The 121896-nt window shown below is 39.7% G+C and overlaps 7 protein-coding genes across 7 annotated transcripts; 5 read left to right on the forward strand and 2 right to left on the reverse strand.

The window, feature by feature from the left end:
• Nucleotides 1-11851: 11851 nt before the first annotated feature.
• On the forward strand, nucleotides 11852-17948 carry LOC119735432 (E3 ubiquitin-protein ligase TRIM56-like). The gene is made up of 3 exons (XM_038209132.1): nucleotides 11852-11892; nucleotides 13347-14627; nucleotides 15337-17948. Exons 2-3 carry the CDS (start codon nucleotides 13349-13351, stop codon nucleotides 15951-15953), a joined length of 1896 nt encoding a protein of 631 aa, XP_038065060.1. The 5' UTR covers nucleotides 11852-11892; nucleotides 13347-13348; the 3' UTR covers nucleotides 15954-17948.
• A 26771-nt stretch (nucleotides 17949-44719) lies between these two features.
• On the forward strand, nucleotides 44720-47618 carry LOC119736286 (E3 ubiquitin-protein ligase TRIM56-like). Its single transcript, XM_038210331.1, has 2 exons — nucleotides 44720-46007; nucleotides 46999-47618. Exons 1-2 carry the CDS (start codon nucleotides 44720-44722, stop codon nucleotides 47616-47618), a joined length of 1908 nt encoding a protein of 635 aa, XP_038066259.1.
• A 7341-nt stretch (nucleotides 47619-54959) lies between these two features.
• LOC119736153 lies at nucleotides 54960-60582 on the forward strand. The gene is made up of 4 exons (XM_038210170.1): nucleotides 54960-55107; nucleotides 55859-55952; nucleotides 58544-58630; nucleotides 60225-60582. The coding sequence occupies exons 1-4, from the start codon at nucleotides 55012-55014 to the stop codon at nucleotides 60437-60439; spliced, it is 492 nt and encodes a 163-aa protein (XP_038066098.1). The 5' UTR covers nucleotides 54960-55011; the 3' UTR covers nucleotides 60440-60582.
• A 12012-nt stretch (nucleotides 60583-72594) lies between these two features.
• LOC119735532 (E3 ubiquitin-protein ligase TRIM56-like) lies at nucleotides 72595-75615 on the forward strand. The gene is made up of 2 exons (XM_038209267.1): nucleotides 72595-73885; nucleotides 74902-75615. The coding sequence occupies exons 1-2, from the start codon at nucleotides 72595-72597 to the stop codon at nucleotides 75510-75512; spliced, it is 1902 nt and encodes a 633-aa protein (XP_038065195.1). The 3' UTR covers nucleotides 75513-75615.
• Nucleotides 75616-84785: 9170 nt separating this feature from the next.
• LOC119735403 lies at nucleotides 84786-91893 on the forward strand. Its single transcript, XM_038209104.1, has 4 exons — nucleotides 84786-85102; nucleotides 86093-86183; nucleotides 87194-87280; nucleotides 91546-91893. Exons 1-4 carry the CDS (start codon nucleotides 85007-85009, stop codon nucleotides 91743-91745), a joined length of 474 nt encoding a protein of 157 aa, XP_038065032.1. The 5' UTR covers nucleotides 84786-85006; the 3' UTR covers nucleotides 91746-91893.
• Nucleotides 91894-100175: 8282 nt separating this feature from the next.
• On the reverse strand, nucleotides 100176-105296 carry LOC119735246 (E3 ubiquitin-protein ligase TRIM56-like). The gene is made up of 2 exons (XM_038208951.1): nucleotides 104018-105296; nucleotides 100176-103072 (listed from the first exon to the last, which is right to left on the reverse strand). Exons 1-2 carry the CDS (start codon nucleotides 105294-105296, stop codon nucleotides 102456-102458), a joined length of 1896 nt encoding a protein of 631 aa, XP_038064879.1. The 3' UTR covers nucleotides 100176-102455.
• An 11889-nt stretch (nucleotides 105297-117185) lies between these two features.
• Nucleotides 117186-119954, reverse strand: LOC119735503 (E3 ubiquitin-protein ligase TRIM56-like). The gene is made up of 2 exons (XM_038209214.1): nucleotides 118670-119954; nucleotides 117186-117808 (listed from the first exon to the last, which is right to left on the reverse strand). Exons 1-2 carry the CDS (start codon nucleotides 119952-119954, stop codon nucleotides 117186-117188), a joined length of 1908 nt encoding a protein of 635 aa, XP_038065142.1.
• Nucleotides 119955-121896: the final 1942 nt, after the last annotated feature.

Raw genomic sequence — 121896 nt, forward strand, 5'->3', positions numbered from 1 at the left:
GCTAGCATAGCGTTTTTATGTTGTTATAACAAGTCAAGGTCATGTTTTCCGTAAGCGGAAATATAGTTGTTGGTTTTCCGAAATGAAGTGTACATGTGGTGGAACGTGAGATATTGTGTCTCGTGTGTGGCAGACTGATTGTTACAAGTCTGTGGATGTACTTGAAGTACTGAGAAACTAATTTTCAACTTGCCCACAGGTTTAACACATACAATCTTAGGATGAAGAAAAATCAAAACAAACTCCACCTGTCTTCACCACGACATACAACCCAACCATAACACACCGTCACTTAAATCGAGCAATAAACAACCATCACTGGAACATAATCCAAGGCAACAAACTACTGTGCGGAAACATTTCCCGAATCATAATTCGTTGCCTTCAGAAAAGCCTTAAATCATATCCGGGAGTAACTACCCAAACAAAATCAAGAGTTAAACCCACTCCCGACCTACTCCGGCTCTTCCAAAAAACTAACCGAACCCGATTGCTCTCCTCACTAGAGGAACAAGTTGAAACCAACTAAAGTCACATGGTTGTAACCACTTCAAACTTACGATACATGATTGGAATACAACCAATCCCAACCACAACTTTTCCGCGAGTCAGCCTCGATTCTTTTTTGAATCACCTATTTGCAACTGAAGAGTGCCCAACAGCAAGGCACGAAAGCATGCTATTGCTAACAAGAGGATTTGCGAACATAATCCTCTGCTCGCACCTTTAATCACATTTGATTACCCAACCTATCATAGTCACTTAATCTCTTATGTCCGCCCACTCTACATTTCACTCGGACATAACCGGCAAAGACTCAGTCATGCTTACAACCCATACTAAGCCATACAAGTCACCAGAGAAGAAGTGTCACTGAATGGGATAGTGCCATCCCTTTTCCAAAAGTTTGTTTCTGCAGTCAATAGGGAACGCTGAACAATAGAGGACAATAGGGTACACAATTCCCGAAGGTCCACAATTGACGATCGTGTGCAAACCATCATTATGTGATGTCTTCCTACAAACAAAAGAGGGACAAAAGGGGGTTCAAGATTGCAGGTAAATACACACCTGTGTGTGGATGTATACACAGTACGTATACACAGTGTCGTACCGGTGTGAAAGGTAATTCTGTCCACGGTAAAACTGTCCGGGGGGAAAGAATTACCTAGGTAAAAGTGTCCTCCCTGGCCCGTTAATTCTGCCCCCCTCCAGGCAATTCTGTCCCCCTCTTTTGAAACCAGGAAAGCCAGATCTCTTAATTGTTTTTATGAATTCACTCTACAAGGTATACATTTTGGATTATTAGTCAGCCCTTCATGAATATAATTTTTTTTTATTTGGTCTATTACTATTAGATGATCTGTGAACAAAATGTTTCGATTTGGAGTACGGTGAAATCTATCGCGATTCTACCGCGATAGTTCAATACAGCGGCGATGCATGGCGATGGCCCTCGACTCATTCATACAACGCCTACTTAGATTGGTCTGTGTTCCCATCATAGCTCGTACCGAAATTTCCTATTGGATGAATTCCACTTGTAGAGGGAGACGCATATGTACATGTACACATGTGATAACCACTGCCACATATCTCGCGGCTTGTACTGGCTCGCACGCAACACTCATGCTGCTCTCAGTATATACTGCATGGGGACACATTTACCAGGGGGACACTTTCAGCGTTGGGCAGGGGGACATTTTTACCTGGAGGGGGACAAATTGACCTAGGTAAAAGTGTCCCCCGGACACATTTACCGGGTCACGAGCCGGTAAATGCGTCCGGGGGGACACATTTATCAGGGGGGACAGAATTACCTGTCACACCGGCGTAAAACAAGACTTGAAAACCACAGGTTTGCGATCGAGTGAGAGGAAAGCATGCATAAGTAGCAGGGATTCTGATAGAACGTATAGTAGGAGTGTGGTGCAGCCAGGTCGGCCTGACTGCGCGGTTTACTATGATCGCAAAGCAGTGTCGCGAGCCGGCCCGGCGATCATCTTGTAGTACCAGGCGCCGGAATACAAAACGTGTGATTCCAAAATTAACATACATAATGTATGAGCTGATACGTCACTACATATGAATGGTTATAGCATCATTCGCTCAAAACTTTCTGAACTGGAGAACCCCTTTTCAAACCACTTTTTAAAACTGTAAATGGCCTGCAAAAACGAACAAGCGAATGCATTTTGTTACAGACCATTATCTTCCTTAAAATCTCGTTCGGAAAAGAAACTGACAATTTTGAAAAAAGGGACGTATGTAGGCCTACCCATTCATTCGCACAAAACAAGTACGACCTTTGCATTTTACAAAAATGCAAAATAATTATGTATGAGTTTATGGATATAACTGCAGGTGTTAAATATTTCACATCAATTACAATAAGTGTCTGTGGCCTGTAAGTATTACGCAATCAGAGGATACGTCTATGTAGGCTATATACAGATTACCTTTGGAATTTGTAATCTGTTGTAGTTAGATAACTTCCGTTCTGAGCATAGACTGTGGAAGTTTTCACTTTGATAAAAGTGTTTTTCCGCTATTTACGTTTGAATTGATGATAAACGGTAACCAATTAGCTCAATCAGTGCTCATTTAAATATATAGAAATACATTTGAATTAAAAAGTCATATTGTAATGAAAATAACAAAACTAACCTTTTTTTTTATTCGTTGAATTCAGTATACTTCAAATTGTTTGGAAAAAAAAAGTATTTTGGTCAAATGTATTTGTAGACGGGATCCAATATACGACCGAACCCTACAAGTTGGAATTCACCAGCTTAGCCGGAAGTTATGACGACAAATACTCCATCATTCAAGGTGAGTGACAATATCAAAAACAAACAAACAAACAAACAAACACCCCAACAGCCCCCACAAACAACCCAGCTTTAATACCAACAAAATCACCCACAAAACAAACAAAACGCACGAAGCGCCGGCGTATCAGATTTTAAGATTGTGTTCAACTAGTATTGTATTTCATAGGTTAACTGCAAAGAGCAAGATTTGCAAACGAACGAACATATACCGAATGATCAATAAGATGAAATATTTATATTTTGCAGCTGCGCCTAGGAAAATATATTATGTTTTACCATAAACGGCTATTCAGTGCGATTGTCTTATATACACGAAACGTCTTAAAAACCATTAAGTAATATAAACAAAGCATCCAATGGCCTCGAATTGAAACCGTGTGTGACTTCTTTAAGGGAGTTTTGAATCACACACAATTCCAAGATATACGGGTGAGGTAGTTTCAATCAATCTTGAATGGAAAACTGTGACCCAGGGCTCTTGTTCAATCTTTGTTTCATTTCTCATTTTTTTTTCAACACAGGTGTCAAAAGAAACAGTAAGCAAATCTCACCCATGGGTATTTTTATAATTATCAAAGATGCCATAGTTTGTGAAATGTTAGGGGCAGAACATGGGTTGTCTAATGCGCATCAAAATAAGTAGTCTGAGTATCACCCGTTATCTACGGAGCCCAGTCTCCTGTCTAACGTCTGATATATCTAAGCATGCGTGACGTCATTTCATTCCAAAATCAGGACTAAGATTGTGATTGGTCAATTTTGATGCCACGTTTTGTAATACAACAACCTGTAAAAAAAAAAAGAGGTAATCATCGTGGGCGTGATGGTTACGCACGCGGGGAGCTCAAATTACGCGCCTGCTGATTGGTCAGTTTCTCGAGGTCATACGCAGTCTATAGTTGCATAGACCATGGTCGGCTTTGCCTAGTATGAGAATCACCCGTTATCCACGGAGCCAAGTCCTGTATCAGGTCTGAATTGTCTAGACATACAGATATATGCAAGCCGCACACCAGTTTATCGGAGTCGACTTTACTAAATTGTGATGTCATTTCATTCCCAAATCAGGACTAAATGGTTTGATTAATTAGTTAATTCCATGCAGTGTTTTGTAAAACAACAACAGCCGGGGCATATCGCGTATAACATGATACAGAGCGCATGACACAGGTTTTTTATCCATTGTCTTTGACGCGCAACGAGTGAATGACCAAAGACCCGATATATATCAAAATCAAACAGGTTAAGAGGCGGGGTTTTGCCAAACTAATCAGCGAATCTGCTCACATATCATAGACCATGGCTTTCTATTACACAGACTAGTTTTTGCTAGTGCCAGGATCTATAGAGTACGAAGTGAGTACATCACGCGCACAATTATGTGTGTAAAAGACATTAGCGCATGTCCGTGCTGAATCAGGCGCGCGTACTCCATACCTTTGCGCTAAACTTTCTGGTTCTAAATGACGTCACAATTCGGTACTCTATTACATACACCAGCAAATAAGGGGCATTCCTGAGAAAAGGTTTAGTAGAAGATGTTTTCTTCCCCCAAAAATTTGTTGTTGTTGTTGGTCTTGTTGCGATTCGCAGACGATCCGAACCAGACATTCCGACTGTGCTCGGAGCTCCAAATGGAGTATTCTCCCATGAGAGACAGGAAGCTTGTCATATGCCTGGATACTCGCTTCCCTTCCGGTGAAGTTGTGCCAGAGACCTGTGCCTCACCCATCGCTGTGACTTCACTGCACGTTAACTATGGAGACAAGGAGATGAGGGGCCAACAGGTGTTAGTGTGTAAGCCTTAGCAATCAGTGGCGGCACTGAAGGAGAGTGGAGTGTCCACAATACCCCAACCAACCCAGCATGGTTTTCGATTTCCTTTATTTCTTACTTTCAATTGTTTATCAACCTTATTCTATTTTTCGTCTCTTTATTTTTTTAAACTATGTTTTATTTAAACGCAAAAAAGCTACTTTGTTCTGTTTTTTTTATAATGCAACTAATGCTCTGAAAATACATTTGTATTTATTTGCTGCTTTTGCGCCAATAACGCACAAAGGATATGCCTCAATAATTATCGGTCCATAAATGAATCAAAATGTGAATTGTGAATATTCCATAACTGGACGTTGTATACTTGTTCGATGAGCAAGTCAAAAGTAAATAAATGTTGTTCTATTTCAAGAAAACAAGCAGTTTGAAAATAAATATCTGAGTTGGTGTGGGTAAAACTCGTAAATAGTACAGGGAGCAACTTGAAGCTATTCCCAAGCACAAAAGCAAAGCAAAACAAACACTCAAGCACTCTACGTGTAGTCTACAATCGTGGACCATTGTTGTTGTTTTCCTAAACGTTCGGGACAACTGTAAGCCCTTTCACGATATGAAGGAATATGGTATTCATTAAAATACAAATGTAAGCAAAAGTACTTCAAATTTCGCTTTAAATTTACATAAAGGGTTCTTACTGTGACAATTTGGGTAACGTCGTATTTGTTTTAATTTAATATTAGCAAATTGTTGCACACTGTTTAGAATTTGTTGGTGTATTTGAACCTCCGATTACCACAATTTGAAATTTAAATTAAGTAGTAAAGTGATGCAATGTATTGGTATCCTGAGGTTTTACTTGATGTTTGAATTATATGGTGAGAATTTGGTTAAGAATGGTAAAATAAAATTGTTTGAGTTTGTAAATTATATGCTTGGTCAGTTGAGCACTTGTTGGCTTCCTTCCATTCTGCTGTTACTAATCAATTTCATTATTTTTTATTTATTTTACTGGCATATATGATCACTTTCTGTTTATACATTTTGTTAGTTTCCAATAATGTAGTGGATACAAAGGCGCCCTCACTTGACGGGATTGTTTGCGCGCTTTAGAATAACAAGCACATTTTCCATGTACCTTTTCACAACTACTGGTCTCACTTTCATCAGTCTTGTCTTGTATTTGAACCGGGCAGTTTGGAAAAAGACCTACTGTAGTATTATCTTTGAATACCCTGGAGTGGGTGAGTTGAGACACAAATTATAAGTCATTTGTTTTATGTGATTTTCGACTCGTTTTACCTCGTCGAAATGTATATTAACTTTGCATAATGTGTGTGTACGTTGTATTTCGTTTAGTGTGTGTAGTGCTATGCACAGTTAACATGCATTGAAGTATACTATGACATGGTGCACATGTAGTGTATGCACATGTGCAGTTAGCCCCATAAATGTGGCCAATTTACTGGACTACCTCCGTAAACATAGGCCACACATCCGCCATCACTGAACCTAGCTACTCTCACAAGTTTACAAAGTTATTTCCACATTGCGACTTCAGACCCAGTTAATTTATGCTTTAAAAATACACTCATCCTCTTAAAAACAAAGTTTGAACCTGCTTCCAGTGTCAGTTGCCCAGCTGCTGCGTAATTTACGATTATTACTGGAGGCTTCTTGGCAACTTTTTTGGTCCAACTGAACAATAACCTTGCGCAATACCTGACGGGATACGAACCAATATGCAGGGATCGTTCACCTGTCAATCACACATGCACGAGGCACGCCGCAGGCCCGGTGGTAGTCTGGTTCCCAGACCAAAAGATTCTGACTATTCCTGATGAGGCCGTGTACGAAACGGGCTTCAGAGCTACTTCTACGTCTATTGTCAGCGCGTTCTCACGTATTTTCAATGGGCGTGGACCTAGCTCTAGAGTCTAAACAGTTGATTCGGATGCAGCCTTATTTAGACGTGAGCGTCGGGAATAATTGTCAGGCCTGGGAACCAGACTACCACCGGGCCAGTGCTCCATAGGGACGGCCCAACATGGCCGGCTGTGAACGGTTGACATCGTTTTTGAAGACACGCGGTTCGTACATGTAAACGTACGGTCGGAAACTACAAAAACAATACCCATCTAGGGAACGCAAAGCTATTCGCAATAACTCGTAAATCCTGTAATAATATAGTTTAATATCTCATTTATATGCCGTGATAAGTGGCATGTTTGTGGAAACTGGAAGAACATTAAAAAAATAAATCTCAACTTCAGTTGGCCCTTTTTGCCGATGATTTCATGGATATGGAAAGCAAACTACGATCTAAAACGACATTTTCTTGAAAATAGTGCTTTTAAACAAGGGCGCCTCCTCAACTCCAATGAGTGATATTCCACTCCCAATTTGAAACCCGCTTGTAAACGATCGAACGGGAACTTCAAACAATATTCCCGGCTGTTTACAAAGTGAATTTCAGTTGGGTGAAACAAAGTCTTGTAGGCGCGGATCCAGAGTTTCGGGGTCAACCCCCCCCCCCCCCCCCCAGCTCTGTCTCAAAATATTTTTTTCATAGGAATACATTCAAAATGATGAGACACCCCCCCCCCCCCCGATCTGACGCCCTCAAAAATATATGATCATCAAACTGTCAATAATATCCGCCTGTGCACAGAATTGTGTCAGAGCCGTGGGTTAATTACGGGAGTATTTCTACGCTATCCTGTAATTATAGTGTTGATGATCGTTGAATTTGAACAGCGCCCCCATTAAAAGTATAGTACGAAAAAAAGTACTAAAGAATGTGCGTCCGAATCCCTATGCTTGTGCAATACTGCAAGGAATAAACAGGTTTTTCGCACTGCATGCCATATGCAACTTAATTACGCGACTCAGTATGCTCTATTCAATGAAAAATGCAAGAGGACGCTCGCAATGCTTCAAAAACATTCGCATCGCTAGTGCATGTTAAAAATATAAAAACATCGACAGCCGGGACCTGGCAGCATAATTTCTGTAATTTAAGTCTGGCCGGTCACAATATATCGGATATTTATCGGTATTTAGTCCCGATATAGGAAACCGCGGCTGTGCATGCACACAAAATCGCTCGTGTAATATGTGGGGTTCTTTTTTGCTATGACACCGCTGCTGTTTATTGCGTGCCGGGGGATTTTCCTGATGAGAAATCATTTTGTGTGTAGAGCACGGTGAGAAATTGGCACACATGTATTGGATGGAGCACGTAAATGTCAGGGAGTGACAACCATCCAAAAAATGAACGGAATTGTGCAGTGTTGGTGACTTAAGTTCCAGGAAGTGAGTATTTATTAAGCAAGGATTAATTATAGATCTATATCAGACAATCTTCCAGCTTCCTTTTTTTCATTTTATTAGTGTAAAGTTTGCCAAAACGTTGTATACAAAATAAAGCTTCCTGCGTATATGTGTAGCCACGTGTAGTTCTATGTATTTTCACAGTACAGGCAGAACGTGCAGTCACCACTCGATTTATGAGACAACATTAAGGCTTGACTGACCCTCGGGTAAGGTTTTGATTCATTTAATTCATTTTCGAAGACAACTGAAAGTTTGTCTAGAACCCAGATATGATTATCAAGCTGTAGTATATCTGAATAATTTATAGTAAATAGGCTATACTTATTTTTCATTTCAGTGCTTTCTGTTTTCCTAGCATCTTTGAATAAACAATCAGAAGTCACTGATTGGTGTCCAGCTTCATCCATCTTTAATAAGTGGACGGACCCCAACCCTAGAATCAAAGTAGGGCAGACCACCACAGTAAATAACAGGGGCGTAGCACGGGTCATATTTATTTGGGGGTAAATTTTTTTGAAAAGGGCACTTGCACATCCAACACTTGGCCTCCGTAAAATCCAAAAGCGGGGGGGGGGGGGGGGGTCTGCTTTGCAGGGCGACACATGTGCAAAATTCAGAAAAAAGCACCCGAAACGGCAGATGCCACAAAAAAGGGCAACACTTCTTTTTTGAAAAGGGCACTTGTTCAAAAAACAAGGGCACTTCGTAAAAAAGGGCACTCTTTACAAATTATTTTGGGGTAAGCCCGTTGAAAAAAAGGTCATTTAAATGGAAATAGGCAGTCTTTACAACATATGGGGGGGGGGGGTAATTAACCCCCCCCCCCCCCCCCCCCCCCCCCCCCCCCCCCGCTGGCTACGCCTATGAATAATGGCGTCGTACACAGGATGCTGGGAATTATTGTCAACAAGCTACCCGTACCGAACAGACCCCCAGTGTCGGACTGTTCTAACGAGCCCAGTGCCAGTTAAAAATGAATAAAACTATTTTGATGTAGGCCTAATGTGCATGTCATCTCTGACAACTTCCAATGAGATTAATAGTGAGCTATAAATCCTTGTTGACTCCAGCTCTATAGTTTGTCGGGATACGTAGTACATTGTACTTTATTATCGCTGCTTTAATTGATTTAGGAAACAAAGGATTATGACCGTTGTCATACATTTCGGGTTGTGCTTCACAACTCAGCCATATTATATCTTTGTCACATTGTAGACCGTTCTTTCCATAGATAAGTGCATACATGTACTGCAATTTCTTTGAGTACTGATTGCTGACCACAGACATTCACTTATAATACTACTGTTGTTGATTCCTTCTGCATTTCGGACCCAGGTAAAATATGGCTTTTCCGGACGGTGTGGCTGATGCCATACGCGAGTCGATCCAAGCGTTGGCTGAAACTTTGGCAGACTGATTTCAAAACTGAAGATATCAGCGTGTGGCCACAGTGAGATTGTCAAAATTGTGTGGCCGACCCCGTGAGTCAGGGGACCCAACTAATAAGGAGTGGCTTTCCGATTTCGAGACTTACATCAGACAATCTGGGTTGACTGATGCACAGAGACTCAACACTGCCATTGATTACATAGGGGGCACTGCTAGGTACTCTGTACCCCAATAGAGAATAGAGACACCTTCCTAAAGCTCGCAACACAAACGGTTCGGAGCACCTGAGACGGTACAGTCCAGAACCCTTTATAGGCCATCAGCCTCGGTCCAAAATTTTGGCAACCGGTATCAAATGAGGGGAATAATCGTCATAGCGATTTTTGGCAAGGTATACACCTCCAGAGTTGGAAAATATGTGATAGCATTGCAGTGGTGGCAGCTTTTTAGGTGTTATCACCCTTTTTTTCAAAATGTCCATCAAAATGCTTGTTACCACTCTGTGGGCGGTAAACCTTGCGCATGCGCACTATAATCATTTATGCCCTGATTTGATACCGACCAAACCCCCAAGCTGATGGCCTATTATTCGCTTCTCAATTACCAGAAGAGGGCCTTGATTCGTTTGCATGATAATATGGAGGCTGCTGCACATGATCAGAGAGAAAGAGACGTGCATAGAAGAGCAGTTTGTGAGAAAACCAGCATAAAGCAGTTTGTGAATGGGGTTAGTGATATTTCGGTGAAACGCGAGGTGTGCAAACCCAAATATGGTCGACCGGCTATTTTTTTCTTTGAGCTGCGCGAACTTGCGCTATAAAGTTGTTTCCAAAGCACGAGCAACAAAAAAGGGCGAACGCGACCCTGACTTTGGTAGAGCTGCTGCAAGTTCAGTGAGTTTAATAGACTGCCAAAAACAGCTAGCAGAATCTATGCAACAATTGAGTGAGAAATTGTCCACAGTAGCAACTGGCATTGAACGCCTGCTTTCCGGGCAGTGGGATCGCAGTAACCATACAGGTGGTAATGCGCTTAATTAAGTGCACTTATTGCCAGAAAACAGGGCACGCAGTGGAAACGTGCTATAAGAAGAAAAGGGAGCAGGCCGGAAGAAATCTAACTGTCCCCGTTGAGCCAACAAATTCAGGAAACGTCCAACTTCCGTTGCAGAGGGCAGTGTAGAGGATGATGGATCTTTTGTCGTTCCCACTTGTCATGCAGGTGTCCCTGATAATCATGTGGGTAGGAAAGCAATGGTGATATCTCAGTGCTGCTGAGGTTCGCCGTTAGCTTTCGGCCAGATCCGCCACGGGTAACATCAAGATTGGAAATTTTGATGTAACCAACAATTCCTGGGTTGTTTCTCTAACTGTTTCGGTGACACACCGAAACAGCTCTTGTTTTCGTAAAGATTTTTATTTTTTTTTGCTTTTCCACATAGTTGCGGAAAAGCCTTTGTGTTAATCCTCATTGGCTTTTATGCATAGTTGTGGAAAAGCCCTTGTTTGTTTACTGATTTTTTTTTCTTCTTCTTCTTCATGATTTTCTATCCCAAATCCCATAGACTTTGTACACGTTTTTCTCGTGGGCACTTTGGGCATAAAACAAAGTCGTAAGACATTGAAACTTAAATAGTCATAAAGCGCATAGCAAAGGTCGTTCGAAGATCAACGTAGCAATGACGTCATCATGGGACATGTTACTCAAATGTAAACGTGCACACTTTAAGCCCCCTATATAAGTTTTGAAGACTTGCCGTATCCACGAACCCAATACGCTAATATCAAAATTCTTTGAAAATCTTCAAAAAGATTTTCTGTAACGACAAAATATCCTTCAAAGTTGGACAATGAAAATGTTAAGGTATATGTTTTCTCAAATATTTTGAGAGCTGTGTCGTCTAAATTGCATGAAAAGTACTTAAGTAAGTTCGTTACAGAATGCCGTTGTGTGTTTCATGATTGTAGCATTCCGAGATTCGGGAAATTTGTCTCATGTAGAGATTGGTTTTGAAATGAAAATGGTTATTTAAACCCTTCAGTAATTCAATTTCGTTAGTGGCGTGGTGAAACATTACGGTCCGATATGTTTCAAATTCTCTTGGACTTCTAATTAAAATGATTTTGTTAAATTATTGTATCAGCCTTATTAGTGCGCGTGATTTATTTGTAAAGTTAAACTGAGTTTCTCATACGGAACTGAGTTAAAATGAAATAATAATATACATTATTTTTACTAAAGACAAACATGGTATGAACCGTAACACAATTATTCTAATAATTGATTTCTGGCAAAAGTCGTTTGGTGTAAGCTTATAGCCAAGGAAAAGGAGTTCTTGACTCTTGAGTGGTTCTAAGAAATATAGAGAAAAACAAGTCGGGGAATATAAAAACCTTTCCGTGCACTATCGAATATCGAATAAATCATACAAATGTCCTAATACAATCCATTTTTATTTGCTTGTTTTTTGTAGACTCATTTTTTTCTGGCCAGTGGCGTATCAGCTTGTCTCCTCCCGCCCTGAATTGTCTTCACTAGATCGTCCGAGACAAATTACAAGGTAGACACTATTTATCCTCAGATTTCTAAACAAGGAAGCGTGTCATAAATAAAATGCTGAAAATCAGGTCCAAGGAAACACTAAACCAAGGCAGACTTGCAACGTTGACAAAGTTAGTGCATATATATTACTTGATTGCAAAATAAATATTCAAGCAAGTTATACTCGACAAATAACACAGTTTTGTGTTTCCCATCTTAGCTAGCCTTGGTCAATGCTCTCGTCGTTATTCGTCCCGTACGCGGTCAATCGTCGGCATATATCCTCACGTGCTATGCACATGCATGTAAAATTACAGCGCGAACAGCGACCTCATGCGGCCACTATTTTTTTATGCAAATCAGTTGAGGATGATCTCGAGCCTTGGTTCAATCGTCGGCAAAAGCTTATGTTTTTCTTTATTTTGCGCTGGATTTCTAGCGCACGACCTCGTATGCGAATACAGAGAAGTGTAGGCGGGGCTAATATGTGGAGTGTCCAATCACTCCTTGGTAAATCCGGACGTCATCAAATTATTTGCAGCTATTCGCCTTTTGCGGACGTGACAGGAACCACAGTTTTTGTGCATTGGTGCCGTGTGCAGAGAAACACAACGTGTACATTGTACGTGTATGCATTATGTACGGTGCCACGTTTCACTATGCAAGTTTCCTTGCAACGATCGACCAATAAGAAAACGACATTTAAGGTCAGCTAAGGCTATTAACATAATGAGCACCACCCCCAAAACCTCACATGGACGATTGAACCAAGGCTCGAGATCGTCCTCAACTGATTTGCATAAAAAAGAGTGGCCGCATGAGGCGAGGTCGCTGTTCGCGCTGTATTTTTACATGCATGTGCATAGTGCGTGAGGATATATGCCGACGATTGACCGCGTACGGGACGAATAACGACGAGAGCATTGACCAAGGCTACATCTTAGCCTGACAGTCACCTCATACATAATTAAATATATTCGGACACAGTCAACAAGATCGACTCTGATTTCAGGCACCTGAGCAGCTCATCAGTCAAACATTTTTCTTGTCACTAAAACAACAACAAATATCTAAAAACCTTACAATCTTTATCGATTATCATCATCAAGGCACGCAATAGCTTGTGAGAACCTATCGCGAAACTGACAAAACCTTAAAACAAAATACGGTAGAACAAAACCCAGAGATGTACGAGGTCATGTATTAAATAAGTCATTGACAAACAACCCCTTTAATATATGTTTATCGCCATTAATGTTTGTCTTTGGAGTACGTAATGGGATAAGTCCCTTTCGTTTCAAGCACCTTCGTTTTGCTGTGGCTGCGGTTGAAAAATGGGAGGATGCAAACTTTAGAATATTGAATAGACTGCACTAAGAAATAGATACCAATCACTGCACAAAACAAATGTCATAATTAGTTGATTGATTTACTAACCTTGATCGTGATGTTGAATTGTATTATTTTCCACAGGGATGGCATCGGTAGGCTCTGCTTTTGAGAAGATCGGCACCCATCTTGAGTGCAGCATCTGCACAGATAAATACAAGCAGCCGAAAGTACTGAACTGCCTACATAGCTTTTGTGAGGGGTGTCTTGTAAAATACCGTGATGGCACATACGGAGGAGCACCACAAATCCCTTGCCCTGTGTGTCGTCAGGAGACGGTACTTCCACAATCTGGCATCCAGGGCCTCAAGACCAACTTCCATTTGGTTAGTCTAATTGAGGAATTTGAGTTACAGAAAAAGGTAGTATGCTTAGAAGACCCGAAGCTTTTCTGTGAGACATGCGACGAGGATAACGAGGCTTTGCATCACTGTCTCGACTGCGGATTGAATATCTGTACGTCGTGCCACAAGACACACTTACGGTTCCCAGTGTCGGCAAACCATGTCGTAGCAACTTTAAATGACATTCGTCAGGGGAAGGTGAACCTGATTAAACAAGCGGACCAGTCCAAATGTCACAAACACAAGGAGGGCTTGAAGCAATTCTACTGCAAGACATGTAATGAGCTGATCTGCCAAGTCTGCACAGTTGTTGATCATCCCACTGCTAAACATGACATCACTGACACCGGCACAGCTTCTAAAGAATACAGACAGTCACTGAAGGATGACTTCTCAGCTCTTGGTAGAGACATACAAAGCCTTGAGTTGTCTTTGCAGGACACTATTGAAGCTAAGACGATAGTCAAGGACAACATGGCAAAGGCCAGAAAGGGGGTGCAGGACAGAGCTGCTGAGTTCATAGCGAAGGTCAAAGCTGAAGAGAAACGACTCCTCGATGAAGTCACTACCCACGAACGGGAACAAACTGAGGAACTGGATGAGCACGAGAAGACACTGAGTGACATGCTGCGTAAAAAGAGGCATTCCTATAGCACCGGTAAGGACGTAACGAGTAATGCATCAGATTGCAACCTTATTTCACTCTATCCCGTGATCAGTAAAGATTTGACAAAGATGAACAGTCAGCATCCTCCACAGTATCCCCTCAAACTTTGGTACCTGAGGTTCAAGAAGAGTCAGACAGACATCGATCTGGGCGAGGTGGAGCAGGAAGGAGACAAGTGGGAACTGCAGCATGCATTCGGCAAGCAGGGGAGTGGTGAAGGGGAGTTTAAATTCGCCAGAGGCATTGCTGCTGCAGCTGAACCTGACGAGATTGCTGTGGCTGACTGGACGAACAAGCGAGTTGTAATCTGCAACAACCAGGGACAAACCAAGAACATCATTCAAGTCGTTGCAAGTGAGTTGTTTATTGTTATGGTTAATGTAAAGATATAGACCTATTGGGTTTTGTATTACTTTTCATTCCATTTTGGACAGCGTTTGACCATTTATGCGAGTCCAGTAGTTCATTTTTTTTCCAAAAAAATGCTATGCAGCTTTAATTTTAGAGAGACATCCTAATTGTTCATGTTGTCATACAAAAGCACCACCCCATAAAATAAAAAGAATCGGGAAATACAAGTTTACCTAAAAAGGTAAACAGCACTTAACCCATTCTTTGAATACATTTTTACTATTAAAAATATCCTTAGTATTTAGAGCGCAACCTGGTGACAGAAGGTGTCCTGATACATGTTCTTGTTTTACACCCAAATGAAAAATTCCAATACGATTCTAGTGAAATACACGCGTGAATACTTGAGCATAATAATTTCGAATCCAATGTAACATCCACTTTTATGGTGGCCATTTTGCGAGTCAAAAGGTTTTAAATCAAAACCCATATATGTATTATACAAACTCATTAGTACACGTTACATATGCGTTTTCAAACATAAATGCTCCGAGTGAATTGAGCTTGAGAAGCTATATGTTGGATCACAATCACTTGCCCCTCGAACAGTCAGATATTTCTGTTAATAATTCGAACGATTTTTTTTACAAGATTAACTAGTTAAAATACTTTCAGTTATCTGATCAGTTTATTCAAAATCATTTTTTTCCAGATGACGTCGTTGCCGTATCGAATCAGTGGGTGTGTGCTGACGACAAGAAGGTGATGGTTTACCAAAGAGACACCACGCACAAGTTTGATTTCCACACTTTGCCAGAGGATGAGGTTGGCAAGACAGACGGGCAGCTCAGGAGCGTAGTAGTCATGCCCAACGGTAACATCCTAGGGGGCGATGAGAAAAGGAAGGTATTGATTGAGCTCGATCCCAGGAATGGAGATATCATACACACCATGCCAGTGAAGATACGACCTTCCTTCTTGGCTGTACTGAGCAATGGTTGGATTGTGATCAGTGAGTGGGAGCAGGGACTAGTGGAGATAGTGGAGGTTTCTAATGGCATCGCTGTGACTGTTGACACAATCCAGCCAACCATCGACGGTAAACCGGTGAAATACTGCAAGGGTGTATGCAGTAACAGCTCGGGTATCTACCTTGCAGTGGACACAGGGTACAACACCGGACACATTCACCACTATGATTGTACGGGTCATTTTGTCAGCTGTGTGGTCCATGGTCTGTACGACCCCCATGGTATCACATTCACAGCAGCCGGGCAGCAGCTGGCAGTGGCGGATTTGTATTCAGTAAAGATCTATAACAAGGTGTGATACCAACGATGTTATCCAGCATAAAACTGCCTTCCCATGCCCACTTTTTGGTCTGTTTATGCCAGCTTGTATAAGGCTTAATGGAGGCCTAGGTATAAATTTAAATACATAAAGATACACAAATTAACAAATTAATAACAAAGGACTGACAACGTGCATGTTGAATTATGTCTTAATATTGTGTCCCATAGATATTTAATGTTCTTTTCTTCAACTTCCAACACTGACGAATTTTATACACGAAGCGTAAATATTTGTTTTCTAAATTGTTCAATTCAGACCCCAAACACACAATTATAAGTTTAAGACATCGTCGCGAGGGTTATTTAAAGCTAAAGATGTATGAATGTTTAATCTTCCCTTAAATTAGAACCCTTACACATTAAAGCTGCGGTCTGAATGTGACGCCCGTGTCACGAAAGGAACATATTACTCGGTGAATATTCATTGCGGGTCATCCGTCACTACGGTGATTGCAAACAGAAAATTAATGTTATGACACGCGACAGAATACAAGATTTGAGTGAAGTTATGTCACAGGCGGCCTTTTTAGAAGAAAATCAGAAAACGAAAATGTCATTTTGTTTTGTGAAATTATAGCGACTGCATCTTCTGTTCTTTTTTTTAAGAAAATGAGAATTTTATGTCAGTTTTGGAGGTCAACAAGAGGAGAGCTTGATGTTTCATCACATAATTAAAAAAAAAAACCAGAAAATCTGTAAATAAAATTCCTTTAGCCATAGTTTGTGATACACTACAACATTCCAAATTGTTGGAGCACTTCTTTTTTGGCAGTAGAAATAACTTTCGACCAGAAATGATATCAAATGTTTGTAAGTAAGGAAATCGACATTTGAATTGGTTCAAAGGTTTTTCACTTCGAATTATTTGTATGCATGTCAGTCGTTCTGGAGGTGTTTGTCTAATACTAAGGAAATACATGTATTAAAAAAATAAAGATATCGTTGGATGAGTTTGCAAAACGGCAATTACCGAAGTTAAAATCAAATGAAACGTTGCTTTAATCTCTTCTACATGTACATCCAAATCGACTGTAGCCACGCATAACGCTTGTAACATAGTAGAAAACCTTTAATGTGATTACAATGATTTATTGTCAAAATCAGAATTTTTAGTGGACAAAAAAGTGATGTCTCACGATCCATCATCAACTTTCTAGAAGCGAAATATAAGGGGCAAAATACTTATGTTGCAGTGTGAAAAAGGAATTGCTCAGAAAGTTATTATTAGCAATATAATAGTGTATTGAAGGTTGAATTCATGTAAGAAGGATAAAGCCTTTTATGCATAATTCAAATGCGTAGGCCTATAGTTTATATGTAATCCACTTTATGGAATTATTTACAAATTATTTGATGTCGTTATCGAGTACAAAAATACCTACCGACGTGTACATAGCTAGCCTATTTCCAAATATCCCAAATGAATTAATTTAATTTATATCGAGATTCTGCAAAAATGTTTATATCATCGCTCAGCCATTAATTATCAGGGGAAAAAGTAAATCATACATACAAACTGTTACAAATTTATTTGTAAGTAATCAAAACATCTTGATTTTGACGCTTTTGCGGTTATTAATTATTGTGTTGTCAGCGGTAATAATGTAGTCGAGTCAATCACTTGTCCATGCAAGTAGTCACACTCTCTCCAAATCAAATCAAACGCTAGTCAAATGACTTTGACATTGGCATTCATTTGTTATTGTTCAATGCACCTTCACTTGTAGTCGGACTTGTGAATGGATATGTGATGAACTTGTGACTGGACACAGGACTGACTTAGATAAACGTGACTGCATTCCTGGTTGTCATTGAATGTTTTTCCTTGTATATTGCTATTGCTAACATCAAACTCATATTTTGCGGAAATTGTGCAGTTTATATTCGTTACAAATATTTGAGATATTAGATTGCTATGCAAAACACATTACTTCACTGCAAAAACATTGATGTAAATCGAAGTGCGTAAATACATTTTTTTTAAACCATTGATGAAGGTCGTAATGCGTACTCTATAAACATTATTATTAAAATGTGATAAACGAGCCAAAAAGCGCAATTTATAACAACAACCAAAGGGACACTATAGGGAGCCATTCCAATAATCTAGTGCACAAAATTATTTTCGACCAGAGTAATTGTTTATGATGCAACTTGCCTTACAATTTGTTCTGAGAGCGACATAACATTAACCCGACAACAAATGTCTCCCTAATGTAAAATTATTTACCGACACTTTCTCCCAAGACGTTATTTTGTTGTAAAGTCAATTAAAAATGTTGAAAACAAGGCACGAAAAGACTGTTACTTTCATTTTGTTATTTATTATTTACTTGTTTCTCTACCGACTGCGTATGATTTGTAAGCACATTGCATATATCACAGTAAATTTCGTTGATTCATAAGATTCTGTGACATAGACCAAGCCGGGCACGCTATCAATTCTATCTCGAAGGCCCTCTTCAATGGTGAAAGCATTGTGCTAACCATTGCTTATATAATCCGTCATGGGCAATTCGATTATTGTGCAATAGCCTTCACAATGGTTTCCGCCTTGAAGATTTTAAAAATTGCATAAAAATCAAGACATCAACCCGTTAAATACACAATGAGATAAGCAGGTTCACTAGGCTTGACTCGTCGAACCATGATGGTAGTCCATCATCATCATCATTGGTCGCTTGCAGCTTGCACCACTTGTGTCGGGCACGATGACGGGCACGCCACACGTCCTGTTCCATCATCGGTGTCCCAAGATCATCTGCAGTCGCGGCGCCACTGTTCTCCATCAGGGTCTTCACCATAGATTTGTACGGACGCCCACGATTCATCCTCCCATGGGTTGGATGATGACTTTGCTAGCGGGCAGCTCTGGCTGTCGCAGGCAGTGCCCGGCCAACAGTCGCATCTGTCTTCCTGCTATCTTGTTGTTCAACTTACGGAGGTCACCATAGAGTTGCTTGTTGGTTACTCTCTGAATCCAGTCAACGTTGAAGGCCATCCAGAGCATCCGGGTGTAGCAGCCATCGAGAGACTTGGCCATGATTTAGTGAGGGTCCAAGTTTCACACCCGGAGAGGAGGATTGTCTCGATAATGTTTTTCTGCAAAAAGGAACCAGACCTTTTTGCCTTCCAGCCTCGCTTTGGTTATATTGATTTGAATGGGAAAAAATCAAATGGCTGCAACATGATAATGATCTATTATCGTTCAGAAGTGTGTGACTTTTTTCAATGCCAGGAAAGTAAAGCAAACGAAAAACAAATATCGATATTTCGAGGTGAAAACTCGAAAATAGCGCGGTAAATGCATCCTTAACAACTCGAATCCAACCACACATGTTAGCTCCATGGATACGTGCCACTGTGTACAATCTATCCATGACCTCTGAGCCACCTCTAGGTTCTAAATTTGGCACTCTTTTGTTGAGCATCGCTATGCAAACGGTGGCCTCTTATCACAGGCTTGGTTTTTGAAGGAAGTATTTATATACCACTGCAGTATTGTTTGTATCTGAGTACTATTAAAATTATACCTAATTTTGTTTTTACAGTTTTTGTCAAGCCATTGGCTTCCTGTATTATGCGCTCTTTCTTTTCCTCCATGGTGTAGACAGTTTATGAAAATTAAATATTTATTAACCTCATGAGTTCTTTGTGTGTATATGGGGGTGCTAATTTTCATGACTCCTCAATTACAAATGAAACAAGCCTTTCATCCAATCGAGAGGGATCGTGACAAATATCTAGGATTTTAATTTTCTTGATGATATCAGGTAGCACTTATTCAACACCACACAGTAACTTGGTACCATTATAGTCATTTATTTTGAGGTTATGAAATCAGTTATTTTATGTTGCTCACATAGGAGTACCGGAATAAATGAACGATGATAATACACTTCTATAAACTCTTCTCAAAGTCGAATGGAAAACAGCTGAATTTGACTAGCATTTATTTTACCTCTAGTTCAACAAATCACTAATTTCCAAGTCAGCATTACGTGTGTTGATTTAAAATGAAAACTTAAAAGCGATTATTTTGGCAGTGGTTTTGTTTTTCAGTCATTCTCCAGAAAGAGTAATCAGTCTTTTGTCTGTTTGCTTGTTTGCTTGTTTGATTTTGTTTGTTTTATTGAGGCGAGTACGGTAACAACCTCTCCATGCAAGTAATGCTTCTACTTGCGTTCTGCAACAAGTAAGATTAAGGAACCATTGCTAGTTACACACGTACTGCATAATACATGCGTAGGCCTACTAGTGTGTTTCGTTATAACTCTCAGCCCCTTTTCGCGTGATATGATTTTGTACAGCATTGTGCTGTGTCTACTGACTCGTGACCAAAGTCTTTTTTCGAGACGTTGTATTTTGTATTTGCATAAAGCTGTGCATCATAAATACAATGACAACGTTTTGAACTGAGACTATCGTGAACATTGAACTTGATTTTTCACAGAAAGAAATAAACGTCATTTTGCATCATAATAGCGTCAGAGGGGGCTGTTAGTACTGCAGTCTGCCGGTTGGGACCTTCATATCAGACGATCAACTTTTTTCGTTCGTTCTGAATACTGTAGCTGGAGATTTTCAGCTACCAACGTCACGTTTAATACTCTCCATTTCTTGGAGGAAAAGCTTTGAAGTTCTTTGCAAGTTTGCACGTATGGATGTCAGGAGTAGTTGTAATTTGCATGAATCAAGGGTAATCGCCATTTGTAGTTCCAAAACAACCTTGTGACTCAACATTTACAATACTTCAAAGGTAAGCCTTAATATGCTCTTTTATTTCAGTCCATTTTTGTTGCAATAATAAATCGTATTGAATAGTAAAGCATTAATTTGTGCATCTAGTACAACCAAAGATGAGATTAAGAGGAAAGTATCGAATCACCATTCGAACTACCATGCAGTAGTCCCCATCGACGCACCGTCAACCATTGCCATGGCAGGGGACATGGCCGTGTGACACGGGTGACAGTACAACTCAGCAACTCGCTACCGCACACAAACAGACCACACGTACATGTACACCCATTCTGGAATTTGTATTCCTGTGGAGACATTTCTTTGTTCTCGTGTAGTAAAGTTTTCGAGTGTGACATTGAAGTTTCTAAATGCTCTTATTTTAACCAGAATTAATTTCCCGGGCTGAAATTTGGACTAAATATCCCTTTTCTAAAACTCTTCCATTTGCGACTGATCAACCTACCTTGGAAATTCCTAGTTTTGGAGTAAAATCCCTATATCTATTTCGTGAAATTCTTGTGGAGACGTATTCATCTGAAGAAATGTTCTTCTGGAGACGTGTACAATCTTTTGCTCCCTATTGTGTTCATGTCTCCGTAAGGTAGTAAATTCCAGCACGTGTATATACGAACACTTACATTATGTACATGTACATCCGTGGTTACGGGACAGACTGATGGTCTACTTCCCGCCGCGTGCTAAACCGCTTCACCACGTACAACTACAATATAACATTTTAAACGGAATTGTGGATTATCGACTGTTGGCCGGGTTCTTTGAGCAGCATTTGAAGTTTGTCCAGCGCCTGTAAAAGGCATGTAGTATGTCATGAAAAACACGCTTGCACGGAAAGCGTCTATGATAGTTGTAGATTATGCAAAACAACACTGCCTCTATACCACCGGTGTTACATGAAGAAGAAAAAATGCCATCTAATGACCAATCAACATCTTTGGTCATTTTCCAATGTGACTCGAGTGGAGTCCGAGTTACCTACACTGCGGAAACACAATCATGCTGCTTGAATGATTGGCTGCATGGGCCCCCAAAACAAATATAAAAATATAAGGAATGTTGCACAGCACAATGATCAGTCATGATACACCTCACAGTCAGTTGTCGTGTCATGCGTAGCTGCTCTATTTTCTCACCCACACAACTGACAGCCATGGGCGTCGCGAAGGGGGGGGGGGGGCAAGGGTGGGCGCTTGCCCCCATCTGGAAAAGCACCCCAAAAAAAAGGGAAGAAAAAAAAGAGAGAAAAAGGGCGCAAAGTCATAGTGGTGTAAATTTAATGAGTTGGGGGGGGGCAAAATGTCCCTGCCCCCCTCTAAAACTGATAAATCCAGAATTTGTTGAGAAATACACAAATTTTTTGAGAAAAATTTGTTTTGCCCCCATCTAGAAAAATCCTGGCGACGCCCATGCTGACCGCAGATTAGCCAGCGAACGATGGCCGTAAAAAGGGCTTCATAAATTCGCCATTTTCATGCCAAACCGCAACCGATTCACACAAACAAAGCTGTTTTAGGTAGTTAAAGACCTACTACATACATCTGTTGAGGTAATTTCTTCTCAACAAAGGGTTTCGATGCATTTTGACGATATCATTTTACGGACAAATCGACAAAAATTACGTGATGATGTTTCCGGGGGAGGGCGAAAGTCTGCCAAATGTTGAGGTAATCGAAGGATAGAATGAACCTTCATCTACAAAAAAAATCTCGAGAACGTAATGTTAATAGTTTAAGAAATCGATGAACACCTAATGTTTCCAACAACTTCCATTTTTCACAACGCGAAAAAATCGTCGCCATTGTAATAGCACAGAGAAAAGAACTCAGACACAATATGACCTTGTGACCCCATATACCCACTGATTGGTCGGGATCGAGACGGCCTGCTTAATATTCATAAGTCATTCATTGCACGTTTGCGCGTGCTGTTCACAATTTTTTCAACCCTATAAGTTTGCACGCGTACATAAGATTGCAGATCATGAAATCTCGCAAAGTCTTCATTTTCAACCGGCAATTTGGACCAAAAATATGAAAGTCTCCTGCACATGTTTCACTTGAAAATTAAGCGTAGACTATCATCTATCTAATGAATCTTGCCATTTCTTTCGGCCTTTTGTTTAGAATCGAATGTTCACCTAAAACTGTCGGCCCTCACTTTTGTTGCTATAAAGTATGATTTTTGTTGTAACACACTTTATTTTTGTCAAAAGCATTTATATTTGGTTTCAAAATATAGCACACGATTTCAACTTTTCACTTGCATAGCCATCTTGGCCAAACATTGCGTGCATCTAGGTACTTTTTGTGTTTTTCTGTAGTCTCGGATACAGTCTCATAAAATCTGTCGTAGGCTTTTGGGCCATGCGTGCGTGACCTCGGGACAAGAAACTTGAGGTCAAACAGGGCGCTGTGCGTGACACGGCTACTGACTGTTAAGTATCTACGTCTGTTCATGGGCTTCGTTTAGTTTGTGCGCATGCACGAAATATTTCCACTGCAAAGTGAATTTATTTGTCGCGCACTTCTGAGAATCAAAATATGGCTGTTTCATTAGCGAAATATTCAATATGCGTTATAATGTTAAAGCAGAACCGAAAATGAGACGAATGTTTCAGAAAGTTTTGTACAAAATGTACAGATATATTTCAGACAAACAAATAAAAATGCCTGGATGAAAAGTACATATAACAGAACTTTCAAAAGTAAAGTTTGAAAGTGATAGATTAAAGTAAATGTTGACAGTTACGGATAAAAAAATACTTTGATAAAACGACTGACTTTTTATATGCAGATGAAAGTAACCATTGTGTCATTGGTGTCATCTTATTCTGGAAATTACATCAAAAAAAAAATTAAAATAATTTACAAAGTCACATAACATCTTGATTTTTTTTTTTTGGGGGGGGGGTAATTTGTAAGTCACATACCAAAGTCAGTTGTTTGCTTATTCAACTGCAATTTCGTTCAATACAAGTACTTCCTTTGAATTTGCCTACTCGATGAAAACTCGAAAGCCAACAAGCAAAATGGAATTTGCTTATGCGAGATCGTAACAAAACATAAAGTTTGAAAATATTGTAGCGAAATCAAATGCTCTTACTGCAAATTAAAACACATATTTTTATCATACTTTTTGAAAATTATTGAAATAGTGAATTAGTTCTTAAGAACAATTATCTATGTGCAAATCAATCTCTTATAAACCTTTCTGACATTCGCAGTGCACAATGGGTATGGATAACAAACAAACAATAGAGTTTTTGTATAAGAAATTATTTGCCAAAATTGAATCAAGATATTAATGCATATAAAGCATATTAACGTACAGAATATACGACATTTCATTTTCGAAATGAAAGCAGAGAATAATAATGAAATTGATATTTAAGGTACCAGTCATCAGGCCTGGAGGAACGAAAATGATTAATCATTGTATAAGGCGGTATTTTGATCTCCAGCTGTAGTTGACAAGTTGTGGAAAGCAGTTGTAACATCCAAAATAGGCACACACTCTCAAATGTGTATCATTGTGGAGACATTTCTTTTTTCTCGTGTTGTAAAGTTTTCGATTTTGAAAGTGAAGTTTCAAAATGCTCTTATTTTAACCAGAATTAATTTCCTTGGCTGAAATTTGGACTTAATATCTCTTTTATAAAACTCTTCCATTTTCGACGTATTAACCCATCTTGGAAATTCATAGTTTTTGAGTAAAATCCATATATCTATTTCGTGAAAACCTTGTGGAGACCTATTCATCTATAGAAATTTCCCTGTGGATACCTTTACAATGTTTTGTTCCCTATTGTGTGCGTGTCTCCACAAGGATACAAATTTGAGCACACTTTGTCCCCCATCCACAGAATAATTACTTGAAAAACAATTTTTCTTGGCATCCGGGAACCAAAGCCTGAATGTGTGTAAAGGATCAAAGTTGGCTAAACTTTCAAAACTGTTTCCCGAGTCAAGTAGAACCCACGCTATTTATTCAATCATGATAATCGTTGTGCAGTGAGGTAAACACTTCAACTAGATAACGCTATCTACGAACCATTGTCTGTGCTATGAGTCACCGTGGCGTGATCTGTCTCGTGTTGGGTAGGGCCTAGGTGGAGAATCGCTTTACCTGATTGCATCAGAAGAGCTTAACTTTTTGCCCTTCTTCTTAGTCTACTCACTCGACTAACAACGACTTGCATACAGACAGCAAACAATAAGTGTCAAAAAAGTACCCCCCAAAGTTTAGTAACATTCATTGTAGTTGGTCACATGACCAATAAAGTCTTAAGTACTTACGTGATAGGTTTGGGCAGAAGAAAAAACATGGTTTTGACCCCCATGTATATTTACATGGTTTTTCTTTGACCACAAAAAAAGGAAATTGTTTCAATAACTAGTGATTTTAAATTAGTTGCCATGTTGCCATGTTACCAATAATGTCTGCTTTACGAGCAGACTGGCGCCCGGTCTGCATATTATCAAAACTGATTGTGGCGCTGGAACCAGCCTATACCCGACCGAAGGGACTCATTGACTTGCAACCATTAATGTTTTTGTAAATGCAAGTCTCATTTGAAAGTGAATAAAGATTGTATTGTATACAAAGTAGCAATCAGAAAAAGGATCCGTTTTTTTAATGAAACTCAAAATTAACATGGAAGGACGCAGCTTTAAACTGTGAGATACTTTCAAATAAAGTTTGTTCCTTGCACGAATTTAAACGTGCATGTAAATGGCACTGTTGAACACGAAGGAGATCTCCAAAAGGCACAAATTTGTGAACATAAACGTTATCTTCACTTGAACTCTACGTGTGGCAAAATCAATTTATGTAAGCTTGGTGAAAGAAATATATATTTTTATTCAAAGAAACTACATAGAAAACTAAGGCCTTATCCTCTCCGAGTGCTTCCCGTTTGCTATTTCCCGGGTTTGCAGCATTGCTAACGTGCCTGCATCGTGACTTTGGGCGTGCTACCTTGTTAAATGATACTTAACGTTTTCCGGCTTCTGCCTAACGCGTATAATAATAACAACAATAATAATAATAATACAGTTTATATATATATATATATATGTTGTACATTCGAGCTCGGAAATAACATTGAAGCCCAACGACGTAATGCAACGAAATTAAAGTATCTGTCAATAGAATGTGAACGATACCAGAATCAAGGTAATGGAAAAACTTAGGCCCGCTCTAAACGTGGAAGTTCTACCGTGTCAAATTCAATAAATTGCATTTGGCAAAAAAAGGGCAGAAGTGCGGCAGTTGGTCTTAACGCCGGTTTTCTGCCGAACGTAATTCGGTCGTTCAAGATGAATGACTTCAGACAGAAGATCCTCGTCACGCCACAAAATTCCCATGGGCGCTGCCATGCTGAACTATCAACAGCTGGCCCGGCGGGCGGGCTATGCACATGTGCGTTTTAAAACGGGACCACTGTGTTTCTGAATTGGGACGTGCAAACTGAATTCGGCACGGCAGAAATTCGTCGTTTAGAGCACTGCTGCTCTTCCGCCGTTTTGAGTGGCAAGCCTTGCCTAACTTACAGCAGAAGTTCGGCAGTTGCTCTAAACGTGGAGTTTTTGACGTGTCAAATTCAAATAATGTCAATTTTTGGGCCATCATTTGAATTCGACGCGGCAGAAGTTCGACGTTTTGAGCGGGCCGAATACGAAAAGCTGAGCTTTGAAATTTCACTTCCTTTCTTTTTCTTTTTGCAGGCTCCTTTTCCTGACCATTAGCGTCCCTGCTTGTCACCTGTGTTGACGTTTCTTCACTGGATCGAACCAGACTCATAAGGTAGGAACCGCTTGACCTCAGGTTGCATTTTTAATTTGAAGTAAAACATTAACAAGTCATGCCTTTGACTTGGTCTTTGTATCGAACCATTTGACTTATTTGAAAATTCTAAAGTAAAGCAGATGAAAAAAATCTGAACCTTACAGACTTTATTTCATCTCTTAAATTGCATGAGTACAAGGTAATAAGAAGATAATAAATACCATTTATAGAAATGCGGAATCCATACAAATTTTTTTTTTTTTTTTTTTGCAATTTACCTCCAGAAGGCGCTATATACCCACTTTTAGTGGCACAATCATCTGATCTTTGGACTAAGTCTAAAACTTTACAAGTAATATTTAATTTAAACAATCCAGACTGCTATCCAGGCACCAAAGCCTGGATTAGATGCGACACTGGCGGGTATTTGGTTAATGTGTGTGAAGGATCGAAGTTGACTAAACTTTCAAAATTTCAATAGTCAAAGTAGGTCCCACGCTATCAATAAGTACATTATTATCTTCTTCTTGTGTTGTAGTAAACACTTCAACTAGATAATGCTATCACTAAACCACTGACTGTGCTGTGAGTCACTGTGGCGCGATCTGTCTCGTATTGGGTAGTGCTAAGGTGAAGAATCAAATTTGCCTGATGTTATGAGAAGAGCTTTGCTTCTTGCGCAAAGTGTCAAAACAAGTACCCCAATACTTGTGGTAGCATGTGTTGTAGTTGGTCACGTGACCATTAAATTTCGTCTTAATTGTGCACCCGATGGATTCGGGCGGACAAGGCGGGGTGTTGACCCACTTCCCGTCTGTTTGTTATTGATATTAAAAGTTGTCACACGCAGGTTCTGTGAATCAACATCTTGGCAACAAAAGTTATCCAAAATCAATGCAAATTGGTCTAATCCAAGATTAATCTCCCGATTCAGATACTTCTGTGACCCTTTACAATACCCATCGTTCATTCATTACACCAAAATCATAATTTAACCCTAAAGGGGCCGGGTTATTTTGACCATCTCTCAGCCGGGGGGGGGGGCGGATTCCGCCATCGAGTGACGAAAAATTTTGAAACTCGGTACATGCATAGAGTAAACCTTCGTGAAGATACCCAAGAAATGTCATGACTTTAGGTCAAAGAATTTTGGAATTATGGCTTAATAATTATTCATATGTACGAATGGTAATTCTGGTCTGTAAACACGACGTATATGAGAAAATTCATTTTTCACGGCTCGTAGCGCCGGACAATTTTTCGCTGCGCGACAACCCCTGGTCCGATTTCCATGTTTTTGGTGTCAAAAGATGTGCAAGGCTCGAGGCTTAAAAGTCATAACAGCTCGGGTCGCGGGGGAAAAAATATTTTAAAGGGTATCGCGGAAAAAGTCGAGGGGGGCCGCGGATTCCGCCCCCGGCCCTGTTAGGGTAACAAGCAACATAAAAACGGGAAATTTACCGGATCGTTTCTGGTTATCCTGCACTTGTTTCATGCAGAGTGCATAAAAGAACTGCACTTTCTAAAAAGGGCGCCCTCTTGGGCTCAGATGTTGACACTTAAGTCGGATGCTCACATTAATAACATACAGTAGGGAACATGATTGTTGCCATGGGATCCATGACTAAAGGCAGTATGTACAGTAGGCTTAAATGCTGAGAGGACTCCCTGCAGTTTGAATTCATATACCTGCACTAAACTAATTACGTGCGTAATTCTGTTTGCTTTACCGACTAGATTTTGTTCAAAACACATCATGTACAATGTTAATGTACTTGCGAAATTGCTTCAGCAAATCGATTCAGCAGGCATTGTGTCAGACAGCTTTAATTGTGAGAGATCCTCTTTTGTTATTTAGATTTGTGTACCGCTGAACTAGTTTGAATCCTCGTGCTTTGTTATCATGATGGATATAAGCAGCAAACAATTTGAATAATAAAAGTAGGGCGGTGGACGGTCACAGTGGGCGGTAACTGTAGGTGGAGCGTTTCAAAGCAAATCTTTTCATTGGCTGAAACCTAAATGCCCGTCTTGCGTACGTTCAAAACGCAAGAACACTAATGTACTTAACGTTTCCCGGCTTCTACCTAAGGTTCCAGACCAGTAAATAAACTTCCATTGACCCCAATGATAAATGCTCCCACTTCAGAAATTCGGGAAAAATACTCACAACTCTCCAAGGTGTTCGAGACACACATCAAATTAAAGCTTATCATCATCTTTCATTTTCTTTTCAATTTACAGTGGTCAACTGATGACTTTTAGGAGAAATTTCCATCCAAAGATGATCACCCCTTAAAATAGTCCTGAAGCCCATCGCCATTTTTGAAAACGATGCCTGCACTCCATTGCAGAATAGAGCGCTTTTAGGGCCCCAATTTCATCCAATTTGATCGGAATTAGAAGCTCACAGTCCTGTGCACGGCTTCCACCCATATTTTTTACAAACCCTCTAGTTCATGGCCCACAGCATGCTCAAATACTGAAGATTTTGAGGGCATGCAAATCGTGATTTGGCCGGCGTAGGCAATTTTGGACCGATTTACTGGTCTGCAACCCTAACGCCTTCTTTATCATGTTGCCACCATTTTAGTCATGTTCCCTGCATCCAATCACATGTTACTGAATAATAATAATTTTGTGCAAAAAGGAACCAAACTTTTCTTGCTTTCAGCCTCGCTTCGGCTATACTGATTCGAATGGGGGAAAAATGGCCGCAACATGATAATGGTCATTGAACAAAGACATTGGCTACACGGGGAGCCGCAAACATAGGCCTTATGCTTGATAGCTTGATAGTTGGTAGAGCTCCGGATCGGTAATCCGAAGGGCGCAGGTTCGAACCCCGATGCAGTAAATGTTTTTGTTCAACCTTAACATAGGCCTTTGTTACAACTGATAATGTAGTAACCAACCGATAACGTATCACCAACCGATAATGTATCACAAATTGACCGATATTGTATCACTAACCGATAATGTACCAAAAATTGACTGATAGTGTAGTAAAATTTGTATCCGATAATGTATCACGTGTCGACGGATAATGTAACTACAAAATAACTGTATCCGATAATGTATCACCACGGAACGGATACTGTATCAACCGATAAAGTATCAAAAATCAACCGATAATGTATCAGTATGGGGAAAAGGTGTACACAAATGTTTGTGTTATGTCCGATTATCCCGCCCCACGTTTTGACCAGGGAGGGGGGTCTGGGCTAGTTGATCACCACCACCCCCATTATTTTTGTATTTAGAGAAAAAGGGCAGATTTTGAGGTATTTTTCAAACTTTCCAACCGCCGAAATGTATAAAATAGTTCCGAGAAAGGGAGAAAAAATACAAATAGCTCGAAATGCGCTGGGACGTCTGTATCATGAACAGCGCCCCCAGTGTCACGTGGTCTCCAACAAGGCCCCCCCCCCCTCCATTTGTATTTCACGGCCAGGACGGGTTTTTTTAGCTATCCCCCATCCCCAAGTCCCCAACACAGATTTACGCTACTGTTGCAGGGGCGGATCCAAGAATTTTCGCGGGGAGGGGGGGGGGGGGGTTCATCAGCAAAACAATCTGAAAATGTACACAGGATTTTTTTTCTCCGGACACTTGGCCTCCGTAAAATCAAAAACTTGGGGAAGGGGGTATCATATTTCAATAGGGGACGCTGTTCAAATTTGACAATTATTAACACTGGATTACAGAATGGTGTACAAATACACCCTATCTAAGCTGCTTCCGTCCGTTTTTTGAACAGGCGGACATTATACCAGTAATTTTTTGGGGGGTGTCACAGCAGAGGGGGGGGGTTGCATTTTTTTTTATTTTTAGGAATTTGTATGCAATTTGTTTTGGGACACAGCTGGGGACCCCCCCCCCCTGGATCCGCGCCTGTATTTTGAACAGGCGGACATTATACCAGTAATTTGGGGGGGGGGGTGTCACAGCAGAGGGGGGGGGGTTGCATTTTCTTTATTTTTAGGAATTTGTATGCAATTTGTTTTGGGACACAGCTGGGGGACCCCCCCCCCCTGGATCCGCGCCTGTGTTGGCCTCAAGCAAGGCTCGTGACGTTTGGACTCCAAACTGTGTGGGTTGAACAAACTGAAGTCAGTGGGTAGACAAATAACAAATGACGTCACATGCGAACGGTGCCCCCCCCCCCCCTAAAAAAAAGCCGGGCATTATTTTGTACGGTACAGTTATATTGTGTAGATGATTGTAGGATTTTATCAGCGCTCCCCTTTGAAAATATGGCACGACCCCCCTCCTCCTCATCGACCCCCTCCCCCTCATCGCCCCTCCCCCTCCCCCCTCACACACCCCCTCCACCCCCCCCCCCCCCCCCCCCCCCACTAAATGAGCAGTAATGCTGTGATTGTGCCCTTTTCAAATCTGTAAAAAAAAAATCAACTGGGGTCGACAAGGGACCCATGAAGCTTGATCGCATCTAGACTATCATCGACGATTGCCGCCTAAATCCGGTAAACTTGTTACATTGTATCTTTTGTGACAACTCAAGTTACATGATAATTTCAGATGGTAGTTTTGCTATACACATGCCTCGCCACTTGTATGTGTTCCCGGTTCATGCACAGCGCATGAATGATTTTGAATGATGCAAAGCTATTGGGGGAGGGAATAGTCTGGGAGACTATCGCAAGTTAAATTGAACGTATGCGTGCGCCGACGTTGCCTGACGCTCATGCGAAGACGCTGCTGCTAATAGCCACATTCTGGCACATTCTGGAAGTGGTATGGAACTTTGCGCGCGAACCAGTACAGTACAGTACGCACATGCTGTGTCCCGTCCATTGATGGTCCCGTAGTGGTAAAACGCGCCCTCTTGTGTCGCAGCACGGAGCCCATATGGAGGCCAAGTGTCCGGAGAAAAGAACTTGTCCACATTTCGGCGCGGATGTGCGAGTGCGCCTACCCCCCCCCCCCCCCTTGACATTAAAAGCTGGATACGCCACTAGCCTAGGCCCACTTGGAAGTAGAGCGTCTCCAAACCAGAGCAACTCCCTACCTCCCAAATTAAAAAAAAATATTCTTAATGATAAACCTTCTCGAGTGGGGACTTATCATAGTAAAGGCACTTATTAGACTTTAATTAATTTGCAATATTTCCACCTTTTCCCAATACTGATACATTATCGGTTGATTTTTGATACATTATCGGTTGATACAGTATCCGTTCCGGGGTGATACATTATTGGATACACTTATATTGTAGTTACATTATCCGTCGACACGTGATACATTATCGGATACAAATTTTACTACACTATCAGTCAACTTTTGGTACATTATCGGTTAGTGATACAATATCGGTCAATTTGTGATACATTATCGGTTGGTGATACGTTATCGGTTGGTTACTACATTATCAGTTGTAACAGCCTTAATGCACATATTAAAACATGGGTGTTTCTAAGTCAAGAAATAAATCTTTGTTCAGGAAAACAAATTAACATAGTTTTACGTACAAGCCGATTTATTTATGGTTTGGCCCCATTACTGCATTTTTAGCGTCAAATTTAGCGTCAAAGTTAGTTGCCAGTTTTTTTTGCTTTACTTGATTCTCCATGACAATGAACTTTATTTGGAAAAAAACATACTGCAGGCGAAGTTAAAAAAATAAGGAAACCTTGTAATTATGCACATTGAAATCGATTTCTTGAAATGTGAAGTTGCGCGAAAAGAAAAACAATCCTTCAAAGTTTGAACATGGAATGTTAAAGTATAGGATTTCTCAACAATTTTGTCAGTCGTGTAGTCTAAATTGCATAAAAAGTACTTTATTTTTGCTCGAGAATGCCGTTGGACTCCATTGCCTATTCCGATTTTACAATTACACCATTAGAGTTCATATTTCCTCCAGTGTAATTCGTAATTCTGATTAGTCCTAAATTCGGGAATTTGTCTCATGTGGAGATTGCTGTTGATTGAAAAAAACTATGTTTGTTATCGGTTATTTATTCCTTCAGTCATTCAATTTCGTCAGTGGCAAGGTGAAAAGTTACGGTCTGATACTTTCAAATTTTCTTCGACTTCTTACAGGGGATTGTGTTAAACTGTTTCCAATCTTGCTTTCTTCATTCATTAAAAAAAAGGTAATCTATATTACAAAAACGTTTGTTGCACCTCTTAGCCTAATCCATGTGCCGATGACAATGGAGATCAGGCGGAACATGTATAACCCCATTGGCAACCTTTGTTTGTCAATTCAACGCCAGTCTCGACGCAAGACGAATTTACCGAATTTGGGAGGAGTCAGAATGCTAAATCAGCGAATTACACCTGGCCAAAAAAAATAAAAAGTAATTGTGTAAATTCGAACTGGGAAATAACAATGAAGCATCTGTCAATGGAATTTGAATAATACAAGAATCAAAGTAACGGAAAAATTTATATGAAACCTTAAACAGTTCTTTGATGTTTTATTTCTTTTCTTTTTGTTTCCAGGCTCCTTGTCTATTACAGTCCCTGCTTGTCTTCCGTGTAGACGTTTCTTCACTGGATTGGATCAGACTCACAAGGTAGGAGTCGCTTATTGCATTCTTAATTTGAAGTAAAACATTAACAAGCCATGCCTTTGTCTTGGTCTTTCTCTGTATTGAACCATTTGACAGACTTGAAAATTCAAAAGTAAAGCAGATGAAAAAGCTCAGAATTTCTTGCATTGTTAAGTTACATCCTGTGTAAACGACAATTCATAAATACCTCAGACAGTTTAGCTATTCCTATTGGTCGAGAGCCCGTCACGTGGCCGGTCTTAAACGGATGATAAAGACATGGCTAGCTGGTCTTAAACACTTTTCCAGTGTCACAATAAAATGTGGACTCCTAAAAATCCAGTGCCTCTTACCGTTTCATTGGTTGAACGTTCACAATCCTCACGTAGGCATGCGCAACACTACAAGCGAGTCAGAATTTTATAGTTCTAAATTCAAAACGCAACGCCCCAGGTGCGTTCTGCGCGACATCGCGCAGAACATGTTACGCGCGCGTCAATCTCCATAAAAGGGTTGTTTACATCTTACTTGCCAGCTGCACACTCCATTATTTTGCTAGAGGGATGTTTCAAAAAGCATGAAGTGAACTTGTTGAACAAAATCGGGATTTTTTGAACGAATTATTTGATATTTTTTTTACGGATAAGGTATTTATGAATGGGAATAAATATGTGCTCGGTCGGTATTTATCACTCTGTTTAATACCGCTTCGAGTCTGGGCGCTGATAATTACCCTCGCCTCCGGCTCGGGTAATTATCAGCACCCAGACTCTAAGCGGTATTAAACGAGTGATAAAAACCTCCGGAGCACACATTTATTCCCTTATTAAAACTTGAGGAGGGGGGGGGGGGCGAGGACCGGTCTATGACTAGCTGAGGTTGGAGCACATTTAGTCAATTCACTATAAAAAAAAAAAAAAAACATAGTCATGCACAGTGTCTTATTTGACTAATAAAAAGTTAGTCATGTGTTGGTCTCTTTGACTAATTATATTAAATAATCCTGAAGTAAGTAATGACGGTTAGAAAATGGCGTCGGTGCAGCGTCACGTACAAACGTACACATCGTACGTAATTAGTCAAACAATTTGTCGGCATATTTTGGCGGGCTCGCTCTGTAATTAGTCGGGTTGTAGAAAGTTAGTCATGGAATTTGTCATGTCAAAAATACTTCATCACATCTGATATACATGATTATGCAGATTAGTCCATCATTGAAATTAGTGACTAATCTGACTAATCACTTACATTATTAATGCTTTTCCGGTATTTGACGACTTTCTCACAGCGATTGACATAATACAGTTTTCAGTGTACAAAATAATAAATAAAAACTGACACCTTGAATGTTTACCTGCATGGGTTCTCCAAAAACAATATTGAGACATTGGGAATGTGACACAGCACAATGATAAGCCATGATACGCCTTTAAGGAAAGATACAACATTTGCAAACATCAAAAAAGAAATTTGCAAACTATAACGAAATACCTTACTGGATTCTAATGGAATAACAGTCCAAAGCATCCTGTAAAATCGTAGCTCCTGGTGTGCTGACATTTTCAAGAAAAACTATATTTAGAGGATTAGGAGGACCTGCCTTTTTAGTTCTCAAAAACTGCTCCTCATTGTTCATACTTAGTTATTTCGCATTTATTTTTGCAATTGATTACAAACCTGTGAAGGGGTACAAGTCCGCTAGACTGATTCTTTGACCTTACAATTCCTCAAAGTCTTTGATTTGCTCCGTTTCATCTTAACTGGGGTGAGGGAACCCGATTACAAGAACAAGATGGGTTTTCTTGGTTTTTCCAGCATCTACAAGCCCAAAACATGAAACAAGTCAGTTTAACATTATTTGCTTTAACATACTTATCCTCCAAATCCATCTATTTCTTAAAAATGCAGCAAAAGCAAATGTTGTACATTCCCTTTAAGTAGGCCTATCCACGTCTGTTCACGGGTTTCATTTAGTTTGTGCGCGTGCGCGAAATACTACTGCTGTTTAGTGAAATTATTTGTGGAGCACTTCTAAGGATGAATTTAGGGCTGTTGCTTTGGCAAGATGTTCACATGTGTTTTAGTGTTAATACAAAACCTAACAAGACATGATGTTTTGAGAAACAAAAAATGTACAGCTACTTCTGACAATATAATACAAATTTCTGGAAAACAGTACATGCATAACGAAAGTATTAAAGTGATAAATTAAAATAAATGGTGTCAGATACTGATGATAATAAAAGACTGATTTGAATGAATATTAGGTTTTACTCTTTGCCATCGTATAAACACGGCATGGTTTTTTTTTTTGGGGGGGGGGTTGGGGGGAAGGGGCAGAATCATCTTCTTTTGGCACTAGGCCTAAAGTAATATTCGACACTGGCGTGTAGAACGTTAATGTGTGTGAAGGATCGAAGTTGACTAAACTCTCAAAATTTCAATAGTCAAAGTAGGTCCCACGCTATTAATACGTACATAATTATCTTCTTTGTGTGATGTTGAAAACACTTCAACTAGATAATGTCATCACTAAACCACTGATTGTGCTATGAGTCACCGTAGCGTGATGTTTCTCGTGTTGGATAGGGTCTAGGAAAAAAAGTTTCCTGATTTTATCAGAAGAGCTTTATTTCTTTCGCCTCGTCTTAGTCATTAATATTAAAGGATTTGCCTCGAGACAACAAAAGAGAAGCGTAAAAAAGAGTTCCCCGAAACTTGTGATAGCATACATTGTAGTTGGTCACGTGACCATTCAATTCAGTCTTAATTGTATACATGATTGGGACGGCCAGACAAGACATGGTTTTGACCCACTTTCCATATGTATATTTCTATTTGTATTTCTATAAAATGGCAGAATGTATTATTTCTAGTGTTTTTTAATCGTTTGACATGGTAACCATGGACACCATTCATAACTTTGTTTTTTTTCACCAAACTGACCCTTGAAATTTCATGCCAATCGTTTTATTAGGGAGCACGTTATTCACTCCGGTCAGGATAGAGTAAACAAATAAACCACTGTAACACATGTACGGTGAAGGTCTTCTTAAGTGTGAGGAATAAAACCAAAAGTGGGTGACAATAATTATTCTCATCCAGTCGCCTGGGCGACAACATAAGTACAATATAAAAATAAATAGCAAGAAAGGATCAATGTTTAACCACCGTTTCATTCCCAGGTCCAAAATACATATTTAAGTTCGTTTACTCGCCAGTGAGTAAATACAACGCAGTAACAAACAAAGTACTTGAGATTAGAAAATCTGTTCATGGTGTCAGCCTAATTGGTGCGCGTGATTTGTCACCACCCTTAAAGAAGCGGTCTCCGTGCTCTTCATCAAATGCGGTCGTGTTTTTTAACCCTTTCAAAAGCGTTTTCTGAGCACTACCAGATCCGCCGTGCTAGCAAACAGGCTCGCAGTCTGTATATTATCGATACTGATTGTGGGGCGGGAACCAGCCAATACCGCTTGAACGTAATTGTCTGGCAGACAAGAATGTTAATTGTAAATTCAATAATTTCAAATGGGCCGTTTCTTCGGTCGATGTCTCATTCAAAGTAAACAACTTTTCATTGCTGGAAAAATAGCAATTTGAAAAAGAATAATCCATTTTAGAGATGAGACTCTAAAACAGCACGGGGAACGCAGCTTTAAACTAATGAACTAGATATGATAGTGTTATCTATGCTTTGTATTTCGTCAAAAAAGTACTCCAAAATCCACGGAGGTATAGAACGAGTATTGGAGCTGGTAAAGAATATTGTATAATTGAGACATGTTGTTGTATAAAAAGATATTGAAATTAAATTATAGAGAAAATATTTTGAATATTGAGTCATCTTGGCAGCTGCGTATTCAGGGTTCTCACCGGGGGCGAGAGTGGAGGCGCTGGGTGTTACGGTTGCGGAGGGGCCCAATTTCTGTTCAACCCGTTGACCATAGTCAATTATAGGACTAACCAATTTCCAGTGGGAGGCAACTTGGTTCAAAGATATATCGGATATTTATCGGTATTTTTATCCAGCAGTTACGGTTGCGGAGGGGCCCAGTTTATGTTAAACCCGTTTACCATAGTGAATTATAGGATTAACCAATATCCAGTGGGAGGCAACTTGGTTCAAAGATATATCGGATATTTATTGGTATTTAGAGATCCAGCAGTAACTGACGAGTTGTGGAAAGTAGTTTGAAAATTCTCCATCGGCACTTTGTTCCCCATCCCCAGCCCCCCCCCCGAAAATGGCAATTTTCAAAATAATAATTACTTTAAAAAAAGTATTTTCTTGCTATCCAGGAACCAAAGCCTGGATGTGTGTAAAGGGTTAAGGTTGACTAAACTTTCAAAACTGTTTCACGAGTCAAGTAGATCCCACGCTATTTATTCATACATGATAATCGTTGTGCAGTGTCGTAAACACTTCAAATAGATGACACTATCTACGAACCATTGTCTGTTCTATGAGTCACTGTGGCGTGATCTGCCTCGTGTTGGGTAGGGCCTATAGGTGGACAACCCACTTCACCTGATTGTATCAGAAGAGCTTTACTTCTTGGGCTTCTTCTTAGTCTACTAACTGGATTATCAAAGGATTTGCATAAAGACAGCAAACAATAAGTGTCAAAAAAGTACCCCCCAAAGACGTGTAGTAGCAAACATTGTAGTTGGTCACGTGACCAATGAATTAAGTCTTAAGTGCTTACGTGATAGGTTTGATCAGAAAAAAAAGAGATGGTTTTGACCCCATGTATATTTTTAAATGGTTTTTCTTTAATAAAATAAAGCCAATTGTTTCAATAACTAGTGATGTTTAATTAGTGTCCATGGCATCTATGAACACCCTACATATTTTCACCATTGACCCCCGCTAACAGTTTAGAAAAGTCACCAAATGTCACGCCGATCAACTTAAGTGTTCCCAACCTATTGCAAGAAGTTTCTTAGGGGACAGATTGGATATTTTAATGTAACCAACTTTCTCTGTTTTTGTTTTCTTTGTGGATGCCTTCTTTGCGAGCAGACTGGCTCCCGCGGTCTGCATATTATCGATACCCGACCGAACGGAATTATTGACTTCCGGCCATAATTGTTATTGTAAATGCAATATGTCTCATTCAAAAGTTTATAATTTTGTATTGTAATTTTGTTTTTAAAGTAGTAATTTAGAGAAGAAACCCGTTTTTTGGAATGAAACTCCAAAATAACACAGGGAACGCAACTTTAACATGTGAGATACTTCCGTATAAAATTCGTTCCTTGCACGAATTTAAATTTGCATGTAAAGAGAATTGTTGAATACGAAAGAGATCTTGAAAAGTGACAAAGTTGTAAACTTAAACGTTGTCTTCAAACTCTATGTATGGCAAAATCAATTTATGTTAGCTTAGTTGAAGAAATATATTTTTCATTCAAAGAAACCACATAGGATACTAAAGCCATTTCCTCTCTGAGTGCTTCCCGTTTGCTATCTCCCCGGTTTGCAGCATTGCTAACGTTCCTGCATCGTGACTTTGGGCGTGCTACCTTGTTAAATAGTACTTAACGTTTTCCGGCTTCTGCCTAACGCCTATAGACCCTTATCATGCTGCCACTATTTCAGTCATGTTCCCTGTCTCCAATCACATTATTGAATAATAATACTATTTTCCTTCCAGCCTCTTTTTGGTTACATTCATTTGAATGGAAAAAAAACAAATGGCCGCACATGACAATGGTCTATTGAACGAAGACATTGGCTACACGGGGAGCCGCAAACATAGGCCTTATGCTTGATGGCTTGATAGTTGGTAGAGCTCAGGTTCAAACCTCGATGCAGTAAATGTTTTTGTTCAATCTTAAAATAGGCCTAGATATGCATATTAAAACATGCGTGTTTCTCAGTCAAGAAAAAAATCTTTCTTAATTCCGATTTTAAAATTACACCATTAGAGTTCATATTTTGCCGAGTATAATTCGTAATTGTAGCATTCTGATCTATCAATGGAATTTGAACGATACAAGAATCAAGGTAATGGAAAAACTTAGATCCGCTCTAAACGCCGAATTTCTGCCGTGACAAATTCAATTCATTGCTTACGTCAAAAAAGCGGCAGAAGTGCGGCAGTTGCTCTAAACGCCAGTTTTCTGACGAACGCAATTCGGTCGTTCAAGATGAATGACCTCAGACAGAACATCCTCGTCACTCCACGAAAATCCCGTGGACGCCACTATCTTGTTTTTAATGCTGAACTGTCAACAGCTGGCCCGGCGAGCGAGCTATGCACATGCGCGTTTTAAAACGGGACCACTGTATTTCTGAATTGGGACGTGCAAACTGAATTCGACACGGTAGACATTCGTCGTTTAGAGCACTGCTGCTCTTCCGCTGTTTCGGCAACCAGCCAAAACAGCCTTTGTTTTCGTTAAGATTTTTTTTTCTTTTTCAGTCATTTGGCCCATAGCATTTGTACACGTTTTTTTGTTACCGGCACTTTGGGCACTAAAATCAATCCGATTGACTTTTTACTTGGCACACACTTAGACCAGCATCTGAAGTTGTGTGCCGAACATTGCCATTATCCTGACGTCATCATGAGTCACGTGACGTCACAATATATGCGATTTTTCTGTTGTGACCATTTTCTAGCAGAATTCGGCTAGATCGGACAGATTGGGCTATATCTCCACAACTACAGGTCCGATTAGGTTGAAAGTTGGTATGAACCTAAACCGGAATCTGTTATAGATAAAAAATTTAATTGACGTCACTATGACGTCATCACGTGACATGTTACGTCACAATATAGGTGCATACTTTGAAGGCCTATATCTCCATGACTACAGGTCCGATTGGGTTGAAACTTGGTATGTACCTAAACCGGGATGTTTTATAGATGAAAATTTAAGTTACGTTACGATGACGTCATCACGTTGCATGTGACGTCGTCACGTGGCATGTGACGTCATATTCAAATTTCATATTTTGAAGGCCAATATCTACAGGTCTGATTGGGTTGAAACTTGGTATGCACCTAAACTGGGATGTGTTTTAGATGCAAATTTAAGTGACGTCATGATGACATCATCACATGACATGTGACGTAATATCAAATGTGCATATTTTCAAGACCAATATCTACAGAACTTCAGGTCTAAACCGGAATGTGTTAAAGATGAAATTGAAGTGACGTTATGATGACATCATCACGTGACATATGACGTCATACTAAACGTGCATATTTTGAAGGCCAATATCTACAGAACCACTGGTCCGATTGGATTGAAAGTTGGTATGTACCTAGACTGGGATGTGTTTTAGATGAACATTGAAGTGACGTCATGATGACGTCATCATGGGTTACGTGACGTCTCGTTAAAGATTAATAGATTTAATCTTTAAAAATCAATATAAAATCAACCGTGAGAGACTTGAACATGATTTTGCGGGAATTGATAGAATTATCGAGGGTCTTTTTTTTTTAAATATGTGCAAAATCACGTGACCCTTTCTTCTGGTTGAAACCGGAAGTGCCTTGTAATTTAAATTTGGTGAAAGATGTGAACTTTCTTTCAACGAGGTTTGCTCTGGCTAAGTTGTTCTTTACCATAATATTATAGTAATAGATGAAACTTTATGTGACGTCATTATGACGTCATCACGTGACATGTGACGTCATAATTCAAATCCCTATGAGAATGGAATAACATGTTATATGCCACCATTTATTATAAACAGAACTACACATCCTTGGTTGATGGAACACATGTCACATGTCACAAACAGCTTCCGAAACAGCCCTGTGTTTGTCCACAAACAAAAGTCTAGTTTCTTTTCCTTTTTCTAATTGCAGGCTCCTTTACCTGACCATTAGCGTTCCTGCTTGTCTTCCGTGTAGGCGTTTCTTCACTGGATCGGGCCAGACTCATAAGGTAGGAGTCGCTTAACCTCAGGTTGCATTCTGAATTTGAAGTAAACATTAACAAGTCATGCCTTTGACTTGTTCTTTGCATTGAATCATTTGACTTATTTGAAAATTCTAAAGTAAAGCAGATAAAAAAATCTGAACCTTAGGCCAAAAAAAAGTCGGTCTCTGGTCAGCGCGCGCGTCGATTTTAATCATGCGCGTCAAGCGCGTCAACCTTTTTTTTCAAATTGTCCGCGGTAGCTTCAGCAGACCCTCTTTTGCCGCACGTCCTCAAATGTTTGTACCAAGGAATGGGGAAATTGCACCAAGGCAAATGATGGAGGGCACCAAGGCAAATTATGGAGAGTCCCAATGTATATGAGGACACAACAAAAGCAAAATAGTACCCACGTTGCCTGTACAATCACAGCTTCAAAAAAAAAGGCCCCAAAAAAACCGCGTCGCCGCGTCAATTCCGGAACTTTGGTCTGACCAGAGACCGAAAAAAAAATTTGGCCTTACAGACTTTATTTCATCCCTTAAATCACTTGAGTACAAGCATATAATAAATACCATTTATAGAGATGCGGAATCCATAAAAAAAAAGCATTTTTTTTGTTTTGCAATTTACCTCCAGAAAGCGCTATATACAAACTTTTAGTAGCACAATCATCTGATCTTTGGACTAAGTCTAAAACTTTAAAAGTAATATATAATTAAACAATCCAAACTGTTATCCAGGCAATAAAGCCTGGATTAGATACGACACTGGCGGGTAGCAGGTTAATGTGTGTGAAGGATCGAAGTTGACGAAACTTTCGAAATTTTAATAGTCAAAGTAGGTTCCCACGCTATCAATAAGTATATAATTATCTTCTTCTTGTGTTGTAGTAAACACTTCAACTAGATAATGTTATCACTAAACCACTGACTGTGCTGTGAGTCACTGTGGCGCGATCTGTCTTCCCTTGGGTAGGGCTAAGGTGAAGAATCGAATTTGCCTGATGTTATGAGAAGAGCTTTGCTTCTTGCGTAAAGTGTCAAAACAAGTACCCCAACACTTGTGGTAGCATGCGTTGTAGTTGGTTACGTGACCATTAAATTTCGTCATAATTGTACACCTGATGGATTCTGGCAGACAAGAAGTGGCGTTAACCCTCTTCCCATCTGTTTGTTATTGATATTAAATGCCAAAAAAAAATATTACAACTGTTTTCAATTCTTTGACATAGTAATCATGGACATTATACAAAACTGTATTTTCTACGGTCTGGATAGGGTACAAAAAATAACGCAGTATAACACATGAGCAGTTAGGTCTTCTTTAATTGTTAGGATTTTTTGTTTTAGAGGAATAATAATTATTCTCATACAGTCGCCTGAGCAACAATTTTAGTTCAATATGAAAGATAAGCAGCAAGACAGGGTCAACGTTTAACCACCATTTCACTCCCAGGTCCAAAATACACATAACTTGTACGTCAACTCGTCAGAGTAAATCACGGTAATAAACAAAGTGCTTGAGCTCAGATTATATGTACATTGTATCAGCCTAATGGGTGCTCGTGATTTGTCTGTTCACACAACCTAAAGAAGCGGTCCCCGTGCTACTCATCCAAATCTGGGTGTAATATTGTTTTCTTAAAAAAAAAACACTGTATTTTTATTCCAAAAATCCCCCTCTTATCATCTGCCTTCTTCTGGAAAAAAGGTAAAACAACACGGGGAATGCAACTTTAATCTGTATGCTTTGTCATTTCTTACATTTCCAAAGCTTGTGAAAAGTTTGATAAACCATCCTCTGTCATACGGAGGTACACAGCAAGTTAAGGACACTGTGACTAAACAAAATCAACTTGATAAAGATCGCTGATGAAAACGTGGATTATCAAGGTGTATCATCATACCAGTTGCTCAAATAAGAAGCAGCCTATCCAAAATTGTAATTATTAAACAACGTATTGTGTTATACGATTTTGTGAAATGATATCAAAATGAGGTGCCTTCGAAGTTGGACAGTACAGTGTTTAAGTAAGACGAAAGCACTATACTGAACTTTACAGCCTCATTTTGTTTTTCAGGCTATTGTCCCTCGCCATTATCGTCCCCGCTTGTATTCCGTGTAGACGTTTCTTTACGTCGGACCAGACTCATTTTAAGGTAAGGACCGTTTAATCCAAGATTGAATTTTCAGATATCTCATCAAAACGTTGATAAAAAATAACTACTGTGAAACCTTTACCTTGGTCTTTTTGTATATTGAAACAATTTGTCTCATCCTGTTGGAAAATTACTCAACACCTCTGTCATGGTTTTAAGTTTCTACATTCTTGTAAATACTTACAAAAACAGTGTCTACAACATTGAGTGCATTGCAATAACTTAAAACTTCTAGGAATGACGACATAATTGTTTTCGAACAAGTGCCTCTCGGTATCAAGGGTCAAACATCATGGAACTTCGGAAGCCCTTGAAGATGCTTTCGTGACAAAAATATATTTCCTGAAATAAATTTCTCATTTCTTGCAAATAGCAGTAAATCCAGGTAAAAGTTCATTGATTACCTACTGTTTATAAGATATTTGCGCCAGAAATATACCAAGTAAATCCAGCAAGCTGCCCGAATACAGATAACGCCCACCCAAGATAAAGGGCTACAGAGTATGGAACAATAATGGGCACAAGGGTCGCTTGCCTCTGTACCCCAAAAGCACACCTGGATCGTACATTGGAGGTACACTGTATGTTAACAGTGGGCTCATCCGAAAGTGACTCATAAGGATCTTTGGTATAAAACAAACAAAATGTTGTAATAATACAATAACAACCCACGTGCCAATTCTGGTTTTAAAAAAATGAATGAACAACAGTTAGATCTACTGGTATGATAGTTTCTAATTCAAGACTTATCAAATGCTTAACATATCAGGGTGAAGTATTATAAATAAAAATAAATCATCCTCATCCAGTAACGTTGGCAACGACATAAGTTCAATATGAAAGAGAGAAGTAGCAAGAAAGAATCGGTGTTCAACAAACGTATCACTCCTAGGTCCAAAATACACATTCAAGTACGCCTACACGCAGTGAGTAAATATATAGTGAGTTTATATTTCTAAAAAATACACTTAGTTTCTCGCACTAAACCGCATTTAAATGTAACAATAATATACATTGTTTATTCAAGACGAAATTTGTTTAAAAAAACACAATTTTAGAAACAAAATTATCATAATTGGGAAAAATACAAACCATCTCTTCCGTGCACAGCTGTTTTAGAACGTTGTTAAACAAAATGAAATTAAGTCCCATCGAAGATATATTGGAAATTCCTACAAACATCATAAATCAAAGCATTTTTATTTGCTTGCTTATCAAGGATCATTTCTAACAAAAGAAACAGAAACCTAAAACAAAATTATGGTAGAACAAAACCAAGAGATGTACGAGGTCATATACACATTGAAGAACATGTCCTCGTCAAAATAACTCATAACTGACAAACGATCCCTTAAAAAATCTGTTTTATCTTTAGGTTATATCGCCATTAATTTGGTCTTTCGTTTACGTGATGGGACGAGTCTCTTTCGTTTCAAGCACCTATTTTTTGCTATAGCTGGGGTTGAAAAAAGAGAAAGTTGCAAATTCAATTTAAAATGTTTCAATAGACTGCACTGAGCTGTAATTATATACCAATTTTTATCGCGCATGACACATGTCATTATTTGATTGATTTTACGACCCTTGAGTGTCATGTAGAACTATATTATTTATTATGCACAGGGATGGCTACTGCGGCATCGGTTGGCTCTGCGTTTGAAAAGATCGGCGCTCATCTTGAGTGCAGCATCTGCACAGATAAATACAAGCAGCCGAAAGTACTGAACTGCCTCCATAGCTTTTGTGAGGAGTGTCTTGTAAAATACCGTGAGGGCACACACCGAGGAGCACCACAAATCCCTTGCCCTGTGTGTCGTCAGGAGACGGTACTTCCACAGTCTGGCATCCAGGGCCTCAAGACCAACTTCCATTTGGTTAGTCTAATTGAGGAATTTGAATTACAGAAAAAGGTAGCATGCTCAGGAGACTCGAAGCTTCTCTGTGAGACATGCGACGAGGATAACGAAGCTTCGTATCACTGTCTGGACTGCGGATTGAATATCTGTACGACGTGCCGCAAGACACACTTACGGTTCCCGGTGTCGGCAAACCATGTCGTAGCAACTTTGAATGACATTCGTCAGGGGAAGGTGAACGTGACTAAACAATCGGCCCAGTTCAAATGTCACAAACACAAGGAGGGTGTCACACAATTCTATTGCAAGACATGCGATGAGCTGATCTGCCAAGTATGTACTGTCTTAGATCACGCTAAACCCGATCACAACATCATCGACATCGCAAAAGCTTCAAAAGAATTCAGACAGTTACTGGGGAAAGGCTTTTCTGCTTTTGAAGAAGACATTAAGGGCCTTGAAGTATCCCTACAGGGTGTGGCTGCATCTAAGAAAAGTTTGAGCGACAACACAGCAACGGCTCGAAAGAGGGTGCAAGGCAGAGCTGCTGATGTCACAGCAAAGGTCAAAGCTGAAGAGAAACAACTCCTCGATGAGATCACTACGCAGGAAAAGGAACAAAACAAGCGACTGGACGAGCACGAGAAGACACTAAGCAACCTACTGCAGAGAAAGACACATTGCCTACAGACCAGCCAAGAAGTAACGAGAAATGCATCAGATTCCCACTTCCTTTCCCTCCATCCCGTGATCAGCAAAGACATGGACAAGCTCAGAGGTCAAACAAGTCCCAAGATGACAGGGTTGAAGTTGTATCCCGTGTTCGTTCAGAGTCAGATGCTTGACATCGATCTGGGCAAGGTGATGGTGGAAGACGCATGGGAGATGTGCCATTCGTTTGGCGTGCAGGGGAGTGGTGAAGGGGAGTTTGAATTAGCCAGAGGCATTGCTGCTGCTGCTGACCCTGACGAGTTTGCTGTGGCTGACTGGAAGAACAAACGAGTTGTAATCTGCAACCACCAGGGAAAAACCAAGAATACCATTCCGATTGACCCAAGTAAGTAATTTGTGTGCATACATTTTAATTTCTTTTCCCATTAAACCTGCAATGAAACTATATTGGCCTATTGGAATTTATAGTATTCTCTCGTTCCGTTTGATTCAGCGATTATAAATGTTATCCGCGTCCTGTACTCCCTTGTTCTTTTTTTTTTCATATAAATTGCTAAGAATCCTTTGTTCTTTTTCTCAAATAAATTGCTAAGAAATTTAAATTTCAAAGACCCAATGATACAGAAACAAAAAATGGTGCTTTCAATCGGCCTCATCCACAATGCCTCCCATTAATCATAGACATTATAAAAATCAGTTTCATGATTTCCGATTCTCTCCTGCGTAAAATCACAGTTGTTTTGAAGTGGCATTGTAGTTGCTATATATACCATCCAACCAAGCTATTTTTTATTCCTTTTTGGGAGCACTGTCCTGTTTTCCTTCGAATTAAATATAATGTCCGTATCCTAGTTTATCCATAATTTATTGTCCAACAAAAGCAACACACAAAAAAATCGGGGTAAGTGAAATGCAATTTTACCTAGAAAGGTGAACAGCACCAAACCCAGTCTTAAATGTGTTTTACTAAGTAAAGAACGCCACCTGGTGCCAGAAGGTGAATTCTTTTATACACCAAATGAAAAACTCAAATACGATACTTGTGAAAAAAAGGCTTGAATACTTGAACATACTTTCTCATCCCATGTAACATTCACAGTTTATGATAGCCATTCTTTGGCGAATCAAAAGGTTTTCAAACAAAACTTCGATAGTTATACAAAATCATTCGCGCATGTTGCATATGCGTTTTATAACAAAATGGCTCCGAGTGAATTGAACATGAGAAAGTTTGCGGGGGATCACAATCACTTGACTTTCAAACAGTCAGATATTTCTGCTAATTATTTGAATGGTTTTTTTTTTTTTTCAACACTAATCAGTCAAAATAATTTCAGTTATCTGATCAGTTTATTCACAAATATTTTGTTTTCCAGATGACGTCGTTGTTGTATCGAATCAGTGGGTGTGTGCTCATCCCAGCAAGATGATGGTTTACCATAGGGACACCACGCACAAGTTTGATTTCCGCACTGTGCCAGAGGATGAGGTTGGCAAGACAGACATGCAGCTCGTGAGCGTGGCTGTCATGCCCAACGGTAACATCATAGCGGGCGATAAGAAGAGAAAGGTGTTGACTGAGCACAATCCCAAGAATGGTGAGATCCTACACACCATGCCAGTGAACATAGCACCTGACTACTTGGCTGTACTGAGCAATGGTTTGATTGCAATCAGTGACGCGGAGCAGGGACTAGTGGAGATAGTGGAGGTTTCTAATGGCAAAGCTGTGACTGTTAACACAATCCAGCCAACCATCGACGGTAAACCGGTGAAACGCTGCAGGGGTGTTTGCAGCAACAGCTCGGGTATCTACCTTGCAGTGGACACAGACAAGTACAACACCGGCCACGTACACCACTTTAACTGTGCAGGTCAGTTTGTCAGCTGCGTGGCCCAGGGGCTGTACAACCCCCTAGGAATCACATTCACAGCCGATGGGCAGCAGCTGGCAGTGGCTGACTGGCACTCTGTTAAGCTATATCACAAGGTGTGATGCCAACGATGTCATACAGCATTAAACCGCCTTCCAATATGCCCGCCTTTGGGTCTGTTTATGCCCGCTTGTATAAGGCCTTTTGGCGACCTAGGTATACAATTAAATACATAAAAATAAACAAAACTAATAACTAACTAAGGACTGACAACATGCAGGTTGAATGATGTCCTAATAGTGTCTCCCGTGTGTATCCTTCTTTTCTTCAACTTTACCACTGACGAATTCTAAACACGAAGCGTTATTATTTTTTTCAAAATTTTTCAATTCAGACCCCAAACACACAATTAAGAGTTTTACACAAGCATCGTCTCCAACGATTACTTGAAGCTGCACATGTATGAATGTTTAATTTCACCTTAAATTAAAACCGTCCCACATTGAAGTTGTGGTCTGAATGTGATGCCCATGTCACGACAGGAACATATTACTGGATGAATGTTCATTGATTGTTGCTCATCCGTCACTGTGATGAATGCAAACAGAAAATGAATGATATTACAGACGAGACAGATTATGCATTCAAGAGTAATAAGTGTTGTTATGTCACAGAGAGCTAATTAAAAAGAAATCCGAAATCTATAACGTCATTTAGCTATAAAATAGCTCATTGATTGTTTTGTGAAATAATATCTACTGGATCTTCTGTTCTTTGTTTTTTTTTAGAAAGTGGGGTTTTTTTTTGTCAGATTTGCAAGATCGCGTGGCCAGCGGTCAACTTAACTTCACTGTGAATACTATTTTGAACATTATCTTAAATACAATTGTATCTCTCTTGAAGGTCAACGATTGGAGAGCTGGGTAGTTTCATCACAGAAAATATGTAAATAAAATAAAATTGTAGTACTTTACAAGATTCCAAATTGTTGGAGCATCGTTTTTTGCAGTAGAAATGGACAAATAACTTTTGACTTTAACTTATATCATATGTTTGCAAGTGACAAAAATGTTGACTTTGAATCGGTTCATTGGTCGTTCATTTCGAATTATTTGAACGCATGCGAGTCGTTTTTGAGCTGTTTGTCAAATACTAAGGAAATGCATGTGTTAAAGGAATATAGATATCGTTGGATGTGTTGGCAAAACGGCATCTACTGCAGTTAAACATGCGAAAGTTGTGTTAAAACTCTTTTATACGTACATCCAAATCGACCTTAGCCATACATAACGCTTGCAATAAATATAAAAAGTCATGTTAAGGCCAAAAAAAAAAAATCTCTGGTTTCTGGTATGGAGCTTGTCCAAAAAGTGGTGCGGCGACGCGGCTTTTTTTTTTTTTTTTACCTGACTTTTTTTTTTTTTTACCTGACTTTTTTGCTTCAAATGTCGGCTGGTGACTGCAAATGGTGCCCGACTAAACTTAGTGCATATATATGGGAGTCCAGAGAGGCCACAATAAAGCTTATTCTCGATCATAACCCCATCTAAAAACACGTTGAAATTGCGCAGCAACCAGTGAGTTTGGCGGTTTCGAGGCATCATCTTTCATTGAAAAAAAAACTTTTTCATTTTGCCGACGCGCATGGCTACGGCGACGCGCGCGCATACCAGAAGCCGGAGACTTTTTGTTTTGGCCTAATACAATGATTTATTGTCAAAATCAGAATTTTTAGTGGACAAAAAAGTAACAATGTCTCACGATCCATCGTCAACTTTTCTAGAAGCAAACAATACAGGAAAACGAAATGATTATGTTGAACTTATATGAAAACAAGAAATGATCAGAAAGGTGTTACTAGTGTAGGGGTCCGTGTCTTTTGAGAGACTCCGTAGTCTTCGTGTGAGACCGTGATTTCATCAGTTCTATTTATAGCGTGTAGCGACATGTCACCGCTATTCATCCACATGTAGTGCAAATAGTTCCTTTGAGGAAAAGTAATTATTTAAAACAGTTTGGATGCATCAATCCTGAATTCACTTATTTGTAAAATTCTATTAATGTGGGAGATTGTATCCTGTAACTGTTAAAGACACTTTTGTTGAGCTAATAGTATCAGGAGAGGGGTTGTGAGGCGCATTAATCTACGTGTGTTTTGCCATCTTGGAAAGTGATGAGCAATACCGTCCTTTTCGGATCAGCTGCCAATGTGTGAGTACATTGAAGAATAGTTTGTGCCCCTAAACTCAGCTTTTGATGATAACATTTTTAGATCTATTGCATGATTTGTGTCTCATAGTCTCACATCACTATCCCTGATACTACTGGACAAATCTTAGGTTCATATGTTGATTGGAAAAAGAGTAATATAAGGTTCATTTGTCCTCTCGATCTGTTGTAAACTTTCGTAAGTGAATCACCTGGTTGCACACGGTGACTGTTTCATGTCTGTAATTTACAGTGACTGTTGTATGTCTAATTCTAGCTTTGGTTTCTTGCTCCATAAAATATTTTGTGTGATAGGTTGGCGAGTTTGATGCCATAACATAACCCAGCTTGGCGTTCGGGGAAATTTGAAGTTGGGGAAATTTATAAGGGAAATTTAGGGAAATTAAGGAAATTAAGCAACAGTTGAACGTAACGGCATTTTGTACTGGAATTTAAGTTAATTGACAATTGTAGACCACGCAAATTCTATACCCTAGCTCCTGTAACACTGGTTTATTTCATATAACACTACTTGCCATTGTGGGAACTGATTGTCATTCATTTAATTCTGCCTTGTTTATATAAAATCAGACATCAATTAAAATAATTTGATATTCCAATCTGAGAAGTGAAACTTTTTGCATCAGCTTCCAATTATTTTGTTTCTGATTTTGAATTATTGCCTCAGCGTCCTAAACTCATCATTTAGCGGACTTTCCTTCAAGTATCGTGGTGCACATAACACTGCCCCATGGTCTCCGCGATCAGTGCATTAGCAATATCAAAGTGCGGATAAATAATTATATGCACAACTGACAATCACGTATTTTATACGAAATCAACTATGAGGAATTGTTTTCAAATGTATGTGGTAATAATCCATTTAAAAAAATTGTTTACACACTTAACAACTGGCGTGTACATAGCTAGCATTTTTTGCATTCTCCAACACATTTATCGAGATTCTACTAAATTCAAAGTTTGAAAATGTGTGTCTTATCACTCATCCATTAGTTATTAAAAAAATATTGCGTACAAACTGTTCGACTGTATTCAGTAGATATGTGCAAATAATCAAAAACTAGTGTTTTTAAATTCTACTGAGGTTATTAATCGTTTGTTGTCCCTAGGAATGTAGTCGAGTCCAGCACAAGTAATCCTGAGCCAATTCAACTCACAAGCTGTGCAAATGAACTTTGAAAGAGTCATTCTTTTGTTAGTGTTCATCCACCGTTACTTGTGACTTGTTTTATGAGTGGAATTCTGATTAACTTGTGACTGACTCGACGACATATCTGGTTGTCAGCGATTTCATTTTCCTTGTAAATTGCTATAGCATATATAGAGATATTTCTAAATGCGGAAACATGTTCAGTTAGCAATCATTACAAATATTTTGGATCGCTTTGGAAAATTCACTGTTAATTCTTTGCTGCAACGACATTGATACCAAAAAAAACAAAGTGCGTAAATTAATTATGTAAAGTGATTGGTAAGTTCCAAAAGCGTAATCAAACAATTTGATTGTAAAACTGTTTCTAATAAATGGGCCAAGAAATACACAAGAAATAAAACCGAAAATGGTGCCTATCTGTGATTTTGTATTAGTTTTGAGTATTTAGTCATGGTTTGGGTTTGCTTTGAATTATCTTGGTTTGGGTTGGGGTGGGCTAGGTTTATTGGGTTAGGTTGGTTTTGTTGGGATTGTCTGGGCTTCTTCGTAGTTTGAAAACCATGACAAACGTTGATTGGGGCAGTGGACACGAAAGACAATGCTGTTGCAGATATAAGTTATCATTTAGTTTTAAACAGGATGAACATGAACATAACTGCCCTAAAACACGGCTGCATGCGCAACCCATAAATATTCCATCTCCAACATTAATTATTATAGCGCCACCGTGATAGTCAGCCGACTCTACCACGGTCGTGAGACTCATGCCGCATAACAAACCGAGATATCTTCCAATGTCACCTGTAGAAATAAAATGCATCATGTGTCAATGATGGGTCCCATACGAAAGTCAAATAATGCTTCTAATAGGAAGCTTGTGAAACTACACGCATGCAATTTCATTGCAGGCCTCAAAGCAAGTTTTGTTGATGCATTTAGATTTTTGTGGCTAGGACTAATCCAGGCCCGCTATCAATTCTATCACCAAGGCCCCCCTCAACAGTGGCGTAGCCAGGAATTTTTCAGTGGGGGGGGGGGGGGCCGCTGGGGGGCTGGAATATTTCATGGGGGCGTCATGTAGATCAATGATAATTTTTTTAGAAACTCAAAATCTCGGGGGGGCGACGGGGGGGGCAACAAGGTTTCATGGGGCGGGCTGTCTCCCCCCCCCCCCACGCCCCCCCCCCCCCCCCCCCCCCCGTGGCTACGCCACTGCCCCTAAAATGGCAAAAGTATTGTGATATAGCTTGAAAATCTGTCATGGGCCAGTTGGTTTGTACAGTAGCGTGCACAGTGGTTTCTCCATTGAAGGGGGCCTCATGAGCGTACAGTGATCACGTGCGCAGGTTAGTCTTAAGGTTTAGCCCATAATGGAAGACTTTGGAGACGTTGGTGGCAGCAAACACATCGGTCCTTTTTCAATAGTTTGCGTCATTTTGAACATGCGCACTTTAGCTTAAACATGACGGAAACAATTGAGAAGGACCGGTGTGTTTGCTGCCACCAACGTCTCAAAACTCTCCCATTATGCTTCCTGCCAGAATGCCAAGTCTTTATATTTTCGTATAATATATCTAACACATTTCGTATATAATATCTAGAGATTTAAGAGTTCTTAGAGACTCTACATCTCATTCATGTCAGTCACGTGTCAGCAAGTCAATCACATGCCATCAAGACTCAAGTCAAGTCACAAGCTCTTCAACTTTGACAACTGCGTGTTCTGCTTTTCTTTAAAGAAAATATCGGGAGACATCGTGCTGTAAGAAAAGAATATTTTCAATTTGAATATTTTTTTTATCAGAGAGGAGAGAACCGCTGATTCACCTCATATAAACAAATTAGACCTTGGCAAAGCAAACAAGTTTCAGATCTGGAATACGGAATGAGGGCGCTGTTTCGCCGCAATTGTTTAAGGTCATAAACGGACTTGAATAAGATCTTACTGACTTCAGCTTACACATTGCTACAGCAACAAGAAATGTACAATCTTTAAATTTTAGACTTAAATCAGTTGCTTTTACTGTTTCAGTAAATTTGATTTTTCTAGTGTTGGTACCTGGGAAACATGTAGTTTAAGTGGCTTAAGTCGCTCAAAACCAAGTTTGTTTTTGGTTTCATGCTTCAAATTTGCACAGTACAAATGTGTATACGTTTGTAGCACATAATGACCGGATATTTTGGCTTTAGAGTATATTAATCAGGGATAAAAACGTACGATCTTGTGATGAAGTCGAAATATTCTATCCGCCAGACAGGAACGAGGAAGAAATCGCGAATTGTCTTCAAAAAAAATACTACAAAGTACAAAAGGCTGTATTCTCTTCCAATACAAAACGACTAATAGGCGTCAAACAATTAGCTCCGAAATGCATGATATTTTCCATTTGGTGATTAATTTTATTACTATACGTTCGGTAAGTGCATTATCAAACAATGCATAACGAATACTTTTATTGCCCATTGCAAAACCATATTGTGAATAAGCACATTCGTCACTGTTTTGCAGAGATACGAGAATGGTAGATTGCATATTTATTTATTATTTATTTATTTATGTCGTGTTTTGGTTATTTCCAGTTGTGTTAACTTGCTGCTTTAAAATACCGTCTTTAACCATTCCAAATATTTGTCAACAAAAGCCTAATTCATTTGTTACTATTGATGTAAATGGCTGACTTTTAGCAATGACGCCCCGTTTTCACGAAGCGACGCTAACATAACTGTTCAAGGAACGCGTGCAAAGAGATATTACAAGGGGGAAAGAGTGTAGACGGTTAAATAAAAATACAATTTACTATGGCGTATATTAAATTTAGAAAGCTTTCAGTTGGCTAAGGCTACAGGCGACAGACAAATAGCTTTTCGTGCCCGACTTTCCACTCGTGTCCTAATTTACTCTTTCTACTCTCCTTCCCCACAGTTCTCCCAAGTCCCAACACTGGTCGATTCCTTTCAATTCGCGCTTGTGTGATTCCCAAGTGGTTGTTTTCCTGCAACATTTTCCTTTGGTAAAACAAATCCCATAAAATATACCATCTAGTTTTAAACATGTGCGGTGATACCAGGGGGAAGCACATCCACTGCCATGTAGTTTATGTGGGGGACGTTAATGGAGATGTACAAACCCCAAGTATTCAGTTACTTTTATCCACACCTATTTTTTACCGACCAAACCCCGAGGCTGATGGCCTATTATCTACACATTCTATTTTCAGCGTGTACTACGGCTAAGATATTGATACCCCAAGACATCATATACAGCGAGGAATGGGCGAACTATGGAAGACATATTGAGGGACAAATATTACAACCACTGGAGAACAATGCATCGTTATTGTGCGGGTTTTGAAGAGCGTCGGTTTGTTTAATGTATTCAAACAAATTGCAATAAAGTTTAATCTTATGCATTCATTAAGCAAAACCTGCAGCTCGGATTGCATTTACATTTCATTAAAGTTTACAATCAAAATTTACAGAGTAGATGCTGCCTTTTTCTGTGTAAAACTATTGAATTCCGTGGCTGACATGCTTAACAACGTTCAAGCAGATATACTGTCAGTGAGACCAGGAGTTCCACAGTTGCCATCATGTTGCTGGGAGTGTTGTTTCTTCTGTTCCTTACCAGCCAAGAGGTCAGTGGATTCTGGAAGAATGGGAGCCAGGATCCTACCTACTCACACTTGGTAAGAATTCTGGAGTCGAGTCCAACACATTGTATTCATCCAGTGATAGAGTGGGACCCCCCCCCCCCCCCCACCATTTCTTTTATTTGGCGGGGGGAGTGCTAATGGAGATGTCCCAACCCCAATTTATTGATAAACCTTTATTTACATGTTTTATGTTCATCTTGTAAATGTAATACTGCTATAAAATATTGATATCTCAAGATATCTTATACAGCGAGGAATGGGCGGACTATTGAGGGACAAATATTGTTACTACTGCAAAATAATGCATCGTTACTATTCATTAAGCCAAAAGATGCGGGTCATTATTGTTATTAAAAATTAAAATTACAAATTAACAAAACAGATGTTGCCTTCGTCTGTATATAATTATTATTTCCGCGGCTGATCAGCCACGTACAAGCATATTACTCCGGGCAGGACTAGGGTTCCTCAGTTGCCATCATGTTGATGGGAGTGTTGTTTCTTCTGTTCCTTACCAGCCAGGAGGTCAGTGGTTTCTGGAAGAATGGGAGCAAGGATCCTACCTACTCACACTTGGTAAGAATTCTAGGGTCGAGTCCAACACAAGCCCACCACAAGTCAAGTCAATCCCACCACAAGTTCTTTCACAATTCCAGCTACCGTTAAAACAACAGTGAATGAAGTACTGCTTCCGTCACATTACTTTGGATAGCATGTGACGTCACTAAAGATTCCCTGGTCAGGTTGACCTAGAATCTGGCTTCTTACTTTTCTGCGTCAAAATTGACCCTTTTGTGTCACACTATTCCGGACCGCTTTGCCGGAAACATTAGCAAAATAAAGAGGTTTTCTTTTACGACTGTGGGAGCTTTTTACTTTGATTCGTGAAATCGTCGATATTCTGAATTTAATACCAGTGAGGCAGTAGCTGCACTCTTGAAACAATATTGTCAAAAGACAAGGTAGTTTATAAAATTAATAAATTACACTCCTGAAATGATTGGAATTTTAGTCGCTATTGAAAACACACGCACATCGTCTAAACTTTCAAATGGATTTTCCTTGTCCGAAAACCTCTCATTTTATCCTTGTTCGAAATGCTTACCAGTGACGTATGAATAACACTTTGGAAAGCTGGGCCAGACTGTTCAATTCACAAGTGACAGTTGTACTCAGTCGGTCAGTCAGTTAGTCATTGAGGCAAGGCTCGTCTCTGGGTACAGCAAAATGTCTGTGACTTACCCACAATCTTTTGTAAAGTGGGAAAACGTAGGATCTACGCCTCATTGCAATAACACTATCTTCGTATTTATTTCTGAACAAACAGGGTTTCTATCAGAAGAACCTGACATGCGACGACGCCGGAACCACGTGCCAGCTTTGCTACACTGCGCATGGTCATGACGGAAAAGCTTATTTACGTATGTTTTATTTTATTATACATTTACGCAGGCTTACATTTTTGCCAGATACAAAAAATCCCCAGATACAAACATTAATGCCACTTTGAATCCATAAGGAAAATCACACGCAGAACATGTGAAAATAAACAATTTAATGTGAAAGCATATCCAAAGAAATGAACAATCAAGTAGAACGGTAGACAGAGCATATCAATTACTGGAAGACAATACAATAATTATCTGATTTTGACGAAGAATTTAATCTGGTACATACCTGTTTTGGGGTGTTACACCTGGAACAATAGATATTTCAAATTGAATCGACATTTTTCTAGCTTTACAATAGTAATGAGCTTTCAAATGAGACGTCGAACGAAAAAAAGAATCCACAACAAGTATTCAATTGTGTTAACTTTTGAATTAGGAGCGTCCCGCCATGCGCGTCGGCAAAATGAAAAAGTTTTTTTTTTCAATGAAAGATGATGTCTCAAAACCGCCAAACTCACTGGTTGGACACGAATCCTGCTGGTTGGACAATATTAACGTGTTTTTAGATTGGGTTATGGTCGAGAATAAGCTTTATGTGGCCTCTCTGAACTCCCATATATTTGCACATAAGTTTAATCGGGCACCATTTGCAGTCATCAGCCGACATTTGAAGCAAAATAATCAGGTAAATAAAAAAAAAAGCCGCGTCGCCGCACCACTTTTTGGGAAAGCTCCATACCAGAAACCGGAGACTTTTTTTGGGCCTAAAGTAAAAACGAGTTTGTTTCTGCAGTCAATAGGGAACGCTGAACAATAGAGGACAATAGGGTACACAATTCCCGAAGGTCCACAATTGACGATCGTGTGCAAACCATTATTATGTGATGTCTTCCTACAAACAAAAGAGGGACAAAAGGGGTTTCAAGATTGCAGGTAAATACACACCTGTGTGTGGATGTATACACAGTACGTATACACAGTGTCGTACCGGTGTGGAAGGTAATTCTGTCCACGGTAAAACTGTCCGGGGGAAAAGAATTACCTAGGTAAAAGTGTCCTCCCTGGCCCGTTAATTCTGCCCCCCTCCAGGCAATTCTGTCCCCCTCTTTTGAAACCCGGAAAGCCAGATCTCTTAATTGTTTTTATGAATTCACTCTATACAAGGTATACATTTTGGACTATTAGTCTGCCCTTCATGAATATAATTTTTTTTTTTTATTTGGTCTATTACTATTAGATGATATGTGAACAAAATGTTTCGATTTGGAGTACGGTGAAATCTATCGCGATTCTACCGCGATAGCTCAATACAGCGGCGATGCATGGCGATGGCCCTCGTCTCATTCATACAACGCCTACTTGGATTGGTCTGTGTTCCCATCATAGCGCGTAACGAAATTTCCTATTGGATGAATTCCACTTGTAGAGGGAGACGCATATGTACATGTACACATGTGATAACCACTGCCACATATCTCGCGGCTTGTACTGGCTCGCACGCAACACTCATGCTGCTCTCAGTATATACTGCATGGGGACACATTTACCAGGGGGACACTTTCAGCGTTGGGCAGGGGGACATTTTTACCTGGAGGGGGACAAATCGACCTAGGTAAAAGTGTCCCCCGGACACATTTACCGGGTCACGAGCCGGTAAATGCGTCCGGGGGACACATTTATCAGGGGGGACAGAATTACCTGTCACACCGGCGTAAAACAAGACTTGAAAACCACAGGTTTGCGATCGAGTGAGAGGAAAACATGCATAAGTAGCAGAGATTCTGATAGAACGTATAGTAGGAGTGTGGTGCAGCCAGGTCGGCCTGACTGCGCGTTCTACTATGATCGCAAAGCAGTGTCGCGAGCCGGCCCGGCGATCATCTTGTAGTACCAGGCGCCGGACTACAAAACGTGTGATTCCAAAATTAACATACATAATGTATGAGCTGATACGTCACTACATATGAATGTTTATAGCATCATTCGCTCAAATCTTTTCGAACTAGAGCACTCCTTTTCAAACCACTTTTTAAAACTGTAAATGGCCTGCAAAAACGAACAAGCGAATGCATTTTGTTACAGACCATTATCTTCCTTTAAATCTCGTTCGGAAAAGAAACTTACAATTTTGAAAAAAGGAACGTATGTAGGCCTACCCATTCATTCGCACAAAACAAGTACGACCTTTGCATTTTACAAAAATGCAAAAAAATTATGTATGAGTTTATGGATATAAATGCAGGTGTTTAATATTTCACATCAATTACAATAAGTGTCTGTGGCCTGTAAGTATTACGCAATCAGAGGATACGTTTATGTAGGCTATGTACAGATTACCTTTGGAATTTGGAATTTGTTGTAGTTAGATAACTTCCGTTCTGAGCCTAGACTGTGGAAGTTTTCACTTTGATAAAAGTGTTTTTCCGCAATTACGTTTGAATTGATGATAAACGGTAACCAATTAGCTCAATCAGTGCTCATTAAAATATATAGAAATATATTTGAATTAAATAGTCATATTGTAATGAAAATAACAAAACTAACCTTTTTTTAATTCGTTGAATTCGGTATACTTCAAATTGTTTGAAAAAAAAAAGGATTTTGGTCAAATGTATTTGTAGACGGGATCCAATATACGACCGAACCCTACAAGTTGGAATTCACCAGCTTAGCCGGACGTTATGACAACAAATACTCCATCATTCAAGGTGAGTGACAATATCAAAAACAAACAAACAAACAAACAAACAAACAGCTCCCACAAACAACCCAGCTTTAATACCAACAAAATCACCCACAAAACAAACAAAAAGCACGAAGCGCCGGCGTATCAGATTTTAAGATTGTGTTCAACTAGTTGATTTAATTGTATTTCATAGGTTAACTGCAAAGAGCAAGATTTGCAAACGAACGAACATATACCGAATGATTAATAAGATGAAATATTTATATTTTGCAGCTGCGCTTAGGAAAATATATTATGTTTTACCATAAACGGCTATTCAGTGCGCTTGTCTTATATACACGAAACGTCTTAAAAACCATTAAGTAATATAAACAAAGCATCCAATGGCCTCGAATTGAAACCGTGTGTGACTTCTTTAAGGGAGTTTTGAATCACACACAATTCCAAGATATACCGGTGAAGTAGTTTCAATCAATCTTGAATGGAAAACTGTGACCCAGGGCTCTTGTTCAATATTTGTTTCATTTCTCATTTTTTTTTTCAACACAGGTGTCAAAAGAAACACTAAGCAAATCTCACCCATGGATATTTTTATAATTATCAAAGATGCCATAGTTTGTGAAATGTTAGGGGCAGAACATGGGTTGTCTAATGCGCATCAAAATAAGTAGTCTGAGTATTACCCGTTATCTACGGAGCCCAGTCTCCTGTCTAACGTCTGATATATCTAAGCATGCGTGACGTCATTTCATTCCAAAATCAGGGCTAAGATTGTGATTGGTCATTTTTGATGCCACGTTTTGTAATACAACAACCATGTAAAAAAAAGGTAATCATCGTGGGCGTGATGGTTACGCACGCGGGGAGCTCGAATTACGCGCCTGCTGATTGGTCAGTTTCTCGAGGTCATACGCAGTCTATAGTTGCATAGACCATGGTCGGCTTTGCCTAGTATGAGAATCACCCGTTATCCACGGAGCCAAGTCCTGTATCAGGTCTGAATTGTCCAGACATACAGATATATGCAAGCCGCACGCCAGTTTATCGGAGTCGACTTTACTAAATTGTGATGTCATTTCATTCCCAAATCAGGACTAAATGGTTTGATTAATTAGTTAATTCCATGCAGTGTTTTGTAAAACAACAACAGCCGGAGCATATCGCGTATAACATGATACAGAGCGCATGACACAGGTTTTTTATCCATTGTCTATGACGCGCAACGAGTGAATGACCAAAGACCCGATATATATCAAAATCAAACAGGTCAAGAGGCGGGGTTTTACCAAACTAATCAGCGAATCTGCTCACATATCATAGACCATGGCTTTCTATTACACAGACTAGGCTTTGCTAGTGCCAGGATCTATAGAGTACGAAGTGAGTACATCACGCGCACAATTATGTGTGTAAAAGACATTAGCGCATGTCCGTGCTGAATCAGGCGCGCGTACTCAATACCTTTGCGCTAAACTTTCTGGTTCTAAATGACCTCACAATTCGGTACTCTATTACATACACCAGCAAATAAGGGGCATTCCTGAGAAAAGGTTTAGTAGAAGATGTTTTCTTCCCCTAAAATTTAATGTTGTTTTTGGTCTTGTTGCGATTTGCAGACGATCCGAACCAGACATTCCGACTGTGCTCGGAGCTCCAAATGGAGTATTCTCCCATGAGAGACAGGAAGCTTGTCATATGCCTGGATACTCGCTTCCCTTCCGGTGTAGTTGTGCCAGAGACCTGTGCCTCACCCATCGCTGTGACTTCACTGCACGTTAACTATGGAGACACGGAGATGAGGGGCCAACAGGTGTTAGTGTGTAAACCTTAACCATCAGTGGCGGCACTGAAGGAGAGTGGAGTTTCCACAATACCCCAACCAACCCAGCATGGTTTTCGATTTCCTTTATTTCTTACTTTCAATTGTTTATCAACCTTATTCTATTTTTCGTCTCTTTATTTTTTTTAAACTATGTTTTATTTAAACGCAAAAAAGCTACTTTGTTCTATTTTTTTATAATGCAACCCTCTGAAAATACATTTGTATTTATTGGCTGCTTTTGCGCCAATAACGCACAAAGGATATGCCTCAATAATTATCGGTCCATAAATGAATCAAAATGTGAATTGTGAATATTCCATAACTGGACGTTGTATACTTGTTCGATGAGTAAGTCAAAAGTAAATAAATGTTGTTCTATTTTAAGAAAACAAGCAGTTTGAAAATAAATATCTGAGTTGGTGTGGGTAAAACTCGTAAATAGTACAGGGAGCAACTTGAAGCTATTCCCAAGCACAAAAGCAAAGCAAAACAAACACTCAAGCTCTCTACGTGTAGTCTACAATCGTGGACCATTGTTGTTGTTTTCCAAACGTTCGGGACAACTGTAAGCCATTTCACGATATGAAGGAATAAGGTATTCATTAAAATACAAATGTAAGTAAAAGTACTTCAAATTTCGCTTTAAATTTACATAAAGGGTTCTTACTGTGACAATTTGGGTAACGTCGTATTTGTTTTAATTGAATATTAGCAAATTGTTGCACTCTGTTTAGAATTTGTCGGTGTATTTGAACCTCCGATTACCACAATTTGAAATTTAAATTGAGTAGTAAAGTGATGCAATGTATTGGTATCCTGAGGTTTTACTTGATGTTTGAATTATATGGTGAGAATTTGGTTAAGAATGGTAAAACAAAATTGTTTGAGTTTGTAAATTATATGCTTGGTCAGTTGAGCACTTGTTGGCTTCCTTCCATTCTTCTGTTACTAATCAATTTCATTATTTTTTATTTATTTTACTGGCATATATGATCACTTTCTGTTTATACATTTTGTTAGTTTCCAATAATGTAGTGGATACAAGGGCGCCCTCACTTGACGGGATTGTTTGCGCGCTTTAGAATAACAAGCACATTTTCCATGTACCTTTTCACAACTACTGGTCTCACTTTCATCAGTCTTGTCTTGTATTTGAACCGGGCAGTTTGGAGAAAGACCTACTGTAGTATTATCTTTGAATACCCTGGAGTGGGTGAGTTGAGACACAAATTATAAGTCATTTGTTTTATGTGATTTTCGACTCGTTTTACCTCGTCGAAATGTATATTAACTTTGCATAATGCGTGTGTACGTCTGTACGTTGTATTTCGTTTAGTGTGTGTAGTGCTATATGCACAGTTACAGGCACTGAAGTAGACTATGGCGTACGTGGTGCACATGTAGTGTATGCACATGTGCAGTAAGCCCCATAAATGTGGCCAATTTACTGGACCACCTCCGTAAACATAGGCCACACATCCGCCATTACTAAACCTACTCGCACAAGTTTGCAAAGTTATTTCCACATTGCGACTTCAGACCCAGTTCATTTATGCTTTAAAATACACTCACCCTCTTAATAACAAAGTTTGAACCTGCTTCCAGTGTCAGTTGCCCAGCTGCTGCGTAATTAATGGACCGATCCAGTAAGCCCCTCCCACTGCACACGTGGGCAAATTAACACGTGCTCCTCTCCAATGCCACACTGCATTTTCCTGCCGCGCGCATCATACGCGCGTGCACGCATATCGACTTTTGTGCACGCATGTCGGACATAAATCACGGCTGTGATTGGTCAGAATACCATGGGGCGGTGCTTACTGGATCGGTCCATTATACGATTATTTCTGGAGGCTTCTTGGCAACTTTTTGATCCAACTGAACAATAACCTTGCGCAATACCTGACGGGATATGAACCAATATGCAGGGATCGTTCACCTGTCATCACACATGCACGAGGCACGCCGCAGGCCCGGTGGTAGTCTGGTTCCCAGACCAAAAGATTCTGACTATTCCTGATTAGGCCGTGTCCGAAACGGGCTTCAGAGCTACGGCTACGTCTATTGTCAGCGCGTTCTCACGTATTTTCAATGGGCATGGACCTAGACCTAGCTCTAGACAGTTGATTCGGAATTTCAGATGTAGCCTTATTTAGACGTGAGCATCGGAAATAATTGTCAGGCCTGAGCAGCACCTTTCGCGTATACGGTCCTTTCAGTTAAGGAGAATACACGAGCAAGTGTGGATTCGTAATTAAAGAATTCACGAGGCGTAAAGCACCGAGTGAATTTGAAAATTAAAAATCCACACCTGTAGTCTGCGGGCTAGGGGGGTCCCAGTGCACCCCCCCCCCCAACCCACCGCCACCGATATTTTTGGCATCGATCCTTGGCATGTCCCCAGTGGGAAAAAAGATGTTAACAGTGAAAATTTAGGGATGCTCTCTCTCAAGAGGTCAATTATTGGAATTTCCTATGATTGAGCATAGAAGGCATTTTCTTAGCACTACGGTTGGAAGGGGAAGAAACAAAATGCCATAACCTGAGCAGACCTTGACCGATCTTCATCAAACTCAGCACACTTATTTTTCATGAATAGGTCTTTCAAAAAATATCATTGGTTGCCATGGAAATTAACTATAGAGGGCGCTACAGTCAGACGAAATATATATACATGTTTATTTTGGAAATTTTCCGAAAAGTTGCTTATCATTAACATTACAGCTTACTTTTCGTCTTGAAAGCCACCAAATCATAAAACAGAAGTTACTTTATGATTGTCCAACCTCTGATAAGCTAATTTGAGAGTTAGGTCTTGGCAAATCGAAAATGATATACATTTTTAATAAGTTAAACAACGTCCTGTTGAATCTAGGTTCTGGTATTCTTAGCCTTTGGGTTGGTAGGTGTCAGTTCAATCTTCCAGATTCATGCATATACCTTTTCCAATCTAGGTTAAGCTTGACATGGCATATGTTCATATATTTATCTTCCTAAAAATACCTTGAATCGTCATAGAAACCATTCACAGAGCCTGACTCTATACCCAGATAAATATAATAATATATACATTTTGTGAGTTTTTAGTCTAAGACCAAAAAAAATACTCGGTCTCTGGTCAGACCAAAGTTCCGGAATTGATGCAGCGACGCGGCTTTTAATTTTTTTTGTTTTTTTTGGCTTTTTTTTCCCAAGCTTTGATTGTACAGACAAGGTGGGGTACTATTTTGCTTTTTTGGTGTCCTCATGTACATTGGTGTCCTGCAGAATATGCCTTAGTGCCCTCAATCATTTGCCTTGGTGCAATTTCCCATTCCTTAATGCTCTTTGGTAAAAAAAAAAAAATTAGGAGATTCGGCAATAGAGGGCGCTGTTAGAGCTACCGCGGAACATTTTGGAAGAAAACAAAAAGATTGACGCGCATGGTTAAAATCAACGCGCGCGCTGACCAGAGACCGACTATTTTTTTTTGTTGAAGTGGCAGTTAAATAAAAAGAAAATCAAAAATAGCAACATGGATGTGATCCATTCTAGCCTGTTGGATCCATACTTGTAAACACAAATGGGGTAAAATATTGAAATTACTTAATTCATGGAAGATTTTGTCATCGCATATTATTATATTTATCTGGGTATAGATAGAGTCTGGAAGATTGAAAATTTTCGAAATAAACATGTATATATATTTCGTATGACCGCATCCCTCAATTTTCACTGTTAACATCTTTTTTCCTAGGACATGCCAAGGATCAAAAATATATCGTTGGCAGTGGATTCTGGGAGGGGGATGCACTGCGACCGTATTCTTCGACTGGAACCATTGCGTCAAAAGAAGTATTGGCATTAACAGTGAGTGGAGATGAAAAGACTTGGGGAAAAATGTTGCAACGCCACTTCCACGATTGTGTACAAAGTCTGTGGAATGTCAAGAAAATTTTCTAAGCTTTTCCTAACAAAATTGGAAATATTTCTCAGTCCCAGATTCATGTCTTATCATCATTTTTGCAATGAATGACCTTCATTGGGATGATATATGAAGAAAAAAGTGGCGTCAGGTTGCAACATTTTTACTTTCTGACTCGAGGTAGGTTTTGCAGTGACGGCGGAGAATCTGACAATGAAGATGCATTGGTAATTTCGGAAGGAAAGTTTTCACGCATACGGTCCTATTAATGCTCATTATGGAGAACAATTGTCTGACATATTCAAAGTGTGGATTCGTAATTCCGAATCCACACTTTACTAAAGATCGTCGTTCCGAATCCACACTTTTAACAATGGTGTGACATCATAGTAATGGTTTAAGATTCGTTTACAAGACTTCTTTTTCGAAGAAGAAAAGGAACACTCAAGGAAATCATAATTAATAGAAGTTGAGTTGAAAGAGTAATCAGAGTGCGAGTGAAATGATTTTTTTTTCTCCGTTTTTTCTTAACTTAAAATACAAAAGACTGTCCACTGAAGGTATGGAAGGTAAGTCTGAGCGTGTAAACACCGGCAATCATCGACTTAGGACAAAAGGGTCAGGGCACAAACAATACGACGTCCACGATTGACCGATAGTCCAAGATTGAAATTCCTGTACAAAACCAATGAGAGTACAAACAAAGGAATGAGGGCTGCACGATTGCTAGTGTTTAGACATGTGTGCATGGGTTTATGTGTGGGTGAACTTGGAAGTTGACTAAACTCTCAACGTTTCAAAAGTCAAGTAGATCCCGCGCTGTCTATCTATACAGTTGAAGGGTAAACACTTCAACAAGATAATGCTATCAATAAATTACTGACTCTGCTATGGGTCACTGTGGCGTGATCTGCCTCGTGTTGGGTAAGGCCTAGGTGGAGAATCGTTTTTAATAACTGATTGGATCAGAAGAGCTTTGTCGTATTCACTGAACAAAACAACTTATGTATGGCAACACTCCTGTTTTCCCACTATTTGAAATAATAGTTTCACAATTGATTGGTTAGGTATTTGTAGATAATGTGTACATAAGGCGTAAGAGTAAAAATAAAGTTGTTAAAGTTATTTCGAGGTTCATGTTCATGTGCAGCAGAAGAGTTTTACGTTTCGCGCTTCGTCTTGGTGTACTTACTGGGATATCACAGGATTTTGCATAAAGACAGCAAACAACCTTTTCAAGGTAAGATATTTAGATGCGTTCCGCAGGTTGATCGTTATTGATTCAACGTTCTGTGGCAAAGAATACATGAAAATAGACATCGGGGCTTTTCATGTTAATACATGAAAATAGACACCGGGGCTGTTCAAAAGTTTCGCGAAGTGAATCGTGAATGTTTGTATTTTCCAAAAGAAAGCAGTTTCAAATCATCTATTGCTGTACGTGCTGCTTTATTGTGAAAAGTATTGAATTGTAGTGTACTTTTGCATGATTGCATAAAAAAGTACTTTCAATGTCAAACGGGTTACCAACAAAAATGCCAAAAAAGGATGGTCGGTTGCGGCTTGTAATCACGGTGACCGTAAGTTCAACGGTATTTTGCCGTAGACCCTAGTAAACTGAACAGGGTGACATAAAAACGGGAAAGATTACAGGGTTTTCTCTTTAGCCAACATTCAATCTTGGTAGGCCTATTGACCACATTTAGAACAAATTTCACTGAATTCATCGCTACATGTATACCATTGTTTGAGACTACCCATAAACACTACCAACTCAATGTTTCCTAATATTTGAAGGGAGTATTTCAAGTGTTTTTAATAGCGCAAACAAGAACCTGAATTAAGTGCGCGAAGATCCCCCAGTCTTATCCCCGTTTGATTTTGTTTTCTTTGTGTGAACCTCAATGACTGTGTGTACCGCATTGTGTCAGGTTTTGCTCACCTTGTATAGCACAACGAGGGTTGCAAGCCGGGAGCCGCGGGTGTGTTGGTGGCAGGGAGGTATGCGTAAGCTGGGATCGGTACCAGTTGGGGCTAGCTGAGCAAAGATTACATTCTGTCAAACAAATACAATCATGCTGCTTGAATGATTAGCTCCATGGGCTCTCAAAAACCAATATTAAGCATTAGGAATGTTGCACAGCACCGTACAATGATCAGTCACGATACACCTTAATTATCTACCACTGTTTATGGGTTTCATTTGGTTTGGCGCATGCGCGAAATATTACCACAGCAAAGTGAAATTATTTGTCGCGCACTTTTGAGGATCAAAATGGGGCTGTCGCATTAGCGAAATATTTATGTTGTGTTATAATGTAAAAGCAGAACCGAAAATAACACGAATGTTTCAGAAAGTTTTTTGTAAGAATGTACAACTATTTCAGACAAACAAATACGAATGCCCGGATAAAAGAAAATACAGTTATAACAGAACTTTCAAATAGTACAGTTTGAAAATGATAAATTAAAGTAAATATTGATAGTAACTGATAAATGTATATACTTTGATCCGACTGATTTTTTGATATGCCGATGAAAGTTTCATCTAGTCAGAATGTTTTGGTCTGGCAACCAGACTTGAGTGACCATAGTCAATTATAGGATTAACCAATATCCAGTGGGAGGCAACTTGGTTCAAAGATATATCGAATATTTATCGGTATTTAGATATCCATCAGTAAACGACGAGTTGTGGAAAGTAGTTAAATAAAAAAGGTTTGCGGAAACACGAAGTGGGAATAATTTCTCAACTAAGAGATTGGTTCTGAAAAAGAACCAGCGGTGTAAATTCGACGTTCCGGGAAGTATGCTCTGACTGTCTTTATAGGAGAGTGGTCAGAGCATACTGACCGGAACGTCGAGTTTATACCTCTGGTACTTTTCAGAACCATTCTCTTAGTTGCGAAATTATTCCCACATGGTGTTTCCGCAAATCTTTCTTTCATTACTAACTCATGCAAAGCCTCAAATCTTACTGAAAGTTGTTTAAACATTCTCCATCGGCACTTTGTCCCCCTGCCCAAGACAAAAAAATGGCAATTTTCAAAATAATAATTATTTGAACAAGAACATTTCCTTGCCATCCAGGAACCAAAGCCTGGATGTGTGTAAAGGATCAAAGTTGAGTAAACTTTCAAAACTGTTTCACGAGTCAAGTGGAGCCCACGCTATTTATTCATACTTGATTATCGTTGAGTGGTGAGGTAAAAACTTCAACGAGATGACGCTATCTACGAACCATTGTCTGTGCTATGAGTCACTGTGGTGTGATCTGTCTCGTGTTGGGTAGGGCCTATAGGTGGACAACCACTTCACCTGATAGTATCAGAAGAGCTTTACTTCTTGCCCTTCTTTTTAGGGGCCATTTAGAATTTTCAATGTTTTAAAATTTCGACTTTTTTTCCAAATTATTTTGACCCACCCACCCACCCCTAATTTCGATTAATAAAAAACTGAACATGTATTGTAGCCTACATGTACATGCACTTGCATGTACAGTGTGCATATAATTGAGCATGTACATGTATACCCATGTACATGTACATGTGTACCCATGTACATGTGTACCCATGTACATGTGTGTCTAGTTCAGTGACGGCGTGAAGTTGTCGGTCTTCCTCTTTTGCAGTGGTGGCCTTCAGTTTTCTTGGAAGCCACAAAGATGACCGTGGTTTTGTCATTTTCTGGATTAGCCCCATAAATGTGGCCAATTTACTGGACTGCCTCCGTAAATAAGGTTACACTGCCACCATGTATAAAACCGTGTCTATTTTTCGTGAAATTTCCAGATTCGTTTGCACACGTTTGCGTATATCAAAATTTTAACATGAAATTTTACGAAAAATAGACATCTGAAAAAAGGCAGTACTTTCTAATTAGCCTATAAAGGGGGTGAGTATGCTTCTAAAGCAAAAATAAACTACAAACTAAGCCTAAATGTGAAAATCAAAATTTGACAAAGTTCGACATGTTTTTGTATATGATGGCAGTGTGGCTTATTTACCGGGGCAGTCCAGTAAATTGGCCACATTTATGGGGCTATTTCTAGATGAGGGGGATGACATGTGACATACGAGGTTGTGCCTGTCACGTGAGGTAGCTGAGAAAAACATTCCCTCGTACCCCCCGCCCTGTTTGCAGGGCGGGGGTACGAGCGAAAGAAAAACATCAAGTTTGGGCAGTCATCACATCACAGGCTGCGGTCCTCGTAGTCTTGGAGTCCAGTGGTTGAATAGTCCAGTTTTTATAGCGATTGGTAATCGACACCCGCGGCGTGTTATAGAGCCGATCTAGTACACCTTGTACCCTGCTGCCTCTGCACGGCCTAACCGCTAGTCTGGTTCCCAGACCTGACAATTATTCCCGACGCTCACGTCTAAATTGTAGGTCAGGCAGTCTCCTTGGCTAAAAATAAACATGACGACATTGATGGCCCTTTTTCAAAGCTCGGCTTCGTTTCCGATTTCGCTTTATCACTTTTAGCTTTTAATGTTTGATCAAATTTTTAAATAAATCACTTGCTTCGTAATATCATACATTCATGATAATACAGTTTGATGTTTCTGTAAGATAACATTGATTAATGTTGATCTTGAATCTTCAAAATAAGGCACCCAAATAGCACTGTTAGCAGGCGGAGCCGAATGAAGACCGAGTTTTGGAAAATCTCGGTAACGGTCGTAACGTCAAATTTCAAGTTTTCTAAATGAAAGCAATGAAATTAATTATCAACTCATTTAAAAAAAAATTAAAAATAAGCAATTATTAGTTAACTAACCTATATTATACTCGGAAATACTCGGGTGCTATCCGATTGTCGACGAAACGAATTCGGCAAACTTCGGAAATTTTCGGAAAAAGGAGGAATTCCTCCCGTTTTAGTCACGTGACATAAATTGTAATACAATGTATTACCGGAGGCTACCTGACCTAAGATTCATCAGGAATAGTCAGAATCTTTTGGTCTGGGAACCAGACTACCTAACCGCTAGAAACGCCCGGCATCCAAGTCTACTGAAAAACCACCTCCCTCTCATGCCACAGTGGGTCTATATACATGTACATGACGTACATGTACAGTACCAACCTCGTCCCCAGTGCTTACTCTATTTCCAACCGTATTTCCAATAGTAAACCCTGGATAGTAAACTTTCTTCCTGTATCCTGATTCGATATCGCAATTGGCTAGTAATGGATTTTTATCGTGTACTTGGTGTTGTTATTCACAACACGTGTTTTCACGATCATTCGTCCACACCTTCTCAAAAACATTCCTTTCCTTTTCCAATTTGTTCATATTAATATGAAATGTGATACTGCATGTTGTGTCGATAAGATCGTAACAGTTTAATTAAATAAATCGCGTTTTCGTAACTCACGCTGTGCTCGCGCTGCGACGAATTGACTCTGTTTTTACCCCAGACACCGCATACAAAAACAAACGATAATGTAACGCACATGCAGGCATCAGACTATTCCTCATTTGCATACGTGTTCCAAAATCTTGCACATGCAAATGATCCAATACCAGGGTGAGAGAGCAGTTAGTGATGGGCGCGTACTGCTCGACACCCTGGGGTCGAGGTTGGTACAGTACATACAGGGGACCAAGTAGGAAAAGAAACACGCATTGCGATATCGGAACGCTTGCGCGTTGTTCAGGCAAGTCAAAAGATCTATCTTTCTTCTTCTTTTTTTATCTTTTTTCCATGGAAAGTGAATTTCGATTTTCAATTATTTAGCTTGACCCACCCACCCACAATTTAAAAAAAAGATCGAAATTTTAAAACATTGAAAATTCTGAATGGCCCCTTAGTCTACTCTCTCAACTAACAACGATTTGCATAAAGACAGCAAACAATAAGTGTCAAAAAGTAACCCTAAAACGTGTAGTAGCATTCATTGTAGATGGTCATTTAAGTGCGTATATGTGATAGGTTTGGGCAGAATAAATACATGGTTCTAACACTCATGTATATTTCTGTGGTTTTTTTTTAATAAAGAACATATCAGTGGTTTCAATAATTAGTGATTTGTAATCAGTTACCTTGGCAACTATGAACACCCTTCAGATTTTCACTATTGACCTCCCGCCAACAGTTAGGAAAAGTCTGCATATCATCGATATTGATTGTGGCGCGGGAAGTAAAGTCCAAAACCTCAAAGCGTACACCCAATTTTGTTATGTCGTTTGGGGGCAAAACATCGCGACCCGGATGAGCCCCGAGAATAACGTCACATAAATCAAAAATTTCACACCCAGGTCCAAAATACACGATCAGTACGCTTATTTGCCACTGAGTAAATACAACACAGTAACAAACAAAGTACTTCACTTCAGATTATGCATAGATAGTATTTGCTTTATCAGTGCGCGTGATTTGTCTGTACAAACCACCCGTTAGGGCCCTGTCACACTTCTGCGTATCCTAATTCCTTATGAGTTGCGCATTGACATTTTTTTCATACGCAGTCGTACGCACAATACGCACCTCATATGCATCTCTATCGTTTTGTGTAAGTTTTATGTACGCAGGCATACGCATGGTACGGCCCAGTACGCCGGATAGTTTTGGGCATGCACAAAACTACGCTGCGTACGCTGTTACGCAGGTCATAAGTTATAAATACGCAATGCATCGGTCCCGCATCGGTCGTGCGCGGTACGAGTGCGCTATGTGTTCGTGGGGGATTTAGCGGTTCATACCACTGATCTCTATATAAAGACTGGATAGCTAATACAGAGCCGCACAATGTACGAATTTGACGCCATATTGGTGAGACCGGCTGGTGATCTACAAATGACAAGTTGTCGTTTTTATAGACAGCTTGATTTCTTTTGTAACGTCGCGGCTCACTTGACTTATATTTTGGCCACCACCACTGACCAACTGACCAAGGTTAACTACAATTTTTCTAACGTAGTGGTTACTTTTATATTATGCCGCAAATCACTTTTCCGGCGTTTTTGAAATAATAATCACTACGGAAATGTGTTCCATTTAGAACATCATAATATGTGTACGTGACCAAAATGCGCGTCAACTGTTGATACAACGCGCGCGTATTTACGCGTAGAACGTTCGTATTATACGCGGCCATCTTCGTGAGACCGGGGGCGAATTGGTCAATATGCAAAGTCTACTGTGTGAATGTTGTATGCATATCCGCTATCCAGTCTTTATATAGAGATCAGTGGTTCATACGCGGTAATACGCTGACCTCCCGGCACGCACCCCGTCAGCATATGAGCCGCCTATATTGGACGTATACATAGCGTACTTGCAGCGCAGATACAACGCACGCTGAACGAACTCATAGCGAATGCCGACGTATTGCGTCAGGCATGCGGTCGGCATAAGTCGGGTGCGTCCAGAATACGCTCGGCATGCGCACTGCATACTGACCTATTCGCAGCCCGAAAAATAATGTTGTGCACTGCATACTTAACTCATACGCATCTCATACGCAATGGATGCGCTAAATTCGTTACTTGTACGCTAGATGTGCGTTGCACATAAGTCAAAGTAATCAAAAAAATTCGACGTTTTGAGCGTACGGCTGCGTATTGAAAAATGTTGATAAGGAACTCATAAGGAATTAGGATACGCAAAAGTGTGACAGGGGCTTTAGCTCTGGTCCCCGTCCGTGCTTCTCATCAAATTCGTTGTCGTCGTCGTCGATTGTGGGGCGGGAAACAGCCTATACCCACAAAAACGGAATTATTGTCCGGCAGCAATAATAATAATAGTTAATTCAATTACTAAATAATGGTCCGTTTGGGGGTTAATGTCTCATTCAATGTCATTATCATCGTCGAGGCTCACGATAGCTTGTGAGACTTCAATCACAAAACTGACTAAAACCTAAAAACAAGATATGGCAGAACACAACGAGGAGATGTACGAGGGCATATACCGTATATCGGTGTTTGGTATAGCGGCGTTCCACTGTATTCAAGAACATGTCCTCGTCAGTATAACTAATTAAGAAAACAACCCCTTTAAAACATGTTTTATCTTAAGGTTACATCGCCATTAATTTAGTCTTTCGTGTACGGAATGGGACGAGTCCCGTTGATTTCAAGCACCGTTTTTGGTGCTAAAGCTGCGCTTGTAAAAGAGGAAGTTGCAAAATTTAAATCATTTAATATACTGCCCTAAGAAATATACAAAGTTTTCACCACACAATACAAAAGTCATTATTTCACGACATTTGATCGTGATTTAGAATTGCATCATTTATTTGTTTCACAGAGATGGCTACTGCGGCATCGTTAGACTCTGCTCTTGAGAAGATCGGCGTTCACCTTGAGTGCAGCATCTGCACAGGTAAATACAAGCAGCCGAAAGTACTGAACTGCCTTCACAGCTTCTGTGAGGAGTGTCTTGTAAAGTACCGTGATGGCACATACGGAGGAGCTCCACAAATCCCTTGCCCTATGTGTCGTCAGGAGACGGTACTTCCACAGACTGGCATCCAGGGCCTCAAGACCAACTTCCATTTGGTTGGTATGATTGCAGAATTTGAATTACAGGAGAAGGTAGCATGCTCAGGAGACTCGAAGCTTCTCTGTGAGACATGCGATGAGGATAACGAGCCTTTGCATCACTGTTTCGACTGTGGAAAGAATATCTGTACCCCCTGCCGCAAGACACACTTACGGTTTCCAGTGTCGGCAAAGCATGCAGTAGCAACTTTGGATGACATTCGTCAGGGGAAGGTGAAGGTGACTAAACAACCGGATCAGTACAAATGCAACAATCACAAAGAGAGCGTGAAATTCTATTGCAAGACATGTGATGAGCTGATCTGCCAAGTCTGCACAGTTGTGGGTCATCCCACTGCTAAACATGACATCACTGACACCGGCACGGCTTCAAAAGACTACAGACAGTCACTGAGGAATGCTTTCTCTGCTTTGGGTAAAGACATACAAGGCCTTGAGTTGTGTCTGCAGGACACTATTGAAGCTAAGATGACAGTCAAGGACAACATGGCGAAGGCTAGAAAGGGGGTGCAGGACAAAGCTGCTGAGGTCATAGCGAAGGTCAAAGCTGAAGAGAAACGACTTCTTGATGAAATCACTACCCACGAACTGGAACAAAGTAAGGGACTGGATGAGCACGAGAAGACACTGAGTGACATGCTGCATAGAAAGAGGCATTCCCATAGCACCGGTAAGGACGTAACGAGTAATGCATCAGACTGCAACCTTATTTCACTCTATCCCGTGATCAGTAAAGATTTGACAAAGCTGAGCAGTCAGCATCTGGCACAGTATCCCCACAAACTTTGGTATCTGAGGTTCAAGAGGAGTCAGACAGCTGGTGTAATCGATCTGGGCAAGGTGGAGCAAGAAGGGGACAAGTGGGAACTGCAGCATAAATTGGGCAAGCAGGGGAGTGGTGAAGGGGAGTTTGAATTAGCCAGAGGCATTGCTGTTGCTGCTGACCCTGACGAGATTGCTGTGGCTGACTGCAAGAACAAACGAGTTGTAATCTGCAACCACCAGGGACAAACCAAGAACACCATTCAAGTCGTTGCAAGTGAGTTGTTAGTGCACATTGTAATGTTCAATGTAAAGAAATTGACAAGTAAGTAATTTGTGTGCATACATTTTAATTTCTTATCACATTTAACCTGCAATGAAAATATATTGACCTATTGGATTTTATATTATTTTCTCGTTCCGTTTTATACAGCGATTAAAAATGTTATCCGCGTCCTCTATTCCCTAGTTCTTTCTCTCAAATAAATTGCTATGAAATTTAAATTTCAAAAAGCTAATGAAACAGAAACAAAAAATGGTACTTTAAATCATCCCCAATGCCTTCCATTAATCATAGACATTATACAAAATCAGTTTCAGGATTCCCGATTCTCTCCTGTTTCAAATCACAGTTGTTCCTGAAGTTGCTTTGTAGTTGCTATTTACCATCCCACCAAGCTATTTTTTCTCTACCTCTTTGTTAGCCCTGTTTGCCCTTCAAATTAAAAATAATGTCCGTATCCTAATTTCGTATTGTCCTACGAAAGCAACCCACAAACAAATCGGGGTAAGTGAAATACATGTTTACCTACAAAGGTGAACAGCACCCAACTCACTCTTTGAAATGTGTTTTTACTGTTAAAAATGTCCCAAGCAAGGAGCGCCCCCTGGTGCCAGAAGGTGTGCTGATACATTTTCTTTTTCTACACCCTAATGAAGCATTTCAAAACGATGCTAGAGAAAAAAACCGCTTGAATACTTGAACATCATAATTCCTAATCCCATGTAACATTCCCAGTTTATGATGGCCATTCTTGACGAATCAAAAGATTTTTAATCAAAACCTATAGTTATTATACACACTCATTCGTGCACGTTGCATTTGCGTTTAAAAACAAAACTGCTTCGAGTGAATTGAACATGAAAAGGTTTGGTGTGGAGGATCACAATCACTTGACCATCAAACAGTCAGATATTTCTGTTAATTATTTGAATGATTTTTTTTTCACAAGAGTTAAATCGAAATACTTTCAGTTATCTGATCATTTCATTCAATTTTGTTTTGTTTTCCAGATGACGTCGTTGTTGTATCGAATCAGTGGGTGTGTGCTCATTCCGACAAGATGATGGTTTACCATAGAGACACTACGCACAAGTGTGACTTCCACGTCGTGCCGGAGGTTGGCAACGCAGACAATAGCCTGTTAAGCGTAGCAATCATGCCAAATGGTAACATCATAGCGGGTCTGAAGAAAAAGGTATTGATTGAGCTCGATCCCAGGGATGGTGATATTCTACATACCATGCCAGTAAAGATACGACCTGGCTTCTTGGTTGTACTGAGCAATGGTTGGATTGTGATCAGTGATTGGAAGCAGGGACTAGTGGAGATAGTGGAGGTTTCTAATGGCAACGCTGTGACTGTAAACACAATCCGGCCAACCATCGACGGAAAACCGGTGAAATACTGCAAGGGTGTTTGCAGCAAAAGCTCGGGTATCTACATTGCAGCGGACACAGGGTACATCAAGACCGGTCACATACACCACTATAACTGTACAGGTCAGTTTGTCAGCTGCGTGGCCCAGGGTCTGTATGACCCCTATGGAATCACATTCACAGCTGACGGGCAGCAGCTGGCAGTGGCTGACCGGTACTCAGTTAAGATATATCACAAAGTGTGATGCCGACGATGTCATCCAGCATTAAACCGCCCTTCCAATGCCCGCCTTTGGGTCTGTTTATGCACGCTTGTATAAGGCCTGATGACGACCTTTTCATTAAATACATAAAGATAAACAAAACAAATAAGTAACTAAGGACTGACAACGTGCATGTTGAATGATGTCCTAATTTTGTCTCCCGTATGTATCCGTTCCTTTCTTCAACTTACCACTGACGAATTCTAAACACGAAGCGTTATTATTTTTTTCTGAATTGTTGAATTCAGACACCAAACACATAATTAAAAGTTTGAAGACACGCATCGTCGCCAACGGTTACTTGTAGCTAAAGATGTATGGATGTTTAATCTCACCTTAAATGAGAACTCTTCCACATTCAAGTTGCGGTCTGAATGTGACGCCCATGTCACGACAGGAACATATTTCTCGGTGAATGTTCATTGATTGTGGCTCATCCGTCGCTATGGTGATCGTAAACAGAAAATGAGCGATATTACAGACGAGACAAATTATGCATACAAGAGATGTAGTGTAGTTATTTCACCAAGAGCTAATTAAAAAACAAATCCAAGAAAACGAAAATGACATTTTGTTATAAAATAGCTCACTTGGTTGTTTGTTTTTTTTAATTATAGTGACTGCATGGATCTTGTGTTCCTTTTTTTTTTAAAGAAAATTTGAATTTTCTGTCAGTCTTACAAGATCGCGTGGCCAGCGGTCTACTTAACTTCGCTACTTTACTTCGTACACTTTTCTGAAAATTATTTCGATTACAAATTTCTCTCTCATGGAGGTCAACAAATGGAGAGCTGGGTAGTTTCATCACATAACTCAAGGAACCAGAAAATCTGTAAATAAATGCTTTGAGCGATAATTTTGTAGTAATTTGTGGAGCATTCTTTGTGCAGTAGAAATTGACAGGTAATTTCGACTTGAAATTGCATCGATTGTTTGTAAGTGAAAAAAATTGACATTTGAATTGGTTCAATGGTCTTTCACTTCGACTTGTTTGTATGCATGCAGGTCGTTTTGGAAGTGTTGGTCGATTACTAAGGAAATACTTGATTTAAGAGAATAAAGATATCGTTGGATGTGTTGGCAAAACGGCATCTACCGCAGTTAAAAACATACGAAAAGTTGTGGTAAAACTCTTGTATATGTACATCCAAATCGACCGTAGCCATGCAAAACGATTGTAACATGAATGAAAAGGTCATGTGAATACAATGATTTCTTGTCTAAATCAGAATTTGAGCGGGAAAAAAAGTGATGTCTCACGATCCATCATTAACTTTTCTAGAAGCGAAATATAAAGGAAAACGAACTGCTTATGTATATAAAAACGGAAATGCTCAGAAAGGTGTTATTAGCAATACAATAGTGCATTAAAGTTTCATGTAATTAGCATAAACCATCTTATGCACAACTGACAATCTGTGTTTCATACGAAATCCAATACTTGGAACAGTTTTAAATATATGTCGTTATAATCCATTAAAAAAAAGAAGGTTTACCCCAATAACTACTGGCTTGTACGTAGCTACCTTATTTCCACATTCCCTAACACATTTATCAAGATTCTATTAAATTCACAGTTTGAACATGTGTATGTTATCACTCGACCATGAGTTATCAGGGGAAAAAGCAAATCTTGCGTAAAAACAGTTTAACCTGTATTCAGTAGATATGTGTAAATAATCCAAAGCTGGTGTTTTTGACCCCACTGAGGTTATTTATCATTGTTGTCAGCAGGAATGTAGTCGAGTCCAGCACAAGTCCTTGCAAGTCCGTCACAAGTTATCCGTGCCAATCCGACTCACAAGCTATGCAAATGAGCTGTTAGTGTTCATCCACCGTTACTTTTGACTGGATTTGTGAATGAAAGTCTAATTAACTTGTGACTGATTCGACTACATACCTGGTTGTCAGCAATTTCTTTTTTCCGTGTATATGGCTATGTCTAATATATTTTTTTTTTTTAATGCGGAAATATGTTCAGTTAACAATCATTACAAATATTTCGGATCGTTTTGCAAAAATTCACTGTTTATACTTTACTGCAACGACATAGATATAAAACGAGGTGCGTAAATGCATTATGTAAAATGATCGATAAGGTCCAAAAGCGTAATCTAAGCAATTTGTGGTAAACTATTTCTGATAAATACGTCAAAAGAAAACACCACCATAACAATAACTGAAAATGGTGCCTTTCTGTGATTTTGTATTTGTCTTGAGTATTTAGTCTTGATTTGGTTTTGCTTTGAGTTGGCTTGGTTTGGGTTAGGATGGGCTAGGTTAATTGGTTTGGATGGGTTTTGTTGGGATATGCTGGGCTTCTTCGTAATTTGAAAACCATGACAAACATTGATTTGGGCAGTGGACACGCACGACATATAAGTCAATAGGACAAACCTGAACATAATTGTCCCAAAGCACAGCTGCGTGCACAACCCATAGATATTTCATCTCCAACATTGATTTAAAAAAAATACATTATATTCTAATCAAGGCTATATCAGCAAACCAGAGGCCAATTTCACGGCGCTGCTCAGTAGTCTGGCTAATAAAAGCAGGTTACTAGCCAAAACTCCACCATTTCTAACTGTAAACTTTTGCATTTTGTTTTATTCATCCGGTGATAGCTGGGGGAACTCCGTCGCCATTATATATTTATTTGGGGGAGACGCTCACGAAGATTTCCCATTATTTAATGTAGTTACCTTTATTTACATGTTTTATTTTCATCGTTTAATACCGCGAAGTTAATTTTTGATATCCCAAGATATCTTAGAGACGAATAGGCGAACTATGTGTAAGACATATTGGGGGACAAATATTGTAACTACTGCAAAACAATGTATCCTTATTTATTTGTGAAGGTTTGGAATGAACGTCGGTCGGTTTAACATATTCAAACAAATTGCAATAAAATTTAATCGTGTGCATTCATTAAGCCTAACCTGCGCGTCGGTTTGCATTTACGTCTCATTAAAGTTAACAATCCCAATATGTTGGCCAAATGTTGCCTTTGTCTGTATATAATTATTAATTCCGCGACTGATCAGCCACGTACAAGCACATTACTCTCGGCAGGACTAGGGTTCCTCAGTTGCCATCATGTTGCTAGGAGTGTTGTTTCTTCTGTTCCTTACCAGCCAGGAGGTCAGTGGTTTCTGGAAGAATGGGAGCTAGGATCCTACCTACTCACACTTGATAAGAATTATGTAGTCGAGTCCAGCATAAGCCCTCCACAAGTCAAGTCTAAAGTAAATCAGAACTGCCTTCACAATTCCAGCTACCGTAAAAGGAAGAGTGGATGATTGAAGTTCTGTTTCTAGTCAGGTTGACCTGAAATCTGGCTTCTATTTTGCATGGCACTTTTTAGGTTCAAAATTGACCCTTTTGTGTGACACTATTCCCGACCATTTTGCCGGAAACATTAGCAAAATAAGGGGTTTTTCTTTAACGACTTTTTACTTTGATTTGTAAAATTCCGAATTTAATACCAGTGAGGCAGAAGCTGCACTCTTGCAACAACATTGTCAAAAAAACAAGCTGGTTTATAAATACATGAATTAAATTCCTGATATGATTGGAATTTAGTCGCTATTGTCTTTCAAAAGTGTTTTCCTTGTCCGAAGACCTGCCACTTTATCCTTCTCCGAAATGCTCACGAGTGATGATTCTTAAGTTGAGCGCCTAGGCGTGTTTGGCCGTTTTCATTGAAATCCGAAAAGAGTATGAACAAACACTTCAAAAATCTGTTATAGTAAAGCTAGGCCAGACTATTCAATTCACAAGTGACAGTCAAAACTCAGTCAGTCAGTCAGTTAGTCATTGAGGATAGGCTCGTCTCTGGGTACAGCAAAATGTCTGTGACTTACCCACAATATTTTGTAAAGTGGGAAAACGTAGGATCTACGCCTCATTGCAATAACACTATCTTCGTATTTATTTCTGAACAAACAGGGTTTCTATCAGAAGAACCTGACATGCAACGACGCCGGAACCACGTGCCAGCTTTGCTACACTGCGCATGCTGATGACGGAAAAGCTTATTTACGTATGTTTTCTTGTATTATACATTCACGCAGGCTTACATTTTTGCCGGCTTTCTACCAAAATAATCCCCAGATGCAAACCATTAGTGCCACTTTGAATCCATCAGGATCATCACACACAGAACATGTGAAAATAAACACTGAACGTTTTCTAAATTTTAAAACCTATCCAAAGAAATGAGCCATAAAGTCGAACGGTAGACTGAGCACATCAATAACTGAAGGAAATAATGTTATTTTTATTCTTTTAAATTAACAAGACAGTAAGATAATTATCTGATTTTGACGAAGAATTAAAGTTGGTATATAAGTGCTTTTTGGGGGGTGTTTCACCTTGAAAAATAGATTTGTCGAATTGAATTGCTATTTTTCTAGCTTTACAATAGTTATGTGCTTTCAAGTGAGACGTCGAACGAAAAAATGGACACACACCAAGTATTCAATTATGTTAACTTTTGAATTAGGAGCGTTCTGTACATAATGGGTTGATGAAAATAGACATTGTGTAGAATTTAAAATGTTGAGGATTCCAATTGCTTAAACACTGTGCAACATTCTTTCAAAGACCTTTAGCTCAAAAGTGGCTTTGGAGACACGTGACTCATTTTTGCAGAGCGGGTCACATTTACAAACCAGACTGCCAGATGTTGTCTTCGTCTATATTCTGCGACTGATCATGCATTCATTAAGCCTAACCTGCGCGTCGGTTTGCATTTACGTCTCATTAAAGTTTACAATCCCAATTTACAGACCACTTATTGCCCTCGTCTGTATACAATTATACAATTAATTCCGAGGCTGATCAGCCACGTACAAGCATATTACTCTTGGCAGGACTAGTGTTCGTCAGTTGCCATCATGTTTCTGGGAGTGTTGTTTCTTCTGTTCCTTACCAGCCAGGAGGTCAGTGGTTTCTGGAAGGATGGGAGCCAGGATCCTACCTACTCACACTTGGTAAGAATTCTGTAAAAGCAATAGTGGATGGAATAACTCACAGTTCATTAGGATAGCTTACGACGTCACTTTAAAGAGTCCCTGTTCAGATTGACCTGGAATCCGGCTTCTTATTTGCATGACACTGTTCAGGGTCAAAGTTGACACTTTCCCGGGTCAAAATGATATTTGTGTGACACTATTCTGGACCATTTAGACGGAAACCATAGCAAACTCAAGGGCTTTTCTTTTACAACTGTGTGAGCTTTTGATTTTGATTGGTAAAATCGTCGATATTCCGAATTCAATACTTTCAAGGGAGAAACTACCAGTTTTGGAGGTCTCGAGGCCGGCCTCGGCCTTCCGGCCTCGGCGAATCGGTCGAGGCCGCCCATTTTTATGTGTTTTCTATTCTAATTAATTTTAATTTTTTACCGTATCAAACCCTCGAGATTCTGCCGCAGTGGGTTCCGTGAAACGAACGCATATACAATGTACGCACGAATAAACTGGAAATGGTTGCATTGAACGTACTCACGCACGTAGCATCTTCGCCTAGCCTGCGCTTCAGCTTTCCACGTGTGTGCAAGCGTTATAACTGTTACCGCGTGCCAGACATCCATTTGCGTACAATAACATGTGGAAGTACACTAGTCTGGTTGCAGTGTTGTACAAAATTTTCTCGTTTCGCCTCTGTTCCCCGACCTTTAAAAATGATTTGCGGCAAGGTGCGGCAAGCTTAATCATTTCTTTTTATAGGCCACTGTTTCAGTAAAGGTCTGAACTTTCTGGGTACGATCGAGTGTACTAGTCCGTACCATTTTTTTTTTCATAAAGATATGATAAAAACAATTACGATTTATCAAGTAGATTTTATTTTTACACGGTGATTTAAATGAAAGTTCCGGCTCACACGGTAATGTTTGGCGCAAATGGTCGATATGGAAAGCGCGATTTCATAATTCGTTTTTCCATCCAAATTATTGCAAAGTTCTGAATGAATGTTTTAATAATAGGAGTCAGTATTCCTCGTGGTACCAGGATACTTTTTTGGTATTTTTAGAGCCATGTTTATACTTATTACATGTATAAGCATGGTTTGAAATTGACTAATTTTGCGTGGTTACAGATATACGGCCAAAACCTCTGGACTCCCTACCTCTTGCCATGATCTTAAAATTCTTCGAAGCCATTGGATTCAAATCGGATGATCCGAGAATTCATGGTCATTTTGATGAACTGAGTGATATCATGCACGCATGTTCCGTGTTGCCGTGTTGTTTGGAGCGGGATTGGCCATTGCCAGACTTTGTCTGGTACCGCGGTATTAACAGTGATAATGCGTGGACACTTATCCCGTTGTGTGGAGCGAGATTGGAACTATGCTTTGCCCGTGCGTAACGGCGGGCCGTCTGGCATTGTCTGGTCGCATCGCGGTGTTTGCTCGGCGCGCGCCTGGACAGTGCGAAGGTCGGGGGGTCGTAACTTTTTGATTATGAGTGGTAAAAACCTGGTTCAAAAATCAAGTTGTTGTTTATTTAATGGGGATTCCTATGATATTAAGCATTTTGATAGGTTTTGAAAATAAGATTTATAAAACATGCTAAAAGTAAATGATGTAAATCTTACAGAATAGAAACTCAAAATTTGGCCATTTAAATTGTTGTATCTCCAGGGGCAAACTCCTATGAGCCTGATTCAAACGCCATTGATTTTGTTGTGTAATGTGCTTTCAGTGATACAAAACTTGAGATTTCTTTCTTTAAAAAATAAAATTCGCCGGACTCCCTACAGAGGAAACCCATTGCAAGTTGCAAATTTGTAAGCCAGGCACTCCAAAACTCAGTGAATTCAACTAAAAAGATGTTAAAACTCCAAAATAATCTTAGCCTTGTTATGATTTTTATTTTATTACGTGTTTTGATAGCTGGCCTGGGCCTCGGCCTTGGCCTCGGAGGTGGTGGCCTCGGCCTTGGCCTTGGCCTCGCGGTTGTGGTCTCAGCCTTGGCCTCGGCCTCGGCCTCGGAGGTTGTGGCCTCGACTACAACACTGGAAACTACACTCTTGAAACATACTGGTACAGGGCGAGGCAGAATGATCTGGGCCAAAGTTCACCTTTTTTGATGGCAAATAGAGTGTTTCCTATGAATGGCTAATACTTTGTCTTCCACGGGAATTTTAAATGTTTTAAATAAGTGGCTGTGGTGAGGATTTATGCCATTTTCAATAACTTCAAGTGAGTCAGTCTCCGTGCCTAGGTTTTTATTTGCTTCACATAAGAACGCGATTTCAATAAACTTGTTGAACCATGGAACCGTGGTCAGAGTGTTTTTAGCGTGTGTTCTTTGCTAACACTTTTCTTCAAAATGGTACAATGGATATACATGCCTTTATATCTCATTTGCACTAGTTTTGATAATTGCTACATATTTTTTATATTTTCTTTATTTCGGGTCCACATCAGTCTTACTCACCCTGTACTCCAGAAATGATTGGAATTGTGGAAGCTACCTAAAACGCATGCAGTTGTCTGAGCTTTCGAATGGATTTTCCTTGTGCAAAGACTTATATTCAGTCGGTCAGTCGGTCAGTCAGTATTCATTTGGATATACACATCGAGGACATGCTCGTCTCTGGGTACAGCAAAACGTCTGTGACGTATATCCACTATCACTCTAAAGTGGGGGAATCCACAACCTACGCCTCGTTACAATGAGACTATTTTCGTTTTTATTTATTTTCCAACAAACAGGGTTTCTATCAGAAGAACCTGACATGCAAACGACGCCGGAACCACGTGCCAGGTTTGCTTCAATGCGCATTCTGACGGACGAGCTTATTCACGTATGTTTTCTTTTATTACATATTTACGCAGGCATACATTTTTGTCGCCTTTCAATAAAAAGAATCCAAAGATGCAAACCATGAGTGTCATTGGCTTTTCCGCCATCCACGGAAAAGCCATTGTGTTTGTTCAGATTGTCTTTGCTTTTCCGCTTAAAAGCGGAAAAGCGTTTGTTTTTGTTCTGATTTTATGTTTTCATATCTTTACCTGATGGAGGAAGCTGAAATCTCGTTTACACATTTCTTGTGTCCGGAATTACAAAGATGCTTGGTTTAGGAAAGGTAAATATGTCGGTGGGTGAAGTGTTTAAAGAAAATAAATCATAGATCTACGCTTTCGTCGTAATCATCCTCAGTATACATACTGCACTGCTGTACGATGTCGTTTCAAAGCTTCCTTACGCGCGCGCACGCAAGCATCCCTATAGCAACTGTGTTCCATACGCGCGCGTCAGTCTCACGCGATGGGGGTTGAGCGCATGTGCAGTGCTCTATTGTTACAAGCTACTGCAGGACTGTTACTATATTTTGACCAATCATTGGCTTGCATGGGGCTGAACGGGGCTTGATCAATGCTGGTTCAGGGGCCATTTATTCGCTTGATCTTTGAAGCCGGTCCATTATCACCGTTAATGCCCGGCCACGTGATCGAGTCTCGACCAATCAGAAACCATCAACTCTCCAAGGTATTTATTAATTCACATTAATTACAATAAGTGTCCGCGGCCTGTTGCATTATTCAAGGTCTATGCTGGAAGCATGAAAGTATTTCGCATAGAGCTATATTAAAATCGCAGGTTTGTAATTGAATCATAGCTTTAATATGTTGACTCCAGCTTACACACTGATGCAGCAACAAAAATGACATTTTTGCAATCGATAAATTTAAGATTTTAGTCAGTTACTGTGTTGTTTCAGTATGTGGGATTTTTCTAGTGTAGGTACCCGGAAAACAATGTCGTTTCAGTGGCCTCGGTCGCTCATCTCATAATAACCGGATTTACCGGTTTTAAGTATTATTTGGGGAGAAAAAAGTACATGCGCTTTTGTGATTTTTTTTTTTGGCAGAAAAAAAATATGCGAATTGTCTTCAACATATTTTAGCTACACTGAGATTCGCGTTTAACCAAAAGATGGTCATATTTAAAGATTGTTTCAATGAATTTTTATTTGCGGGGAACCAATGGAGATGTCCCAACCCCAATATACATTTATTTAGTACATGTATTTACCTGTTTTATGTTCATCGTGTTATACTGCTTAGATATTGATATCTCAAGATATCTTATACATCGAGGAATAGGCGGACTAGTGAGGGACAAATATTGTAACTACTGTAAAATAATGCATCGTTATTACGAATGTATTCGTTAAGGCAAAAGATGCGGGTCATTTATATTCAAATTTACAAACCAGACTGCCAGATGTTGTCTTCGTCTATATTCTGCGACTGATCATGCATTCATTAAGCCTAATCAGCGCGTCGGTTTGCATTTACGTCTCATTATAGGTTACAATGGCAGCTCTATGGTTACAATCCAAATTTACAGACCAGTAATTGCCCTCTTCTGTATACAATTATTAATTCCGAGGCTGATCAGCCACGTACAAGCATATTACTCTTGGCAGGACTAGTGTTCGTCAGTTGCCATCATGTTTCTGGGAGTGTTGTTTCTTCTGTTCCTTACCAGCCAGGAGGTCAGTGGTTTCTGGAAGAATGGGAGCCAGGATCCTACCTACTCACACTTGGTAAGAATCCTGTAATAGCAACAGTGGATGAAATACTGCTTAACTCACAGTTCATTTGGATAGCTTGCGACGTCACTTTAAAGAGTCCCTGTTCAGATTGGCCTGGAATCCGGCTTCAAATTTGTATGACACTGTTCAGGGTCAAAATTGACACTTTTCTGGGTCAAAATGATATTTGTGTGACACTTTTCCGGACCATTTAGACGGAAACCATAGCAAATTCCAGAGTTTTTCTTTTAACAACTGTGTAAGCTTTTGATTTTAATTGGTAAAATCTTCAACATTCCGAATTCAATACTTTCAAGGGAGAAACTACACTCTTGAAACATACTGGTACAGGGCGAGGCAAAATAATATGGGCCAAAGTTCACCTTTTTGTGATGGCAAATAAAGTGTTTCCTATGAATGGCTAATACTTTGTCTTCCACGGGAATTTTGAATGTTTTAAATAAGTGGCTGTGGTGAGGAGTTTAATATGCCATTTTCAATAACTTCAAGTGAGTCAGTCACCGTGCCTGTAGGTTTTTATTTGCTTCACATAAGAACGCGATTTCAATAAACTTGTTGAACCATGGAACCGTGGTCAGAGTGTTTTTAGCGTGTGTTCTTTGCTAACACTTTTCTTCAAAATGGTCATTTGCACTTGTTTTGATAATTGCTACATATTTTTTTCATATTTTCTTTAATTCGGGTCCACATCAGTCTGACTCACCCTGTACTCCAGAAATGAGTGGAATTGTGGAAGCTACCTAAAACGTACGCAGTTGTCTGAGCTTTCGAATAGATTTTCCTTGCGCAAAGACTTATATTCAGTCGGTCAGTCGGTCAGTCAGTATTCATTTGGATATACACATCGAGGACATGCTCGTCTCTGGGTACAGCAAAACGTCTGTGACGTATATCCACTATCATTCTAAAGTGGGGGAATCCACAACCTACGCCTCGTTACAATGAGACTATTTTCGTTTTTATTTATTTTCCAACAAACAGGGTTTCTATCAGAAGAACCTGACATGCAACGACGCCGGAACCACGTGCCAGGTTTGCTTCAATGCGCATTCTGACGGACGAGCTTATTCACGTATGTTTTCTTTCATTACATATTTACGCAGGCGTACATTTTTGTAGCCTTTCAATCAAAAGAATCCAAAGATGCAAACCATGAGTGTCTTTGGCTTTTCCGCCATCCACGGAAAAGCCATTGTTTTTGTTCTGATTGTCTTTGCTTTTCCGCTTAAAAGCGGAAAAGCGTTTGTTTTTGTTCTGATTTTTTTTTTTTCTTTTTGTTCTTATATACCAAATCCCATAGTACACGATTTTTCTGAACACGATTTGTAAACATTGTATCTTAACCAAACTTGACATAAGGGAGGACCCCTACCCAAAGACATTCCGCTTAACACGACTCCACGATGACGTCATTATAGGTCATGTGACGTCCTCTTAAGGTGTATATTTTAAAGCCCTACATCTAGAGAACTGTTTGTCCGATTGGGTTGAATATCGGTATTATTATTTATATAGACAGGGATGTGTTATAAGTAAAAAAAAAAATGAGGTGAAGTAATGATGAGGTCATCGTAGGTTATGTCACGTCATCCTTAAAGCTACATATTTTAAGGTCCTGTATCTAGGGAACTGTAAGTATGATTGGGTTTAAACTTGGTATGTAGGTATACTGGGATGCGTTATAGGTAAACATGTAAATGTCGTTATGGTAACGTCACCGAGTGATTTTATATGGATTTTTGAATTTTTGAACCTTTTAGCCACATCTCATTAACAGAACAAGCTAAATTCAAAATTCTTTTTGTAAGAGGTATGTTAAATATGTCATACATATTTGTTCACCAAAAATTGAAAAGTGTGTGATGCCATGATGACGTAGTCAAATATGCAATTTTTAAATCACATATAGGGTTAGGTCTGCTCTTGGATAGGAAGAAACTATTATTAGTATACAAAATCCGAAGTGAACGTTATGTTGACGTCATCACCCGAAGTTTTATTAATTCTTTACCTTTTTACAATTTCTTCTTGGTTGGAGTCTGGATTTTATAGTGTTCTTATTTTTGTAAAATTGATTTGTAGACGTGATCCAATATACGACCGAACCCTACAAGTTGGAATTTACCAACTTCGCCGGAAGTCATGAACACAAATACTCCATCAGTCAAGGTGAGTGATAATAGTAAAAACAAACAAACAAACAAACAAACAAATAAACAACCCCAACAACCCAACAAACAACCCATAAAACACACGAATCACCACCGTATAAGATTATATGATTATGTTCAATTAAAGTGGTGTACATGTATTTCATAATAGTGTGGCACGGTTGGAGTTTGACAAGCCTTTATCCCACACACAAAAATATATTTATTAGCCTCGCGCGAGGAAGAGCGGTTACCCAGACGCAAGGAGGAGGGATACTTAACGAACGGCGGACTAAGCCCTGTTGTTGTTTTTTGGTTGAAATATACCACCGCTCTGTTAATTGAATTAGTAGTGTGGCGAAACAGTCGGTGGACTGGTGCGAGTTTATCTTGGCTCGCCTGGTTCCCCGACGTCGCGCACGTAGTGTATAGCGCATTGTCAGATGTTCAGGCGGTTCGTCTGCAGGCGCCGTGGAGTGAGCATCGGAAAGCGATTTGTGCCGATTAGGCCCAAAAAAAAGTCTCCGGTTTCTGGTATGCGCGCGCGTCGCCGTAGCCATGCGCGTCGGCAAAATGAAAACGTTTTTTTTTTCAATGAAAGATGATGTCTCAAAACCGCCAAACTCACTGGTTTGACTGGAATCATGCTGCTGCACAATTTTAACGTGTTTTTAGATTGGGTTATGGTCGAGAATAAGCTTTATGTGGCCTCTCTGGACTCCCATATAACAATCAGGTACAAAAAAAAAAAAGCCGCGTCGCCGCACCACTTTTTGGGCAAGCTCCATACCAGAAACCGGAGACTTTTTTTTTGGCCTTAGAAGATAAACGAAGGACGCTCACAGGGGGAACGGAATGATAGAAACGCGTTAAAGGGTATGAAACGAACTCCAGTGATGTGCACTGAATGAGACACAATAGCATGAATCTGGCAAAGGGACAGAGACAATGAGCATACAGGATGGAATAATACTTTATTTATTCATGAAAAAAAGTAAAACTGCTGCAAACTGCTTACTGACTGGATGGACCTGAAATATATAAATCTAAAATTAATGTGGCCTGACGTTGCGAACTTAGCAAGTTCTTCTTCAGAGGCTAAAACAGAAATGACAGAGATACATACATTAACATGGGGGTGCACACAAACATGCAGGGCTGAAAGAAGAAACACAAAAGGAGGATTAGGAGGGAAAGGTGTGGAAAGATGCAGGGGAGGGTGGATGAGAGAACAAAGAAACAAAGGGAGATGGCAAACCACAAGGGGTCTGGTGTAAACAGGGGAGGGACCAGAAAGGGGAAGGATCAAAGGTCACAGGGAGTGGGAACGGACAAAAGAGTGTGAGAGTGAAGGGATGATGCGGGGGGGGGGGGGACAGTATTGAGGTGGAAAGGGATGAAAGATAGCGGGAGATGTGTAAACACAAACAAGGAAGACCAGATGGATTATCTGTAACAGAGGACAATGGAGGAAGAAAAGGATTAATCATTTCCAAGTTGGATGTTGAGACCATGTGGTTGAATAGTTCGAAGACGATTCATCCACACCTTCTCTCTGCTGAGGCGAACTGACTCTTTGCGATGGCCAAGAGATTCAATGCCCTGCAAAATCATATCAGAAATTTATTTATTCAGATTAATTGGTAAAAACACCTGTCTCCCAAAAATACAACTATCCAATTAAAAGTAGTATACCAAATTTGATTAAAAACCGTCCAACAGAGTAAAAATACATTAACAACAATAATTCCCTTAATTACAATAATTCCCTGAATAATATGAAAAATCTGTGCGACAATTACATGTAGTCGTGTATATTATAATTATTTTGAGTTGCATTATAACAGTGTGTTAATTATCTCAAATTTCTGAAAGATTAACGAAATACAAAGCCAATTGCAAGACTGAGCAGGAAAATATATACTAGAAAAACTGCATAGTTATATTTCTATTTGATAGCATTTTTTAATACAACCGTTGAATGTCAATGAATCGAAAAATAAAAGTTTTGAATTTATGGGACGGAGCAGCTTTTTGTGCATTTTCACTTTGACGTAGGCCATGATGACATTTCATGCCAGATTGACTTATTCCTTAAACTTGAGCAGCCTTCGTATTTCTTAGACCTCATGGGTAGACTTTATGCGTATAGCGGCCATCTTAGAGGGCATCCTTCGTTATTTTAATTCAGTAACAATGAGTGCTTAAAAAGGTTTAATTCTGGTATTTCACAGCAAGACAAATGTATTGCCTTGATGACTGCTACCTATAAGGTCCATTATACGCCTTTTTGAAATATTGTGGGCAAGAGAGAGCGCCTTTTTTACAGTGGGTGACCTCTCTTGTATATTCACCCCGCAAATGCATTATATTATGTTATTCATTTTTTAAAAATTATTTCATTGAAAATAAAACATGACAAAAAATAAAAAGCCCCGCTTCCTCCTTTTTTTTCAAACACCCGGACGAGAAACATGTTTTTTTCTATTCGGCCTAAGGAGCCAGCCGACAGGTTGCTTGTATGAGGCTGCATCCTAAGGCAAAAAAAAAAAGTCTCCGGTTTCTGGCATGTGCGCGCGTCGCCGTTGCCATGCGCGTCGGCAAAATGAAAACTTTTTTTTTTCAATGAAAGATGATGTCTCAAAACCGCCAAACTCACTGGTTTGACTGGAATCATGCTGCTGCACAATTTTAACGTGTTTTTAGATTGGGTTATGGTCGAGAATAAGCTTTATGTGGCCTCTCTGGACTCCCATATATTTGCACTAAGTTTAGTCGGGCACCATTTGCAGTCATCAGCCGACATTGGAAGCAAAAAAAAAAAAAAGCCACGTCGCCGCACCACTTTTTGGGCAAGCTCCATACCAGAAACCGGAGCCTTTTTTTTTGGCCTTAGTGAGTTAACCTCGTTGTAGTGTGGGCAACACGGCGCGCTGTTGAGGGCGAATGGTGAGACTTTAGAGTAACAATAAGCAAGCGAGACCTTTTATTGTAAAGGGGAAATTAGCCTGGGTGGCTGTGGGTTGAGCTGGTGACTGGGGACCTAAGGTTCGTGTGGTATGTGCAGCAATATTTCCTGGTCGGAAATTGGGTTGCCTGTAGCCTGTCGACCTTTTGTCGCCAAGAGTCACCTCGGGGTTTATAAACCGCGCTCCGTAACGTGAGCCAGCGCTTATTGTATGTTAGGTTGCATGTGAGGGTTACTCTGGTAGGTAAAGTCTTGATCAGTGTGTGCAGTTCATAACTTGTTGCTGTTGATCGCACTGGGTGTGCACAGTGAGGTTCTTGCCACTGTGGGGTAATCGTTTGGGGGAACGAGGTTAATTACATAGAGCCCTGTTTAGGCTGGGTTTTGTAATCATTGTACAATAAAGTGTGTATTGCTGTGTAAGGCTTAAGGGTTAACGTTGCTCTGCGAGGTTTAGTTGCACTCATTGAACCTTGTGTACTTGGACTAAATAAAGAGTTGTTTCTTGTTGCTCTCTAGGCCACATGTGTAGTGAGGTTTATTGAGGTTCCCTGGTCACCTCTAGGTTGCTTGCCACGTGAATGTAATTCCTTAAGGGTTGGTATATTTAAAAAAAAAAAAAAAAAAAAAAACAGACAGGCCTAGGACTTGAATTCTCCTTTTGTGACATTTTCTCCCCTTATTTGCGTGGAGTATTTTTAATTGATTATTAGTTTCTTAAATGTTTAAACTTGTATCAAAGATGGGCGGACAAACTGTAACGTACATGTAAGTTGCCGTTGCGAAAGTTACCTTCATTTTAGGGTATGTGGCCAAAATCTGATATGAGATTTTCTTCATTACCTTACTGATAAATTCAGTTACCAGTAAATAAATGGTGTGATGTTACCTTTATCAATGCATGTCCAGTATGAGGAGACTTGTGAATCAAGACTATGCGTCCGTTTTATGTAACGAAAGTTACCAAAGTTTAAACTTTTGCCATTCCATCCCAAAAAAAAGCTTTTCCGCTTTGAATTCATTTTGTTCAAACAGACTATGCTACGTGTTTAAATGAAAAAAGTCTGACTGTTGAAACCAATGCATTAAGTTGTGAGACTCGTGTATGCGTGTCAAAGTGCCTAAAAAGGTAACAAAAGTTACTGTGAAATTGCCCAAATAGTAAAGACGTCAGTTTGTGTGAAAATTTTTACCGACAGCGGCAGGAGATGCGTTTTCTGCTGCGCATGCAAAACAGGGAAATTCCTGAGATCGCATTAGCACGACTGTTCTCTTCCCTTATTTTGTGTTGTTTTGCGTCCTGTTACGTTCCGCAGATGATCCAACCCAGGCCAACCGACTGTGTTACGAGCTCCAAACGACAGACGAGAAGTTTGTTCTTTGCCTGGATACTCGCTTCCCTCCCGGTGTAGTGGTGCCGGACACCTGTGCCTCACCCATCGCCGTGGTCTCACTGCAATTTAACGTTGGAGACAAGGAGATGAGGGGCGTACAGGTGTTAGTGTGTAAGCCTTAGCAATCAGGGGCGGCAATGTAAAGGGTGAAGTTTAGGCCCCCTCAACCAACCAACCCCCCTCCCTCCACCACCACCCCACCTAATGATATACGCACAAAAGTGGTAATACTGTCGGCAAATAGTATACAAATAAGGAATTTTTCGAGTGGTGAAGTAAAACTATAGCCTCCCGAGGTGATCCATTGACATTCTAGGGAGGCTAGTTTTACTTCACCATGAGATAAAGCATTCATTGTTTGTTTTATAACACTTCACCCACAGATTCTGCTTGCTTTTAATGTTTTAAATTATTTAAATCTGAACACGGTTAAAATAACCTTTAATTTCAATACAAAATTGGTGGGAAATGCATTTCTCTCTTCCAAACCACCCCTTCACGAAATTTTTGAACCCAACTCAGCAGTGATAGGTGTCTGTACGCCATCCCAGGCCCATGCATTGTGATTATTGTAACGTAATACTCGAGCAGTAGTAAGGTCTTCGTGGGGGAACGTCTGTTTCTGTTACTTTATTCGACACGTTAATAAAATGACCGATGAACTATTCTTCTTGATTTCCAAATGATTGTTTATTCCTTACTGTCTTTAATTCTCAATTGGATTTAATCACACATTATTTCTGGTTTGGTACTGACCTAATCCTGACAGCTGAACGTTAGTTCTCAAACACTGCTTATAATTCCTTTGGAACCTCTCTCGAAGCCCGCCAAACGTGAACTGCCTTTTCAATCCGCGCGCCAAGCAAGCCAAAAATCTTAAGCACGTAAGCTGATCATGTAGTGATCACGCGGTGATCACGCGGTGATCACGCGCCGCGCATGGATCAGGCGACCGGAAGCAGCTGCCAGGAACTAGGTCCGTGTCAGTGTATAGAGCCGCCAGGCGACCAATTCGCCACAGTATTATACCTAAGGCCAAAAAAACTCTCCGGTTTCTGGTATGCGCGCGCGTCGCCGTAGCCATGCGTGTCGGCAAAATGAAAAGGGTTTTTTTTTTCAATGAAAGATCATGTCTCAAAACCGCCAAACTCACTGGTTTGACTGGAATCCTGCTGCTGCAAAAATTTAACGTGTTTTTAGATGGGGTTATGATCGAGAATAAAGCTTTATGTGGCCTCTCTAGTCTCCCATAAAATTTGCACTAAGTTTAGTCGGGCACCTTTTGCAGTCATCAGCCGACATTTGAAGCAAAAAAAAACAGGTCAGTAAAAAAAAAAAAATAAAGCCGCGTCGCCGCACCACTTTTTTGGGCAAGCTCCGTACCAGAAACCGGAGACTTTTTTTCTTTGGCCTAAAGCTGATGAGGTATATTTGTGTAGAAAAAAAAACGCTGCGTTTATTCCAAGAGGGAAATTGGTAAGACATTGATATTCAGATGCACAATTATTTCTTCAAAATGTGCTCCGTACGTTAACAAATAAGTCATTAAGAAGGAATTGTGTTTGACACCCCGGTGAAACATGGATCCGGATGCGGTGAACGATGCTCTGTACTACTCACAATGCGGCAAGCAGCATCGGCATGGGCGACGATCCCGATGAAAATACATGTCCTTTCCTCGCCCCAAAGTTTACTTCCTGTTTTAAACTTAAATTTGTATTTAATTATCTATTTTTCAGCTGATGGACGGCATCAACAATACACTGTAAACAGAACCCGTAAAAACACTGTCAATTTCCCGTACTTTTTACGGTTTATTACCGTTATTGCTCGTATCGTCACAAGAAAGAACGCGCTACGTGCATTTCCCGTAAAACTTGGTGCCCTGACGCATGCTGGGATTCACAATGCTTTGTATTCGTAACTTTTCAAAACCCCTCCCCTTTCAAACCCTCACAACCGCCTAGTTTTTAAAGCTGTGATTCGTGTGCACTCACGCAACGTTCGCTACGTGCTGATCATTGGGACGTCACAGCCGTAATGCTTTGATATTGCGGAATTTGGAGAGCCAAACAGCTAATCCTGCGGTGTTGACCAGCAATAGGTTGACCCCTTTCTGTGGGATCGGTAAAAAGTTGTAAATGAAAATTACAACTTACAGATGCAAGTTATGTTACAACTTAAAGATAATTTCACATTAAGTGATTTGAAAACCACTATGCGTGTAAAAGACAAGCTGCAAGACGTATGCATACCCCACTCCCTTTACCCCTACACTCAGCTCTGACGCCACCCACTTTGTATTCCATTACTTTACGGCAAATTGCCGTCAAATTTACGGGAAATTCGCGTTAAAATTACGGTCACCGTCATTTTTGGAAACCCGTAACTGACCGTAATTTTACAGTCTTTTGTTGGCAGCCCGTTTGACAGTGCTTTTACCGTAAAATTACGGGCAAATTTTTTACAGTGTACCCCTGTGACTTGTCCATTTTTGCGTAGATTCCAATCGGAGTTTTCTAAATTAAAAATATATAACTCTGTAAAAAGATGTAAAATAGTATTCGTCCACTACCGATTTTATATTGAAATCTAGTTGAACACTATAAATAGTGAGGAGAATAGGAATAAAAGGGGTTTGTATGCATTGATGTTAAAATGTTTGGCTTTTTTTTACAGCACACCTTGATTCAGGTGGCGAAATAAAAACCGATCTCGACAAACAAAAATACTCCTAAGTACCGTCATGTTTCGCAATAGGAATTTGAAGCTGTTTAGTGGGTTTCACATTTTCGGGTCCATTTCGAATGTGATGTTATCGGGAGTTAAAGTACGTCTTGAGCCCAAACGGTTTTACAGACAACCGTGTTCAAGGAAACTCATATACGGGAACAGTTGGGGGGGGGTGGTTTTTTTTACTTTGGCCCTCCCCAAGAGAACATAAAGCTAGTAGAAAAACCACAGCTAAAGTTCATAGATTATGAGCAGGGGGCATGTTAAAGGAAAAAATTATGGACAGTTGATTTAAAAGATTGGCTAGATGGAGCTAACACAGCAAAAAAAAACAGCCAAAAATCGCCCGAACTTTTGAAAATTTGTAAAAAGAAAAAAAAATATGGTGCAAGGTTGCAGACTTGAGTGCTTGAGTGATTTTTTTCAGTTGCTCTCCCCGTACCAAATACAAGTCCCCCCCCCCCAAAAAAAAAAAAAAAACCAATCTAACCGCTTTCCACTTTTGAATGACTTATCGAACGAAAACTCGCCAACGTACAGTTATGAAATATTCACAATTCAGATTTTGAAGTCCTGAAGACGGTCAGAGCATACTGACCGGAACGTCGAGTTTATACCTCTGGTTCTTTTCAGAACTATTGTCTTAGTTGAGAAATTGTTCTTACATCGTGTTTTCGCGGTTACACCTCTATGTTCCGACACCCCTATGTTCCGACTGCACATATTCCTATTCCTAACCCTAACCCTAACCCTAACCGGGAGTAACACAATCTAGGTTGTCGGAACATAGGGGTGTCGGAACATAGAGCAGTCACCGTTTTCGCAATCCTTTCATTCATTAGTATATCCACCATACATAGCCTCAAATCTTACTATATTTAGATTTGGATTGATATGTGGCCCGATAATCATTCAGGCATATCTTTTGTGCGTTTTGGGTTCAAAAATGACCAAAACAAAAGTGTATTTACCGAGGGTTAAGTTACTGCGTGGTGTGGAATTAGTGCCACCTGATATCAAGAAAATTAAAATCCTAGATATTTGTCACTATCTCTCTAGATTGGATGAAAGGCTTGTTTCATTGGTAAGAGGAGTCATGGAAATTATAACCCCCATATACACACACAAAGAACTCATGAGGTTAATAAATATTTAATTACCATTAACTGTCTACACCATGTATGAAAGAAAGAGCGCATAATTCAGGAAGACAATGGCTCGACAAAAACTGTTTAAAAAATGGTTATAATAAACAGTACTCTGATATAAACTATGCTGCAGTGGTGTATAAATACTTCCTTCTCAAACCCAAGCCTGTGATCAGAGGCCACCGTTTGCATAGCGATGCTCAACAAAAGAGTGCCAAATTTTAGAACCTAGAGGTGGCTCAGAGGTCATGGATAGATTGTACACAGTGGCACGTATCCATGGAGCTAACGTGTGGTTGGATTCAAGTTGTAAAGGATGCATTCACCGCGCTATTTTCGAGTTTTCACCTCGAATTATCGATATTTGCTTTTCGTTTGCTTTATTTTCCTGGCATTAAAACAGTCACACACTTCTGAACGATAAAAGACCATTATCATGTTGCAGCCGTTTGGTTTTTTTTCCCATTCAAATCAATGTAACCAAAGCGAGGCTGGAAGGAGAAATAGTCTGGTTCCTTTTTGCAGAAAAAAATCATATAATACTGTTATTGGATACAGGAAACATGACTAAAATGATGTAAACATGATAAAGGTCTTTTCCCCCTCCACCTGCGTTGAGTTATTGAGTCACCATTGTCAAAAAAATCTGAAAGACTGGCTGCTAGACAACAAATCCGGCTCTCACAGGGTGGGTGTGGGTGTGCGACTGTGAGCTTGTCTTACATACGCAGTGTGGACTTCCGAACAAAAGACGTCCACATAATGTAGGTAGCACCGACGTTGTGTGGACTTGCCCCACGTCCACACAGTGTTTCCCCATTTCTGGAAAACAGGTTTAGAGGCATTTTTGGGTTAGGTTTATCTGTAGCAGAATGAAGAGAAACACTAAAGGGAATCATAGAAAAAAAATTGGGTTGAAAGAGTTTTCACAGTTTGAGAAAAATGAGTTTTTTCACTGGTTTTTCTTAACTACACGAAAGCAATGGAAAGTCCACACTAGTCATGTGAAACAAGTATGCGTGGGTGGGTGAGTGGGTGTGTGGGTGTGTGTAGGGGGAAGGGTGTCCAATTATGCGCAAAATAAAATCCCATTTTCTGAAGGTTGAAGACGGCCACAATAGGAGTAAAGTATTTGTTTGTGCTAAAACAAGGTAGGCTATACACGTTGGAACGTTAGGGGAAAAAACAAATCCGATTTACTTGAAAAGCAAGGCAGCTTTAAATACAGGCAAAACAGTATTTGAGCTTATGTTGCACGCAAAAGAAACCCACAACGTTTAATCGGATTGTGTGCATTCTCGCAGTACAATAAGTTGTGAGGAATTATTGACTTGGAATATAGTTCAATTGATATTTTATGCCATGTCGAAGCGATTATTACCAAGACAGGGGCAGATCCAGGAATATGTGCAGGCAGGGAGAGGGGGTTCATCAGCACAAAAATGCTGAAACTTGGCCTCCGTACAATCAATAGGTGGGGGGTGGCTCGTTCCATACTTTTAACGGGGGCGCTGTTTAAACCTAACGATCATCAACACTATATTTTAAACGATTTGTGTGGATCCCGCGGTGTTCGTGATAGCGGCGTTCCACTGTATTGAGTTTCCTGATTCTAAATATGGATCGCACAATTTCGTGGAAATCCTAACGACGAATCCATCAAGACCACGACTCCATTTAAATCCCATACACCTCATGCCTGATGTTCAGTTTGGGATCAGCGGGAAAAGAATGAAAACATGACATACGGGGCAGGGTGGGGGTTGGGTGGGGGTGGGTGGGCGGCTTGATAAGTCCTTGTTGTGGAAACGACCATCACTGTAGCTTGCAGCACATTGCGGTTGACGTAACCTTCCGGTGATATGCACTTGAAAAACACAGAAAGAAGGTTGATTTAAACGGTACATGTAGTACACTCTAAAATAATCCGGGTTTCGTTTCGCTTAATACCTTTCAGGTTCAAAACTGACACTATTCAAGGTCGAAATGATACTTCTTTGAATCGTTTCCGGGTCATGTTCGCCCTTATAACCATGGCAACGGTGTAATTGTCACCCACGGGCCCTGAAAAGCATCAGGCCGAAGGGAACCAGAATTCCGGATCTATCTGACCATAGACTTTTAGAGTGTAATTTATCCAATTTGCACCTACGCCACGTACTGAAGTTGTGTGTACATGTTTTCACAAGTAAAGGTCATGAAGAAAAATAGTGAATTGAAAATGTTCCAACCTCGTCCAACTGATCAGGCTTACGCTTGTAACTGTTTTCCCTTCCGTTGCCTGTAATGCTATAATAATAGATGAGGTTTTTGTCATGAGAGGGCCGACGCAACTGCCCAATAGCATGCACTTCTATCACTTACGACAGAGAGATGTCCCTTGTTTTATACTGGCCCGCCTCCTACCTAATTAGCAGGAACTCCAAGCAAATATCAATATAAAGAAAGATTTCATCAGGTAAGTGCACTGCAACTGATCTTGGTATGAGGGATGTCGGACGTACTTGTAAGTTACGATGCACTTGTAAGTTTACCGGTGTGCGGCAACAGCGCCACCTTGCGGTGGCCTTGGCATTCTTCACGTTGCCATCGCCTCCGCTGTTGGCCTGTCCGCTGCACACCAACTTTCAGGTAAATTTCTCTATTTTGTTTAACTGTAAATTCCATTTAATTTAGATAATCATATTTTTGGGGAATATAGCAATTGTGGGACAACTTTGGTAACGTTTAAAGGGATATATAAATGGGTAATTTAGGTCAAACTTTTCTGTAACTTTTCGATCGATGAACAAATGGAGGCCCTCTTGCGGTACGTTCAGAATAGTTCGTATACATGTACATGTATCTCATGCCCAAAATTGACGATGCCATGACTGAAAACTATTGTTGTTATCCTTGTATTAAAGTTGTTGCAATCATATGGATCTTCAGTGAAGTTAGTACTAAGGTTTATTCATTTTGACTTGACACATATAAACAAGCTTTTCTGTTCTTTTAGTCACATGAAATTGTACATGTAAATGCACATGTAGGAAGATTTATCACATGTAAACAAACATGTCCTTGGGGAATTTATAACGTGAGTGCCCTACTTATAAATATGATTGGAACTTGGATTTGTGTAGAATATGTGGACTTTAATTAAGCTGGATTTTATCTCTAAGGTGACACAGTAATTAGAGAGTAATCCGAGAGTACTTGTGAAATATTGATTCACAGTCTTTATTTCAATTCACATGTTAATTAATGACTCAAGTGACAACTACAGTAAACTCTTTGTCATTGCAGTCAGTAGGTAAGTCCATATACGGTAAACAAATTAGGCTTTCATTAAATTCCAGTAGGAAAACTGACCAGGGTAATTAATTTCCTGACGGTTCCTCAATTTAATGTGTCGTTATCTTGCATCAAAGTTCTCGTCTGATGATTTTCAAACTATACATGTATACATTTTGTCTTAAGTTAACTTTCAGGGAATACTTGATTTATTTTGTTTTCTCTCTCTTTTTATTTTGATTCCTCACGTTGCCATCGCCTCCGCTGTTGGCCTGTCCGCTGCACACCAACTTTCAGTGGCTGAAATAAACCATCACATAGAGATCCGAATCCTGAGTGTTCGCTGTGTGTTCTTCACCAAATCACCACAGCTGACCAAACAGCCCCCCCCCCCCACATTGGTTTTGACTTTTTTTCTTTATTGAATTAGGATGGTGCATCACCTTCATCATTTAGTCATAATTTAGTTGGACATTCTTATGAATTTAGAACATGAGTGAATGAACCACCAGCAGTAATTCCAATTGATTCCAACGGGCAAAATTTGCTATACAGTGCGTGCAAGTCAAAATAGCTCCGGCGACTTATTTTGGTCCATTGTTTTGGATTTGGTGACATGACACGCATCAGCTTTCTTTCATGTAATGATTTTGTTTTCTGTTTCGCAAGGAAAACTACCTTGATTTTTAACATCTACCTGGAGGAATTTTGTCACGAAAACCGTGCAAATTGGAGCCCATACCATAATTTACAAAGTAAGTCAGCTCCATACGCAGACAAAACGAGCGATAAAGCCAGTCGACCCATGTAGACTTTGGTATTAGACATGAGAGCTCCGTCAATTATCAATTAGCTTGAGCAACGTTTAGTCGGTCCTTTTTAAAGAGTCAAATTATTTTATCAACTAGCTTCAAACCGAGTGATAAATTATTTTTGCCATGTGATTTGCCATCAAAATATTGTCTTTTAAATTCAAATATTTCCAGAGATTCTAAAAAAAAAAGGGGGGAGGGAACTTTGTACATGTGGACTGAGCTGAACGCCATCTGAAACTAGGTGACGCTTTTCATGCACACATATTTACAGACGTCGACGCGAGTTTGCCGACAAGAGGGACGACTTTAATACGAACAGTAATGGCAGTTTTGGGTATGACCATCCACAGTTTAACTCCCTCACCTAGCAATGCCCGTGAGATTGGTTTGTCACAGAATCTTATGAATCAACGAAACCTGCTGTGATATATGCAATGTGCTCACAAATTATGCGCAGTCGGTACAGAAACAAGTTAAAAGTAAATAACAAAATGAAAGGAACAGTCTTTTCGTGCCTTGTTTTCAACATTTCTAATCGACTTCACAACAAAATAACGTCTTGGGAGAAAGTGTCGGTAAATAATTTTACATTAGGGAGACCTTTATTGTTAGGTTAATTGTATGTCTCTCTCTAGAACGGATTGTTATGCAAGTAGCATCATAAACAATTATCCTGTCGAAAATAGTCTAATATTTTGGAAAGGGGCATTTACAAATGGGGGTATTGGGAATGTTTTGCTTGTGCATTAGATTATTCGAATGGCTCCCTGAAGTGTCCCTTTGGTTGTTGTTATAATTGCGATTTTTGGCTCGTTTATTACATCTTAATAATAATGTCTATACGCATTACGACCTTCATCGATGGTTTTACACAATGCATTTACTTACTTCGATTTACATCAATGTTGTTGCAGTGAAGTAATGTGTTTTGCAAAGCAATCTTAAATATTTGTAATGAACTTAAACTGTACTTTTTCCGCAAAATATGATTTTGATTTTAGCAATAGCAATATACAAGGAAAGACTCACTGACAACCGGGAATGCAGTCACGTTTATCTTGAGTCAGTCACATGTCCAGTCACAAGTTCATCACAAGTCAATTCACAAGTCCGACTACAAGTGAAGGTGCATTGAACAATAACAAATGAATGCCAATGTCAAAGCTCATTTGACTAGCGTGTGATTTAAATTGGATAACTAATGTGACTACTTGCATGGGCAAGTGATTGACTCGACTACATTATTCCCGCTGACAACACAATAATTAATAACCGCAAAAGCGTCAAAATCAAGATGTTTTGATTATTTACAAAGTTGTAACAGTTTGTATGTATAATTTACTTTTTCCCCTGATAATTAATGGCTGAGCAATAATATACATATTTTTTGCAGAATCTCGATATGAATTATATTAACTCATTTAGGATATTTGGAAATAGGCTAGTTATGTATACGTCAGTAGGTATTTTTGTACTCGATAACGACATGCGATAATTTGTAAATAATTCCATAAAGTGGATTACAGGTCATACAAACTATAGGCCTACGCATTTGAATTGTGCATGAAAGGCTTTATCCTTCTTACATGAATTCAACCTTAAATACACTATTTTATTGCTAATAATAACTTTCTGAGCAATTCCTTTTTTTCACACTGCAACAAAGGCATTTTTTTTTCATTTATATTTCGCTTCTAGAAAGTTGGTGATGGGTCGTGAGACATTATCACTTTTTTGTTGAACAAAAATTCTGATTTTGACAATAAATCATTGTAATCACATTGAAGGTTTTCATATTATGTTACAAGCGTTATACGTGGCTACAGTCGATTTGGATGTACATGTAGAAGAGATTAAAGCAACGTTTCATATGATTTTAACTTCGGTAATTGCCGTTTTGCAAACTCATCCAACGATATCTTTTTTTTTTTAATACATGCATTTCCTTAGTATTCGACAAACACCTCCAGAACGACTGACATGCATACAAATAATTCGAAGTGAAAAACCTTTGAACCAATTCAAATGTCGATTTCTTTACTTACAAACAATTGATATCATTTCAAGTCGAAAGTTATTTCTACTGCCAAAAAAGAAGTGCTCCAACAATTTGGAATGTTGTAGTGTACCACAAATTACGGCTAAAGGAATTATATTTACAGATTTTCTGGTTCTTTGAATTATGTGATGAATCATCAAGCTCTCCTCTTGTTGACCTCCAAAACTGACATTAAATTATCATTTTCTTAAAAAAGAGCAGAAGATCCAGTCGCTATAATTTCACAAATCAAAATGACATTTTCGTTTTATGATTTTTTTTTTCTAAAAAGCCGCCTGTGACATACATGTAACTACACTCAAATCTTGTATTCTGTCGTGTCTGTCATTAATTTTCTGTTTGCGATCATCGTAGTGACGGATGACCAATAATGAACATTCACCGAGTAATATGTTCCTGTCGTGACATGGGCGTCACATTCAGACCGCAGCTTTAATGTGGAAGGGTTCTAATTTAAGGGAAGATTAAACATTCATACATCTTTAGCTTTAAGTAACCGTTGGCGACGATGTCTTCAAACTTTGGGGTCTGAATTGAACAATTTAGAAAAATATAATAACGCTTCGTGTTTAAAATTCGTCAGTGTTGGAAGTTGAAGAAAAGAACGAATACATAATGGGACATAATATTAAGACATCATTTACATGCTCGTTGTAAGTCCTTTGTTATTAATTTGTTTTGTTTATCTTTATGTATTTAAATGTATACCTAGGCCTCCATTAGGCCTTATACAAGCGGGCATAAACAGACCAAAAAAGGGGGCATGGGAAGGCGGTTTTATACTGGATAACATCGTTAGTATCACACCTTGTGATATATCTTTACTGAGCACAGGTCAGCCACTGCCAGCTGTTGCCCATCTGCTGTAAATGTAATTCCATGGGGGTCGTACAGACCCTGGACCACACAGCTGACAAAATGACCCGTACAATCATAATGGTGTATGTGACCGGTGTTGTACCCTGTGTCCACTGCAAGGTAGATACCCGAGCTGTTGCTGCATACACCGTTGCAGTATTTCACTGGTTTACCGTCAATGGTTGGCTGGATTGTGCTAACAGTCACAGCCTTGCCATCAGAAACCTCCACTATCTCCACTAGTCCCTGCTCCCACTCACTGATAACAATCCAACCATTGCTCAGTACAGCCAAGAAGGAAGGTCGTATCTTCACTGGCATGGTGTGTATGATATCTCTATTCCTGGGATCGAACTGAATCAATACCTTCCTTTTCTCATCACCCCCTAGGATGTTACCGTTGGGCATGGCTACTACACTCCTGAGCTGCCCGTCTGTCTTGCCAACCTCATCCTCTGGCAAAGTGTGGAAATCAAACTTGTGCGTGGTGTCTCTTTGGTAAACCATCACCTTCTTGTCGTCAGTACATACCCACTGATTCGATACGGCAACGACGTTATCTGAAGAAAAAAAATGATTTTAAATAAACTGATCAGATAACTGAAAGTAATTTGACTAGTTTCTCTTGTAAAAAAGTCATTCAAATTATTAACAGAAATACCTGACTGTTTGAAGGGCAAGTGATTGTGATCCAACATATAGCTTCTCATCCTCAATTTACTCGGAGCATTTATGTTTGAAAACGCATATGCAACGTGTACGAATGAGTTGGTAAAATACATATATGGGTTTTGATTAAAAGCCTTTTGACTCGCAAAATGGCCATTATAAACTGTGGATGTTACATGGGATTCGAAATTATGATGCTCGAGTATTCTAGCGTCTATTTCACTACAATCGTATTGGAATTTTTCATTTGGGTGTAAAACAAGAAGATGTATCAGGACACCTTCTGGCACCAGGTGGCGCTCTCTACTGAGGATATTTAAATAGTAAAAATGCATTTCAAAGAATTGGTTAAGTGCTGTTTGCATTTTTAGGTAAACTCGTATTTCCCGATAGTTTTTATTTTTGGGGTGGTGCTTTTGTATGACAACATGAACAATTAGGATGAGGACATTATATTTTAACCCGAAGGTCAAGAAGGTAAGGGGTGGTGAGGGCTAAAAAGAGATAGAAAAAAGTTTGGTAAGATGGAAAAGCAGCCACACTGCCTCCTCCGAAACAACTGTGATTTTACGCAGGAAAGAATTGGGGAACACAAAGCTGATTTTTAAAATGAATAATAGAAGGCATTGTGGATGAGGCCGATTGAAAGCACCTTTTTTGTTTTTGTTTCAGTGTGTCTCTAAAATTGAGAGCGCATAGCAATTTAAATGAGAAAAATGAATTCGGGGACTCGCACAAATTGTCAAATGCTGTCCAAAATGGAATGATAATGTATTACAAAACCCAATAGGTATATATCTTTGCACTGAACATTACAATATGCACTAACAACTCACTTGCAACGACTTGAATGATGTTCTTGGTTTGTCCCTGGTTGTTGCAGATTACAACTCGCTTGTTTGTCCAGTCAGCTACAGCAATCTCGTCAGGGTCAGCAGCAGCTGCAATGCCTCTGGCGAATTCAAACTCCCCTTCACCACTCCCCTGCTTGCCGAATGTATGCTGCAGTTCCCACTTGTCCCTTTCCTGCTCCACCTCGCCCAGATCGATGTCTGTCTGACTCCTCTTGAACCTCAGGTACCAAAGTTTGTGGGGATACTGTGGAGGATGCTGACTGTTCATCTTTGTCAAATCTTTACTGATCACGGGATAGAGTGAAATAAGGTTGCAGTCTGATGCATTACTCGTTACGTCCTTACCGGTGCTATGGGAATGCCTCTTTTTACGCAGCATGTCACTCAGTGTCTTCTCGTGCTCATCCAGTTCCTCAGTTTGTTCCCGTTCGTGGGTAGTGACTTCATCGAGGAGTCGTTTCTCTTCAGCTTTGACCTTCGCTATGACCTCAGCAGCTTTGTCCTGCACCCCCTTTCGGGCCTTTGCCATGTTGTCCTTGACTATCGTCTTAGCTTCAATAGTGTCCTGCAAAGACAACTCAAGGCTTTGTATGTCTCTACCAAGAGCTGAGAAGTCATTCTTCAGTGACTGTCTGTATTCTTTAGAAGCTGTGCCGATGTCAGTGATGTCATGTTTAGTAGTGGGATGATCAACAACTGTGCAGACTTGGCAGATCAGCTCGTCACATGTCTTGCAATAGAATTGTGTGACGCCCTCCTTGTGTTTGTGACATTTGGACTGGTCCGGTTGTTTAATCAGGTTCACCTTCCCCTGACGAATGTCATTTAAAGTTACTACGACATGGTTTGCCGACACTGTGAACCGTAAGTGTGTCTTGTGGCACGACGTACAGATATTCAATCCGCAGTCGAGACAGTGATGCAAAGCCTCGTTATCCTCGTCGCATGTCTCACAGAGAAGCTTCGGGTCTTCTAAGCATGCTACCTTTTTCTGTAATTCAAATTCCTCAATTAGACTAACCAAATGGAAGTTGGTCTTGAGGCCCTGGATGCCAGACTGTGGAAGTACCGTCTCCTGACGACACACAGGGCAAGGGATTTGTGGTGCTCCTCCGTATGTGCCATCACGGTATTTTACAAGACACCCCTCACAAAAGCTATGTAGGCAGTTCAGTACTTTCGGCTGCTTGTATTTATCTGTGCAGATGTTGCACTCAAGATGGGTGCCGATCTTCTCAAAAGCAGAGCCTACCGATGCCATCCCTGTGGAAAATAATACAATTCAACATCACGATCAAGGTTAGTAAATCAATCAACTAATTATGACATTTGTCTTGTGCAGTGATTGGTATCTATTTCTTAGTTCAGTCTATTCAAAATTCTAAAATTTGCAACTTCACATTTTTCAACCGCAGCTACAGCAAAACGAAAGTGCTTGAAACGAAAGGGACTTATCCCATTACGTACTCCAAAGACAAACATTAATGGCGATAAACATATATTAAAGGGGTTGTTTGTCAATGACTTATTACATGACCTCGTACATCTCTGGGTTTTGTTCTACCGTATTTTGTTTTAAGGTTTAGTCAGTTTCGCGATAGGTTCTCACAAGGTTTTGCGTGCCTTGATGATGATAATCGATACAGTTTTTAAGGTTTTTAGATATTTCTTGTTGTTTTAGTGATAACAAAAATGTTTGACTGATGAGCTGCTCAGGTGCCTGAAATCAGAGTCGATCTTGTTGACAGTGTCCGAATATATTTAATTATGTATGAGGTGACCGTCAGGCTAAGATGGGAAACACACAACTGTGTTATTTGTCGAGTATAACTTGCTTGAATATTTACTTTGCAATCAAGTAATATATATGCACTAACTTTGTTTTTACTCGGCATATAAGTTTGGAACCAAAGTGTGGTAAAACATTGGTCAACGTTGCAAGTCTACCTTGGTATAGTGTTTCCTTGGACCTGATATTCAGCATTTTATTTATGACACGCTTCCTTGTTTGGAAATCTGAGGATGAATAGTGTCTACCTTGTAATTTGTCTCGGACGATCTAGTGAAGACAATTCAGGACGGGAGGAGACAAGCTGATACGCCACTGGTCAGAAAAAAAGAGTCTACAAAAAAAACAAGCAAATAAAAATGGATTGTATTGGGACATTTGTATGATTTATTCGATATTCGATAGTGCACGGAATGGTTTTAATATTCCCCGACTTGTTTTCCTCTATATTTCTTAGAACCACTCAAGAGTCAAGAACTCCGTTTCCTTGGCTATAAGCTTACACCTAACGACTTTTGCCAGAAATCAATTATTAGAATAATTGTGTCATGGTTCATACCATGTTTGTCTTGAGTATAAACAATGTATATAACTATTTCATTTAAACTCAGTTCCGTATGAGAAACTCAACTTTACAAATATATCACGCGCCCAAATAAGGCTGATACATTAATTTTACAAAATCTACTGTGTCATTTTAATTAGAAGTCCAAGAGAATTTGAAACATATCGGCCAGTAACGTTTCACCATGCCACTAACGAAATTGAATTACTGAAGGATTTAAATAAACGATAACAAAATTTTTCATTTCAATAGCTATCTCCACATGAGACAAATTTCCCGAATCTACGACGAATCGGAATGCTACAATCACGAAACACAGAACGGCATTCTGTAACAAACTTACTTACTTTTCTTGCAATTTAGACGATACAGCTGTCAACATATTTGACAAAAACCTATACTTTAACATTTTCATTGTCCAACTTTGAAGGATTTTTTTTCGTTACAGAAAATCTTTTCGAGCAACTTAATATTTCAAGAAATCGATTTAATGCACATAATAACAAGAGTCTGTTTGTCTCAGTTTGTTTGCCTAACCAAACTAATTCAAAAAGAATTTTGATTTTAGCATATTGCGTTCGTGAGATATGATAAAATTCTTCAAAATTTCAAAAATATATATATAAAATCACATGATGACGTCATGATGACGACACTTCAATTTTTAACTATAACACATCCCGGCCTACCCACCTACCAAGTGTTCAACCCAATCGGACTTACCGTGCAAAAACAAGGGTTTTTTGGCAAATATGCAGACAAGCCTATAAGGACTAAAACAAAGGCTTTTCCGCAACTATGCGGAAAAGCCAAACAAATCTTAACGAAAACAAGAGCTGTTTTGATGTGTCACCGAAACAGTTGAAAAAAAAAACACAGATTGTTGGTTATAATTAAACATCTAATCTAGTGGAGCTGCTAAGCGAAAAATCGTGCACTTTGTGGTAAAAGCATGACATTTGGCATGTGGGGTCAAAATGGGCTAGAAATTATTTTAAGATCGGGACCCATCCTGGATTTTGCCCATTTTGGGGGCGGAGCTTGATTTTTTGAAAAAAGGGGTGCAAACAATAAAAACTCATAAAAACTGTATTTAACATCCATTTTTCTAGTTTTTTTATGCTTTAAAAATAAACTTAAACATAAAATAAGACATTTCAGCCTTTTAGCGCCTGTTATTTTCCACCCATTTTGTGGGTGTGGCCTAAATGTGTAAAAGAGGCGGTATATATTAGCAGTTTGGTTCAAATATGGAAAATACCATTCAGTTTGGTGGTAAAATCTTGAAAATTGACATGTTTGGTCGAAATGGGCTGAAAATCATATTAAAAGGTGGATCCATCTTGGATCTTGCCCATTTTGGGGGCGGAGCTTGATCGGTTAAAAAGGGGTGTGCAAACAAATAAAAATTTAGAAAAACTGTATTTAACATCCATTTTCCTTTGTTCTTCGTGCTTTTAAATAAACATAGACATGATAAAAAAAATTCCAACATTCAAACACTTGTTATTTTTACCCTTTTGTGGGCGTGGCCTAAATATGAAAAGGAGGCCGCACATTAGAGCAGCTTGATTCAAACAAGGGAAAATCATCACTTTTGCTGGTAAAAACACAACTTCTGCATTGGTTAACTATGTTGTACCATACACAGTAAATATAAATTTAAAAAGGTTGCAAGGATTTTGCCTTTTTGGGGGTTGAAGCTACAATTTAAAGTAGGGGGTTGAATATTCTAGAAGATTAAATTTTTCATATTTAAATTAGTGCTATTGGCTACAAGTAACATAGGTTACAGCAGCGGCGGCATTTCCTTGTATTGTAAAAACACTACCAGGATCACCGGCGGGGGGGGGGGGGGCAACGGTGGACTTCACCTATTCTTGCAAGTGCTTTTTATGTATATATGGGCATGTAAACATGAAAATAATAAAAATATGCGCAAAGTATACGTCAATTCCTTGCAGTGTGTACTGCTGGATTTATATCATATGGATGTTTGGACTTGGAGAGTAATATGTTGATGTTTGAAAAGGTGGGATTAATATTTTTGAGAAATTATGTAGCTTCTTAAAAAAATGTGATTGCACTTTTATAAACAATTCCAAAATATACAATCTACATGAAGGAATGAATAAATTTATGTATTGAAAGCACAGTCTGTTTACGTCACAACAACAATGTATCTGATAACATTATTTGTGCCATTATTTATGCCACGAACATTGTCACTTGATATGAATTAATACAAGACTGCGGATCGCATGTGTCGCCTATATATTTTGCGTTCTTCAATAAATGTTCTTGACATTTTGTGTATTTTTAAACAACGACCTCAAATGACATCTTCATGACTCTTGAACTCCAATTTTGGAAGAGTTGTGATGAACCCCAACCCAAGGATCGCTCCATCCAACTTCTAAGTGACATTAAAATCCATCAAATTCTGTAGACAAAGAAACATTTGAAGCATATTTGAACAATGACCTCTTATGAGCCCTACATGACCTTTGCACTCAGTAATTCCATGAAGAATTGTGTCTTCTCATGCAACCTAGGGTCACTGCATCTAAGTTTCATCAAAATCCATGAAAGCATGTAGAATGTTGTAAGCTTCCCCCCAAAACTGTTCATTACATCATTATTAACCTCAGTTGACCGTTGACGAATGTCATTTGACCTAAAATATATCGCACATTATCTTTGCTACCCAATGACCCTTGCGTCCAAGTTTTATGGAATTTGGGCAAATATTTAGGAAATGAGAGAAATTCCTAACCTTTAACATACATACGAGACTATAAGGGTCTAAGAGTCTACGGGTCTAATCATCTTCTAACTCTTCCTATGACAACTTTCGGTTTGATGACATCACGATCCTAAAACCTCACAAAGTCATATTTTTACGTTTTTTTTCCGTAAAATATCCAAGGCTTAGTTTGGTAAAATTTTGCTGAATGGTTTTAAAATAGTCCAACTTTCTTGGACGTGCCGCTGGGGGGGGGGGGGGGGGCTCTTTCAGGCGATGACAACACCATTCACTTTTTTGTAAGCCCCATATTAAAGTAGAGGTCAAGTGACTTCACGTACTTGACATAATATTGTTTGTCAATTAGTGGTCTATCTGATTACAAAATATCAACATGAGTTTCATTTTGTTCAAGACTTCGTTCAAGCGATGGCCAAATTTGAAGATGTTGGATAAGGGTTAATCTTTGTTCAAAGTTTCATGTTTATACATGGTACTGTTTAGAAGAAAAGAGGCGGAGCATCATCTAAAAAAACGAAAGGAAACAAAGCGCAAACGAAAAATTGTAACTATTTCAAAATTGTGATCGGGTTGTACCCACAGAATTATATTAAATCACCAGAGCGCTAACTCCTCGCTTTTTTTGCGCAGAAGAGCCTTGAAACCATTCTGGGCGCAGTCGTTTTGAATTCATGCGGGTGTTTGTAAAACAAAATGGAACTAGAGGTTGTAGGAACAACCACACGGTGTTGGGCCATGGGTTACCACAAACTTTGCCACACACAACTCAAAATGCATGTTTAAATCCATGTTTGACTTTTTCAACATTCCGCCAGAGGGCGCTCTAACATTTGATGACGTCACCTGTCAAATGTTTGTACAGTACTGCCTAGGCAGACACTCACATTGTTAAAAGCAAGTTCGCATCTTCTGCCCATTTCAAATAATAAGGCACTTCCGGTTTCGACCGGAAGGAAGGGTCACGTGATTTTGCACTTTAAACCAAAAATGAAGACCCTGCAGTATAGTATCGGTTGCCATAAAAAAACAAAAACTGTAGCAGTTGATTTTATATTGATTTTCAAAGATTAAATCTACAAATCTTTGATTGCTTGTAATATGATACCTGATGACGTCATTGTGACGTAGTTACCTGAAAGTTCAAGAGCTATGTTTAGCTGTGCTATATACATGTGTAGCTAAACCTTGATTATATCTATCACGGTATATTTGTTAGCAATTTTTTAAGGTTTAAAGGTCTTTTAATTGTAACTTCCGGTCTGATGACGTAATCATTTTTTTTTCGCGCACAGGTGTTGTCTGCATTGTGGTCATCGTGTACATTAATTTTGAAGCGATTACCGCAAACTTCGCCACAGACATCAAGTGAAAATGCGTTTTTGACGTTTTTTAACATGCCGCTAGAGGGCGCTCCAACATTTCATGGCGTCACCCATTATTTTTTTTGAAAGGTCACTCCAGGCAGACACTAAAATCATTAAAAGCAAGTTCTTTTTCCACTTTTAAATTATTAGGCACTTCCGGTTTCGACCGGAAGGAAGGGTCACGTGATTTTACGCGCACAAGATAAAATGATGATCATGTATTGCCATGTAAATTCCCGCAAATGTCAAGTTCCGGTCTCTCACGGTTGATTTTATATTGAATTTCAAAGATTAAATGTATTATTTTTGGAAGTAACGTCACGTGACCCGTGATGACGTCACAATCACGTAATCACAAAAAAAGCACATCTACAGTTGGTTGTGCATTCATGTATTGACAATTGAAGTTCATATATGTTTCCATTTTGACAAACAGTTCCGGAAACGAATTTGCTGAGGAGAATAATAACAAAAACAATAGTAAACTCATAGAATAACAGTAGGTTTGGGCTAAGCCCAACACCTAATTAGATAGAGTGAATTTCGAATGTGCACTCTAAATGTGGTATCTACCAAAATGAGATCATATACCGGGCACAGTACTGGCCAACCAACATTCGTACCGAATGTTAGGAAAATCACGCAAAAAATATAGGAATTACAATGGGGGAGGGGAGCGAACAGCAATTTGGTCTGTAGCAGATCCAAAACACCCCAGTCCTGATAGTGACCGATAGGGTTAACTTTCAATAGACTGTAGTCCTATCAATGAAGAGAGAATCCACAACCTTTTACTGTTGCTTCAATATTTACACATAGGGCCAAAAAAATAATAATACTGCTTCCGGTTACCCCTCCTACCCTATTTTGACAGCCCCTACCCTCATTTTGTTTTGGGAACAATGAAGAAATAAAACAAAAACCATCAATTACCACCTTTTACCATGGACTACACGCAGAAACCTACATATGATCAGCACAAAAGAATGCCCCAAAAAGAACTTCCTACCTTCCTACTCTATTTTCAAATGCCATGTAAAGGGAAGGAGAACAATTTTAGGCCTAGGCTGTATGTACCAGTACATCTAAGGACATGAAACCACCTTGAGTAAGTATACCCAGTAGAATTATGACCATAGAAATATTAGCAACTTTTACCTTTGTGTGCATATAATCAGCCCTCTACTCCACCCCTAAAAGGGTAAAATCCTTGCAACCTTTTAAACTTTTCTTTACAGTGTGTGGCAAACATAGTTAACCAATGCAGAATTTGTTTTTTACCAGCAAAAGTGCTGATTATCCCTCGTTTAAATGAAGCTGCTTTAATGTGCTGCCTCCTTTTCATATTTAGGCCACGCCCACAAAAGGGTAAAAAAAACAAGTGTTAGAATGTTGGAATTTTTTATCATGTCTATGTTTATTTAAAAGCCTGAAGAACAAACGAAAATAGATGTTAAATACGTTTTTTCTAAATTTGTATTTGTTTACACTCCCCTTGTTAACCGATCAAGCTCCGCCCCCCAAATGGGTCCCAAAAAGATCCAAGATGGGTCCACCTCTTAAAACGATCTACAATGTGACAAACTTATAATTATGGCTGAGTTGTGAATCACAACCTGAAATGTATGACAACGGTCATAATCCTTTGTTTCCTAAACCAATTAAAGCAGCAATAGTAAAGTACAATGTATAAAGTACAATACACTACGTATCCCGACAAACTAGAGCTGGAGTCAACAAGGATTTATAGCTCACTATTAATCTCATTGGAAGTTGTCAGAGATGGCATGCACATTAGGCCCACATCAAAATAGTTTTATTCATTTTTAACTGACACTGGGCTCGTTAGTACAGTCCGACACCGGGGGTCTCTCCGGTACGGGTAGCTTGTTGACAATAATTCCCAGCATCCTGTCTACGACGCCATTATTCATAGGCGTAGCCAGCGGGGGGGGGGGGGGGGGGTATTTACCCCCCCCCCCCCATATGTTGTAAAGACTGCCTTTTTCCATTTTAATGCCCTTTTTCAACGGGCTTAGCCCCCAAATAATTTTTAAAGAGTGCCCTTTTTTACGAAGTGCCCTTGATTTCTGAACAAGTGCCCTTTTCGAAACAAGAAGTGGTGCCCTTTTTTGTGGCATCTGCCGTTTTGGGTGCGTTTTTCTGAATTTTGCACATGTATCGCCCTGCAAAGCAGACCCCCCCCCCCGCTTTTGGATTTTACGGAGTCCAAGTGTCGGATGTGCAAGTGCCCTTTTCAAAAAGATTTACCCCCCCCCCAATAAAAATGACCGTGCTAAGCCCCTGTTATTTACTGTGGTGGTCTGCCCTACTTTGATTCTAGGGTTGGGGTCCGTCCACTTATTAAAGATGGACGAAGCTGGACACCAATCAGTGTCTTTTCATTTTTTATTCAAAGATGCAAGGAAAACAGAAAGCACTGAAATGAAAAATAAGTATTGCCTATTTTCTATAAATTATTAAGATATGCTACAGCTTGATAATCATATCTGGGTTCTAGACAAACTTTCAGCTGTCTTCGAAAATGAATTAAATGAATCAAAACCTTACCCGAGGGTCAGTCAAGCCGTAATGTTGTCTCGTAAATCGAGTGGTGACTGCACGTTCTGCCTGCACTGTGAAAATACATAGAACTACACGTGGCTACACATATACGCAGGAAGCTTTATTTTGTATACAAGGTTTTGGCAAAGTTGACACTAATGAAATGAAAAAAAGGAAGCTGGAAGATTGTCTGATGTAGATCTATAATTAATCCTTGCTTAATAAGTACTCACTTCCTGGAACTTTCATCACTAACACTGCACAATTCCGTTAAATTTTAGGCTGGTTGTCACTCCCCGACATTTACGTGCTCCATCCAATGCATGTGTGCCATTTTCTCACCGTGCTCAACACACAAAATGATTTCTCATCGGGGAAAATCCCCCAGCACGCAATAAACAGCAGCGGTGTCATAGCAAAAAAGAACCCCACATATTACCCGAGCGATTTTGTGTGCATGCACAGCCGCGGTTTCCTATATCGGGATTCCACATAAATACCGATAAATATCCGATATATTGTGACCGGCCAGACTTAAATTACAGAAATTATGCTGCCAGGTCCCGGCTGTCGATGTCTTATATTTTTAACATGCACTAGCGATGCGAATGATGTTGAAGCATTGCGAGCGCCCTCTTGCATTTTTCATTGAATAGAGCATACTGAGTCGCGTAATTAAGTTGCATATGGCATGCAGTGCGAAAAACCTGTTTATTCCTTGCAGTATTGCACAAGCATAGGGATTCGGACGCACATTCTTTAGTAGTTTTTTTCGTACTATACTTTTAATGGGGGCGCTGTTCAAATTCAACGATCATCAACACTATAATTACAGGATAGTGTAGAAATACTCCCGTAATTAACCCACGGCTCTGACACAATTCTGTGCACAGGCGGATATTATTGACAGTTTGATGATCATATATTTTTGAGGGCGTCAGATCGGGGGGGGGGGTCACATCATTTTGAATGTATTCCTATGAAAAAAATATTTTGAGACAGAGCTGGGGGGGGTTGACCCCAAAACTCTGGATCCGCGCCTACAAGACTTTGTTTCACCCAACTGAAAATCACTTTGTAAACAGCCGGGAATATTGTTCATAGTTCCCGTTCGATCGTTTACAAGCGGGTTTCAAATTGGGAGTGGAATATCACTCATTGGAGTTGAGGAGGCGCCCTTGTTTAAAAGCACTATTTTCAAGAAAATGTCGTTTTAGATCGTAGTTTGCTTTCCATATCCATGAAATCATCGGCAAAAAGGGCCAACTGAAGTTGAGATTTTTATGTTCTTCCAGTTTGCACAAACATGCCACTTATCACAGCATAATGAATGAGATATTAAACTATATTATTACAGGATTTACGAGTTATTGCGAATAGCTTTGCGTTCCCTAGGTGGGTATCGTTTTTGTAGTTTCCGACCGTACGTTTACATGTACGAACCGCATGTCTTCAAAAACGATGTCAACCGTTCACAGCCGGCCATGTTGGGCCATCCCTATAGACCTTTCTGCGCTTGGTTGGCAAACTGCATTTTTGCCAACCGCGGCCTGCAAATCTATGGAAGGTCCAACACTGCAAAAATGAAGAAGAGTTATTACATATCACCAAAATATTAGTTGATAAGTTGAAAATACAACATTTTCAACAAAGCTACAAAATAATTCCTACACATGCCATTTTACTATGTGTTGATGGCGTTATGAGGACTTTTTTTTTGGAAAAATATGTTGCCAACCACGGCTTCTATTTATGCGCTTACGGCAGCCCATACAAAATGGCGCCAATGTTTACAAACAAAAGAAAGGCCTATGGAGCACTGGCCCGGTGGTAGTCTGGTCCCCAGGCCTGACAATTATTCCCGACGCTCACGTCTAAATAAGGCTGCATCCGAATCAACTGTTTAGACTGAGGCCCATTTTTAAGCTAAAGCGCGCATGTTCAACATGACACAAACTACTGAAAAAGGACCGACGTGTTTGCTGCCACCAAAGTCTCCAAAGTCTCTCATTATTGGTATAGACGAATCTGCGCTCGTGAACACTGTACACTTTCAATGGAGAAACCACTTCAATGGAGAAACCACTGTGCACGCTATGGTACAAACCAACTGGCCCATGACAGATTTCCAAGCTATCACGATGCTTTTGCCATTTTTGGGGACCTTGGTGATAAAATTGATAGCGTGCCTGGATTGGCCTTAGCCACACAAATCTAAATGCATCAACGAAACTTGCTTTGAGGCGCGCAGTCAAGTTGCATGCGTCTAGGTTCTCAAGCATCCTTTTAGAAGCATTGTTTGACAGGGGAGTCAGGTTGGCGTAGCGGTACTTTCGTCGCCTTCCACCGCTGTGACCCGGGTTCGAATCCCGCCTGGGCCAATATGTGGATTGGGTTTTCAGTCCCTGCCTGATTCCGTGGGTTTTCCCCAGAATATTCTTCTGGGCTTTTCCTCCCGCCTCTAAAACTGTAACTTCTTCTCATTGTCTTCTCTCCACAGGTTTCTTCAGGCTTGCGAGCTACAGTGCCTAGGGCGCTTTTGAGGAATCCTTGGTTTCATTACCAGAAATGATTAATAATAATAATAATAATTCCTCTAAGACCCATCATTGACACATGATGCATTTTATTTCTAAAGCTGACATTGGATGCTATCTCGGTCTGTTATGCGGCATGAGTCTCACGACCGTGGTAGAGTCGGCTGACAATCATGGTGGCGCTTTTCAAGAAGCTGACGAGTTAAACAGCACCTGTTGCGGCATTTAACATTACTTAGAATTACAATTTCAGGTAATGGAGCATCTGGTTTGCTGAATAATCAATGTTGGAGACGGATATTTATGGATTGTGCATTCAGCCGTGCTTTAGGGCAGTTACATGTCCTCCGCCCAAATCAACGTTTGTCATGGTTTTCAAATTACGAAGAAGCCCAGCCCATCCCAACAAAACCCAACCAACCCAATGAACCTAGCCCATCACAACCCAAACCAAAATAATTCAGAGCAAACCCAAACCAAAACTAAGTACTCAAGACAAATACAAAACCAAATAAAGGCACCATTTTCGGTTATTGTTGTCGTGGTGTATTTTTGGCCCATTTATTAGAAATAAAATCAAATTTCTTAGATTACGCTTTCGGACCTTATTTATAATTGTACACAATTGATTGACGCACTTCGTTTTTTATATCAATGTTGTTGCTGTGAAATATTAAAAAGAATTTTCCAAAGTAATTCGATAAATGTGTTAGGGAATGTGGAAATAAGCTAGCTATGTACACGCCAGTAGTTTTCTGTAAACCATTCTTTTTTCGTATTAAATACATTGTCAGTTGTGCATAAAATGATTTATCCTAATTACATGAATCTTTAATGACCCTACCCAGCTTTCCTCTCTACTCGTTGACCTCCAAAGGAGAGAAATTTGTAATCAAAATAATTGTTTTCAAATAGTATGCACAGGAAACTTAAGTCGACTGCTGGCCAAGTGATCTTGCAAAACTGACAAAAACTTTACATTTTCTACAAAAAAAATACAAGTATCAAGTCGCAATAATTTCATAAAACAACCAAGTGAGCTATTTTATAACGAAATGACATTTTTGCTTTCGGATATTTTTATTAGCTCTCTGTGACATAACCTAACTACAACTCTTGCATGCATATTCTGTTGTGTCTATAATGTCATTCATTTACTGTTGCGATCACCATAGTAACGGATGAACCATAATCACTGAAAGTTACCAGGTAACATGCTCCTTTTGAATCACATTCAGACTGCAACTTGAATGAGAGAGGGTTTTGATTTAAGGTGAGATTAAGAATTCATATATGTGCACCAAGTAACCGTTGGCGAAAATGCGTGTCATTATACTTTTTAATCTTGTGAAAATTGAAGAAAATAACAGATACATACGGGAGACAATATTAGGACATAATTCAACATGCACGTTGTCAGTCCTTTGTTATAATTTGTATTTTGTTTGTATTTATGTATTTAATTTAATATCCAGGCCTCCTTTAGGTCTTACACAAGCGGGCATAAACATATCCAAAGGCGGGCATGGGAAGGTGGTTTTATGCTGTATGACAACGTCGGCATCACACCTTGTGATACATTTTTACTGAGTAATAGTCAGCCACTGCCAGCTGCTGCCCATTTGCTGTGAATGTGATTCCCATGGGGGAATACAGACCTTGGGCCAAGCAACTGACAAACTGACAAGCACAATCATAGTGGTGAATGTGACCGGTGTTGACGTACCCTGTGTTCACTGCAAGGTAGATACCCGAGCTGTTGCTGCATACACCCCGACATTGCTGCACTGGTTTCCCGGCGATGGTTGGATGGATCGTGGTAACAGTCACAGCCTTGCCATTAGAAACATCCACTACCTCCACTAGTCCTTGCTCCCTGTTACTGATCACAATCCAACCATTGCTCAGTACAGCCAAGTAGGTGGGTCGTATCTTCACTGGCATGGTGTGTAGGATATCACCATTACTGGGATTGTGCTCAGTCAACACCTTCCTCTTCTTATCACCCACTATGATATTACCGTTCGCCATGACTGCTACGCTCGTTAGAGACACGTCTGTCTTGCCAACCTTATCTCTATCCGAAAACGTGCCGAAGCCAAACTTGTACGTGATGTCCCGACGGTAAACGATCACCTTGCAGACGTCGGCACACACCCACAGATTCGACACAGCAATAACATCATCTGAAAAATAAAAAAATAACTGTGTATACGAAAACAAATAACTGTGTATACGATAAATTGATTGATAAATGATTCTGATCCACAATCCTCGAAATGGTCAATAAGCATCTTATACTGATGACGTCACACTTTATTTACTTGTAACTTTTCTTTTGGGATACGAAACCGTCGTTCATACCAGGTTCCCATAGAAAACCGCACATGTAATAAAAACGACGACATCAATGCGGAGGCTTCTTCACTCGGAATAGGTAAGTTGTAAAAGGCATATGCAACTACACGAATGAGTTTGTAAAATAAATAAATGTGGGATGTCACTTTTGGTTATGACGTATCGTGTTTAAGTATTTCAGTGCTATTATTTGGTATCGTGCTATAAAATTGTCATCGTGGTGCAGTGGCGTAGCCAGGAATTTTTCAGTGGGGGGGCGCTGAAACATTTCATGGGGGGGCGTCATGTAGATCAATGATAATTTTTTTAGAAACTAAAAATCTCAGTGATGGTGTGAACACTATATGTATTAGGACAACTTCTGACGCCAGGTGATATCTTTACTTTGGATATTTTTCACGGTTAAAACGCATTTCATAGAGTGGGTTGGGTGTTGCAATCCTTTTAAGTATAATTTTATTCCTCGCAACCCATTCTTCGAGGGAGTTGCTTTTATTAGACATAAAACGTTGAGGATTAAGACATTGTTGTCTACCTGAATGCCATCATTTGAGAAAAGCAACTAGTGTATAGAGGACAGGGAGAAACAAAATATAATCGTTGTCTGAAATGGAATGAGAAAAAGCATAAAAGGATAAATTTAAAAAATTGGAAAAATATATTAAAAAGTATGCACACAAATGACTTACTTGGGCCAATGGGAATTGTGTTCTTGGTTTGTCCCTGGTTGTCGCAGATTACCACTCTACCATTCTTCCAGTCAGTCACAGCAATCTCGTCAGGGTCAGCTGCAGCAGCAATGCCTCTGGCTGATTCAAACTCCCCTTTACCACTACCCTTTTTGCCAAAAGATTGGCACATCTCCCACATATCTTCCACCACCACCTTGCCCAGATCGATGTCAAGCTTCTGACTCTTAATGAATACGGGATGCAACTTTAACCCTGTCATCTTTGGAGTTGGTTGACCTCTGAGCTTGTCCATGTCTTTGCTGATCACGGGATGGAGGGAAAAGAATAGGGAATCCGATGCATTTCTCGTTACCTCTTGGCTGGTCTCTAAGGAATGTTTCTTCCTCTGAAGTAGGTTGCTTAGTGTCTTCTCGTGCTCATGCAGTCTCTTTTTTTGCTCCTTTTGTTGCGTTGTGATCTCATCAAGGAGGTGTTTCTCTCCAGCTTTGACCTTCGCTATGACCCCAGCAGCTCTGTCCTCCACCCCCTTTCGAGCCTTTGTCGTGTTGTCGTTCAAAAGCTTCTCAAATACAGCCACATCCCGTAAAGATATTTCAAGACCCTTAATGTCTTTTTCAAAGGCAAGAAAGCCATTCTTCAGTGACTGTCTGTATTTTCTTGAAGTTTTTCCGATGTCTATGATGTCATGATCGGGTTTACAGTGATCTAAGACAGTACATACTTGGCAAATCAGCTTTTCACACGTCTTGCAATAGAATTTCACGCTCTCCATGTGATCTTGGCATTTGTATTCGTCCGCTTGAATAGGCACGCTAACTTTTCCCTGACGAATGTCATCAACACTTGCTATTTTGTGGGTCTTTAATGTGGGAAATTGCTGGTGTGTCTTACAGCAATCCTTGCAGATATTCGTTTCACAATCCAAGCAGCGATCATTGGCTTCGTTTCCCTTATCACACACCTGGCAGAGGAGCTTTGCTTCAGCTGAGAACGCGACTTTTTCCTGTAATTCAAACTCATCAATCAGACCAACCAAATGGAAGTTGGTCTTGAGGCCCTGGATGCCAGACTGTGGAAGTACCGTCTCCTGACGACACACAGGGCAGGGGATTCGTGGTTCTCCTTGGTATGCGCCATCGCGGTATTTTACGAGACACTCCTCACAGAAGCTGTGAAGGCAGTCAAGTACTTTTGGTTGCTTGTATTTATCTGTGCAGATGCTGCACTCAAGATGAACGCTGATCTTCTCAAAGGCAGAACCTACCGATGCCGCAGTAGCCATCTCTGTGAAACAAATGCATAATACAATTCGGGCGATCACAATGCAGTTCGCCACCAAGAGTTTGCCATGATGAGTCCATTTTTCAATTTCATGGTGGACAAAACATTGCCCATTTGAAGGGTATCAGAAGACAACTTGACCTCATTTGTTATAGATTGAAGCAAAATATTCTGCCGCCTTAAAAACAATATTGATAAAAAGTGGGAAGGCAGACATAAACGAGAATCGTACGCTTACGAAACTACTGATCGGAAAAACTAATAATTTTAAATGTCCCGCGCTGCAAATTAACTCTCTGTGGCAAACTCTTAGTGGTGCACTGAATTGTGAATCGCCCGAACTCTACATCATGATCAATGGTCGTAAAATAATAAAAAAATTACATTTGTGTTGTTTGGTAAAACTCTGTATTAATTTCTTACTGCAGTCTATACAATATTTTAAAATTTACAACTGCCTATTTTTCAACTGCAGCTTTCCAAAAAAAAGTGCTTGAACGCAAGGTACCCATCCCATATAACCTAAAGAAAAAAACACCAAGGTTTTAAAGAGTTGGTTGTCAATGAGTTATATTGACGAGGACATGTTCTTGAATGTGTACATGACCTCGTACATCTCTGGGTTTTGTTCTACCGTCTGTCGCCGTCTTGTCGCATTTTGTTTTTATGCTTTAGTCAGTTTTACGATAGGTTCTCACAAGCTATCGCTGGCCTCGATGATAATAATCGATCAAGTTATTTAGTTTTTTTTTTTTTAGATATTTGTTGTTGATGTAGCGATAAGAAAAATGATGACAATGTCACAATCTGTTGAATTATGTATGAGACTGTAAAAAAAAATGAATTCTAAAGTAAAGCAGATGAAAAAATCTGAACCTTACAGACTTTATTTCATCTCTTAAATCACATGAGTACAAGGTAATAAGAAGATAATAAATACCATTTATAGAGATGCGGAATCCATAAAAAAAAATATTTTTTTGTTTTGCAATTCACCTCCAGAAGGCGCTATATACCCACTTTTAGTGGCACAATCATCTGATCTTTGGACTAAGTCTAAATCTTTAAAAGTAATATATAAATTAAACAATCCAGACTGCTCTCTACGCACCAAAGCCTGGATTAGATACGACACTGGCGGGTATTAGGTTAATGTGTGTCGAAGAATCCAAGTTGACTAAACTTTCAAAATTTCAATAGTCAAAGTAGGTCCCACGCTATCAATAAGTACATTATTATCTTCTTGCTGTGTCGTGGTAAACACTTCAACTAGATTATGTTATCACTAAACCACTGACTGTGCTATGAGTCACTTTTTTTTGGCCACAGCTGTGCTAAAAGGTCGACACATATTTTTCACCAGACACTTGGCCTCCCTAAAATCAAACAGTGGGGGGAGGGGCTGGTACTATTAGGGGGCACTCTTCAAAACGGGCAATTCTTATGCAAAATACATGCATTATGTGCCCATTTCAGGTATTGTAAGGGTTTTGGGGGGCTGGGTTATCATATTCCTCGTTGATATAAAAAATATCAATACCATCGTGGAAAATAGTTACTTAAAACAAATTGCAAGAAGCTTTTAGGGCCATTTTTCATCTCGAAGGGGCACTTTTATGTCTGCATAAGGGGCACTTGGGTAAATCTGGGGGTGGGGGGGGTGGGGGGCAACTGACCCCAGCTTTCCCCCCCCCCCCCCCTCCCCCCCCCCCGGCGTTAAGAGCAACTGCCGCACTTCTGCAGCTTTTTTGCCGAATGCAATGAATTGAATTTGACATGGCAGAAGTTCGACGTTTAGAGCGGGGCTATTATTTTCCATTACTTTGATTTTTGTATCATTCAAATTCCATTTTTAGATACTTTAATTTTGTTGCAAAACGTCGTTGGGCTTCAATGTTATTTGTATCGTTCTGACTCGTCCCAAACCAAATTCGGTAAATTCG

This window comes from Patiria miniata, unplaced genomic scaffold, assembly GCF_015706575.1.
Source record: "Patiria miniata isolate m_02_andy unplaced genomic scaffold, ASM1570657v1 HiC_scaffold_29, whole genome shotgun sequence".
NCBI lineage: Eukaryota > Metazoa > Echinodermata > Asteroidea > Valvatida > Asterinidae > Patiria > Patiria miniata.

Bases quoted from the DNA above. Each gene is read 5' to 3' on its own strand.
- LOC119735432 (XM_038209132.1), top strand. From the start codon at position 13,349: ATGGCATCGGTAGGCTCTGCTTTTGAGAAGATCGGCACCCATCTTGAG. The intron at 14,628-15,336 runs GTGAGTTGTTTA...ATTTTTTTCCAG, and splicing joins CATCATTCAAGTCGTTGCAA to ATGACGTCGTTGCCGTATCG.
- LOC119736286 (XM_038210331.1), top strand. From the start codon at position 44,720: ATGGCTACTGCGGCATCGGTTGGCTCTGCGTTTGAAAAGATCGGCGCT. The intron at 46,008-46,998 runs GTAAGTAATTTG...TTTGTTTTCCAG, and splicing joins TACCATTCCGATTGACCCAA to ATGACGTCGTTGTTGTATCG.
- LOC119736153 (XM_038210170.1), top strand. From the start codon at position 55,012: ATGTTGATGGGAGTGTTGTTTCTTCTGTTCCTTACCAGCCAGGAGGTC. The intron at 55,953-58,543 runs GTATGTTTTATT...ATGTATTTGTAG, and splicing joins TGACGGAAAAGCTTATTTAC to ACGGGATCCAATATACGACC. The intron at 58,631-60,224 runs GTGAGTGACAAT...TGCGATTTGCAG, and splicing joins CAAATACTCCATCATTCAAG to ACGATCCGAACCAGACATTC.
- LOC119735532 (XM_038209267.1), top strand. From the start codon at position 72,595: ATGGCTACTGCGGCATCGTTAGACTCTGCTCTTGAGAAGATCGGCGTT. The intron at 73,886-74,901 runs GTGAGTTGTTAG...TTTGTTTTCCAG, and splicing joins CACCATTCAAGTCGTTGCAA to ATGACGTCGTTGTTGTATCG.
- LOC119735403 (XM_038209104.1), top strand. From the start codon at position 85,007: ATGTTTCTGGGAGTGTTGTTTCTTCTGTTCCTTACCAGCCAGGAGGTC. The intron at 85,103-86,092 runs GTAAGAATCCTG...TCCAACAAACAG, and splicing joins ATCCTACCTACTCACACTTG to GGTTTCTATCAGAAGAACCT. The intron at 86,184-87,193 runs GTATGTTTTCTT...ATTGATTTGTAG, and splicing joins TGACGGACGAGCTTATTCAC to ACGTGATCCAATATACGACC.
- LOC119735246 (XM_038208951.1), bottom strand. From the start codon at position 105,296: ATGGCATCGGTAGGCTCTGCTTTTGAGAAGATCGGCACCCATCTTGAG. The intron at 103,073-104,017 runs GTGAGTTGTTAG...TTTTTTCTTCAG, and splicing joins CATCATTCAAGTCGTTGCAA to ATAACGTCGTTGCCGTATCG.
- LOC119735503 (XM_038209214.1), bottom strand. From the start codon at position 119,954: ATGGCTACTGCGGCATCGGTAGGTTCTGCCTTTGAGAAGATCAGCGTT. The intron at 117,809-118,669 runs GTAAGTCATTTG...TTTATTTTTCAG, and splicing joins CACAATTCCCATTGGCCCAA to ATGATGTTATTGCTGTGTCG.